Source organism: Oncorhynchus kisutch, linkage group LG14, assembly GCF_002021735.2.
Source record: "Oncorhynchus kisutch isolate 150728-3 linkage group LG14, Okis_V2, whole genome shotgun sequence".
In the NCBI taxonomy this organism is placed as follows: domain Eukaryota; kingdom Metazoa; phylum Chordata; class Actinopteri; order Salmoniformes; family Salmonidae; genus Oncorhynchus; species Oncorhynchus kisutch.
Window position 1 is genome coordinate 53,731,781 of NC_034187.2, and position 103,913 is coordinate 53,835,693.

A 103,913-nucleotide genomic window follows, 5' to 3' on the forward strand; every position below is an offset into this window, starting at 1 on the left:
GGTAGAGATATAAAGAAAGAGAGAGTATGAAGAAGGGGATGAACAACCAGAAGAGCTGAGAGAGCTTCCTCTGTGCTGTCAGTGCTCCTGGATCATGTCCCCACTGGGCTCTCTCTCTCTCTCTCTCTCTCTCTCTCTCTCTCCCTCCTTCTCTCCCTCCTTCCCCCCCTTTTTCACAAAAAGAGGAGAAGAGTGTCTGGGCAGGGTAATTAAGAATGGCCTCTAAACACAGGAGTATGGCAGGAACGCTCCAGATGAAAGTAAATGATTAAAATAATTACAGGCTCAGAGCTGACGAGCCGGAGTGTGGGGTGGCCGCCGGACATTTGTCGGTAATTAGATAATTAATCTGAATGCAAATGATGAGCCCTAACGAAGCAGTCAAGCTGAACCAGCGACAACTGCCGAGAGTGAAATAGGAGAGGAGAGAGAGAAATATGAAAATGAGTATAAAGTATCCAGCTTCCAAAGTCAGCCTGCCAAAACACATCAGAATTGTAAATCAATAACTCTAGCACCCAGTTTGAGTGTAGCTTGTGCACAAAAAAACTCCTCACATCTCTACATCTATAACTCTCACTCATTGTGACAAGTAGATATGAATAACTTGTTAAAAATACACAAGCCTACAAAGGGTGCCTGACAGTTGAAGCTCGAGCAACTGCATAGCAATTTCTAATGTTACAAAAGGTGCATTTCAGAGAGCTCAAACTGGAGGTTGACAGAGCCCAGAGAGACAGAAAACTAATGATGAGTAATGCTGAGATTTCTGCACACAGTTTAAATCCATTTGCAAATTGTGTGTTTATGGCTTTCTAACCTGACTGTTGATAATTTTCTAACCTGCCTTCAACAAGCTACAGAGTTGGGAGGTTTGGAGGGTTGGAAAGAACAAACTGAAAGAGCAATCAACAGAGAACAGAAAAACAGAGCAAACTGATTTCAAACTCAATAAAAAGATAAAGCATATGATAAAAAATGATGCGTTGCATTATCCAAAAATGCTTTTAGTGTGTGTGTGTGTGTGTGTGTGTGTGTGTGTGTGTGTGTGTGTGTGTGTGTGTGTGTGTGTGTGTGTGTGTGTGTGTGTGTGTGTGTGTGTGTGTGTGTGTGTGTGTGTGTGTGTGTGTGTGTGTGTGTGTGTGTGTGTGTGTGTGTGTGTGTGTTAAGCCTAGCAGCATCCTACCGGTTAAGAGCGTTGGGCCAGTAATCGGAAGGTCTCTGGTTCAAATCCCTGGCTGACTAGGTGGAACATTTGTCGATGTGCCCTTGAATAAGGCACTTAACCATAATGGCTCCTGTAAATCACTCTGGATAAAAGCGTATTTAACCAGGTATGCTAGTTGAGAACAAGTTCTCATTTGCAACTGCGACCTGGCCAAGATAAAGCATAGCAGTGTGAGCATACAACAAAGAGTTACACATGGAGTAAACAATTAACAAGTCAATAACACAGTAGAAAAGGCTATTAAACACCCCACCTCAATTAAAATAAAGTAGTCTGTATATTCCAGAGATAGACCGTGGTACATTAATAATTTTCAGCAGAGGGCTCTGATTTGCAGTTGGCTTTCAGTGGCACCAGACCTGGGTCACATGAGAAGGGGAAAAGCTTCATATATCATGACGTCAACATCTTGCGCCAATTATTACAGTTTTGCTGCGTACTCTGAGTGTACGAACGAGTTTGAGTTGTTGCTCAGGCCAAACTTCTTTAAAATTGTTACCTATAAATTACAGTATGGAATATTTGATCGGGATTCAGGGACAAGACTTTGTCCTGGTTGCTGCTGATAATATTGCCGCCAACAGCATCATTCAGATGAAACAGGGTAACGTTATGACTATGACATCGCTCGTTTGCAGTTAGCCAACTAGCTATTTAACCGGCTTTTGTTGGCCATGAACTAATTGATAAAATGTTTAAAGTTAGTAAAAGGTCCAACATATTTGTCTCATACATTTCCGTTTTGAGTCATATGTTAACTTACTAGTTAGAATGGTTGTGTTAATTAAGCATTCTAGCCTAACTAGCTAACATCTGCTGTTTGAGCGAAATAGTTAGTTAGCTAACTAGCGAGCTTCCTTTCTCATTGGCTAATGAGTCGAGATCGGAAAAGCACACGCTCTTAGCTAACTGATGTGGCTTCCAGCATAAATGTTAGAACAGTATCTCTGCTTTCAGTCCTCACCTAACGCTAGCTATCTGTCTATCTTGCACGATTTTAACTGTTCACGCTACTAAATGTGTTGGGAACAATCGCGTTGGACTGTCTACCTAGCTTGTTAACTTGCATGTTCACAAACTCAAAACGGTGGGTTACAGACTTGTTAGATAGGTAAAAAGGCTAGCTAGTGTGTTAGCCAGCCAACTAGGTAGTTAGATTATTCGAATTGTGAAAGTGGAATTCAGCAAGGAGTGCACACACAAGTAGGCCCAGATTACTATCAAAATGACTTGCAATATTTTCCTCTGTCAAAAAATCTGAAAGCTATTTGTAATCAAACACATTTTTAGGGAAATTGTGTATTTTTCTTTAGTATTTCCATGCATCATGTTGAACATATCACTGGTGTGTGTGATTTGAATAACTAACACCTTGTCTATGCCCTCAGACCAAGACAAGATGTTCAAGCTGAGTGACAAGATTCTATTGCTTTGTGTGGGAGAGGCAGGTGACACAGTGCAGTTTGCAGAGTACATCCAGAAGAATATTCAGCTCTACAAAATGAGAAACGGTAAGTTCTCTTGTGTTTCTCTGGTGTCAAATTAAAGATGACCTAGTAGCCCTATTATTCATGGCACCGCTACGCTTCTAATCTTGATTTAAAATATAGATGTTAGATTTTAATTACGGCGTTTCCATGGTTACGTGTGACTTGTAATGGACATTCCTTTCGTTTGACTCTCTTGTCTTTCAGGTTATGAACTCAGTCCAAAAGCGGCAGCCAACTTCACACGCAAGAACCTTGCAGACTACCTTCGAAGCAGGGTAATTATTTGCCTAACAAATCAGACACTAGCGAAGATTCCATCCAATTGGCAACAGGTTTCTATGCAAATATTCTAAAGTCTGCATAAATCGATATGCACGTTTTCCCACCAGAGATGTTTCCATAAAACAGACTTGTTGTGGATAACAGGCTGTGCGTGATGACTTAGTGCACAAAAAAATACTTTTGGGATTACTTTCCAACTTTTTGAATGTGTTGCCATCGCATTTTCAATTCTTCCGATGGTTTTGTCACAAACTGTTGTGCTATATAACAAATGTGCCCACTCTGGTTTTGACATGTGCGCTGTAGTCAACAGCTCGCAGATACAGTGCCTGTAGGATAGCCTACATAAGGTTATTTAAGATTAAAGCAAGATTATTTTAATTTGTCAAACAGCCAAGCATTGATCATCATGTCACCAGAATAAGACCCTTGATATTTATTAGTAAGGAGCATCAAGCTCATTATCATGCACTTTCACCACGCTGTGAATTTCACCATAATAGACTGCATGCTATCCCGAGTAAAAGTGGGAGGTCCACACAACATACAGTTGAAGTCAGAAGTTTACATACACTTAGGTTGGAGTCATTAAAACTCGCTTTTCAACCACTCCACAAATGTCTTGTTAACCAACAGTCTGTTAGGACATCTACTTTGCATGACACAAGTAATTTTCCCAAAAATTATTTGCAGACAGATTATTTCACTTATAATTCACTGTATTACAATTCCAGTGGGTCAGAAGTTTACATACACTAAGTTGACTGTGCCTTTAAACAGCTTGGAAAAGTCCAGAAAATGATGTCCTGGCTTTAGAAGCTTCTGATAGTCTAATTGACATAATTTGAGTCAATTAGAGGTGTACCTGTGGATGTATTTCAAGGCATACCTTCAAACTCAGGTGTCATCTAAAATAACCCTGATTTATAAGACAGTTCTTATTTGATTAATGGTGGTCGGACCCATCTATGTGAAGCTAGTCACAATAAGGATTAGCCACAACAGTGGACTTTGCGGTTAGCCTTCAAAATAACAGTATGGTTAAATTCTACTACTTGCATTCCTTTGCATAATTGTCAATGACATACTTTTATACTGAAGGCAAACCGCAAATTCCACTATTGTGCCTAATCCTTAGTGTGGCAAGCTTCACAACACATACCCCCGTCAGGTCGAGCTTCACTAGCCAAATGAAGCTTGCTGGCTGCTTATAACGGTAGCTTTGGGCAACAGTATTAAGTAGCTGGCTAGCTATTTATTTTCATGAAATGAAGTTCAATTTCAATAGGTGAACAAGTGGCAACCTAGCTAATACTTACTCACCAGGATTCCTAAATCATTGCTAAGACTATTGAAAATGACGGCAGGTTCTACTGGTCATTGTTTTCAGGCTGGTTGTATTGGTGCTAGCTAAGTACCAAGCTAAAGCTAGCTACCCCAGAAGTTGCGGTGGAACATTTTATTTATTTTACCCCTTTTTCTCCCCAATTTTGTTGTATCCAATTGTTGTAGTAGCTACTATCTTGTCTCATCGCTACAACTCCCGTACGTGCTCGGGAGAGACGAAGGTTTAAAGTCATGCGTCCTCCGATACACAACCCAACCAGCCGCACTGCTTCTTAACACAGTGCGCATCCAACCCGGAAGCCAGCCACACCAATGCGCCGGAGGAAACACCGTGCACCTGGCCACCTTGGTTAGCGCACACTGCGCCCAGCCCGCCACAGGAGTCGCTGGTGCGCGATGAGACAAGGACACCCCTACCGACCAAGCCCTCCCTAACCCGGGCGATCCTAGGCCAATTGTGCGTCGCCCCACGGACTTCCCGGTCGCGGCCGGTTACGACAGAGCCTGGGCGCGAACCCAGGGAATCTGATGGCACAGCTGGCGCTGCAGTACAGCGCCCTTAACCACTGCGCCACCCGGGAGGCCCCTGTAGCGCCAAATTTGACGTGGCGTCATTACGTACATTATATAGGTATGCACGGTAGTTTTGACATCGGTTTTTAACATCGCCGTTAAACTAGACATCGGGCCGATACCGACGTTAGCATTTTTAGCTAATATCGTCCGATTCCGATATGTTCACCGATATATCGTGCATCCCTAGTTTGCACCATTGGTGTTCTTAGAGGAGTATCTACACAATTAACATATTATTTCCCCATTGATCAAAATATGCCTTTTTGATTAGACGCCCTACAATATTTCTTTATTTCCATTATAAATAGAGGGAATGCTTTTTATGTCCTTTACTCTTTAAGTCCAGCTAAGATCAATCTCAAATTTACAATAACGGCATCTGGGAATAACAATGCAAGGTTCGTTTAACAGACACATAAGACAATGCATTTTAATAATGTAAGCTGAAATGTTTCATTTTTTAGCTCAAGTTGTGTTGCTACTGTGAGACTGTGACACGCAGTCACGATTGCTAGCATGAAAAACCCATATTTTAAATTGGCAAGAAATGTATTAATGCCCATGAAATAGGCTACCATGTGCATCATCCGCATATGAATTGTCCATAAAGTATGATCACTTATCTGAGAAAGTACAAAAAAATATCTGAAGATGTTATCTGAGGGTCCCCTCAACACCAAAGTTTGCTTTGGAGCTTTGAAATCGGGAACTTGCACAACTGTCAATAACTTAATAATAAAACCTCTGATTGGTTTAGAATAAAAATTGTTATGGGTATAACCAGATTAATTGGTTGAAGCATTAAAAGCGAGAAAAAGTTTGTTTTTTAAAAATGTAAGTCCAAAGATGGGAGTGGGTTTAATAAGTACTCTTACCCTATTTCCCCCTATGTAATTGTGCATGGCTGTAAAGCTACAGCAGGGACACCGTGGGACAATGTCATTATTTAATGTGGACCCATGCTTGTATTTTCTCTAGTGTAGCCTACTATGTTACCACTAAGTTTCTCTGTGCTTTTGCCGCTTAGCCTTTGTCACACATTCAGGTGGGAATTCTGTCTGAGCCTCCTACACTGGACACTTAACCTTTGCAGAGCATGAGTCATTCCCATTGTTTTTAGATGAACATTGGGCACAGGCATGTCGACCCGCTTCCAGTGTAGCAACTTTAAAAGATAAAAAAAAACTACTGCTTTCGTGACGTGCTAGTGTAGCACACATGTTCCACCCGTTTTGTCTCTGTGTTCCTCTACTATATCAGTGTGAGATGTGGGCAGCGAGTCTATTTTGACTGATCCAGAGACATTTGTCAATATGTTGTGAATTGGCATAAGTGTCGCTCTTGTCTCAACGGTACGCAACACCTGTGGCAGAAACGTAATGCTACCCACTGGGTCCCTGTCCTACCACTCCTTGGAGTGAAGTGTGTGTGTGTGTGTGTGTGTGGAACACAGAAGTCAAGTCTCCTCTTATCCGTCCCTCTAAATCTCATCTGGTTGTGACGAGGTTAATATGTTAAGAAGAGTGCAGCCGCTGCCTGTCACAATAGCAGAAGGATGAAAATAATTACAAAAAACAATTAGTGAGGCTGAGAAGGGAATGTGGGACACAAGGAGGTGGGTGCCGAGGGAGTGGGATATGGAGGGGGGAGAGGGGGCCAGTCCCGAGGGCTTTGAGCTAGACCCAGAAGTCAACACGGCACAGAAGAGAGTGCGAGCGAGCGTCTGTGTTAGTTAGGCTGCTGCTGGTTCAATATGTGCTTTAGATATTGGATAACATTAGAAAATATTCAGAAATACATGCTTGCCCAAAGGCAGTAATACCATATATATATATATATATATATATATATTTTAATCCTGTGGCGAAAATATCCTTGTTTATGTATATTATATTTTCGTACGCAGTTCTCGCAGGGTTCCCAAAAGTATTGAGGTTTTATTTTGGTTAAAGCAATTTCTCGTCGACATCCCACACCTTCCTTTAGCTATGCTCCCCAATTCACACCCACCCCAGAATATATGGACATGCAAATATGTTCCATAAACATGTTTTCCACTCCTTCCTGAGCATTTAATGTTTTTTCTCTTGTCTACCTGAATGGAGGTGAGCTACGCTGTTAAGCGAAGAGGATGTCTCTTGTGGTTCGAAACCTCGGGGGATAAGTGGTAGCGTTGGAGCTTGGGGTGGGGGTGGGGGGGTGATCTTGCACTGGGTACCTACCAGGGATCCAGAACAACAACTGGGCCTCTTGATAACCCCAGGAGTAAGCGCCAAGCTTCAGAGAGATGGTGTGAGAGAAGGGAAGATGGAGAACACTGGCAAGCAACTGTGAAGAAACCTGAAATCAACTAGCTGCATTATGTATTTCAAAACTGTATTTGTAAAAATGGACTGCAAATGTCAGTGGCAGTGGTCTTTTACAGGGTTTGTAAATCATTACCTCAGTCAGATGTCGCCTCTTGGGTTGTATCCAAAAGAACAAGTAAGTCTTCTTGCTTATTTAAAGATTTAGCAAGAAGTCCACAGCAACAGTTTGTGGTGCTAGCGTCACATATGGGGTTTTCTTTTTTTAGTACAGCACGGGCACAAATAATTACTAGTGCCATATTGCACACGACTCCCCTGTTCCAGCACAGATGAACAATTAATACAGCACATTGAGGAGAAATGCCAATAAAGAGAACATGTCCTGGGGCACGGGGAGGAAGAGAGGGGGAGGGAGGGCACGGTGCACAGAAAGGGGGGAGGGAGGGCACGGTGCACAGAGAGGGGGGAGGGAGGGCACGGTGCACAGAGAGGGGGGAGGGAGGGCACGGTGCACAGAGAGGGGGGAGGGAGGGCACGGTGCACAGAGAGAGAGGGAGGGGGGAGGGAGGGCACGGTGCACAGAGAGAGGGAGGGGGGAGGGAGGGCACGGTGCACAGAGAGGGAGGGGGGAGGGAGGGCACGGTGCACAGAGAGGGAGGGGGGGCACGGTGCACAGAGAGGGAGGGGGGAGGGAGGGCACGGTGCACAGAGAGGGAGGGGGGAGGGAGGGCACGGTGCACAGAGAGAGGGGGAGGGAGGGCACGGTGCACAGAGAGAGGGGGAGGGAGGGCACGGTGCACAGAGAGAGGGGGAGGGAGGGCACGGTGCACAGAGAGAGGGGGAGGGAGGGCACGGTGCACAGAGAGAGGGGGAGGGAGGGCACGGTGCACAGAGAGAGGGGGAGGGAGGGCACGGTGCACAGAGAGGGGGAGGGAGGGCACGGTGCACAGAGAGAGGGGGAGGGAGGGCACGGTGCACAGAGAGAGGGGGAGGGAGGGCACGGTGCACAGAGAGAGGGGGAGGGAGGGCACGGTGCACAGAGAGAGGGGGAGGGAGGGCACGGTGCACAGAGAGAGGGGGAGGGAGGGCACGGTGCACAGAGAGAGGGGGAGGGAGGGCACGGTGCACAGAGAGAGGGGGAGGGAGGGCACGGTGCACAGAGAGAGAGGGGGAGGGAGGGCACGGTGCACAGAGAGAGGGGGAGGGAGGGCACGGTGCACAGAGAGAGGGGGAGGGAGGGCACGGTGCACAGAGAGGGGGGAGGGAGGGCACGGGAGGGAGGGCACGGTGCACAGAGAGGGGGGAGGGAGGGAGGGCACGGTGCACAGAGAGGGGGGAGGGCACGGTGCACAGAGAGAGGGGGGAGGGAGGGAGTGCACGGAGGGAGGGAGGGCATGGTGCACAGAGAGGGGGAGGGAGGGGGTGCACAGAGAGGGGCCGAGGGGGGAGGGAGGGGGTGCACAGAGAGGGAGAGGGAGGGAGGGCGCGGTGCACGGGGAGGGAGGGAGGGCAAGGGGAGGGAGGGCGGGCACGGGGAGGGAGGGTGGCCGCGGTGCACGGAGAGGGGGGGGGGGGACGCGATGCACGGAGAGGGAGGGCGCGGAGAGGGGGGGTGGAGCGGTGCACGGAGAGGGGGGGGGGGGCTGGCACGTGGAAGAGGAGAGGGAGAGTGAGCGGGGTTGGGTTGATTTACTACGGTTCACTTCTTTCATCACCAGAACTAACCGTACATCCTTTTAGTTGAATGAATATTAGACAGACCATCTCTGTGTATTTTATGAGGTTCTTTTGAACATGTATGTGTTGTGTGTTTGACTTGGCGTGAGGTCTGGTGCAGGATTTAAGGAGCCTGCTGCCCGGTTGTTGGTGCCCTCTGAGGTGACACGGGGAGGAAGGGTTATTTTGATGCCATCTCCTGTGCTGTATTGTTACGTTGTAACCTGTGAGACCGGTGTCGCTCGGGTGGGTGGGGGTGATGCCACTGGGGTGTTCCGTGGTACACCAATGGGTTCAGGCATGGCCTGGCGAGACACACACACAACCCCTCTCCACAGGGAGCATGGCAAGTCGGCCTTTCTTTCCCCTGGTAGAAGTGTCTAACACACATTGATACTTGGGGCAGGTGTTCAGATTACAGCAGGTTACTGCAGCTCAGGAGATGTCACATTAGACATCCACTGTCTCTCTCTATTCTAGGACTGGGTTCATGTGCAACGCTTAGCTGCTGATTTTTAGCATTCACTTCATAGCATCGGTAGGTTTGACTCCTTTTAAACGGAAACTCTACAATTGTCGAATGACTAGTTTCACACCATGACTGGTTTCTGAAACTTCAATTTGTCCTGATTAGAGGGATTATAGCAAGGAGGGAGGATGGCGAAAGAGGAGTATTGCGAGCGTGTAAAAGAGCTCATTGAAACGGAGTGGCTAGAAGGATAAAATAAGTAATTTAAGGGAGAGGGAAGGAGAGAGACTACAGAAGTTTTTAATGAGCCTTGGCGTTACTCCAGGGTGAAGGCGGGAGTGGAGGGGGGGGGGGTGATGGAGGGAGCAGCGGGGGTGCCACCTCCCAGCAGATGTCATACGGCTGGTGACACCATGACCCCCCGTCCTCCCCCCCGTCCTCTCCAACACCCAAACCACCTAACCCCCCTCCATGTCACGGCAGTTTCACACCCCTCCCCACACTTTTGCACCGCTGTTGTTGTTTAATCTCCTATTTTGTTAACTTGGGAGCAGCGACTTTTGAGCGAGCTGAAAAGAAACAACATTTTATTTGCCTTCTGTTGCGGTCTTAATCATAAGCTGCCGCTTCAGTGTCTTTCACCCAGCTTATTGCAATGATAGTTTAATGTGCTGACCATAGAGAGAAATCGTTGGCGTGTGATATTAAATCGATTAGTCTCTATGGTACTGACTATTGGTCGCTGTCGGAGCATCAGCCTTGGGCGGTCATAACGAAGGAATGGAAAACTGGACCTTGTTGTTCGGATGTGGGCGAAGAACTGTATCGTGTGTGTGTGATCATTTAGTTCATCGTCCTTCCTTACATCTCCATCATGAGAACATTGTCATCACACGATAATGTCTTCATATCGCGATAATACCATAATGTCGCGATAATAATCACAATTGCTTTCCACACCTTCGCTGACCAATGCCTCTCTCGCCAGACTCCGTACCATGTGAACCTATTGCTGGCTGGGTTTGATGAGACGGACGGCCCAGGGCTCTACTACATGGATCACCTGTCTGCTCTGGCCAAGGCCCCCTTCGCTGCCCACGGCTACGGAGCCTACCTCACCCTGTCTATCCTCGACCGCTACTACAGACCAGGTGGGATCCCTCGTTCTCCATCCTGTCTTTTTACTATTCCTCTATTTTATTGCCCTCCATCTCCTCTTTTTGCCTCCTCCTGTTCTTAACCTCTTGTCTGTTTCCCCTGCTCCTTTGGCTGTGTTCTTCGCGCTCTCTCTACACTTAACAGAATTGAAATAGTAAATGATTGAAGAGTTCTTGTATTGAAGTTAAACTTGATCGGGATGTGCAGTGAGTCATATTGCTCTCTTTTTATTCCCGTCTCCCGCTCTCGAATCTCTCTCGTGCTTCAGATCTGACTCGCGATGAAGCCGTGGACCTACTGAAGAAGTGCGTTGAGGAGGTGAGTTCTTTTGGAGCGAACTGAATGACACGCGGTGTGCTTCATCACCACCTCATTAGTTGGTTTAAAGTTCATCACGTTTGGAGATATTGTTGTGATGCACGTTGTAGTTGAATCATTTCCCACACAGCAGTCGGGTGCAAGTTACTTGAATTGATCAAATTGAGACGTCTCTAATTTAGGAAAACTACATTTAGCGAGAACTGTTCAATGAAGTGATATCACCTATAACAGGAACATAGCTTTGTTTTCTCCTATATTCTAGTGCTGCTCCGTGCATTGGCATGAAAAGACTCGTGATCTAACTCTCCTCTCTCTGTCTCCTCCAGCTGAACAAGCGCTTCATCCTCAACCTGCCCTCCTTCACCGTCCGTTTGATTGACACGGAAGGCATCCATGACTTGGAGAAGCTTATGCCCGTGGGCGCCAAGCTCCTTGCTCCGGCGCCAAGTTCCTAAGCTCACTGCTTACCCCTAATGCCCACATTTTTCCTTCTGTACCCTAGACCTTTGCTCTTTTTGTTCCAATAAAACGTGACACACCGTTGAGATATCTTTGTCCTCGTGGTGCGTTCCTCTGTGTCCCCTATAAAGAGAACAGCCTTCTGGCTGTGTACTCTGCAGTCTGTCTTGTCTTCTGTGTGCCTCTGTATGTGTTGTGTACGTGCATAGTCAACCATGAGTGAAAGCGAAAAGCCATATAATATGGGTTTTTGTTTATTGCTATTTTAAGTGATGTACCTCAGTAACATGTGGGTCATTTCAAAAGACTTGGCACACCAGTTAAGTACCAAATATTATGCTTGTATTGCGCGCACAGTGTATTGAAGCGTTATGTTTGTTAAATACATAGCATATATAAACTCATTTACCTAGCTGTCACATCACTTACAATCCTAATTTACCTCTACATTCAGGAAAAATGTAACCTCTCTACAGCTGGAATAGTGAATACCAAGCCAGTGTGTCTCCAACTCCTCTCTCTCTTCCTATACCGCAGACAGGTGATTAATAAACATTAAACAATCCCTCCTCTCCCAAACACACCGGAATCTGATGGGAAGAGCAGCATATGTTTGCCTGGAGGCACAGAGAGATGGAGAACAACCCTGCTGAGTGTCAGATATAGGGAGGGGGAGGTCACAGTGAGATAGGATGGGGGAATTGATACTTGGGGTAATGTGGAGGGAGGGGGCAGGTAAGGAGGTGTAGAGAACAAGCAGATAAGAGGTAGTTTAACAGATGGGGGAGAGGGACGGAAGCTGAGGTGCGGTGTTGTGCACTGGTGTCGCGGTGGTCTCCCAGGTAACGGTGGGGCTGGCGACTGCCTGGCACGGTGACAGTTACCGCTGTGATGGTGAGGGATCGTTTTCACTTCATCGCTCTGCCGTAAATGGGCTCTCTGAATTTGTGGCCCCTGGGGTGCACGTTCGCATCAGTAATTATTAATTTGTGTATGTGAGAAAGGGAGGTGGGTAGTGTGTCTATGGTTAATCATAAGTGGTGAATTGCTTATTTTTTTAAATTAGCAACATATTTTCTCTATCAAAGACGTTTTAGTAAATATTTTTAATTGTACATCTTAAGACATTATTTTTGAGATAAAAACATTTTAAGAATTCACCTGAAATTGTACTTAAACCATTCATATTTTGAAGGATCTAATTCATGGCCAGTGGTTTGTAGGTATTAGAATTAACCTTGAAAAGCATCCTTCCACCATTATCGACAGTGAATGATAAAACATGATACCCAGACAGTCTGCATCAGTTATTCTTTAATAATATATTACATTTATGCCGTAATACAATAATAACAGTAATAACATTAATATTAAACATACACAGTAAGTACAAAATGATGTGTTTTTTTTCTTAATTTACCCACACCTACCCTCCCCTTCACCAAAAAAAATCCCATAGCTGCCTGTGACACCATGCCCCCACCCCCACCCCCAAAGAACTCAATTACCCAGCAGCACCCACATAGAATCGTAGTACACAAACTGCCCATCCTATGGGGTGGAGTTGGACGGTATCCAATGTCCAGATGAGGAATGAGCAAAACTAAGAAAGTTGGCTGTCCTGGATATTTTCAAAGTGGGTCCAAGTCCAGAGAGTCAAACAGACTTTGAAGGGAAGTAAGCATAGAGATAAATAGTCGTATCTCTACGGCAAGTAGAGGGCATTCCAATGAATGCCGGTTGGGGTATCATCTTGACAGTCAGACAGACATACAGGGACATGAAGTCAGAACTCATTCAGAAAATGTCATTGGCAGTTAGGAATGGACACTGCCTAGAAAACCAGCAGCCCAGAAGAAGTCCATGCGTCTTTGAGTGAAGTGGCCGACACATATACAGCACAAACATCACCATGCCCTTCCCTGTGAGGGATTGGGCCGCAGGAAGAATTTGGGGAAGAAATATGTCTTTGTCCTCTTAAAGGAGGCTAAGAAAGGATGGAATATGGAAATCAGTCAGTCCATCAAATCTCCAATCTCGTCAGAAGGCGTCCCACCTATTTGCGGTGCTTCATCTCCTTCTCGTGGTGCCCCTTGCCACCCCCCTGGTCCTTGTCCAGCATTTTGATGGCCTCCACCAGGTAGCTCTGGAAGGCGGAGAGGGCGGCGCAGATAGCGGGGGTGCCGAAGCCGTGGGTGAGTAGGCTGAAGTGGGTGAGGTTGCTCTGGACCCCGTGCTCCAGACAGGGGTTGGGACGGCTCGCCCCCAGAGGAGAGCGGTCCTGGGACATCAGGTCCACAAACTCCTTGCAGATCTCCCTGAGGAGAAAAAGTTAGAGAAGGGTTAGAATTTTTCAATGCCAACGTCAAACATTTTCAGGTCAACGTTTGACAATGTAATGGGACGATCATCACACTCATTAAAACTATACACATATTTCCCAAATAGCTTCGTCTACTTCACTTAAGCCCAAAATATTTTTTTGTTGGCGTCTGCCCTTCACGCACACTATGTACAGTGGGGCAAAAAGTATTTAGTCAGCCACCAAGTTCTCCCACTTAAAAAGACGAGAGGCCTGTACTTTTCATCATAGGTACACTTCAACTATGACAGACAAAATGAGAAAAAAAATCCAGAAAATCACATTGTAGGATTTTTTATTAATTAATTTACAAATTATGGTGGATTATTGGTCAATAACAAAAGTTTCTCAATACTTTGTTATATACCCTTTGTTGGCAATGACAGAGGTCAAATGTTTTCTGTAAGTCTTCACAAGGTTTTCACACACTGTTGCTGGTATTTTGGCCCATTCCTCCATGCAGATCTCCTCTAGAGCAGTGATGTTTTGGGGCTGTTGCTGGGCAACACGGACTTTCAACTCCCTCCAAAGATTTTCTATGGGGTTGATATCTGGAGACTGGCTAGGGCACTCCAGGACCTTGAAATGCTTCTTACGAAGCCACTCCTTTGTTGCCCGGGCGGTGTGTTAGGGATCATTGTCATGCTGAAAGACCCAGCCACGTTTCATCTTCAACGCCCTTGCTGATGGAAGGAGGTTTTCACTCAAAATCTCACGATACATGGCCCCATTCATTCTTTCCTTTACACGGATCAGTCATCCTGGTCCCTTTGCAGAAAAACAGCCCCAAAGCATGATGTTTCCATCCCCATGCTTCACAGTAGGTATGGTGTTCTTTGGATGCAAATCGGCATTCTTTGTCCTCCAAACACGACGTGTTGAGTTTTTACCAAAAAGTTATATTTTGGTTTCATCTGACCATATGACATTCTCCCAATCTTCTTCTGGATCATCCAAATACTCTCTAGCAAACTTCAGACAGGCCTGGACATGTACTGGCTTAAGCAGGGGGACACGTCTGGCACTGCAGGATTTGAGTCCCTGGCGGCGTAGTATGTTACTGATGGTAGGCTTTGTTACTTTGGTCCCAGCTCTCTGCAGGTCATTCACTAGGTCCCCCCGTATGGTTGTGATGTCTTGTGATCATTTTGACCCCACGGGGTGAGATCTTGTGTGGAGCCCCAGATCGAGGGAGATTATCAGTGGTCTTGTATGTCTTCCATTTCCTAATAATTGCTCCCACAGTTGATTTCTTCAAACCAAGCTGCTTACCTATTGCAGATTCAGTCTTCCCAGCCTGGTGCAGGTCTACAATTTTGTTTCTGGTGTCCTTTGACAGCTCTTTGGTCTTGGCCATAGTGGAGTTTGGAGTGTGACTGTTTGAGGTTGTGGACAGGTGTCTTTTATACTGATAACAAGTTCAAACAGGTGCCATTAATACAGGTAACGAGTGGAGGACAGAGGAGCCTCTTAAAGAAGAAGTTACAGGTCTGTGAGAGCCAGAAATCTTGCTTGTTTGTAGGTGACCAAATACTTATTTTCCACCATAATTTGCAAATAAATTCATTAAAAATCCTACAATGTGATTTTCTGGATTGTTTTTCTCACATGTTGTCTGTCATAGTTGAAGTGTACCTATGATGAAAATTACAGGCCTCTCTCATCTTTTTAAGTGGGAGAACTTGCACAATTGGTGGCTGACTAAATACTTTTTTGCCCCACTGTATATCTGTATGTATATGCAACACTTGAGATGGTTCAGTATTAGTGAGACTGTATCTACTGTAAGATTGTATTAGGCCCAGACAGGGATCACGAGACACTCACTTGGTGGCCAGCAGCATACTGCGTCGTGTGGGAAGCTGCTCGGGGTCACTCTGCCGACACAGATACTCTGCTGTCGCTCTGGCAGGGAACTCCGTCTCGCACACATACCCAAAGTCACGGGCCAGGTGGACTGCCTCACCTGGAAGAGATAGAGAAGACTAGTGAATGGCCGGATGTCAATGTGGAGGTTCGGCAGGAAATAAGGCAAAGCTCCGTTTTTTTACGTGGTGCTCTTGTTTGGATTTACCGTTGGTTTATGGTACTGCATGGTCTTTTATGTTACTATTTATTACCAATTTTCATTCAATTTAATTGTGCAAATACATTTTGGTTGAACAGTTAATTACAGTGGCAGTAGATTTGAATCGAGATTTGACTAAGCGATAACTGGGGAATATGCCCTCTACCTAGAGAGCTGTGTTCACCCAGGAGTGTCTGTCAGTATGTGTACAAGTTACTGTGGACCTCTTACCCTCCACTAGAGCCGTCAGGAGGGTGACGTTGGCTGCCTTGCGCCGCCCAGCGGGGAGATTGAGCCCAATCTTCTCCAGACGCTCTCTCAGACAGCGCCCACCATTCTTTGACTTTGCCCTGAGGGAGGAGAGAGGAGCCAGAGAGACCAGCTTAAGACCTGTCTGTGTGGCCACGTAACAAACTGCTGAGCCTTGTCCTTGGCTGTGGCTGCCCACTCCTAGGTCTGTCTGTCTGGGCTGCTTTCACACAGAACTCCATGGCCATAGTCTAGTACTGCTGCCACTTGATGGTTTCATTTGGTCCTTTGCTTTTGCGTTCCATTTTTTGTTAGATATGGGTGCCAAAGCACTTCATAGAAGGACAATGATTTGAAATATGCACTATTGTAATCTAATGTATGAACACTGAGCAGGAAATGTGGTTCATTGCATATTTTGGGGGGAGGAATTGAAAATGTCTTAAAATATATGCATTATTACATTCTCTGTGGCGGAACATTTGCCACTGGATACATTAAGCAATCAAGGGGTGACAAATATTGTGTTCTATTGTCCAGAATACATGAATACATCTGTTGTTCAGAATTGTCTTATTTGATTTACAATCATGTGTGAAGCCTTGAAGCCGTGTCTCTCTCCACTGAACCCCTTACTCCAAACTCCGACCCTCTCACCTGCGCAGGACTCCGCCCAACAGGGAAGCGTTGAGGCACTCGGGCGGGGCCAGCCGTCGCTGCACCTCCCCCACGGTGACCTTGTACTTGGAGGTAGAGCTGAGGAGGGAGAGGCGGCCGGGGACGGAGCAGAACACCTCCCCCGGGTTGGACACAGAACCCATCCCTAGACCATCCTTACTGAGGTGGAGAGCCGACAGGGACGAGCCGTTCAGCTTGGAGGGGATGGGAACTGTGGAGAGAGAAGAGAGAAGAGAGAAGAGAGAGAGAGACAGAGAGAGACAGAGAGAGAGAGAGAGAGAGAGAAAGTGTGTAAAGGTGAGAGAGAGGGTGGAAAAGAGGGTGGGGTGGCAAGATAGGAAGAGAGATGATAGAGAAAGATGGGTATTGAGGAAGGGAGAAAGAGTTTAGGTGAATAAAAATCATATTTCCACAATCCTTTCCAATATACAAGTAATGCGTTTATTACATGGATAATACATCCAGTGGCACGTTTTCCCATGTGTTGACAGCTCTAATTCTGGCACCACTATTGCTGTTGTTGTTTTGGTCACAGCAGGTGGGTTCCCTGTTTCTTTAAGTAACACATCTCATTTAGATCTTATTCACGCCTCACTACTTTCACAGTCACTTTTCTCTGACTGCTAAGCTTAAAGACCTTCATTCTCAAGTATTGAATGTTGCTAGAATTTAAGTTGCCTCTTTGCAGGTTTAAAAACTGGGAGAAACTGGGGACAAAGCAGTACTACCATATGAATGCCAATCATAGAATTGTGGCTGAGAACGCATTTGAACTGTTAAAATCTAGGCATCATGGTAATATTTGCAGTTACTTGAGAGGATAATTCTGAAAAATTATTACAATTTAAAACAGCCATTCAGTTCCTAATAATGATTTATGTCGATGTAAAAAAAAAAAAGAAAGTTACATCATCTTTTAAACCGTTAATTTGTTTTCTTGAAATTAGCTGATGTAGCCCACTAATCACACGTCTTTTCATGCCAGGACTGTGGGCTGGGATCTAAAGAGTGTGTGGCTCCTATAGGCTGAACTGAGAGGATTGAATTAACCCTTTCCCTAGGTGAGCGCGTGTGTGTGTGTTATTATGTATGAGTGTGCATTACTGTGTGTCTATGGTATCTTAGTATCCTCTCCTGCCCCCGTGTGTGTGTGTGTGTGTGGGGGGGGGGGGGGGGGTTCTGCATCTATTCCCCCCTGATCCCTTTGGCTCAGTGCATCCTCCCAGTGACTAGCTATACTGTTGCGGAGTTATCTCTGTGCCTACTGTCAGCTGTGCTAGAGCTGCCGCTGTGATGTTTTCTCTCCACTCTCTCTCCGTGGGCGGCGTGCGTCTCTTTGCGACGCCCCACTGTGCGGCACAGATTCCCGGACAGAAGGGAGCTCTCTCTATCCCCCATTCAGAGCCAGCCAGGCCCGGCCGCGGTGCAGTGTAGAGGTCTTTAAGGTCTCTGTGTGTGTGTGTCTCTCTCTGTGTTCTGTTTCGCTCGCTCTCTCAGATCCGCTTATTCATGTAGGCTTTGAGTTTGTTCTATGCACTTAAATCCGTGGCCATGAGTACGCACTGTAATTGATACACTCTCAACCTCGGCAAATCACTGGAATGATAGTCATTCCTCTTGAAAATGAGTGTTGTTTGCAAAATGTTAAGCATCGCTCATGCATAGATGTCATGTCTCCGGTGTAGTCACTAAAGCGGATTTGGAATTTAAGTATTTCAAGCTGTATGGAATTCAACTTGAATTGGTTAATCGTGCCCCTGTGTCTTGTGAAAAATCCTAGTTCTTACTATTGGTAATATTAGAGTGATCACACGGCTGTGAATTTCTCCAGAACTCCTCTTTTATCACTTCTTTCCCCTCCCTTTTCCTTGCCCCACTTCTCTTCTCTCCTCCTTGCTCTAATCCTGCTCTCGCTCTCTCCCTCTTCCTCTCATATGACCATGAACAGTTCATTAAGAATGACTGCCTTTAGGGTGAAGTCTGCAGCCGAGTATTAGAGAACTTTTTGACTTCAAATGAAATAGCAAAACAGAATTATTTATAGTGTGTGTGTGTGGTGTGTGTGTGTGTGTGTGTGTGTGTGTGTGTGGTGTGTATATATATATATATATGCTGGAGGGGTGGTTGGTGTTTATAGGGAAGGGTGCGCACACACACACACACACAGAGAGAGCTCTGCCTCCCTTACCTTTCTTAATGACGGAGTGGTCCAGGATGCCCAAGGCTGATCCCTCCTCCATTCCCTGTGTTGGGTAGATACAGTGGCCAGTCAGGATCATTTATTCACTACCCCCACCAGCCAATTCAAAACCAGTCTGGGCCAAGTGCAATCTATAATTTAGCTCTTGTCACAGTGTAAGAAAATTATAACAGTTGATTGGCAGATTTGCTAGAGTATTGTGGTTTGTTAGGGCATCCGTGTTGGAAACTAGACTCAGAAGAGGGCCGAGAAGCCGGGGTTAATTCTATGTTGAGGTGGTTATTGTGGGGCCCTTATCATAATGCAGTGTATGAGACTTAGCAGACGCTTTTATTCAAGGCCAAGTTAATACACTTACAGTGTCTGTGATCTCTATGAACGGGGTGGAAGAAAAAGCAGTAAACAGAATTTACTATTTCTTGAAATTGGCTGTGCAAATACACAATGTTGTGTGGTCAGAGAACAAAGAAGAAGACAAAAGTTGGCCCTGCTTAACATGGTCTTCACTCTATGAAAACCTAGACAAAGAACTGACATTTTGTGTCTGTGAGTTGAGAGCGGGCTATTGGCATGATCATCACTTTGTCAATTCCATGTCTCTTTTACACATTTTATGTTGTGTGTATTTTTTTTACATTAAATGTTGCAAATAAAAAACTATAGCCTAAGTAAGGTATGTTTTTCACTTAAATGACAAAAGGGGCTAATCAATTAGCCTTCATGAGATGAACCCTGCGACCGCACTCCTTTTCAGATGTGAATTCATGGACGTCGGACATTTTCAAAAATGTAATCATTGTGCCCAATTTTCAAGTTACTAAATCTTCATGTAATTATCTATCTTAAGCCTACATATTTTTATATGGATGGATCAGGCCTACTTGTCTTTTCAGCAAATAAACTTTATTGAGGGGGGGGTAATCATTAAACTTCAAAAATAAAGTGACCAATTTAATTCGCTATAACAAATTCAACAAACATTTCAACATTTTAAACGTTGAAGTGTTTGCCATTTGTGGGGTATTTCTATGTTATTCTACATGCGTCAATGAGGAGTGTTAGAAAAAACATCTGCAGAGAGAGATGCTCTTCGTCTCGGATTTATATGGGGCTCAAACTTGCGAATTTAATCCATTAATCAAATAGAAGGTTCCGTCAAGAGAGAGCGTTTAACACAAACATGCTCTGGATGACTCCATGCCTTCCGCTTGAGTAAGTGTTTCTTTGTATTAATGACCACGGGAATCAAATTGGTTGCGCCGAATTGTGTCAGAGATTGCAGGATGCTTTGAACAAATGCGTCTGAATCTGCACCTGCTTGTGTGTGGTTGACTACTCAATAAATCCATAGCAACGTTTAAACTATTCTTCTTGCTAAAATTGCATGCATACCATAATATGTTCAACACTTCTCCCCATGACTTCAATGGATACCGGCTAAAGGCACCAACGAAATGTTGACTTGCTTCGTGTGTTAGAGGATAGACTATAGGCCTAATAAATCAGGCTTGAATTTAGACACATTAAGAACAACAAAACTATTCAGGAAGGAAATAATTACAACTTATAATATTTCATATTATTATGTACATTTTTCAGGAGATTAGCATCAATTTTGTTAATTTTCCCGCTGCAATTAATACATTGTCAATATGTCATTGAAATCAGAAACAAATTAGTTATATGAGGTAATAGTATAAATGCGCCTATTATTTTATTGATATCGTACTATTTTATTAATATTTCCAATATCCATGTCTATTTCAATTTACCTGAAAGAAATAGATTTTCCAAATAATCTATTTAAGAACTGCGTCCACAAAATAGGCTAATATAGTTAAACATATCACTAAAATATTTTCAAGGTCTAAGAATGTAAATGATAGTTGCTTTCAGATATATTTGTTTGATCTCTGCCCGCTATATTTAACATAACAACACTTTGGGGATTAGGTTGAACTAATATAATTTTTAAGCTAACGAGACAAGCGAGCCCCTGCAATTAGTGGACCAATTCCATTTAACATGATTAGGCCTACATGTATCCATCAACGCAATCATCACCACTTAGACAAGTCTCTAGCCTATTTACACTGCCACCGGGAAAAAGATGCCATTGGTCTCTAAATAAAGTGTTTAAACTGTGCGTATACTCTCACAATAAGATCAGGGCGAAGAGCAAGTTCATTTCATTTGACAGGTGGCCACTTCGAAACAAGTATTAGTGTAACAGTTGGTAAATATGCAATTTTTCACCAAATCTTATATGAACTGCATTTACAATTAGGTATTTTTCTAAGGTGGAGCCTTTGGGAGAAAAAAGCTAGTGTGCAAAATACGCATCAAAAGAAGACTGTCACAGTAACAAAAGAAAAGAGAATCCTTGCCATACACACAATTATTCACTAGTTCCTATAGATTCTTCCACAAAATAAATTGTAAACTAATGCAGCAATATCTACATAATGGGTGCATGGGTTAGGCTATGCGCTGGAAGGTGACTTTTACGCACGACCAATATAGTGTTTGTGAACGGGAGAAGGAATAATAAAAAGGTCCACGCACAAATAAACCCACCTGCATGTCCTCCAGTCCGTGATGTCCAATGTGCATTCCAAGAGGCCCGTCCCCTAGCGCTGCGGCACCCTCCCCAAGTCCGTGGAGAAGCCGGGGTACACCGGGGTACTCCCGACGGTGGTCGAGGCTTAAAGCCCGGTGTGACTGTGACAATAGCCCCCCCTCGTCCGCTCGCGACCTCTGCGAGTGCCATGCCGCTTGCTGATGCTGATGGATGGAGTTGATGGAGGTGTAGGGGTCCGATAAGTGAGAGTATGCAGAGTCCTGGCTCTGTGAGTATGAGAGCGAAGACTGTGGGTATGGAGGGGGGAAGTACGGAGGTTGGAAGTCAGAGGCCGGTGTGTGGCAGAGCGGTGGAGCCGAGGAGTAAGCTGCCTGGTTCAGCGAGGAGAGTTGGGACAGTCGCCCGCTGGGCGAGGAACCGGTCAGTCCGTCCGCGCGGTCCTGTGCATTAAATACAAAAAAAGTAATTTAGGCTTCTAAATCAAACTATTTTTCGATTACATGCAAATGCATCAATTTACTGCACCAAATGTCAGGCCTATAATTAAATGTATTTTTAAAAATCACCTCATCTTTGCAAAACTATAAATAGTAGCCTAAGCGTTATCATAAGCACATTACAATTCGTTATTGATTGTGATTAACTGAACTGCAATGAAATTGAAATCATAGAAATACAATTATTTTAAATCAGTTCGATAGAGCATATAGATCTGTACAAAACTTAGTCTGTCTTGACCACACAAAAAAAATACAAATGTAGCTTAAAATTCAACTATTTAATTATAAAATGTCAAAATAACTCAAGGTGTTTGATTTGCATGCCAGACAGGCAGCAGGTGCCTCTGGCATCGCTGCATGACAGTGTCAAAGGTCATGGCCACTGAGAACCCCAACAGAACAAAGGACAGGTATCTAATGCGCAATAGCATCATGTTGCCCCAGGAAATACAATACTCAATATTATAAAATATGTGAACACATTTATGACTACAGGAACTTATAACATATTGCAAATATGTTCAAGTTAAATGTAAAGCAATATAGCCTAAACATAACTTTAGCCATTTTGTCTGAATTAATTTGGGAGTCATCATGTAATATTGTATTAACATACTATCATCAATGCAATCATTTTACAATATTCTCCAACTGTCCTGTAGTCTTCACATATGCATGCACTTCCTGGTTAAAATCGATTTTTCTAAAGCTGGGTCCCTCCGATCGATTTTGTTTTGTTGGAACAATGTCCATTATTAGAAACTAACAATGGGGGATTTAAAAGCAAAGAAAAAAGTTCATTTAAAATATGTATAAAATAATAAATGCCAACATAAAACCAATAACCACTAGACTAATATATAGGTTACCATCTGAATATGTATGCCTTATACATGTCACACCCCTTTAGTAGTTTCAATTTTCACTATGCTCACCACAGCAACACGCAATGGTACTTTTACAAAAGTATTACTACCATCTCAAAGTGCCATTCTGGTTTTACTCGGCTCTCTTTAAATTCATATTTCGACGGACACTTTGATGCGGTCCGACATTCCGCATACAGCCGATCTATCCGGACAGCTGACAATGACAAAAGCGGCGCCGCTAGTGCGAAGTTAACGTCACATATCTGTGCCCACTCGAGTCAAGACAAAGTTGTAGAAATGGAAAATGACAAGACCATATCGGACCTAACCTGGTCTGCAGACTAGCGCGTAGTATTGAATTTACAAGGACTCACCATAGCCGAATATGTGTGGACTAACATCTCTTCTGGTTACCCAAATTCACGGTCTAGGATATGGATGTCTTGTCCGTGTCACCAAATAGTTATAATCCAAGATACTTTCATGTGTCAACAAGATCCATACAGGAAATAGCTAAAGCTTTTCTTCTTCTTGCTTTTACAAATGACTCAATCCTCAACCACGTGCTGTTACGGATGCTTCTGTCAGAAAGTGTCCTAAATTTTCTCCATGCATGCGCTACTTATAGGTTTTCCGAACGCGCTCAACAGAAGAGGGGAGGGGTGGGGGTTGGGGGTCCAGTTTTCTTAAAGAGATATTCATTCAGACAATCATACATTTCCCCACATGTATGTTTGATCATTTTCCTACCTTTACTTTCTTTTTAGATTCGAAGTTATTAAACTAACCAGACATCCCATATTATTTGCCTCCTGTTTTAAACGCCAAATGAGAGGTCTCGTCCCCTGATTTTGGCACAGAGTATGCATCAAATAGCCTATTAGTCTATATGAATCAATATCCAGCCTTCTGTTTAAACTGCCGCGTAATCAAAGCATTACGCACGCTATCCACCTCGCTCAACTTTGTGAGATACAGATAACACAAAACAACTTTTAAAGTGTTTTTGAAATATATTTACATAATTTTGAATAATTTGATTGTGCTCACCATGACAATGAGTGAATGTTATCTATACCATTTCATTCACCCAAATTGGAAAACTGTTAACATTTGCAATATCGATCCGTAAAACCATTATAACATCAAACAAGTTCTGTCACTAGTTCTTGCCACTTTACAAAAACTATTTAAAAATATATATATATTCATTGTAAGCCCTATCTAGCCCGATCAGTAATAGCATGAGAGAAATTTTTTTTCAAAATTCATTAGCCATTTTATAAACTTTTATCAATTCAAGCATAGCCTAATCATTTGTTACCTGACAGTAGGGCTCAGTCTTCGTTCGAGATTTCCAAAGCATGATGACCTTGTTGTAAAGGGTGTCCGGGTTGCAGAGAATTGGAGTTACGTTTGGACAAGGGGTTATAGCGGGCAACAGGAGGATGGATAAAGACGAGCTGAAGGTAGACTGATGAGTGAGTTAGTTGGGAGTAGCGACGCAGGAGTTTTTTGTATGAGTCACACAGAGACATGGACGGAAGTTTGAGGAGGGGTGTGAGGGCGGGAGGTGAGGAATCAAGAGGGCTGCTAAATAAGGGCAAAAAGAGGGTTAGAGTTTTAAGCCAAAAGGAAACATTTGAATAGATAACACAATCCCGTTTATTAAATCGAATGCGTTAAGTTGGACTGTAAATGTGCAATTATACTATTACGCATGACCAAGACATTTTAAGCAAACTGTATAGACTAGATTTTTATCAATTACAGGCAAATAATTATATTTAAGCGTTTCCATAGATATGTCATTTAAAACGGAATTATAACCGTACACCATACTTCAGGCTACTGGTGTCTCTACTTGCTACTGTATCATTTGAAAACTATGTCCAGACTTGAGACCCTGCAGGTTTTATCAAAAATGTATCAGGAAATTAACATCGTCACTCTCTTTTTGTAAGAAAGAAATTAAGTAAAATGCAGCGTTGCAATCTAAAGACTTATTTTCTCTGAAATGTAACGTTAAAACATTTCAGTTTTATGGATTGAGAATATCTGCCAAACAAATAATTTGCTATTAGTTTCACTGATATATTAGGGTCTTCAAAATAACTTCCAACGCGTAATCTATGCATCATTCTGGGATGTACCATGACCCAAAATGCCACACTGCTGTCAGAATGCCATCTAGCGGTAGAAAAAGCAACATGCATAGACATGGAAAGATATTGGTTCACTTTAACTACAATACCACATAGTTACTATACCAATTATATTAGTCTAAAGTGTATGTTCATAAACTGCATCACTCCTTTCAGAAAACAGGAACATTGGTTTTAATGCATATGTCCTGTAAGTGTTTTGAATTTCAGTAGTAAGCAGGACAGCTTTGAGTGTGGATACCATCTCTTCTCTGTTGAAGGAACATTCTGCTTCAAAATGAAAACACTTAAGATGAAATCTTTAACAAAATAATTCTTTATTTTATTCTTAACTTTCATACATGTAACAGACTTCTTGTATAGTCATACCATCTTACAAACAAGTGAAATATTTATCAGGAAGCGTATGACAAAGCAAGTATAGCCTGTTACTAAACAATGATATATTCAGCCATTTTGTCTTAGTCTCGAGGCTGAAGTTTTTCCTGATCATGTTACGTGTCTGCTCAGGAAAAACTCCTGGCCCTCATCTTCATGATCAATACACAAGTGCTTCAGTTTGTGGTAAGGGATTTCATCAGACTGTCCATGCTACCCAAGGCTCCCTTGGCACTGCTCTTCAGGAGGACACTGATATCCTGTCGACAGAACGGGCACTGGAGTGCCACTGCGCAGAGGGCCTCCTCTAGTGCCCCCTGGGTGTGGGGGTCAGGCAGGGTGCTACAGGAGCCCAGCATGGCGAGGGTGTGGTTGAGCCAACCCTCCTCCCTGACCAGGGTGATGATCCAGGGCTGGGCCTTCACACAACCTCCCAGGGCCTGCAGACCCAGCCTCCACAGCTCCCCAGCCTCCTCCCACCACTCCTCCCAGGCAGGGCTCACCCTAACTGGGCCCGGGCCCGAGCTGGAGTCCAGGGCACCACGGAGGAACCGCAGGGCTGCGGAGAAGAACCGCCTCTGGCTTGCTTCAACCGGAGCTGGAACATGGTAGAACAAATACAAAGACAGGCTTCAATGAATTTAGAGGGAATGTATTAGGCATACATTCATATAATTGTTTATTTTTGCAATTGTATTAAGACAGAAATTGGCCCGTTCACTCATCGAAAAACAAAGCCATGTTAACTCACCTTTAGGAGCTGGTTTAAGCCTGCCAATCATGAGCCCCAGAGTACAAAGATTGGCAGCCAGGACCAAGAGGCGGGGTTTGTGCAGGAGAACAGGAAGTGCTTCACTCAACAGTGACTCAAGGCTTCTGAAACAAGGGTCCTTTCTGAGAGACAAGATTGTGCATAAATAACAGATTTTGTCACACAGGTTATATTGTAATGTTATGCATCCCCAATGTGAACTTGCAGTTAGTGAAATATTTACCGTTGAGGGGGAGATTCAATTTAATTTATTTTATAATCAACAACACAAAACGTCCCCATTTTGCTGTATAAAAATCCATCCCAACTAGTCACCAGTATCTGTAAATTCAACTATGCTATGTGTGTTTTATAGCGTACGTGTGTGCATTTCAGTCTCTACAAAACATTAGTTATACAACACATACATGTGTATTTGGGTCTCTGCAAGTGCAGCTGTGTGTAGTGTTTATTTTGTACCTGACTCGCTCCGGCTCCGTGACAGTGAAGTTGAGCAGGGCCGAGCAGGCTGTCTCCATACTGGGGTCCCGGGCTAACGCTGCCCCTCCCTTCCCCCGCAGGTCACCCCATCCCTGGGTTAGGAAGGTCACCAGGAGACCTGGGGTGTCCAGGGTGAGCAACACCTTTCTTGGGGCGTCCTCTGCAGAGAGGTGGCACAGAGCTGGGAGGAGATACCTAGAGGGGGGGGGGGAGCAGGAGAGGCTGTGGCTGTGGCTTAAGATCCTGTTTCTCAAATGCGGTCAACTCCTGATAAATGCACACAGCTTGGGACTGTCAGCACTACCTGTACTAAACTCAGTATGCAGTTACCAGGAGCAGTTTTTTAAAGAATTCAATTGGGACTGGAATCAGAGTCAACCTACCTTACAGCATCTTTGCCTGTCCAAGCCCCTCCCTGTGAGCAGTCACCTACAGACATCTCCGACATCCAATTGGAAAGACCCTGGTCGTGACTCTCTCCCTGCAGATGGCTTCTGGCGTAGCCCATCAGAAAGGGCAAGAGGGCAGTCACTTCCTCCTTGAGACATGAAGTCTCTTCGGCGAGCCAGGCGCAGAGGGAACGGAACGTGGCGAAAATGAAGGGGTCGCCGTAACGACTCGGATCAACCTGGAGAAAAATACTTAAAAGTCAGTTTCAGAATCAGAGTTAGCCTTCTCTTACAGGAGTACTCTTTGAGCAAAGCTGAAAGTGTGATGTAAGGTAAACACTACCGTATTGGGTAAATCCATTTGAATTCAATCCCTTTTTGACAGCACCCCTTTTGATTTGAACGAAGCCTTCAATATATTTCCCCATTGTAGGAAGGCTCAGAAAGTGACTTTTTGGACCTGAATGTCAAAATGTAAACGTGTTCAAAGTGAACCCATTTTGCACACCCCACCATAACATGAGACATCCATGTCTTCATCACTGGAAAATATAGCCCTTTGCACTTCTACCCGTAAACAGGTTGAAAATCTTGAGACTGATAAGCACCTAAATTGGAACGTAGTGGCTGTACAGTTAAATGCTATACATGAGTTTCAGAGCTCAGGGTCTCCGCTCCACAGCTCTGTATGGATTTTGACTGACAGTCGTTCTGAACTTGACCACCGCGTGCAACAAGAAGTTGGCCACATCCCTCCCGCTAATTTGGCAACTTTTGCAAATTTTTTGTTGTCCGAGTGAAGGAAATACTGCAAATTACGAGGAGTCGATGTATTGTGAAAAGCGAGACGTTGAGGATTCAAACAAATATTTCTTTGATGTCATACAAGCAAGCCAAACGCCTGTAAGTCCAAATGTGCACTTCACATCTCCATCTCATAAAACTCATGTAATATACAGTGTCAATGTTTATGATCACTAAGTTTGATGTACAGTTACAAGATGACATGGGTTGTCCTGTACAGAATGAGCCTGTTTGTTGTATTGTGAAGACAATTTCCTGCGGACCACACATCTGAACACACTCACGAAAGCCTAATACTGTAAGATTATAAAATACAATTTAGCTAGTCACGTTGGAAATAGAACAAGCTTTCAAATTATGCCCACCTGACCCAGAATGAGATTTATTATGGACCGCTTTTTGGATTGCACAAACAGTATTTGTGTAAAGGCTACAAGTGTACTTGCTCTAGTTCCTCAACGGCACAGCTAGGGAGAGCTAAAAATAAACACTTTATAGCTGAAGACTCTTCGAGTCATATAAACGCATTGAAATTACTTAGGAACTGTGCACACTTAGGTGTGTGGCCACTTGGAAACACCAGTTAGACCACTCACTCAAAACCTTTGTCATGTCTCAAATTTTCCAAGAATATTCTTGTCATGTTACTGAATGCATTTCCAGATTTCGTTAAAGAAATTAGGTAAAGGACAGTAAAATGCACATAAAATCAACAGTGTAATGTTTGGATTCACTCGTGTCAGGTGAACTGTTGTGTCCTCACCTTTTATCTAATAATTTTCCCATAATCTCCAAACTGTTTTCTTTTAATTGCTACCATGGGTATGAATATGCTTTCCATATTTCTTCTGTAAGAAACATTTCAATTTAGCCCTATCCATATAGTGGAACAGGTAAAAAAAATAAAATCAAAAAGTAAAATCAAATAAAAATCTTTTTTTTACATTTTTTTAAGTTACCTTAAAAAGGTAAATTATCCCTAAATATATATTCGCATAGACTCTATTTTACATTATCTGAGGTTCTTGTTTTGTGCCCTCCATCAGTTGAGGCACAAATCCTACAATTCTGTAAAGCAGGGTCTAAGCTACGTGAGTATTACATTTTCACCCATATTAGAGTTCACCCATATTTTGATAATTAACATTAAAAAAAAGGTTAACATTTTATTTTAAATAAAAACATGAATACATTTTTCAAGATATTTTAGAATAGTTTGACAACCCTTTTTGTGAGCTTTTAAATGATACCAAACTCAACCGTTTAGCTTTTCCAGTGATGAAGACATGTAATGGTAGGGTGGGTATGCAAAATGGCTCAACTTCGAGCACCTCTATCTTCTGAAAGTTTCGGCATTCAGGTCCAAAAAGAGTCACTTCCTGACCACTTCTTCCATAGGCAAAAATGTATTGAAAGTTGTTTAAATCAAAAGGGATGTTGTCAAAAAGCACTTGAAATCAAATGGATATACCCATTGTGAATTTTGTGTGTCTGTGCTTTGTACTGTCCATGACACAGTTACCTTGTGGGAAACATGATTTGAATTTTACTCCACCTACACTTTCTTACAGACACTCTGGCTGATGTGAAAAATGAGTATGAATGCAGCTTCTTTGCCTCGTTCTCTTACCTGCTGCAGGTGATAGATGACTGCCGAGAAGGCCTCCTCCAGAACCCGGAGAACCTGCCTGCTCTGCTGCAGACTGAGTCCAGTGATGGCAGTCTGTGGCTGGGCATCGCTCTGCTGGGCGACTCCCTGGCTGCTGCAGGCCTGCTCCATGGCCGCTTCCATGACGCGGTAGCAGGCGGTGAGTGTCTGTTGCAGCTGGGGACTCAGCTCTGTATCGGGAGGCTCCTCCAGGCCCATCCTCACCTCCACACAGGCCCGGTTCACCAGCAGGCAACAGAACTTAGGTGGCCCCACAGGCTCCCAGCCGCACAGGTCCAACAGGCAGGCGGAGAGGACTAACACAGGGCCTATTTGACCTGGGGTCAGCTTAGCCTGCAGCATGGGCCTCAGGGCCGCCCACAGACTGACCATAGTTGGTGTTAGGTCAGTGTCCTTTGGTGTTCCACCTGGCGAGGGGAGGAACTGCGGCACCAGGGCACACATATCGAGCTGGGTGAGGCCAGTGGCTTGGCAGAAGTCTTGGGAGACTCTGGCCAGGAGAGAGAGGAGTTCGGCTGGGTGCTTACTCCAGGCTCTCTCTTTAGTTTTGCCTGAGAGCAGGGCACCAAGAAGGGGTAGTCCTTTTTCATGGCTCAGTGTCTGTTTCTGCCCCAAGGCCCGACAAAGAGCTGGGACGGCACCCCTGGCCAGGAGCTGATCTGGGCCCCGGGGTAAAGCACACACTGTATTCAAAACCTGGTAACAGTCTGTAGCCAAGGCCTCATCCAGTTTGACTGTTGAATGGGAAGTTGGAGCTCCATTTTCTGCAGTACCTTCCTCAGAGCCTGTAGGGCTCGTCGCATCTTGAGACGGTGCTTTGAATCCTGCAGTGTCCTGGACAGGCTCCTTGGTAGTGTTCGTGCTCTGTGATGACTGTTCATCTTCAGCCTGGCTTGGCTGGTCTGGTTCCATCCCTTGTCTAGCCTGGTGCTGGGCTTGTTTCTGCGGGCTCCATTTGGGCCCATCGGCCAGCAGCCCTAGCAGTAGAGGGATGGTGGTAAGGAGCTGTGGGTGGGCGGCCATGTCTGGGTCTGTGCTGAGGGCAGCCAGCAGAGCTGTGCCCAGAGAAAGAAGCTCCTCTGGGGGCAAGCCGGAGGCATCACTCCCCCGGACCGCAGTCACCAGCAGGCGAGCAGGAAGACTCAGCCCCACCGCCTCAAAGATGCGCCGCAGTGTCGCAGTGTCAAGCTGGCCTGCTGGACACAATCGTGTAATCTACAGAACAGAAAGTGAGGGATGGAGAATATAAGGGTGAAATTTTTTTGTTACCCACCATACCAGATGAAATAGAATTACTAAGGGTCAGAGATAAGGTAGACTGGTGACACTCTTACCAGGAGGAGTGCAGCGAGTGTGTGGCTGTCGTTTTTGGCGTGGGTGAGTGTGTGTAGACAGCGCTCCAGAACCTCGCGCTGGGCAGCAGACAAGCCATCTATCGCCAGTGGCGCTCCCTCTCCTTCCTCACTGCCTGTGTGTTCGCCACTGGAATCACTCTCAGAACTCACAATAAATGTACCCTCAGCCATTGCTAATGCCATCCTGTAAACACAATATACATATCAGTGGTGAAAATGAGTGAGACAGAGATCCAGACAATGCCCCATCTTCAAAATTGAGGTAGGAAGACATCAACCTCTACTGCATCCTATACATTGGATTAGTGAGCAAAAATAAACCACTCTGCCTTTTTTTGTCAAGAGCTTACCTCAAATTAGTCCTTTTGGAAGTTTTTCTTGATAAGCCATTCTCATAAACAATTTAGCTCCACGCTCTAGACCAGTGTTTTCCAAACTTGGTCGTGGAATCAGCTGTGTAGTGATAGGGCGAAAACCAAAACGTGCACCCAGGGGGTGCCCCAGGACCGAGTTTGGGAAACACTCGGTCCTGGGGTGCCGCTGTAACATAGAAATATGGCCATGTGGGAACACGAACCTGGCCTAATCCTATAAAAAAGGTGAGCGACAATTTAACCTTGTATTTTTAGGAAAATATGTATCGCTGCTATGAAAGATAAGGTCCTTATTACTTCCTAAACCGTACCGTATGCGATTAATGTTAATGTTCAGACCGAGCGTCGGGGCTCTTGTGGAACTGAGAGTCATGCTCAAGGGCTAGGCTAACTCAAATTAGTAAGCTTTCCAAAGTGTTGTGGCTAATGAACTCATATCGTTCACGTTCCCGCGTACATATATTTTAGCATTTTCTTTGGCATACATTGAAAATTACTGTGATAAAATAATTAGTGGAAGTAGCTACAAACATACTCACATTTAGGCTAGCTGCGTTCTTTATTTGTTCATTCAACTTTCAGCGCTGCACAAGAGAATGAGATCCACGAAAGCAAGCTGTCAAAACAAGAGATGGTTAGAACAACCAATCAACGTGATCAACAAATTATAATCGGCCAATCATGAGGAGGTTCTTTGACATGTAAGGACGCCATTTTGGTTGGTGGCCCGTTCTGGGAACGTTTATATTTTTGGTTGGCAAAGCAAAATATTGGCACATTATTTCAATGCCCTTTGATAATGTTGTGTTTAGTCATAGCAATAAAAGTTACTCCAAAATATTGCAATTACTTGGCTGCGTGAGACGGACGTGATTGGATTAATCGTGTTTAGGTTTATATTGTAGAGACACGCACAGACAGCTGTGTGTTATGTGTTAGGCTAGTAGGTGGTTGTGTTGTACTTACCAGTACCCAGTGTTCGCGGGGTCCGACATGCCAATCAACCTGCTATCTGCCAATCACGGGAATGCCTGGAATGTTCTGATGCCGGGCATTCTGGCGGTTGGCGGAGGGGGTTGGGCAGAGGGATGGAGCATTGGAAGTTAAGACCAGGTTTAGCCTTTGTTCTCTCTTACGTCTGGGCTTCACAAGAGGTCACGGTTGGCTTGTGGGGTATCTTTCGTTTATTTGGCGTGGGCTACGGCCAAACAGTAGCCTGTGTAAAGTGTAACCCTCTGCCTGGACAATTGTTCCTTTATGATCTAGTCAGGTCATTACAATATTAAGTCGCAAACTTAAGCAAGACCTCTCAGAAGCCAGTTTTTGTGAACTTTATTGAACAAAAATACAAACGCAACAATTTCAAATATTTTACATTGTTACAGTTCATATATGAAAATCCGTCAATTAAAATAAATAAATTAGGCTCTCATCTATGGATTTCAAATGACTGGGCAGGGGCGCAGCCATGAGTGTGGCTGGGAGGGCATAGGCCCACCCACTGGGGAGCTAGGCCCAGCCAATCAGAATGAGTTCTTCCCTACAAATACTCCTTAGAAGGTGAAGAAGCCAAATGTGGAGGTCCTGGGCTGCCATGGTTACAAGCAGTGTTTCCTCTAAGCTGCACGCCCAAGACTGCCACGCAGCTCCCCAGGACTGCCACGGAGAGAAGCACGAGATTGAACTTCACTCAACTTTCTAGAGCAGTGGTCACCAACCGGTCGATCTCCAAGGTATTCCTAGTCAATCGCCAAACATTTCTGTAAAAACCTCAACGATAAAGCCTTGTACTCCTTTTTTTTTTTGTCACAGGCTGTTGGCGGTAGGTGCACCCAATTCAGCTGCCCTGTGCACCTGGTAGGCGAACTATTGCCATTTTGAACCATTTCATGTGTCTGAAGGTAAAAACTCTGCCTTCCCGGCTGGTGCAGAGAGCAAATCAAGTGCACTGTAGGCCTACCGCTGGCCAATCGTATGGCTCAGATGACCATGTCTGCAGTAACGTAGCAGACACAAAAGAAAGCTACAGCAAAGTTGATACTTTGAGATTTCAAAACGTTTAAAACCATGACTAGAGACTAGACTGTCAATGAATACCGCAAAGATACGTTGTTTTTAAGTTCTTACTCAGCACTGTCAACACTTTGTATTCATCGCTTTTACAATCCATAAAACACGCATTCTTCCTATTTATACAGCATTACAACAAGTATTGCAGTAGTATTGAATGAGTATTAAAGTGTATCTATAGGCTTCCGTTATTATTAGTGGCAAGTTTTTATTTAATATCAAAGAATATTTCACTTTCACTGTTCATAGGAGTAACAACATGAATTTGTGCATGAGGCAGAAATAATGCGGTGTGACTCGAGTTTCGCCATCAGTTGGAACACTGTGTCCCATTTTGGTCAGTGTCAGTGGAGGGAAGGGAGAGCTGAGTGATGTTGAGAGGCGGATCCTCAGTCTGCTGCTCTCTCCCTTGCTGAGACTGACCATCAGCATATCGGAGCAACCCAGAGCATATCGAAGCAACCCAGAGCATATCGGAGGATTTCTGCCGATCTGGATCATTACACCGGATCAGTAATCCGGATCATGGCAGCTAGCTAGCTGCAAACAGTGGCTACTGTTAGCTAACGCCTCTGTCCCGAAGCTAGCACCAGCTAGCCTCAAGCTAGGCCCATGCTAATTCTAGGGCTACAATACCTCCTTTGCCAATTGGCCTGGATCCTTTATTGTCGACACGGAGCCACGCAATCTATCGCGACTGGACTTTCGACGTGATCGCCCGATGTGGTCTCTATTACGATATCGCCGCAGAACCATCTACTAGCCCCGGCCCGCTAGCTTTTCTGAACGCTGTGTCCCCTGATCGCCCAGCGTAGTAGTGACTACCGAACAGCACCCTGACTCACCTATTGCTGCTCTTTTGACCCTATGATCACTTGGCTAAACAGCGGATGCCCCCTGGACTGTTTCAATAACAAGGTATCTCATTTTGTTTACCTGTTGGCCCCAGCCTCGAACTCAGGTCCTGTATGTACCTAACTTACCAACTCTGCCCATTCATCGCCATTTACCCGTTGTCTTAGTTCTCCTGATCAACACCTGTGATTGCTTTATGCCTCTCTCTTATGGAAATATGCCTTGTCTACTGCTGTCTTGGCTAGTTTTTGTTTTATTTCACTGTAGAGCCCTCAGTCCCGCTCAAAATGCTCTTAGCTCTTTCATCACCACCCCACACACATGCGAAAATCTCACCTAGGTTAATTGATGCCTCCAGAGACAAAACCTCTCTTATCGTCACGCAACGCATAGGTTTACCTCCACTGTACTCCCATCCTACCATACCCTTGTCTGTACATTATGCCTTGAATCTATTCTACCACGTGCAGAAATCTGTTCCTTTTATTCTCTGTCCCAATGCACTAGATGACCAGTTATTATAGCCTTTAGCCGTACCCTTATCCTACTCCTTCTCTATTCCTCTGGTGATGTAGAGGTTAACCCCTGTAGCCCCCAGTTCCACTCCTATTCCCCAGGCGCTATCATTTGTTGACTTCTGTAAGCATAAAAGCCTTGGTTTCATGCATGTTAACATCAGAAGCCTCCTCCCTAAGTTTGTTTTTTCCACTGCTTTAGCACACTCCGCCAACCCTGATGTCCTAGCGGGCCTGAATCCTGGCTTCGGAAGGCCACCAAAAATTCTGAAATTTCCATCCCCAATGACAACATTTTCCGTCAAGATAGAACTGCCCAAGGGGGTGGAGTTGCAATCTACTGCAGAGACAGCCTGCAGAGTTTTGTCATGCTATCCAGGTCTGTGCCCAAACAGTTCGAGCTTCTACTTTTAAAAATCCATCTTTCCAGAAATAAGTTTCTCATTGTTGCCACTTGCTACAGACCCCCCTCAGCCCCCAGCTGTGCCCTGGACACCATATGTTAATTAATTGCCCCCCATTTATCTTCAGAGTTTGTACTGTTAGGTGACCTAAACTGGAATATGCTTAACACCCCAGCCATCCTACAATCTAAACTAGATGCCCTCAATCTCACCCAAATTATCATGGAACCTACCAGGTACAATGCCAAATCTGTAAACACGGGGGCACCCTCATAGATATCATCCTGACCAACCTGCCCTCTAAATACACCTCTGCTGTCTTCAACCAGGATCTCAGCGATCACTGCCTCATTATCTGGGTCCGCGGTTAAACGACCACCCCTCATCGCTGTCAAACACTCCCTTTAAAACACTTCACTGAGCAGGCCTTTCTAATCGACCTGGCCGGGTATCCTGGAAGGATATTGACCTCATTCAGTCAGTAGAGGATGCCTGGTTATTCTTTAAATGGGCTTTCCTCACAATCTTAAATAAGCATGCCCCATTCAAAAAATGTAGAACCAGGAACAGATATACCCCTTGGTTCACTCCAGACCTGACTGCCCTTGACCAGCACAAAAACATCCTGTGGCGTTCTGCATTAGCATCGAATAGCCCCCGCGATATGCAACTTTTCAGGGAAGTTAGGAGCCAAAATACACAGACAGTTAGGAAAGCAAAGGATAGCTTTTTGAAGCAGAAATGTGCATCCTGTAGCACAAACTCCAAAAAGTTATGGGACATTGTAAACACTGTCACCACCTAAATACTGTCAGGTGGATGGATTATCTGGGCAAAGAAGAAATGCCCATTAACAGGGATGTAAACAAATGTGTGCACAAAATTTGAGAGAAATAAGCTTTTTGTGTGTATGAGGGACTGATGTGGTGTACTCCTCAATGCCATTGGAAGAATCCTGGAAGGTATTTCAGTCTGTGTTAGCAAAACAGTCCTGTAGTTTAGCTGGGATGTTTTATTTCAGCTCATGAAACAGGGGACCGACACTTTACATGTTGCATTTATATTTTAGTATCAAAACTATCTATTGAACACTTATTCTTTAATTGTTTGCATAGTGAGGTGTTCTGGACTGATGTGAAGTTATAAATTGGCAAGAAAATTCATACAACCATAGAAATAGAAAGTTTATTATTTTACTACACTGATTCTACAATTGAATGTTAGTATTTCATTAATCTCTTTATTTTATATTGAACATTTTTCATACACAAATCAAAATTTATGAAGAAAAAGCCCCATTTAATATTTTCAACTGATTTGGAAAATTATTTAGAATCATTAAAACGAATGCAAAACAAAATGTCTGAAATGTATTCGCAACATGTCTGTATTGGATTTAATATGTTTTGTTTTTATTTATTTATATTTATTTGTTTTGATTTATTTTTCCTCTGTAATTTCTTCTTTATGTAATCCCTCTGGCTGTTCTGTCTTTTGTGTTTTGTATGTTACTATTGTTGAATAAATAAACAATAAACATTTATAAATAAATTACCTCTGAGAAGCCAGCAAGAATAAGCAAGACCAAGCAGCAAAAATAAGGATGTGACCTCGGCGATTACCCTTCACAATAAAACTCCCGCAATGAAGACGGTAAAAAAATTACAGACATTGTCGAAATTCCTAAAATTGGCAAATGTTAGCAGAGTTAGATTTTAACCCATATCAAAAAAGGAACAAATTATATTATAGCATTGACAATATTGTAACTAGCATTAAAAGTAATGATTAAGTTCCTACGGTAACAAAAGTAATACAAATAAAACGTTATTTATCATGCCACTGTTAATAATAATATAGTAGGCTTAAGGTCATTAAAATCATTTGAATGTAAAAACAATGTTAATAATAATTTTAATATTATCATAATAATACACTTCAGGAAACATGTCTCTTATGACCGAAAAGAGCTTCTGAACATCAGAAGAGCGATTAATTGCAGGAAAATAAATGGGACGAACTAAAAGCACGTACATCCTACCAATGGGACATTAAAAACTGGAATGTCTTATGTTTCACCGAATCGTGGCTGAACGATGACATTAATAACATACAGCTGGCTGGTTATACACTCTTTCGGCAGGATAGAACAGCAGCCTCTGGTAAGACAAGGGGTGGCGGTCTATGTATATTTGTAAAAAACAGCTGGTGCACGATATCTAAGGAAGTCTCAAGGTTTTGCTCTCCTGAGGTAGAGTATCTCTTGATAAGCTGTAGACCACACTATCTACCTAGAGAGTTTTCATCTGTATTTTTCGTAGCTGTCTTACATACCAACACAGACTGATGCTGACACTAAGACCGCACTCAATGAGCTGTAAACGGCCATAAATAAACATTCGGCCATAAAATCAGTTTTACCTCATTTCTACCAGCATATTTAATGTGCAACCAAAGGAAAAAAAACTCTAGACCACCTTGTCTCTGTGTGTGGAGTAATGTACAAAGGTCTCCTTCGCCCTCCATTTGGCAGTCTGTCCATTATTCTATCCTCCTGATTCCTATTTACAAGCAAAAATTTAAGCAGGAAGCAACAGGGACTCGGTCAATAAAAAGTGGTCAGATGAAGCAGATGCTAAACTACAGGACTGTTTTGCTAACACAGACTGAAATACCTTCCAGGATTCTTCCGATGGCATTGAGGAGTACACCACATCAGTCCCTCATCAAATCCCTCCCTCACTAGCTTTAAGCACCAGCTGTCAGAGCAGCTCACAGATTACTACACCTGTACATAGCCCATCTATAATTTAGCCCAAACAACTACCTCTTTCCCTACTGTATTTATTTTATTTATTTATTTTGCTCCTTTGCACCCCATAATTTTTATTTCTACTTTGCAAATTCTTCCACTGCAAATCTACCATTCCAGTGTTTTACTTGCTATATTGTATTTACTTTGCCACCATGGCCTTTTTTTGCCTTTACCTCCCTTATCTCCCCTCATTTGCTCACATCGTATACAGATTTGTTTCGACTGTATTATTGACTGTATGTTTGTTTTACTCCATGTGTAACTCTGTGTTGTTGTATGTGTCGAACTGCTTTGCTTTATCTTGGCCAGGTCGCAATTGTAAATGAGAACTTGTTCTCAACTTGCCTAACTGGTTAAATAAAGGTGAAACATTTTTTTAAAGATAAAAAGTCACTGACTTCATCAATAAATGCATCGATGACGTCGGCCCAATAGTGACTGTACGTACATACCCCAACCAGAGGCCATGGATTACTGGCAACATCCGCCCTGAGCTAAAGGGTAGAGGTGCCAATTTCAAGGAGCAGGACTCTAACCTGGAAGCTTATAAGAAATCCCTCTATGCCCTCTGATGAAGAATCAAACAGGCAAAGCATCAATACAGGACTAAGATCAAATCGTACTCCACCGGCTCTGACATTTGTCGGATGTGGCAGGGCTTGCAAACTATTACAGACTACAAAGGGAAGCACAGTCGAGAGCTGCCCAGTGACTCGAGCCTACCAGACGAGCATTAGCTGTTCCGGACGACTGTGTGATCACGTTCTCCCCAGCCGATGTGAGTAAGACCTTTAAACAGGTCAACATTCACAAGGCTGAAGGGCCAGACGGATTACCAGGACGTGTACTCCAAGCATGTGTTGACCAACTGGCAAGTGTCTTCACTGATATTTTCAACCTCTCCCTTTCTGAGTCTGTAATACCAACATGTTTCAAGCAGACCACCATAGTCCCTGTGCCCAAGAACACCAAGGTAACCTGCCTAAATGACTACCGACACGTAGTACCCACGTCTGTAGCCATGAAGTGCTTTGAAAGGCTGGTCATGGCTCACATCAACACCATTATCCCAGAAACCCTAGACCCACTCCAATTTGCATACCGCCTCAACAGATCCACAGATGATGCTATCTCTATTGCACTCTACACTGCCCTTTCACACCTGGATTAAAGGAACATCTATGTGAGAATGCTATTCATTGACTACAGCTCAGCGTTCAACACCATAGTGCCTTCAAAGCTCATCACTAAGCAAAGGACTAAATAACTCCCTCTGCAACTGGATCCTGGACTTCCTGACAGGCTGCCCCCAGGTGGTGAGGGTAGGTAACAACACATACGTCACAACACATACGTCACACTGATCCTCAACTCGGGGGCCCCTCAGGGGTGCATGCTCAGTCCCGTCCTGTTCTCCCTGTTCACTCGAGACTGCATGGCCAGGCACGACTCCAACACCATCATTACGTGTGCCGATGACACAACAGTGGTAGGCCTGATCACCGACAACAACGAGACAGCCTATAGGGAGGAGGTCAGAGACCTAACCATGTGGTGCAAGGACAACAACCTCTCCCTCAACGTGATCAAGACAAAGGATGAGATGATTGTGGACTACGGGAAAAGGATGACCTAGCACGCCTCCATTCTCATCGACGGGGGTGTAGTGGAGCAGGTTGAGAGCTTCAAGTTCCTTGGCGTCCACATCACCAACACACTAACATGGTCTAAGCACACCAAGACAGCCGAGAAGAGGGCACAACATAACCTATTCCCCCTCAGGAGACATTTGGCATGGGTCCTCAGACCCTCAAAAGGTTCTACAGCTGCACCATCGAGAGCATCCTGACAGGATGCATCACTGCCTGGTATGGCAACTGCTCGGCCTCCGACCGCAAGGCACTACAGAGGCTTGTGCGTTCGGCCCAGTACATCACCAGGGCCAAGCTTCCTGCCATCCAGGAACTCTACCCAGACTATTTTCATTGCCTCCCCCTTCCATGCTGCTACTCTCTGTTATTATCAATGCATAGTGACTAGTAACTCTACCGACATGTACATATTACCTCAATTACCTCAACTAAGCGGTACCCCTGTATATAGCCTCGCTATTGTTATTTTACTGCTGCTCTTTAATTATTTGTTACTTGTATTTGTTACGTTGCTATTTAACCCATTCAATTGGACGATGGTTCAGTATGTTTTTTCATATTGGACATGCATATTGCACCTTACATAATTGCCTGTACATTGTGTTGCAGTGAGCAGCACTTATAGTTTTCATATTGGACATAGGTCTACATATTTGACACGAAGGTGGCTCCCCGGCGTTGCCTCGGCGTTGCCAGCCTACTAGCCATCACCGAGCCATGTTTCCTTGTTCCGTTTCTTTTGTCTTTGGTTCTGTCACACCTGGTTTTCATTTGCTTTGATTTCTGTGTGTATATTTACCCTGTTTCCCCACTTAGGTTTGTGCAGGATAATTTTTCTTGTTGCTTGTGGAGGCTTGCCTCAGTGAATTTTCGCGTGTAGTGATTTTAGTAAGGTGCGTTATGGTTCTACGCCTTACGGGAGAACTGTTTGTTCCCGTTGGGTTTGGGGCATTTGTACTGGACTGTGTTTGTTTTGGACTTGCCCTGATTAAAAGTTACACGCTACACTGACATTTCTGCTCTCCTGCGTGTGACTCCTCACTTACCTTCAGTACGCACGCAACAATATTGCATCATACACAATTATCTGTACAAAACGGATGACTTTAAACAAAAAGCTAGGTAATAGGAAGTGTTGCTGGACCTGTAGGGCTCTATTCAATCTGTATCGCTGAAACGTTATTACATTTCAATCATGCTGTAACACTGAACTTCCGCGTCACTGATTGAATAGAGCCCTTACTGTGGTCAAACAGGTTCAATTTGGGTGCCTGGACACTATATGGTACAAAATATACAGCACCCGGTGCCACAGGAAGGCCAAGGAGATCAACAAGTACCTCAGCTACCTGAGCCATGGCCTGCTCACCCCGCTACCATCTAGAAGGCAGAGACAATACAGGTGCATTAAAGCTGGGACCGAGAGACTGATAAACAGCTTCTATCTCCCGGCCATTAGACTGTTAAATAGTCACCACTAGCCGGCCTCCGCCCAGTACCCTGCCCTGAAATTTAGTCACTGTTACTACCCGGCTACCACCAGGTACTCAACCCTGCACCTTAGAGACCAACCTGGTCTCAGAGCATTATGTTACGTTTCGTATGGTATGTATTCATTTGTGATTGTCCATCACCCATTTCATATTTTTATTTTTTATTTTTTTTACCTTTATTTAACTTATTCAATGACGATGTAGGAACAGTGAGTTAACTGCCTGTTCAGGGGCAGAACGACAGATTTGTACCTTGTCAGCTTTGTACCTTGTCAGCTTGTCAACTAGTTCAATGCTCTAACCACTAGGCTACCCTGCCGCCCCAATGATATGTTACGAATTACAATTCTTATTATATGTTGCGAATTACAATTCTTCTTACAAATGGAATTTGCATAATGTTACAAATTTGCGAAACGTATGATATGTTATGAGTTCTAACTAGGTGGTTAACGTTAGCGAGCTGGCTAACGATAGCTAGGTGTTAGTGTTAGGTGTTAGGGTTAGCTAAAAGGGTTAAGGTTAGGGAAGGGTTAGCTAATATGCTAAGTAGTAGCAAAGTAGTAAGTAGTTGAAAAGTTTCTAATTAGCTAAAATTGTCTGTGATTAGATTCGGACTCGCAAGCTTTGAGTTGCTAGACGTTGGCGTTATACGCCCACTCATCCAATGCGACCAATCACCCTACTTAAATTTTTAATTAGAGTTTTATTTGGATTTCATGTAATGGACATACACAAAATAGTCCAAATTGGTGAAGTGAAATTTAAAAATTAACTTGTTAAAAAGAATCGACAAAATAAAAAACAGAAAAGTGGTGTGTGCATATGTATTCATCCCTTTGCTATAAAGCCCCTAAATAAGATCTGTTGCAGCCAAATACCTTCAGCTACCTGCTTCCTCCTGTGGTCCTTTGCCAATAAACCCTGCGGCGCCCTGCGCTTGAAACCAGCACTCTCTCTCCCATCGTATTCATTACACTTGGGGAACTTTAATGCTGCAGACATTGGTTAGTACACTTCTACAGATCTGTGCCTCGACACATTCCTGTCTCAGCGCTCTACGTACAATTCATTCAACCTCACGGCTTGGTTTTTGGTCTGACATGCACTGTCAATTGAGGGGCCTTATATAGACGGGTGCGTGGCTTTCCAAATCATGTCCAGTCAATTGGATTTACCACAAGTGGACTCCAATCAAGTTGTAGAAACATCTCAAGGATGATCAATGGAAACAGGATGCACCTGAGCTCAATTTCGAGTCACATAGCAAAGGGTCTGAATACTTATGTAAAACAGGTACTTCTGTTTTTAATGTTGTATAAATTTGCAAACATTTCTAAACCTGTTTTCGCTTCGTCATTATAGGGTATTGTTTGTAGATTGATGAGGGAAAATGTATTTAATCCATTTTAGAAAATGTCTGTAATGTAACAACATGTGGAAAAAGAGGTCTGAATACTTTCTGAATGGACTTTACTTTTTACAAGAACCGGAGCACATGACTTGACAAGTCGTTTACAGTTTTTGACCAATCACAAAGCAAATAAAATGTTATCACCTCACATATCATCACCCCAAATACAATTCTACTGCCTAGCCTAACCGCGCGAAAGCTAAACAACGTTGACAGGATTGGATGAAGCCATTTTAGGGGAGTTTGTGAGGGGGGTTTTCAAGTCCATGGTTGAGTAAAAATGGGGGAAGGTATCATGGGGGATATGATGCAGGAAATATTACTATGATGGGGGATTTATTAATAAATGGGGGGGCAAACACAGGAGAAGTTTACAAGTTAATTAAAAATAAAACCCCTGAAAGGAGGAGTCTGAGCTAGCAACCCTGAGGTACCATAGTTACAATCTGATGCTGCGTTCAAAACAACTGGGAACTCTGAAAAAAATCGAGGTCTGACTGGGAAAAATGGTTTTGAACGGTCATCTAACTCGGAATTCCAACAAGATAGCTGACTTCTTGATTTTACCTATTTTTCTGAGTTCCTAGATGTCTTAAGTACCATATGTCACAGGTCAGGTTTTCTCCCTTGAGTGTACTACCCGAGGTTGCCACTGGAGAGCACCCTTGGGTTACTTCCAGTATCCAGGTGACCCTGATTGGGCTTATTGGGTTCACCTGTTGGATGACTATTTAGGTTCCTCTGTGGAGTGTGCCAGTTGCTCAGGTCTCATGTTTTGTTCAGTGTTCTCTTGCTTTGTTGTTTTGCTATGAAGAGCTTAGGTAAATATTCTGGATTTACCCTTACCTGCATCTGCTGTGTTTCTCTTCGCCTGGGTCAGAGTTCATACTAGCATTAATGTCACACCATAAGTCAGTCGAGTGAGAGGATAAGTTCATTAGAGTTAACTGCACCTCAGATTGCAGCCCAAATAAATGCTTCACAGAGTTCAAGTAAGAGACACATCTCAACATCAACTCTTCAGAAGAGACTCCGTGAATCATGCCTTCATGGTCGAATTGCTACAAAGAAACCACTACTAAAGGACACCAAAAAGAAGAGACTTGCTTGGGCCAAGAAACACGAGCAATGGACAATAGACCGGTGGAAATCAGTCCTTTGATCCAAATTTGAGATTTTTGGTTGCAACCGCTGGGTCTTTGTGAGACGCAGAGTAGGTGAATGGATGATCTCTGCATGTGTGGTTCCCATCGTGAAGCATGGAGGGGGAGGTGTGATGGTGTGGGGGTGCTTTGTTGGTTTCATAGTTTTTACAATGTAGAAAATAGAAAAAATAAAGAAACCGTTGAATGAGTAGGTGTGTCCAAACTTTTGACTTGTACTGTACATACATATATACAAACATACATACAAACATATATACAGTATGCTACAGTAGAAACGACAACACGATATACAGAAAATAAGGCACTTATTATTTGTAAGTGTAACCGATGTGAAATGGCTAGCTAGTTCGAGGGGTGCGCGCTAATAGCGTTTCAATCGGTAACGTCACTCGCTCAGACCTTGAAGTAGTTGTTTCCCTTGCTCTGCAAGGGCTGTGGCATTTGGGCCGATGGGTAACGATGCTTCGTGGGAGGCATTTGTAGATGTGTGCAGAGGGTCCCTGGTTCGAGCCCAGGTAGGGGCGAGGAGAGGGACAGAAGCTATACTGTTACATAAGGAAAACAACAATGAAGGCAATGCAGTCACCAGCCAGAAAATGTGCCATGGGGAAAAAGTTAGTACAAGGCCTGTTATGCCAAGAGATGTGCAAATGTCTCCATATTAGATCCGGGGAAACACTGGGGAAGTGCTTGGGCTCTTGTCAAATAGGGAAGTTGGTCTGGTTCAGTTAAGCCTCAAAAATAAATTGACCACAACAGTGAAATTGGCTACTTATGTGAATTAATGAGGCCGGACACAGCTCAATTCAAACTGTTATTAGAAAATAAAACTTGACAAGTTTGGTTTGAGGGCAGCACAGGTTAACTGTCCTGTTGCATAACAATCACATTTTGGAACAGTAATTGCATTCTCACATCACATGCATTAAAAAAGACTAATGCTGGGGCGATATATTTGGAATTCATGTGTGAAAAGATTACGGTAAAGGTTAAAGTTTGTAATAGGCTTAAAATATTCAAATATCAAAACAACGTTCTTTGGCTAGCGCTCACTGTTGCCCCTACTGGCCAGATTTCATGTCATCTCTGATATCCTCAGACATGGATGATGGATGTCTAATACTGACTTGTATCACGGGTGACCTGGCTGCAAAATGAGCAGAGATGCTCCTCTGGGTGTAACTGTAGATTTGGAAACTAGAAGTGCTCTTGAGTAGAATGGACCCCCCTTTTATTGCGACACAACATAGGCTACAATTGTGTAGCCTAAAGTGCGATATGTATGTCCAATACGAAAAAAATATTGGATTTAAAGAGGATTTTCCACAATAACCAATGTTCTATTATTTTCGCCCTAACTATTAATTTACTAAGGAATGATAACTTATTCTTAAGGATTCCAAAAATCCGTGACCCGGAAGTACTTAGTTATTCTTGCCTGTTGTGACTGTGGTGTAAGGAAGCGCTGACCCAAACAGTGAACAGCGAGCAACGACGACGTATCCTAGCTCAAACACAGAAAGCGAAACATTTAATACGACGACTGGTGAGTGTATAATTTTCGGCTGTCATACATAAACTGCATGCATTCGATCAGTGAGTGGGCTAATGATACCAGGTTCCAAAGCCACACCAGTATAAACAGCTGGTGCCTGGACGGGGTGGTCATTCCAGGATTATACCGAGATATATGACATTTTACACCTGTCATGTTGAATATCAATAACATATGTATTTAAGCATGATTATAATGGAAGAATGGCATAAATCATTATCGGTGTTTCCACTGCGCAATCTTGCCTACTGATGTCGACTGTGAGGACGGTTTTTAGAGATGATTTGCTTGCTTAGCCAATGGCTATGTTCAGCTTGTTTAAAAAAACAAACTTGGCTACCTTTTCTTATGGGTCATACTTCTAGGCTACTCATGCATTTTCATGATTATTATCATTTGTTTTTCGTTTGCAGGGTTTCAAATGGAAATGTCGATTAAATATCTGAATGTGTCTTCATTTGTAACGAGGCAGTGCCAAAGACATGGGGGGCATTCAGTAATCCGAGAAAGTGCTCCTTTGAACTGTCTGTCGACAGCAGCCAACAGAGGATTTACTGGTGTGTTTTTGATTAGCCTTGCTGAGAGAAGGGGAGGTGGAAGAAAAATCCGGGGAAACCTTTATCGGATCTGAAGTTTACCATCGCAGAGATCCTTGTCTGCGTTTTTTCTCATTGGAACTTGCTTCTAAAAAACGGTGACGGTGGTGGCAGCCCAGTGACCGAGTCACATGGCAGAGCGAGCGCAGTTGTGCGGGCACCACGTCACGACTGGTCTCAAGCCACTGCGCTGCCAAAATGCAAATTGCGGTTATAATTTAGAATAACTGACAGCCAAGTGTTTTTATTTATTTTTACTTTCACCTGTTTGTCTTATATGAAAGGAACTTAAATTAACTGGAAACACAGCCAATTGGGCTTCTAAACGCCGTAAACAACTTCTAAAAGCCAGGCTTTTGTGACATCCGTCATTGCAGTCGGCTTCTTTATCAGGATAACGTTACAGCAGTTGATAAGACTGAGGCGGATGGAAGTGTGGCATGATCTGCGTGCTGGAATGCGGATCCGACTAGGAATTGACCTCTATCATGCAGGTTTGTTAGTCATGCTTAGTAAGTGGACGCTTAATATTAAATGACTTAATAGCTCAGCAGTTGCGCATACTCTCACTTAGATAATTAGTCAGAAACTGCTGTGAATGTGAGAGAGCCTATGCCCAATGCCATGGCAATGCACTCTACTCCAACCCGAACTAAATGTTCTCATGCTGATCTGTTTAGTTTTTTTCCCCCTGGACCTCCTGCAAGAACTTTCTGAGGAATTGTGAAGTAAAAAATAGTAGTCTACTGCTATTCTCCTTGGGGTAGATTTTCAGCATGTGGCAAGCATTCCGCCTTCTGTAATTTGAGTATTATAGATAGAATTCGACACCGCTTTGAGTTGCTGGAATGAATCCATTCTCATAAGGCAAACGTTTTCAGTCCCACCAGGCAAACCTGTGGGACCAACTGTTGCTGCCATGTTATTCTGACACACTTGTTATGTCTCAAGCTAAGCTTTGTACTTACTAGGAGAAGGCCACAATAAGTGCTGGAAATCACTTCCAATGCAAAAGATGGGTATGAAAATGCGGTGTTATTTTGGTCAGAAAAGTCAGCGCCGTCTTAAATCTGCCGCTGAACGTTTTGAGGATGCTCGTACTTTTGTGTCCACTACCGGTAAGTCGCTGTCTATCTTAACTTATCTGAAATGCAATTTCCTGTCGGCTCAATTGAAATTCTGTGGACTCCAGAAAGACTTCCTACTGTAGTTGGGCAATTCCACGTTAATGGAATTTCGCTGAGACTAAGATTTTTCACTTAAAATTTATGCCAAATCAAAACTATTGATTTTGAAGTTTTAACAAACCTTACAACTCTATGCACAAGGACAACTTATCAATTTACACTGAACATTTTACAAAAACACATTCTAGAAGAACTGTGCAGATGCAAAGTTTGGTAACTGAATTTCAATAAAATCTTCCTCTGTTTTTTATGTGGCTACTACAATGGAATTTCATCATGGGTCCCAGATCTGGGCTACACAGAAATGCATAATTATGGGTGTGAATATCATTCTCTTCGTGGTGATGTATCCTGAATAGGTATACATTTGAAATATCCTCCTTTGCATATTTGAGTATTATTCTATCACTGGCTATTATTTGAATGATCAAGTTTGGACATTCAAAGTACAGCTCGGTAGAATATAGAGCAGGGGTCTTAAACCTTTTTTCCCAGGCAACCCAGGGACCCCCATCATACGTTAGAAAAATATATATCTATTTTTAATGATAATGGCAATGAGAAGTAATCAACAATTAAAAATAATCCTTTTTGGTAGATAATTTTTCATTATTTTGACCTCTCCACATTAGGATTGGAAGAGACCCTATTAGCTAGAAGGTTACTCCAAACACATTTTCACATTCAAGAACAGCTGTTTTGGTTAGCCATGTGTTGTCAAAAATTAATGTTTAAGTCATGGACACATCGGCAGCCAGTAGAACTTGCCACGCTGGGTGCTTTTTCAAAACCTGTGTCAGATACTCCAGTGAGTGTAATTTCCTCAACATTAGGAGTTGAGAAATCAAGTTGACATCATTGTAGATAAGATTTTCCTCTTCTACTGTAGGTATGTTGTGATATCAAACAAATCAGGCATGTCATTTTTCTATTAGGAGTAAACGATTATTTACTTAACCAACAGTAGCATATTTCTGTCCTGCTAATGCTGTTTTTTATGGTCTCCGCTCAAGTTAACTGCAGCTAATCTGAGCGTATGGTCACTAGAGATGGCTTGAGCTGACAAATGAGTTAGACTGCATTACATAGGCAAGATGTGGTGGGTGTAACCGAGATAGAGATAGCCAGGAGGAGTTTAGAACAATTCCTCATTGCCTCTAAATAATCCTTGCACCTGGGAAACTAAGCCAGGGAGGGGTTAAGACAATACCCACGTGCAGGTAACGACAGGATGAACCCAGAGTGGCTTATCATGCTCCTTGGTTTGCACGACAGGGGTTGAACCAACCATGACTGAGCATTGTTAGTGTCAGCTAAAGATAGTACTCTGCATTTGTGTAAAGGTTAGGTTACTCGGTCCAACACTCAAGGGTGGGGGGGGGGGGGGGGGGGGTCGACCAGCCTCATTATTGCAATAATGAATCAAAATTAAATAAAGATGATTGTTTGAAGAAATGACAATCTCTCTCAGTACTGAATTAACAACGACAACGTCATTAAATATCTGTTTATTCTGTTGCTGGTGATATTCATAAAAACATTGCAAAAAATATATTTTTGTGGACCCACTGCAGTACCTCTGCGAAACCCCTAGGGTGCCATGGACCCCCAGTTGAATACCCCTGCAGTAGAGTACAGTTTTTGGTAATGGAATTTCAAGGCACAGAGAAATGTTTTTTAAATATATGTTTTGATAGTGGTCTTCAACATTAATGTGTTTCGATGTATTTCTAATACCTTTTTTAAAGCGGCAATCAGCAGTTGAAACAATAACAAAGCATTTTCCACGCCCCTGCTTCTGTAAAAAGTTGAGGGGTGGGGCTGGTCAACTGTAACCACTCTCAAATGCATAGACAGAGGTATGGGTGCAGAGGTAAGGACTGACCATCCATGTTATCAAAATTATAGTTTTAACCTTGTTTTGAGTCAGTGTTTGCTTACATTTACTTTGTTTACAAACAGCTCGTACCCCTGCACATTGATCTGGTACTCCCTGTATATAGCTTCATTCTTGTGTATTTTATTCCTCTTGTGTTAGATAATAATGTTAAGTCTGCGTCGTTGGGAAGGGCTCGTAAGCTCATAAGCTAGCATTTCACGGTAAAGTCTACACCTGTTTTATTCACTGGCATGTGACAAACATATTTAATTTGTAAAAAAAAACGTGTTGTCACACGTGGTCTGCCACAGCGAGGACGATCAGCTGTCCGTCCTGTCTCCCTGTAGTGCTGTCTTAGGCGTCTCACAGTACGGACATTGCAATTTATTGCCCTGGCCACATCTGCAGTCCTCATGCCTCCTTGCAGCATGCCCAAGGCACATTCACGCAGATGAGCTGTGAGCCTGGGCATCTTTCTTTTGGAGTTTTTCAGAGTCAGCAGAAAGGCCTCTTTTTAGTGTCCTAAGTTTTCATAACTGTGACCTTAATTGCCTACCGTCTGTAAGCTGTTAGTGTCTTAACGACCGTTCCACAGGTGCATGTTCATTTATTTTTTGGTTCATTTAACGAGCATGGGAGACTGTGTTAAAACCCTTTACAATGAAGCTCTGTGAAGTTATTTGGATTTTTACAAATGATCTTTGAAAGACAGGGTCCTGAAAAGGCACGTTTCTCTTTTGTTTTCAGCTTGAGTACTAATAACCATTATAAAATGCAGTCCACCTCACCATTTACAATAAACAGTGTTTGGAAGAAGAGTGCATGAAAGTGAAAGCTTATGCCAGTGGGTGAATAGTTGAAATATAGAAATAACAGACAACACCTGTCACTCAAATATTTAACAATGCTCATTATTCTCTTAAACAGAATTTCTGTTAAACCAAAGCCTGTTACAAGTGCTTAATAGAACAGCCGCTCGTTACTACATTCTAGAACATCTCAGGTGAAACCCTCCCCCCTTCCTCCGCCAGGTTGCTCTCTAGTCTGCCAGGGGCCAGGGGGAGTGTCATGTTGAAGCTGCTCTTCCACAAAGTGCTGGTGTTGACCTGTCTTCACCATTCACCTCACTGTACCTCCCTTCCAACGTAAGCTAACTCCAGCTGCTCTCAGTCGCCACCCTCTTCCACCACTAGGCCCGGAGAAAGGTAAATCTACTGTACTATAAAAATGTCTGTGAGCTTAACGCACCCAATTGTATTTGATCACCTGCTGTACTGTCTGACTCATTTAATGTCCGGAAATTATACAATGTGTACAATAGTCTTAGCTAGGATTGACATTAAGGGTTGTCGTATTGCTTGGGATAAGTGAACTGAGCAGTCACAAGTTGAGCCTGCTCTAAGGTTGCCACTTTGAGCAGGTGGGGAAAAAATACATGTGAAAACCACCAACCAAGAATTCCAGTAGCTTAAACTCATCTTTCTGGTTCCTCCCCATTGTTTAAGTAAAAGACAGACAATTTATGCCAGCGGCGCCTCCTCTGACATTCTGTTAACTGAAAACAACCAAAAATAAAGAATTTCAGTACTGATCTTTCTGATTCCTCCGCCATGTTTAGGTGAAAGGCAAGCAATGTATTGCACTTCTGCGTGTAAATAGCCAATTTACATTTTCGTGCATATTATCGTAATCTTCGGGGCAGCCCAAAAATACTTCTGACTTAAACATCAATCTCTTCATAGCGCCGCCTTTGTGCTGGTGTTGAATTACACCAAGGTAGTGTGATGTTATTTACTATTGTGTCACTGTTGAGCGGGATTTCAGTCTGGATTTCCAGGCTAGTAATGTGACACAATCCCGACAACTGTTTCTGTTCTGTCCAGGTCTTTGGTCCTCGTGGAAAATGTCCTATGCATATCAGAACCTGTTCAGCTGGAGTCGACCTCGATTGACACGACCGCGGCATCTCCTCTTCCTTTTACTGGGCTTCTTGTGCTACTTAGTTCCTCCCACAGGTAAAATGCACCGATACATTTCTCTGGAAATATTCACGGTTCATGGTTGTCCAAGATGTAAGAATGCATGAGATCTATTCCTTGATTTGATTGTTTTGTTGTACTCACCATACACTTGATTGAATCTAAGACATTAAAACATGAATACCATTGTCTTAACAATAGATGCTTGCCTTTATTACTTTGGGTGTGCCTTACACCTTGGCATATCTTTACTTTGTGTGTGTCTTTCCTTTCTGTGTTTATTGGGTTGTTAGTAATTGTTTATACTGTCTGTTGGTTCTGAGGCGTGTATGCATATTTCAGTGGTGGCTCACTCCGAATGGCTGTTTTTACAGCGTGGAAGCCACAAGGCATGGTGAGTTACAATGTAGGCCGGACAATCGGTCCTCTGTGAGTCCGTGTCTCTCGGGTAGGAGGGGAATGACTAAACAGAGGCGAAAGGCTCCGTTCTCTAAAAGAAAGCAAAGGGGCCCAATCGCTGCAAGCAGTGTTACACAGAGTTTAGGTTACACCCACATCCCATAATATTCAGCTCCCGAGCTATGGCAACAATAGCCATGGGAATAGCTGCGCTGTCAGGGAGTGTCTGAGTCTGTGATGGTTGGTGTCTTGTCTAGAGACACACTCAGCCTGTCTTTTTGTTTATGTTCTTGAAGCCCTTTGACCTTTTGACCTTTGATAATAAGACCTAAATACTGTCTTGTCAGGGAAAGGCCTCGTTTCCCTTTACCGCTGTGACTTGATTGAGTAGTTGCGCTTCATGCATGTCTGGAGCGTTACTGTATGTTAAGATATTGCATTTGCGAGGTACACATGGCTATAGAGAGATGACATAATGCTAAAGCTTGTTACAAGGAAGGGTAATTCATGTCAATGACACAACATCTATGCCCTAAATCAGTGGGGCGGCAAAACCAGTGTCGGCTGCTTTTCTCATCTGCCTAGCACATTAATGTCTGATTGCTCTCAGACTGCACACACCTGGCTTCCCAGAGCTAAGAAAGAAGGATCTAAAATCTAAACATTCAGGGCCCTAATCAATGTTCCCTCTCATTTCTTTTGGCACTGAGCAAATTTCATGTCTGCTGAGCGCAAACTTTAACACTGAAAATGCTGTGCAACTTCCAGCATGCGTTTACTGTGAACACCTGAGGCTGTACCCACTTTAAGTTACAGTTTTAACATTGGCCAAGTAGGTTACTGTGGCTATTTGATCATAAAAGAGACCTACCGGTGTGGTCTGCCATCAAAAACAATGAAGAAAATGCATCCCGTAATATTTTAACATGGAAATAGCTTTCATTCAAGTCTACAGTAGCAGCCAGCAACTAATATATTGTGTTCAGTGTAGGCCTACATTCCATGAGATTTTTGAAAATAACGTCCAGTGTTTGACATTAACCTGTTTATCCACTTGTCCTTCAAACAAGGTGGTGACTGAAAATGTTGACGTGTTTGATGCAAGGAACCACTTTACAAAATACAATGTATTATTATTCCCATACCGTTATTATAGAGAATCATACAAATTATGCTTTGGCTACTTTGCTTATTTAAGCCTGTCTCAAAATACAACACTGCCCCTTTAAGACAAACAAATGCTCTTTACCTGACTCGCTTTTCAAAGATGTCTAGAAATGTACATGTTTTGTGCCCTTGTAGGAAGCAATCACTCCCCTTTTTAATTTAAATTTTTATTTATTTTAATTTTATTTAACCTTTTATTTAACCAGGCAAGTCAGTTAAGAACAAATTCTTATTTTCAATGACTGCCTAGGAACAGTGGGTTAACTGCCTGTTCAGGGGCAGAACGACAGATTTGTACCGTGTCAGCTCGGGGGTTTGAACTTGCAACCTTCCGGTTACTAGTCCAACGCTCTAACCACTAGGCTACCCTGCCGCCCTATTTCTGATCTGATTACAGATAATCTAACTGGGCAAAACTCAACTAGCAAAGGATATGAACAAAATGTGCACACGTGGCTACATGCAGCTCTCGCTTTGATCTCAAAACAAGTGCATCTACTCACGATCGCTCATGCTGTAAACACAGTCCAGGTGAAAGTAAATGGCAGAGATCCATATATGGCAATGGTCTATTTGCATATAGGCCTACTGCAGCTCTGATTGTTTATGCCTCACCTCTCTGTGTACAGTACGGACTGAGTAGTGCGTGTCAATGAAATAGACTCCAACTCAGATGCGTTATGCCCACAAAATATCTTGCGTAGTTGGTTTTGCTTCGGTATGTTGCATTGAAAGTGACTAATATTCCGTTGATTTGATCACATTTTCCACAGTAAAGGAAATCGTTGAGTGGTAACAGGGAAAACTCTAGAACAGTGGTCATCAACCTTTTCTGAGTCAAAATCACTGAGTTAACATGCAAGCCGAGATCTACTGTTTAGATTTTTTTCGTGACTTACAAAACCTAAGCCTATGCAACATTAACCAATTAAAAACAGTACTGTAGCAATGAGTTTTGTGAAGTAAGCTATAGGCCAAATACAGTATTTCTGCATATTGGCTTTGCTTGAATTGCCCTGCCAATGCATTGTTGGCCATTTTTGTTTAATTGTATTTCAAAATTTGAGGTAGGCTATATGATCACACCGGTAATAGATTCGCTGTTGTATTACTTGTGAGGCACAGCTGAGTGGGCACACATTTTAAATCATTTGCTTTTTATTTGTATTTTACTGAGCTGATGGTGCCTGCATCTGAGAGTCAGTCTCAGTGGAGGGAGAGGGCAGCAGACTGAGGGTCAGTCTCAGCGGAGGGAGAGAGCAGCAGACTGAGGGTCAGTCTCAGCGGAGGGAGAGAGCAGCAGACTGAGGGTCAGTCTCAGCGGAGGGAGAGAGCAGCAGACCGAGGGTCAGTCTCAGCGGAGGGAGAGAGCAGCAGACTGAGAGTCAGTCTCAGTGGAGGGAGAGGGCAGCAGACTGAGGGTCAGTCTCAGCGGAGGGAGAGAGCAGCAGACTGAGGGTCAGTCTCAGCGGAGGGAGAGAGCAGCAGACTGAGGGTCAGTCTCAGCGGAGGGAGAGAGCAGCAGACTGAGGGTCAGTCTCAGCGGAGGGAGAGAGCAGCAGACTGAGGGTCAGTCTCAGCGGAGGGAGAGAGCAGCAGACTGAGGGTCAGTCTCAGCGGAGGGAGAGAGCAGCAGACTGAGGGTCAGTCTCAGCGGAGGGAGAGAGCAGCAGACTGAGGGTCAGTCTCAGCGGAGGGAGAGAGCAGCAGACTGAGGGTCAGTCTCAGCGGAGGGAGAGAGCAGCAGACTGAGGGTCAGTCTCAGCGGAGGGAGAGAGCAGCAGACTGAGGGTCAGTCTCAGCGGAGGGAGAGCGCAGCAGACCGAGGATCAGTCTCAGCGGAGGGAGAGAGCAGCAGACCGAGGGTCAGTCTCAGCGGAGGGAGAGAGCAGCAGACCGAGGGTCAGTCTCAGCGGAGGGAGAGAGCAGCAGACTGAGAGTCAGTCTCAGCGGAGGGAGAGGGCAGCAGACTGAGGGTCCGCCTCTCAACATCCCTCCGCTCTCCCTTTCCTCCGCTGACCAAAAGGGACACCGTCTTCCAGCTGATGGGGCGACTCGCGTCTCACCGCATTATTACTGCCTCACGCACACATTTATGTTACTATGAATAGAGGTGAAGTGAAATATTAAATCGATATTAAATAAGACCCAAGCCACTAATAAGAAAAACAACAACTCAAACATATAGATACACTTTCCTACTCATTCATTACTGCTTGTTGTGGTGCTGAGTGGAAATAGGAAGAATGATCATTTTAGGCCTTGTAAAAGTGTTGAATACAAAGTGTATTCAACACTGTCAGTGCTGAGTAAGAACTTTAAACATGAACTCACTCATAATAACAGCAGCTCTTTGCTGTATTCATTGACAGTCTAGTCTCTAGTCATGGTTTTAAACGTTTTGTAATCTCACAGTATCAACTTTGCTGTAGCTTTCTTTTGTGTCTGCTACGTTACTGCAGACATGGTCATCTGAGCCATACGATTGGCCAGCGGTAGGCCTACAGTGCACTTGATTTGCTCTCTGGGCCAGCCGGGAAGGCAGAGTTTTTACCTTCAGACACATGAAATGGTTCAAAATGGCAACAGTTCACCTACCCGGCATGCAGGGCCGGTGAATCAGGTGCACCTGCCACCAACAGCCTGTGACGAATAAAACAAAATAGGAACACAAGGCTTTATAATTGGTTTTTACAGAATGTTTGACTAGTAATGCCTTGGAGATCGACCGGTTGGTGACCACTGCTCTAGAAAGTTGAGTGAAGTTCAATCTCGTGCTTCTCTCTGTGGGCTGATATTTCTACACGGCAGTCTCGGGGCTACTGCTCGCAAGCACCCAGCTTAGAGGGAACATTGGCCCCAAGTACCCACAGAAAATACCAATCCTCGTCCCAGATGGCAAATTCACTGATCACGTCCTCTTTATATCCCATAGACCGGCGCACAATTGGCCCAGCGTCGTCCGGGTTTGGCCGGGGTAGGCCGTCACTGTAAAAAATAATTTGTTTTTAACTGACTTGCCTAGTTAAATAAAAAATAAATATACACACTCTCTATAACAACTCTTTCATCCTCTTTCCCTCTCCAGGTGTATCTGCCGAGATCTGCCGGGTGACCGGGGGAGTGTTGGGGATCCACTGGAGCAGTGTGGTCGGTTTAGGCTGGCGCCCCCTGGCCGTGGGCAGGAACAGCGCCAGCTGCTGGGAATCATGCTGCCTGGAGCCCGCCTGCAGTGCCGTGTGGAGCCTGGGGGGGCGCTGTGTCCTACTGAGCTGCTCCAACAGCGGGCTCTGTCAAGTCACGTCTCTACCCCAGCCCCACATCGAGTCCCTGGGGCTCCTGCAGCAGCTTTCAAAGGGCACCACCACAGCTCGAAGGAGAAGGCAGAGGCGAGCACCAACAGGAAAGGGAAGTGGGTCGGACCAACTTTCTAGCACTGTAAGTCAACGGAAAGTTCTAGTATTGTAGTTGAATCATAGATTCCTGTTTACCCTTCCTTCTGGGATCACTGAGACGGAGTAGATAAAAACAAAGACTAAATACCCTCCTATAAAGTTATACAGGGATGACATCTATATTTCTCTAACTGATGTGTTAATGTAAGCTATGCAATCTCTTACAGTGCATTTGGAAAGTATTCAGACCCCTTGACTTTTTCCACGTTTTGCTACGTTTCAGCCTTATTCTAAAATGGATTAAATAAATAAAAATTCCCTCATCAATCTACACACAATATCCCATAATGACAAAGAAAAAACGTTTATTTTTTATGTTTGCACATTTTATACAAATTAAAAATCACATTTACATACAGTACCAGTCAAGTTTGGACACACCAACTGATTCAAGGGTTTTTCTTAATTTTTTACTATTTTCTACATTGGAGAATAATAGTGAATTCATTAAAACTATGAAATAGCACATGGAATCATGTAGTAACCAAAAAAGTGATTGATGCCAGATGCTTTTTGAGGCAAACACACTCACACAGTTGTGGGTTGCTCATCTACTGCAGGAAGCCGTTTCCAGACTGACTGAGAAAGCAGTCTGATCCGGTTTGACACCACATAACTATGTCAGGGTTCTCAACTCTGGATTACTTCAAAAGCAAGTAACGGTCTCAATGCTGAGCGTGACCTCAAGGTTGCACTGAACAAAACTGAGCCCAGAATAGACCTGCTTGTTGAAAACTTCAACCAGTCACATACCTCTCATTAGGACTGTGTTTTTTTTCTGGTTTACATCTGTGTGATGCCTCAAACATCTTGCGCCAATCAGTTTGTTCCAGTTCAGAATGAAAATGATTTATTGTGGTTTAACAGCAACAGTTCCAACCTAGACAGATATGTTTTTTATTTAATACATTTTATTATTGTTATTATATTGATTTGTTTACCCCTTTCGCCCTAATTTTGGGAGATCTAATTGGTAGTTACAGTCTTGTCCCATTGCTGCAACTCCTGTACGGACTCGGGAGAGGCGAAGGTCGAGAGCCGTGCGTCCTCCAAAACACAACCCAACCTAGCCGAAACCCAACCTGCTTCTTGACACAATGCTTGCTTAACCCGGAAGCCAGCCGCACAAATGTGTCGGAGGAAACACCATACACCTGGCGACCGTGTCAGCGTGCATGCGCCCGGCCCGCAACAGGAGTCGATAGGGCGCGATGGGACATGGACATCCCGGCCAGGCAGACCCTCCCCTAACCCGGTGGGCCAATTGTGCGTCACCTCATGGGTTTCCCGGGCGCGGCTGGCTGCGACACAGCCCGGTATTGAACCCGGATCCTTAGTAACGTAGCTAGCACTGCGATGTAGTGCCTTAGACCGCTGCGCCACTCAGGAGGCTGTAAGAGTGTGTATAATGAGGAAAAGGAAACATGAATAGCTATTTATATGTGTATCTCATTGTTACTTGTCTATATTGCATTTGTTTTGGGGATAAGGCCAATTAAATGTACCAATATTTATGAATATTTGCATGTTTTCATAAGCTTGGGTCCCAGGAAAACACAGGATTTCTCATTTGGGTCCCAGGCGTAAAAATTTTAAGAACCCCTGTTCTAGAATGCTCTCCCATCTCCACAGAGGAACTCTGGAGCTCTGTCGGTGAACATCGGGTTCTTAGTCACCTCGCTGACCAAGGCCCTTCTCCCCCGATTGCTCAGTTTGGCTGGGCGGCCAGCTCTAGGAAGAGTCTCTTGGTGGTTCCAAACGTCTTCTATTTAAGAAGGATGGAGGCCACTGTGTTCTTGGGGTCCTTCAATGCTGCATACGTTTTTTGGGACCCTTCCCCAGATCTGTGCCTCGACACAATCCAGTCTCGGCGCTCTACAGACAATTCCTTCGACATCATGGCTTGTTTTTTGATCTGTGGGCCCTTATATAGACAGGTGTTTGCCTTTCCAAATCGTGTCCAATCAATTGAATTTATCACAGTTTGACTCCAAGTTGTAAAAACATCTGAAGGATGATCAATGGAAACAGGATTTTATATTTGAGATTCTTCAAATAGCCACCCTTTGCCATATTGGCCAAATAGCCACCCTTTGCCATCTTAGCCATTTGAACATCTTGGCCATGTTCTGTTATAATCTCCACCCGGCACAGCCAGAAGAGGACTGGCCACCCCACAGCCTGGTTCCTCTCTAGGTTTCTTCCTAGGTTTTGGCCTTTCTAGGGAGTTTTTCCTAGCCACCGTGCTTCTACACCTGCATTGCTTGCTGTTTGGGGTTTTAGGCTGGGTTTCTGTACAGCACTTTGAGATAGCAGCTGATGTACAAAGGGCTATATAAATACATTTGATTTGATTTGCCGTGATGACAGCTTTGCACACTCTTGGCATTCTCTCAACTAGCTTCACCTGGAATGCTTTTCCAAACTCCAACAGGAGTTTCCACGTACGCTGAGCACTTGCTGGCTGCTTTTCCTTCACTCTGCGGTCCGACTCATCCCAAACCATCTCAATTGTTTTGAGGTCGGGGGATTGTGGATGCCAGGTCATCTGATGCAGCACTCCATTACTCTCCTTCTTGGTAAAATAGCCCTTTCACAGCCTGGAGGTGTGTTGGGTCATTGTCCTGTTGAAAAACAACTGATAGTGGGACTACGCCCAAACCAGATGGGATGGCGTATCACTGCAGAATGCTGTGGTAGACATGCTGGTTAAGTGTGCCTTGAATTCTCAATAAATCATAGTGTCACCAGCAAAGCAACCCCACTCCATCACACCTCCTCCATGCTTCACGGTGGGAACCACACATGCGGAAATCATCCGTTCACCCACACTGCGTCTCACAAAAACAAGGAGGTTGGTACCAAAAAATCTAAAATTCGGACATTTCAACCAGTCTAATGTCCATTTGCTCATGTTTCTTGGCCCAAGCGAGTCTCTTCTTATTATTGGTGCCCTTTCGTAGTGGTTTCTTTGCAGCAATTTGACCATGAAGGCCTGATTCACACAGTCTCCTCTGAACAGTTGATGTTGATGTCTGTTACTTGAAATCTGTGAAGCATTTATTTGGGCTGCAATTTCTGAGGCTGGTAACTCTAATGACCTTATCCTCTGCAGCAGAGGTAACTCTGGGTTGCCCTTTCCTGTGGTTGTCCTCATGAGAGCCAGTTTCATCATAGCGCTTGATTGTTTTTGCAACTGCACTTGAAGAAGCGTTCAAAGTTCTTGCCATTTTCCGTATTGACTGACCTTCATGTCTTAAAGTAATGATGGACTGTCGTTTCTCTTTGCTTATTTGAGCTGTTCTTGCCATAATATGGACTTGGTCTTTTACCAAATAGGGCTTTCTTCTGTATAACACCCCTACCTTGTCACAACACAACTGATTGGCTCAAATGCATTAAGAAGGAAAGAAATTCCACAAATTAACTTTTAAACAAGGCACACCTGTTAATTGAAAAGCATTCCAGGTGACTACCTCATGAAGCTGGTTGAGAGAATACCAATAGTGTGCAAAGCTTTCATCAAAGCAAAGGGTGGCTATTTGAAGAATTTGTTTAACCCTATTTTTGATTACTACAAGATTCCATATGTGTCAATTAATAGTTTTGATGTCGTCACTATTATTCTACAATGTAGAAATAGTACAAATAAAGAAAAAACCTTGAATGAGTAGGTGTTCTAAAACGTTTGACCGGTATTGTATTTCTGTTTTAAATTTCTTAGAAACATTCAAACATTTAAAAAAAAATATATATAATTTAAAACTGTTTTCGCTTTGTCATTATGGGGTGCTGTGTGTAGATTGAGGAACATTTTCTTATTTATTCCCTTTTTTAGAGTAAAGCTGCAACGTAACAAAGTGGAACAAAGTCTAAATAGTTTCCGACTGTAGCTGCAGTGTTTACTTCACGAAGCCTGTTGAAGACGGTACAATGTAGCCAATGTTGCTAGTCATTTCTCCATTCTTATCTGAAGTTCATGAAGTACATCCATGTCTTGACAGCGGGTTTCCAAGGATGCAGAGCGTCCAGCTCCAACGGTCGACATCGCCAGCGGTGTGGCCCTCCCTCAAACATCTGATAAGAATCCCAGTCAGTTAACCAATGGGAGTGGAGAAGCTCCATCACCCTCACAGCAGAACTCCACGTCGGAGGACACCAGAGACGCACCTTCCAACAGCAGCTCTGTGCTCCCCACTACTGCTCCTACAGTCACTACGTCACCAACGCAGGCTGGTAAGGCAGTGGATGCTGAACTCTGACCTAGTGTCCCTCAAAAGCCACCCTCGACAACTGTTTGGTTAATAACGTACTAATAACAAAATGGACGTGCTGAGGCGTGTCTTCATGGAAGGAAGAAACGTGTAGCTCTAAACATCTACTCCCGTTCATAAACTGGCACCCACTGCAGATGTACGTCTACTGTTTGCACTTTGAATGAGCTTCTGTTTCAGTGTTTCCGCCTTCCGTTTCAATCCATGCAAATCCTGTGGTTTCCATGACAGTGCGGGAATTGGTGGTGTCGGCAGGCGAGAGTGTGGAGGTCACGCTGCCACGCAACGAGGTGGAACTCAATGCCTTTGTGGTGCCAGCGTCCCAGCCAGGTACGACTACTCAACCTACCTGCGTTATTACTTAGTTAAACTGTGTCATACACCTGTATTAATACACAACCCGTGTAGTCCACGTCTCACCCGAGTTCTGTATAAGCTTATCTGTTTCATTTGGCACGACCACGGCACACGAGTGAGCTAACGTAGAAAACAGACTGGCACTAAGGCGAGCTCTGTATCCATGCATGCCATTGGTCATAGCTTACATCCTCTGCTTTGATTGCTCTCTTTCTCACATCTCGAAAAGGGACCGACTATGAATTTGACTGGCTCTTGAGAACTCATCCCAAAGACTACAGTGGAGAGATGGAGGGGAAACACAGCAAGACACTCAAGCTCAGCAAGGTACAGCTCCTTGAATTAGTTCAGCCGTTACCTCTCTCATCTCTCTCTCTGTTCAAACTCTCAGGCCTCTTTAACTGAGATTGAATGTATGACTAGAACCATTCATACAGTACTGTAATACTATGAGAAACCATTATTATTGTGGTCCCTCCAATTCAACCTCTCTCTGGCTCTTGTGTTCAGCTGACGGTGGGGCTGTATGAGTTTGAGGTGACCGTGGGCAGCGACGGAGCATATGGAGAGGGTTTTGTCAACGTCACAGTCAAACCAGGTGGGGTGGTTAAGCTAACATGACTTGTATTGACTGTGTTTTGATATTCTCTTCAGTAGGAACCTGTGTAAACGGTCACATCTTAAATGGGCTTATACTGAAACGTTGACAATGATTCATACCTGGGGGCGTGTTCGTTAGAACCGAACGGAAGATAGCAGACTGAAACAGGGATGGATTACCTGGAGTTGTCCAATAAGAAATGCACATTTTCGGGTTTGGCTACTCATGCCCTAATGAACGCGGCACAACTGTACCGTTCAGCCAATTAGCTAACCTCTTCCACTTCACAGAGCCGCGGATCAACAAGCTGCCCGTCGCTGTGGTTTCCCCTAAGTTCCAGGAGATATCCTTGCCAACCAGCTCCACGGTGATCGACGGCAGCCGTGAGTTCACCCGGCTCGTTGGTCACAATCAAATAAACTGGAATTGCACCATCTGTGGATGTCAAAGGGGATTTTATGTAGCATCTTGTCTACTTCTTTGCTTACAAAAAAAGACAGATTTTGTCAAGGGTGTATTTATTTAGATTATAGCTCTACTGCCGTACATTGACATTGTAGCTAGACCATTTTAGGACAAGAACCGGTATTTACCCTAGAATGCTAGATGTTTATCTTTGGTTTGGTGCAAAGGCCCTCTGTCAACACCCTGTGCAGTTCTTCCATAAAACAATGGGGAGATAAACTTTGGTAGTCAGGGTTGAGACGGGCAAAAGTATATGCAGGGTGGCCTAGACATTTATGGACCATTTGTTTTTATCCGGTTCTTTCCCCCCTCTTCTTCCTGTCCTGTCTTCCTCCTCTCCCTGTGTTCCGGCCCCATCAGAGAGCACAGACGATGACAAGGTGGTGGCGTGGCATTGGGAGGAGGTGAAGGGCCCGCTGAGGGAGGAGAAGGTCTCGGCAGACACCCAAATCCTCACCCTCACCGGCCTGGTCCCAGGGAACTACACATTCAGGTACTGTTCCCTTGTCTTCTCAATGGGTATGTGGCGCTTCGTAGTTTCTCTACCTAGTGCCGACACTTTCATTACCGTTGTACAGCTCCCGGCGCTGTCACCTTGTCTTCTCCATGGGCATGCACGGCCTTTTCTCTACATATTTCATCAATGAAAGACGAGGGGGTGTGGTATATGGTCAATATACAGTGGCAAGATAAAGTATGTGAACCCTTTGGAATTACCTGGATTTCTGCATGAATTGGTCTTAATATTTTGATCTGATCTTCATCAATAATAGACAAACACAGGCGGCTTAAACTAATAACACACAAACAATTATACGTTTTCATGTCTTTGTTGAACACACCTTGTAAACATTCACAGTGAAGGGTGGGAAAGTATGTGAACCCTTGGATTTAATAACTGGTTGACCCTCCTTTGGCAGCAATAACCTCAACCAAATGTTTTCTGTAGTTGCGGATCAGACCCGCACAACGGTCAGGAGGAATTTTGGACCATTCCTGTTTCAGTTCAGCAATATTCTTGGAATGTCTGGTGTGAACCGCTCTCTTGAGGTCCTGCCACAGCATCTCAATCGGGTTGAGGTCAGGACTGACTGGGCCACTCCAGAAGGCATATTTTCTTCTGAAGCCATTCTGTTGTTGATTTACTTCTGTGTTTTAGGTCGTTGTCCTGTTGCATCACCCAACTTCTGTTGAGCTTCAATTGGAGGACAGAGCCTAACATTCTCCTGCAAAATGTCTTGATAAACTTGGGAATTCATTTTTCCGTCTAATAGCAAGCTGTCCAGACCCTGAGGCAGCAAAGCAGCCCCAAACCATGATCCTCCCTCCACCATAGTTTACAGTTGGGATGAGGTTTTGATGTTTGTGTGCTGTGCTTTTTTTTCTCCACACATAGTGTTGTGTTTCCTTCCAAACAACTCAACTGTAGTTTCATCTGTCTAAAGAATATTTTTCCAGTAGCGCTGTGGAACATCCAGGTGCTCTTTTGCGAACTTCAGACATGCAGCAATGTTTTATTTGGACAGCAGTGGCTTCTTCCGTGGTGCCCTCCCACCAACACCATTCTTGTTTAGTGTTTTATGTATCGTAGCCTCGTCAACAGAGATGTTAGCATGTTCCAGAGATTTCTGTAAGTCTTTAGCTGACACTCAGGATTCTTCTTAACCTCATTGAGCATTCTGCCCTGTGCTCTTGTAGTCATCTTTGCACGACGCCCACTCCTAGGGAGAGTAGAAATTTTTCCATTTATAGACCATTTGTCTTACCGGACTGACTTTTAGAGATACTTTTGTAACCATTTCCAGCTTTATGCAAGTCAACCATTCTTAATCTTAGGTCTTCTGAGAGATCTCTTTTGTTCGAGGCATGGTTCACATCAGGCAAGGCTTCTTGTGATTAGCAAACTCACACTTTGTGAGTGTTTTTTACAGGGCAAGGCAGCTCTAACCAACATCTCCAATCTCGTCTCATTGATTGGACTCCAGGTTAGCTGACTCCGGACTCCGATTAGCTTTTGGAAAAGTCATTAGCCTTGGGGTTCACATACTTTTTCCAACCTACACTGTGAATGTTTAAATGATGTATTCAATATAGACAAGAAAAATACAATTTCTGTGTTAGTTTAAGCACACTGTTTGTCTATTGTTGTGACTTTGATGAAGATCAGATCAAATTTTATGACCAATTTATGAAGAAATCCAGGTAATTCCTAAGGGTTCACACACTTTATCTTGCCACTATACCACGGCTAAGGGCTGTTCTTAGGCACGACGCGACGCAGAGCATTCAGGGCTCGAACCACCCAGTTTATAATGCTTTTTATAAACTGGGTGGTTCGAGCCCTGAATGCTGATTGGCTGACAGCCGTAGTATATCAAACCGCATACCAGGGGTATGACACAACATTTCTTGTTACTGCCCTAATCACGTTGGTAACCAGTTTATAATAGCAATAAGGCACCTCTGGGTTTGTGGTATATGGACAATATACCACAGCTAAGGGCTGTGTCTGCTTTGCGTGTAAGAACAGCCCTTTGCCGACGTATATTGGCCGTATACCACACCCCCTCGGGCCATATTGCTTAAATATACCTAGTTGTTTCTATGGGCATGCCATCTTGTATTCCCTGTCTATCTCTTTGTTCAGCTGTTTTCCTCCATACCATTTCACAAGCATTTGCCCCTCACCCCCTCTCCCCATTTCAGCCATAGGTGAAGGCTAGGTCTTAGACAAAAGCAAGGACGTTAGGAATTTGTCTATCACAAACTTACCCCCCCCCCTATTCTCTCCCCTTCAGTCTGACGGTTACGGACTCAGACGGAGCCCAGAGCTCCACCCAGGCCACGCTGTCGGTCAGCAAGGCCATGGACTACCGGCCGGTGGCCAACGCCGGGCCCAACCAGGTCATCACGCTACCGCGCAACGCTGTCACGCTGCACGGCAACCAGAGTGCGGACGACCATGAGCCGCTGGCCTACGAGTGGTCGCTCAGCCCCGAGAGCAAGGGCAAGGTGGTGGAGATGCAGGTGAGAGAGGAGCACCAGGGGTGGCCATGTCAGGAACCATGCACATGTCTTACCTAGCAATCATGGGGATTCGAGGTGTTTTGTTTTCTGAAAATAAAGCTTTTTTTGTCGTTTTAAAATGGAAATTCTTCATTTCGACACCAACAAGAAAAGGGAAATTCTTCTCTCCCATCTTGACAGTTCTTTTCTTTGACTTATAGGGCGTGCGGACTCCCACTCTGCAGCTATCTGCCATGCAGGAAGGAGACTACACCTTCCAGCTCACCGTCACAGACACAGCCGGACAGCAGGACACGGCACAGGTCACTGTTATCGTCCAGCCAGGTAAATCAGCAGCATATAGATCATGTGTATCTATGGCTAATTTCAACACCACTGCAGTGGTAATTGCTTGAATATCATGCCTGATTTACAAGAAATAAGCCACACATTGTCTCTCATTCATTGCTGTTATATAACATATCTGAATGGATGTTGGTTTAACCTTGATGAACAGAGACAAACGACTGGCACGGTGCTGTAAATGAAAATACGGTTATATACGGATATTGTCCTCGTGTCACCAAAGTCTATGTTTCCCCCGCGCCTGCTTGTGTTCCATCCTCCTCAGAGAACAATAAGCCCCCAGTAGCAGACGCCGGTCCAGAGAAGGAGCTGACCCTACCTGTGGACCGCACCACTCTGGACGGCAGCAAGAGCACGGACGACCAGAATATCTCCACCTACCACTGGAAACAGAGCAAGTCAGTATTCGCACACCTATGCACAGACGGACACAATAGACGCGCGCACACACACACAACTACATGCATGCTCACGTTTGAGCTCACACACTCACTTTCTCTCATACACACGCATACGCACACACTCCCAAATACATACACACACACCACACTTTGGCAAATGACACTCCCTGTTCTCTGTACTTGAATGACACTTAGTTCAACTACCAGAGGCACTATGGTGAGTGGAGATGACACTTTAGAGCTCTCTTCTTTTCCACCTCATGTTATATGGCGCAGTTCAGTGCTCTGTGGTGACAGTGGAGCTGCTGTTTCTCCACCTGTCTGACTCTGTGATGGTCGTCTCTCTCCTCTCAGGGGACCGGACGGAGTGAAGATCGAGAACGCCGACGGCGCCGTTGCCACGGTGACGGGGCTGCAGGTGGGCGAGTACGAGTTCAGCCTGACCGTGACGGACGAGAGGGATCTGGCGAGCACCGAAACGGTCACAGTCATCGTCCGAGAGGGTAACTGTCCTGTGTGTGTGTGTGTGTGTGTGTGTGTGTGTGTGTGTGTGTGTGTGTGTGTGTGTGTGTGTGTGGTGTGTGGGTTTGTTCTCTTTTTTTTTTTTATGTTGAATTTTTTTTTCTCGTTTCATAAGAGTAAGATTTTCCTTTTGTCTCTGATTTTTTTCTGGGTGCTGAGATGAGTTTTAGCAGATAAACAGTTATTTAATATAGAATTGCCTACAAGGAGATGTATCAGAGACTGAACTGTATGAAGCTTTCAAAAACAGGCTTGCCGAGCTGAATATCAGTACTCTTAGGTTATACTTCAAAGTATAACTCCCTCACCTATAGTTTTACCAGGTGCGTGGGAACCTGCAATGTCCTTAAATGTGTCTTGTCTGCTCTCTACCAGAGTTAGACCAGCCCCCAGTAGCCCATGTCCAGTCCAGGCCGGCCATCTCTCTGCCCCTGCGGACTGCAGCCCTGGACGGCTCCCACTCCACAGACGACAAGGGCGGAGTCGGCTACTTGTGGACCCGTGACGACAGTAGTCCAGCAGCAGGGGTGAGAGACCGAGTCCACTCCGTGGTGCTATAACGAATAACAGAAATATTTACAGAAAGTATCATGAAGTTTTAGGTGATCTGTGGCAGGCAAGCACAATGAACCTGTAGTAAGTAAACGAACAAATACAATCTCAAACATTTCCTTCATGTTGTATTAATTATCATACTCTTGCATTTCTCATGATTAACATTCTGCTTGATAATAGTTGCATACAATGAGCTACTTGGAATAAGAACGTGTTCTGCTCAGACAACAGTTTGTCTACATTAATTTTTTAAGTAATGTAGGCAATTGCATGCAGCTAGAAAATACATTCTGCAATTATCACATTATTCGATGTCTTAATCAGACTTGGAATTATGAAATGTGTCATCAGCATGAGACAAAATCTCATTGTAATTGATCAAATGCAAATAAAATGCATCTTGTCTGAAGAATTAATTGTGTTCCATCCTCCAGGATGTGCTGAACAACTCCGACCACCAGGCGGTGCTGTTTCTCACTAACCTGGTGGAGGGAAAGTACAGCTTCACTTTGACTGTGACAGACAGCAAGGGCCAGAGCAGCTCAGACAGAGGGACTGTAGAGGTCAAACCAGGTCAGTGGGCTCCTCATGGTCTACATACACACATGCCCAGTGCAAAATCAACCCCTAGACACTAGGTCTGAAAGAATCAAATGGATATGGCTATAGCTTCAGCAAGCTTTTTGGTATGATAGTGTTGTATTTCCACCATATTCCTTACACTCAATCCATTCAGATCTATGGGAAGTAGGAGCAATAATCTATTTAAGACTGGATCACACACACACACACACACACACAGCAGAAATGGCTCCTACACACTCCCTCTCTCTCCTGTCAGATGTGTGGCAGCGTGACCTGGTGGAGCTGGTGCTGGAGGTGTCTGTGTCCCAGGTGTCGCACCGCCAGAGAGACATGCTGCTCAGGCAGGTGGGCGTGCTGCTGGGCGTGCTCGACAGTGACATCATCGTACGCGAGGTCAGCGCCTTCAACGAGCACAGGTCAGCTCCTTTCCACTATATTCGGTCTCTTCAATTCAACTCACTCAACTCTATTGGCACAATAATTATTATATTGCAATGTAAGTGCAAGAACACAGGAATCCACTTTCTCTGACATGCACATCATATTTGATCATGTTTTGTTTTGGCCCATCTGACTCTGATTTAAATCAGTTGATAACACTTTGGGGTTGTAATGACAATGTAACTTAATTTTTTTTACAACACTTACATGGTATGAACCTGAGAGGCAATAGTTACAATAACTAAGTGTCATAATACGGCTGGTTGAGCGAATCTGTTCATTTCTTCCCGTCTCCATTCCTCTCATCTCAGTACTCGTCTGGTTTTCTTGGTGTCTGGGGGTCCGGGTCGCTCCCCTCTGTCCGGTCACAGTGTGGCTCTGGGGCTGCGCAACAAACTACGCAAACAGAAGAACGACTTCCTCATCTTCAAGGCGCGGCGGGTGGACACAGTCAGTGAGTATTAAGACACGAGAGAAGAGGAATACACTGAATTGAAACTTAGTTGAGTTACATAAAAAGCACTTGGAGAGTTTGTTGGAACATGAATGAAATGATTTGTTTCGTGTATCATTTTTACGTTTGTGATATTCAACGTATATGGGCACTTTAGTTTCTTTTGACTTTTCCTTATTTTCTAACTTGCAACTTCCAAGTTGAATATTTTTGTTGTATTGTTCTCCGGGCGAGAGAGACCAAACTTACTAGACAGTTAGGATAGGTTTGTTGTCTTTGACCAAGAAGATGTCAAGAAAGACACTGGGGGAAAACCTGTCTCTAACGTCTCTCTCTCCCCCTGCAGTCTGTCAGCTGAACTGCTCCAGCCACGGGGATTGTGACTCGTTCACGCGGACCTGCGTCTGCCACCCTTTCTGGATGGAGAACTTTATCAAGGCACAGCTGTGGGACCAAGAGAGCAACTGTGGTGAGCAGCGGAGTGGACACTCGTGGAGTTGAAGATGATGACATTGTATATTATTAGGATACTGCGAGGAGTCACGTGACCTCCCAACTTTACTTCAGAGTATGACACACAGTAGGGAGCGTTGTCGTGGAAATGCCTAGTGCGGAAAGTGCTGGAATTCAAGCTCTCTCATTCGGACAACCTGCGACTTCTATTGATTCTCTCTCTTTCAGAATGGAGTGTGCTCTACGTAACCATAGCATCCTTCATGATTGTGGTTGTCATCGCGACCGTTGTCTGGGGTATGGTATGTTGTTACCGCAGGTAAGAGATTTTACATGTTCCATAGTAATATGTTGCTTCTTTTACATTTTATGGCGTACTACTCTGTTTAAGTACGTACTTATTGTCCCTTCTGTAATGTGTAACAAGCAGACTGACAGGACTGTGTGTTTTGAGCAGGCGTAGGGGTAAAGTGCGCCGCAAAAGTCGCTATAAGATGCTTAATGGCGAAGAGCATGACAGCCTGGAGCTACACCCACCCCGAACTGGTAACACACACACACACACACACACAAAATCTACTCTCTGTCACTTATTATCTTTGATTAAGTTGAACACTGCAAATCCCTCCCCCACCAGGCAGAATGAAGCCAGCCCCCGCTCCCTCCTCCTCGGCTCTCATGCACTCTGACTCTGACCTGGACAGTGACGACGGGCAGGGAGGAGTCCCGTGGACGGACCGGGAACGAGGACACCTCCTCCGACCCCAAAACGGAACCCTGAAAAACGGCCAGGGTCCCACCAGGAGTAAAAAGCAAAGAGAGGAGCAGCTATAGCCACAGAGGGTGGGGGAAACCCTCACCACCCCCCCCCCCTCTCTCTCTCTCTCTCTCGCTCTTCTTCACCACACAAACCGTGCACCTCTCCACCCATAGGACACTTAAGACACATGGATCCTGGAGAATGAGAGAGTACTCTGTTGGACACGGGATCAAGCTACACACCCCCGTATTGAAACTTCCCTGCGCCCACACTGAGCCAAGATGGAGATGAGGTTTAACCTTTGAGAAGGACACTCCATTTAATGGAAAAATGGGGGAGTTGATAGGGTAACGAATGGTCAGAATGGCAAGTTGAGCGCTGTTCACCCCTGAGACATGAATGTACACCCCCCCCCCCACTTCTAGAGGGAAAAAACGGGAAACTGCTAGTCAAGATGATCCTGTTCCCTTCAGACAGGAACTTTACTTCACTCCAATGTCAACGTGAACCACATGGAAACTGAGCCCGTCTCTCTCACTCACACATACACACACACACACACACAGAATTCCTCTAAGACACACACCTCTTCCCAGGATGCTTGACGCAAAACTCAACGCTGGCCAACTCCTCTCTGACATAGGTTACAATATGATTGACAAGTGACTTGTCTAGATGAAAACAAATCTAGATATCTGTGCATGAGACAGTACGGCTGCAGTCGTATGTTTATGTATTCATGTTTGAATGGTGGTTAGGTCTGCATGAGTTAGCCATGTTGTGTGTGTCCGAATGTGTCTAAAATCAGAATATGTGTGCTTTTGGCCATTTTGCCAAAACATCTCGTTTCTGAAAAGGGTTATGTGTTCGTTTGACACTTAACCAGCATTGAGAGTCGAAACTGCTGCTGTCAGCCATGTTGGTCAGTCAGAGGATCCTGGGAAATGCTGTTTTACGAGAGCCATGCCTCATACTGTATGAACTCACTGGATGACACACTGGACTACACAACATTGACGCCCCTAACCCCTATGACTGTGTTCCTGGGAGTTGATGATGACGAAGGTGACACCAATGACACATGGGGAAGAAAGGGGCAACGCTTCCTACTCACTCACCTCAGACGACTGCTCGAGCCTGGAAGACCACTTAACATCTTGTCTGTTTTTAAGATTCCTTTTGACCGATTTATTTTATTTATTTAGATTCTGATGCACTTTGTTTTTCATGCTCACCGTGGCTCTGTCTGCATCTCCACTTCTCTCACAGGCTGCTAACTGAACAAGTGCTGATCCACACATTGATTGGGAATTTCTTCAGTTCAGCCGTAGATTCGGAGTGGGACCACATTGCCCAGCATGTATCTCCACCATTCAAATTTGGAGTTGTCACTTTGCTTGTAGGTTACTGTGAACCCTGACCCTTCAGTCTGACTTTAGCTACTGTTTTGGTTGTTGAATGTTTCTCAGAGGAAAGCCCCCATCTAATCAGAGGAACGCTCTGTGAAATGAGCTCTCGTGCTGTTTCTCCGTTGCACTAGTCGAGCACATTTTATAAAAGATTGGCAACGTTCATTCTGGGACATGGAGTCCACTGTGAAGGCAGACAGTGAAGGCAGACGGGGATCAGCAACAAAATGAAGGGATTCTGTGTTAATTTCGTTGTTCAATAACAATATTGTTTTGTGAAGGATTCCCCTCGATATGTGACCAGACCTGATGAAACTGGATTATCAGTCAATTAAAATCAAATGTTTTAATTTCTCCACCTTTTTTAAACATTTTTTTGTCAAGACTCCCAAAGTCTTAGGTTATAGCTAACCTAAAACATCTGCAAAAGTCTTATGACCTACCCTAAACATATCCTGTTTTATTCCAGCCACAACAAGTCTATAAAGTCTTTAGTGCTCTGACTCAGGAGAGACCAACTGACCCATTTGAGAAAACAACACTGTAATACAGGGTTTCCCCAAGGGGTGCAGGTTTTGGGTTTATCCCTTTGCGCTACACGGCTGATTAAAATAATCAACTGACCATCAAGCTTTGATCATTTGAATCAGCTGTGTAGTGTTAGGGCCAAAACAAAAACGTGCACCCCCTAGGGTCCTGAGGATCGAGTTTGGGAAACGTTGCTGTAATGGCATACACTACTACACAGCTATCTATTCTGTTGCCACTTACAGATTTCATTCTCTTTTATGGCTGACCATTGCGGACTGTGGTTCCCCTTTTAGTGCTCCATAACACTAATTGATGAGATGAAGCCATCTTAGATGATGGCCGCCTTTGGTCTCATTAATGTTATTCCGTCTGCTTGACTTTGATCTCTCTATAGACTAGACCGGTTGCAGTGTGTAAGTCTGTTTAATCACCTCGCCACTAAGTGTTGACTTAACGGCTTTGAATACCCAGTCAGTAATGAGATTGAGTTAAAGAGATGATCTAATACTTTTTAGCCAGTTGTTCTGAAGGTAGTGCTCACTAGCCAATAGTGGTCCCCAAAATGTACTGTCAAGTGCAGATGTGTGCACCACAACATTGCTCTCACTCTCCTACATCTTGCTAGCTGTCACTCAAATGGTGAGAGGCTGCTAGGGGTTCTGGTCCACGTTGGGGAAATGGCTTCCAGAAAAATATTTTGCTTTCAAACTAGGAATTTCTTGGCAAATTAAGGTAAAACAGTAATTCTGTTCAGAGATTATGCATGTAGGAACTTCAAATTGACACATTCAATCCAGAGGTTTAGAGAATAAAATATATATATTTAAAAAATAAATAAAAATTAAGTAGCTGCCAAAGTTCCAGAGCATGCAAGTCTTTAAATCTAACTCACATCAGAGATTGAATGACGGACTAACAAACATTGGTGCTTGAGAGTATCAATGCCACAGTCTGATCACAATGGATTGATTGACTGACTGACTGACGTACAATGAGTTATTTGGATGCAAGGGGATTTGTAGATCAGTCATTCTGCGTAGTCGCTAATGCCAGAGGGGTAAAAATACGTAAGTTATAATTTAAGTAGTTTTTTGGGGTATCTGTACTCAACTATTTATATTTTTGACAACTTTTACTTCGCTACATCCAGGTTGCATCACATCCTCCGTGATCGGGAGTCCCATAGGGCGGCGCACAGTTGGCCCAGCGTCGTCCGACACATGGTCATCCCTACTGCCTCTGACCTGGCGACTCACTAATACATGAATATTTTTTTAATTATGTTTGAGTGATGGAGTATGTGCCTCTGGCTATCCATACATTTTGAAAACAAGAAAATGGTGCTGTCTGCTTTGCTTAAGGAATTGTAAATTATTTTTACTTTTAATTTTTAGTATATTTTAGCAATTACATTTACTTTGATACTTAAGTATATTTAAAACCAAATACTATTAAACTTACTCAAGTACTATTTTACTGGCCGACTTTTAATTGAGTAACTTTCTATTAAGGTATCTTTACGTTAATTATGACAATTGGGTACTTTCCCCACCACTGGCTAATGCGCTCAAACACTGCCATTATTTCAGTTGTGTGTTGCGATCCCTTGATCTGAAACAGCAACTCGACAGAGACGTGTTCAGACGAGAATTCGGGGTACACTGTGTTAAACTATTTCACACACCACTTGCAACAAATGTTTATTAACTAATTGCTTGCCACTCATGAAAATACTAACGCCAAGCAAATCAGTTAATTAATGGCAGCCTTTCACTGTCAGGTGACTGGCTGTGACACTGAATACATCTATTTGATGGCCATTACTAATGGCAGCCTACGCTGAGAAGGGCAGTTGGGATTTGTAAACTGGATGTGTGTTTCTGGTTGACTGGGTTTGAATCCGGGTTCAACAAGACTGTTGACCAAGTTAAAAAACCATTTCAAAATAAAGCTGATTATTTCAATGTCTTCTGATTTTAGACCTGACCTCTTCAGGTTTTAAAGGCAAGCTTGGTCATCACTCTGCAGGTCTCCTCTCCACAACGACCTGTGATCGGCGGCATCAATTGACTGAATCCAGGTCACAGCACCAATGTGACCGTCTGGGTTTGAACTCGGTTGTCTGTACACCACAAGACTGTGTTAGCCCGCTGATATAAAGCCTGGGCATTGCTCCTGGCCAAGGAGCTAGAGCAAGCCTTCAGGTCTCACTGGCAAGATCATTAATCAAGCAAGTGTGGTTGACTGAACCACCTCCATTACATAGGTAGTCAAAACTGGCCCCAAATTGTGCTGACTGTCAAATTGCGGTGAGGCTGAGGGGTAGAGCGAGTATGGACGTCACATCAGTAGGCCTACCCTACAGTATGCTATAATGAGCAATGTATCACAGTTATAGGGCATCGGGACATACAGTGTTTGGAACAATGACAGATATTGTCAATTACAACGGAGACCAGAAAGTGGGAGGAAATGTTTATTTCAGAAGAAGAGGAAGGAAAGATGTTTTGTGTTGTCTTTCAGTTATCTTCACTCTCTTCTCCTTATAAGGGAAAGGAATGGTTGCGCGAATAAGGGCGGAAACGCCGCGCGGTGACAGCTGGGAACTGCTACACTCATACAGGAAGAATAGGCAGAGCAGTCAGTCCGCTTGCTCGGCACTCTCCCATAGACGGTGATTAAATACCTAATCAGTGCTGCTTGTTCAAGTTAGCAGGTAAGGATGACGTTTTATAACTCTTTGGGCATATGCTACCTTATATTACTCCTCCTAAATTGTTTTAGAAGTGCACACTAGTCCGTGTCATAATGAGCCTCCGACTCCATTGCATTGATCATTCAGAAATTATGATTTCGCGTGATGCTGGGTAGATTGCTGGCTGGTGTCAATTTGTAGTAACAAGACATTATTCCATGGTTGCAGTATTTTGATACATTTAATATTTCAATCCAAATGTGAAGTGATTAAATTTTGCAGACTAGCGCAACAAGGGAGGGGTGTGCAAAAAAATACAGGAAATGCCGAAACACAGAGGGACGGGAGTATTTTTGCTCATTAGTATTTTGGTCGAGTTCGGGACTGCCTGAATAAATCGTTAACTGGTAGTTTAACTTTGCTAACCAACCTTTTTCATGTAAAAGGGTGTTTTCATTACATAAACCGTTCACGTTACAGTTTAAGAACCGAACGAAACAAAGCTAGAGTTTCTATTGGACAAATTCAGGTAGGTTCAACCCCGTTTCGTTTGCTTCCGTTTGAGAAACGTTTTGCAACATCGACATAATGAATACGCCACAACTAACCGTAGCTGTTTCGTTGTTGCTTTCTAGCTATAGCTAACTACCTCGGTCGAGTCCCAATATCATTGTCATCGGCTTGTAAAGATTAGCAGTGCTTCGCTAGCTACCTAACCATGATAGCTAGATGAAACATTGGGCATCCCAAAAACTGTTTGGCTCTGGATACCGGTAGGCGCAAGACGCCGGGGTATATTTGCCCTACTTATTCCTTACTAAAGCAGAAATGACCTGTTTTCTATTATTTATTTAATTTATCCCAGACTAGAACACACAGCAGACTGCGCCTAAGTGCATTTTCCCTTTATGTCTGAACGCATCTTAAGCGCGCTCTACCCGGAGGCTGTTGGCGACCCCAGGCTGTTGGCGAAATGTGTAGCTAACCTACTTCAATCCGTCATTCATAGGTCCTGATCCATGCTAAAAAGGGAAACAATGTGCCATTGCCAATGTGCTTAGAGGGCCCTTGAATAATACAATGCGTTTGAAACATGCCCAGCCTTTGGAAAACAGATGTTTAGCTGCAGTTTGCAATAAAACTTAGTCCTACTTTCCAAGTGCACTTTAAGCACTGTTTTCTAACTGTCCAATATAAGCAACTAAAGTTGTCCCATCCTGCTTTAGCTACAGGAGCAGGCCTAGGTTGAGGCATGGCACTGACATGGCAACAAGGAAGTAAAATAAAAGTTGAACTCTGGCTATACAAGGGCTGGTGGACCCAATCTTCCAAGCACAGGCCTAGCCCATACATGTAGGACAGAGATAGGTATGGTGTGCAGAGATGTCTATCCCCATGAGGGCAGTTTGGCTGTGACGGCATACATAAACACATAATATATCACAAATGACCTCCAGACCTGTCTGCTTGACCCCTAGCACCTTAATAGTAGCGCCAACCATTTTTCTTAACGTATTTCCAAAGCATGAGTTAGTGTCTCTGAGGCAGCGAAATGTTATTGACATCGAAAATGAAGACTGCATCTCTGCCCGGCTTCAGACATTTGCAAAGTGACAAGCAAGTAACCGGCCGGGAAACCCCGATGGCTGATTATTACCAGTCTCTCTTAATGGTTAATGTCATGGTGTTTGCTTATTGTCATTGTCATCTGCTCCCCATAAAACTGCATGTATTTCTCTAACATGAACAAGACCTTGATTTAGAGGCTGAAAGGTTAATCTCCAACCAAATCAAAAGCCATTGAATCATTTGGTGGCATTTAGCATGCCCCTATGTCCACAAGCAACATTTTGCTCTGGGAAAGTGAATGCTGAGGGGATTATCCCAGCAGAATAGAGCGACATGGATCCACTGTCATTAATGGGGTGAGGTCTTTGTGTTTCCACTCAGGTGACAGTACCTGACAGTACCTGGGGGGTGCACTTGTGCAAGGGCATTTCACAACAGTAGAGATCTAACACTTACCACTTTGTCAACACAGAGGACTGTTGTTGAGAATATATAGATTTAGCTGTGTGCACTAAGCCTGTGTAGTTATGAGTGGTTACATTTTAATATGGGCCGGGTATTGGGAAATGCGAATATCAGGGAGGGAAGGGCTGTCTTATTACCTGCATACCTGTACTCATCAGGTCTTAACATGTCCCCCAAACACATTCCAGGCCTCTTTTTTTTTAAACCACAAGTTGGGTTAAAGGAAACCATTGTCTTCCCATTCTTGTTGTCAGTCCAGTTGTGTCTATGGTCACAATCTCAGACTTTATTGGCAAAATTGCAGTAGGCTGCCTATTTTTAGTAGAGAGTGCATGACTTGACGGAATGACAAGAAATAGGCTAACATGCTGCGACAAGTAGGCCTACAAATGCAATTTAAACATTAAATGAGCGGCCAAAATGTTGGGGGAGAATGTCCCCGTCACTAATTCTGCTGTCAAACCCACTTGGTTGTCAATGACAGCTAGTGATACTTTGTTAGTAAACAAGCAGTGACCAATGAACCCCCCCCCTTAGCTGATGTGTCGTCTCTCCCCAGGAATGGCAGAGTTGGCAAGTCTGGTGCAGCGGCTGGAGGTGGCTGTGGGTCGTCTGGAAGCCGTGTCGGGCGATGGAGGTGGCTCTGCTGGCGGCTCTGGAGGTAACCTGGACTTTTCAATATTGTGGCCCATTTCACAACAACCATGAATACTAGAAATCATGGAAAGATTGAGATGTAGTTCCGAGTCCAGGTTCTAATAATGCTAAAGAAATGTCCACAGTACCAGTTGTCATAGTTTGTTTTAGATAATGGAGGTGAAATTAAAACATGACTCACAAGCAGAACAAACATAACCCATAAACGTTGGTATGTGACTTTTCTTCCTGTTGCCACCCATTCCTTGCAGTTGTGGCAGCGTACGTGGAGGCCTATGATGGCATCATCACCGGATCTGTTGGCCAGTACATGACCCTCAGCCAGCAGATAGGGGGCGACGTCCAGAAGCATGTAAGTTGAATTGCACTAGAGGGACAAGTTGCCTTGGAATGCTCATCACGTCTCCTGTCATTGCTTATCAGTGGATGTGTAGCATACAATTAACCAAACCTGGACCTTTTTCTAATTTCTCCCCGCCTCTCTCAGGCGGACATGATGAAGCAGGCGTTCTCCTGTCAGAGACAGCTCCTGGTCACCTCCTCCTGCTCCCAGAAACCCTCTGATGTGAGTTGGTTCATCCATCATCAATCCTCTTAACCCTCAACAGAAGTTTTCAGCAGAATAAGTCATTATTTAGATCAACTGAACAGTGGATATACTGTAATTGCCTCATTAACGGATGTATTGGCAATGAATCAGCAGTGTAGCAATTGGGTCAACTAATTCCAATGCCATAGCATGGTTTCCCAAAGTTTTTTTCTTGCCACACATTATCTCATGTAATGAATTGCCTTTTTACCCATGCTATTCCACCCTGGTTGACACTTAGATTATATCATATTTTGTCATCAGGCACAAACACATTTGTTTCTTTGCATCTCTAGAATGTTGTGATTTAAGTCATGGTTATTTTCCCTCTATAGGCATCCTTGACTGCTCTCCTGGCCCCCGTCTCCAAAGTGATCCAGCAGGTGCAGACGTTCCGCGAGCAGAACCGCTCCTCGCCCCTCTTCAACCACCTCTCGGCCGTCAGCGAGAGCGTGCCTGCCCTCGGCTGGGTCGCCATGGTGAGGGGAGAGGAGGGGCTTGACATTGCCACCGCCACCAGTGTGTGTGGGGGGCAGTTTGTAATTGCCGGAAACAAACATGTCTTTCATTCAGTAGAAGTCTGAGACTGTTGTTTGGCAGTGAAATTTGAACAAAGTTCGTCAAGCAACAGTGCATCACTGTTAAAACTCTGGAATTATAATTATCGTTTTGATGAATGAATATTAATGAGACCTTCTGCATTGTAAACCTAGACTTTGGTATGCCAGTGGAAGCAACATTGAAAAGGCATTGTAAGCCATCACACCAGCTGTGTCCACACAAGCTCTGTTTGACGAGGAACAACTCTCCTGCAATGTTCTTATGACGTTCTTGCTCTTCCAGGCTCCTAAGCCAGGTCCCTATGTGAAGGAGATGCAGGATGCTGCCCAGTTCTACACCAACCGGGTTCTCAAGGACTACAAGGAGAAGTAAGGACTCTGCTGTCTGTCCTTTAACTTGTTTTTTTTATCTGACCCCCCCCCCCCCAAGTCCCCTACGTAGTTAAGCTCCACACTCTCTCATAGTTGGATACTGTATATTTTCTTCATCCTTTGGTCTCCCTCCTGTTGTGTTCAATTCAATTCCCTTGTGTCCTACACCTTAGGGACCAGAAGCATGTGGACTGGGTAAAGGCCTACCTGTCTATCTGGACTGAGCTGCAGAACTACGTCAAACAGCACCACACCACCGGACTGGCCTGGAGCAAGAGTGTAAGTCCTTTCCCTTTACTCTATCTCTCCTCATGTCAGTACAGGACGGATTCACTTTGTCGGCTTCAACAGACGTAGTGTTGGGGGTGATCCTAACCGTTACCATAGGAGTAAAATAATGACATGGGCTTATTTAGGAAAGTGGAACGTTTCCGAATAGAAACCTTCTAATTATGTTTATCGAACATGCGTGAAGATCTGTCTTGTGGAATATGGAATCGTTAGACTTGGCTCTGTTTGACTTTTCTATCAACACAGAACTAAACGTTACACTCGGTTATCAAGTGTTGTCTTTGGATTTATGTGCGATAAGAGGGCAAAGGTAAAACCACCGATGTGTTTGTTACTCGTCAGCCCTTTCCTATCTGCACAATTCAAACAATTTTATTGAATTAGACCAAGTTGTTAAGAGCAGGAAATGACCATGTCTAGGCATGTGTATAACCAGGAAATGACCATGTGTATAACCAGAAAATGACCATGTCTAGGCATGTGTATAACAAATGTGCTGTGTGTTTCGTCCATCCCAGGGTCCAGTAGCCTCGGCCTCTGCAGCTCCTCCTCCCCGTGCCGGTCCTCCTCCCCCCGGACCTCCTCCCCCTCCCATGCTGTCGTCTGGCGGCAGCGGAGACCAGGGACCAGACACCCGAAATGCACTCTTCGCTTCCCTCAACAAGGGAGCTGATGTCACCAAGGGTACGTGTCGAATAATGAATCCTCAAAAGTTCTCAAGAATCAGAAGCTCAACTGATTAAGAAGTACTTTGGAACATACAGGGCTCACTTGAAAAATATGTCCATATCAATGTGACTTACTTGGTTAAATAAAGGATAAAGAAAATGTGAGAAGCATATTGGCCCCAGCCCTTAGATTCAGTGTCCAGGGCCACCCGTTGTGTAAACCAAATTTGATTTGATGAGCTGAATACAACAGGTGTAATATAAAAACACGAACACAAGGACATTACTATTTTATTTAACTAGGCAAGTCAGTTAAGAACAAATTCTTATTTACAATGACAGCCTACTCTCAATAACAATAACGAGGCTATATACAGGGGGTACCAGTACCGAGTCAATGTGCAGGGGGTACAAGTTAGTTGAGGGAATTTATAAAGTGAATATCCCTAGATAATAAACGGCTTATAGCAGCAGTGTGAAAAACAAGGAGGGGGAATCAATGTAAATAGTCCGGGTGGCTTTTTGATTAATTGTTCAGAGGTCATATTGCTTGGGGGTAGAAGCTGTTAACGAGCCTTTTGGTCCTAGACTTGGTGCTCCGGTACTGCTTGCCATGCGGTAGCAGAGAGAACAGTCTGACTTGGGTGACTGAAGTGTCTGACAATTTTATGGGCTTTCCTCTGATACCGCCTATTACATAGGTCCTTGATGGCAGGAAGCTTGGCCCCAGTGATGTACTGGGCCGTACGCAATACCCTCTGTAGCACCTTACGGTCGGATGCCGAGCAGTTGCCATACCAGGTGGTGCTGCAACCGGTCAGGATGCTCTCGATGGTGCAGCTGTAGAAATTTTTGAGGATTTGGGGATCCAAATCTTTTCAGTCTCCTGAGGGGGGAAAAGGTGTTGTCGTGCCCGCTTCGACTGTCTTGATGTGTTTGGACCATGACAGTTTGTTGGTGATGTGGACACCAAGGAACTTGAAACTCTCGACCCGTTCCACTTCAGCCCCGTTGACGTTAATGGGGGCCTGTTCGGCCCTCCTTTTCCTGTAGTCCACGATCAGCTCACATTGAGGGAGAGGTTGTCCTGGTACCACACTGCCATGTCTCTGACTTTCCTATAGGCTGTTTCATCGTTGTCGGTGATCAGGCCTCCCACTGTTGTCATCAGCAAACTTAATTATGGTGTTGTCGCGTTTGGCCACGCAGTCGTGGGTGAACAGGGAGTACAGGAGGGCATTTCTCCTTGTCTACCAGCACAGTACCACCATGTGGGCGGTAGGGTAGCCTAGTGGTTAGCGCATTGGACTAGTAACCGGAAGGTTGCAAGATCGAATCCCCGAGCTGACAAGGTAAAAATCTGTCGTTCTTCCCCTGAACAAGGCAGTTAACCCACTGTTCCTAGGCCGTCATTGAAAATAAGAATTTGTTATTAACTGACTTGCCTAGTTACATAAAGGTAAAATATATATTTAAATGTCTCACCCATCTTACTGTATGTTACTCTAATAATAGCATCTGGTAAATGACTAAAATTTAAGTATTTGTGTTCCCCATCTCGTACCTTTTTACTACTTTATGTCCCAAGGCCTGAAGCACGTGCCCAAAGACCAGATGACTCACAAGAACCCCAACCTGAGGACTCAGACCGGCCCGGTGCGCACAGGGCCCAAGCCTTTCACTACCTCCAAGCCGGCTGTCACCGCCGCCGCCTCCTCTCGCAAGCTGCCCCCCGTTTTGGAGCTTGACGGCAAAAAGTGGAAAGTGGTGAGCTGGATTAGAAAAGTAGTGTAGCTTCAGCAGCGGGGGCATGGATGGTAGAGCCAGAGAGAAACAAATAGACTGACAAACAGGCCCGGAGAGTTTCATCAGTGCACCACATCTGCTTCTCTGACAGTCAGTTCCTCCTATAGGAAAACAGTTCCTCTAGGCAATGTTCTCTCTCCACAGCCCCTTAAAGTAACTGTCCAGTGAAAATCTCACTCTTTAAAGTTCTTATTTTGTTAATTCATATCCAAATAATGGTGTTGATTCATCCTATACTTGTATCTGTGGCCAAAGCATAAATTGGACAAAAAATTATTTTAATATTTGAAACAAACCTTTAAAAAAAGAAAGCTATTTCCTCATAGAGGATGATGTCATCCCCCTGAAGAGGATGAGCTGGCCAATCAGCGGTCTACTCGCATTAATATTTTTATCACCATTATACGCCCATACATTCCAACACCGAAAGGTGCTTTCTATCGTACTTAATTACCATTGTTTGGAAGACTATTTGACTCCCATTTTAATAAATGATTGTTCATTTTTCATCCAAATCTGGAAACAGTGGACTTTAAGGACTTGGCTGTGTTTCCCAACATATGCAACATGGAAGTGTTTCCAAACAGTGGTGTGCATGACTCCATGTGGTTTACTTGTTGCACCCAATTTTAGGCTTTATATGGGTCATAGGAAACCCAATGGTTTATAAATATTTGTAACATCAAAATATCTACTATATAAGGAGAGTTTCCACTACAGTGAACTCATGATGGGCGTATTTCAGATAAGTGGGCTTTGCCGCTGAAACCTGAATGCTCGGGTTTAGCAAGTACTGATCATGACAGCCCCAAGCCAGTATATTTTCTCCCTAACTCCTAACAGCTCTCCCTCCTGTGTGATGACCTATAGGAGAACCAGGAGGGTGTCCAGGGCCTGGTGATCAGTGACACAGAGCTCAAGCAAGTGGTCTACGCCTTCAAGTGTAACAACAGCACCCTGCAGATCAAGGGCAAGATAAACTCCATCACTTTAGGTAAGGGCGGACCCCATGTTCCTGTGCCAGTGCGTGAACAAATTAAAAGGCTAACGAAGGGCATTTGTTAATATGATTCCTTTCTTGCAGACAACTGTAAGAAACTGGGCCTAGTCTTTGACGATGTTGTGGGCATTATCGAGGTTATCAACTGCAGGGACGTCAAGGTCCAGGTGTGTATTTTTAAAATGGATTAATGCAGAAATGGACACTGTGTGAAAAGGCCTGGCACAATGGTGACAACAGAAGATCATATCAGCTTTTGTCTCATTACCATTTACATATTATAAGTCTCCAGTGTGACAATGTGGACGTGACATTTTGTGGAGCACTTTGCATGTTTTCCAAACTGTTGTGGCTGTTTTATCTATGCACTGTACCCAACAGAGATGATTTAATTCTAGTTGATTCACTCTTAAAGATGCTCTATGCAGACATCGCTCTGCTATTTCCTGGTTGCTAAAATTCTTATTTCAGTTTGTGACGAAACAAGCAACTTTAGTGCAAACCATCTAAACCGCTGGTGTACAAAAACGAAAGTATAAGACACAAATATAACTTAATGGGAAGCATAGAAATTGCATACATAGAACAGATATATGGCTGCTTAGACTTTCTTTCAATGAGAATTACATATCTATGTGAATTTGGTTGTGTTGCCCAAAAAATTACATTGCAGCTTTAACCCGATCTGGTGTGTTCAGGTCTTGGGCAAGGTGCCCACCATCTCCATCAACAAGACTGATGGTTGCCACGTGTATTTGAGCAAAGATTCGCTGGAGTGTGAGATCGTCAGCGCCAAGAGCTCAGAGATGAACGTGCTGGTACCTGGTAAAGATGGAGACTATGTGAGTACATTTATGGGGGAATTTGGGGCGTCTAGGTGGCATAGTAATACGTGTTATGTGGAAATGTTGATGATAAACTAACATTTTCTCCTTTGTCTCTCTCTCTTAGACTGAGATCCCTGTTCCTGAGCAGTTCAAGACTGTCTGGGATGGCAAGAAGCTAGTCACCACTTGTACAGAGATCGCTGGATAGAGGGGCAGCCAGCACTCGTAACAGCCTCCCCTTTGCAAATGCCTACCTGACTGATCGACCGACCAACCAGCTAACCAAACCACAAAGTAGACTGAGATGCCAACCTAGCCCAAAATGTTTTCCTATCCGCCAATCACAGCTTTAGCTGTTTCTTCCTTCAGCCAATGAGAGGACTGCTTGCTTTATCTGGAGCGTTCCTTCAGCCAATTGCAGGGAGCAGCTTGTTATTCGATTTGGTTATCCTCATGGCCAGTGAGTGCATTCAAATGAGTTTGCCAACAACCAGGATCATTTCTGATTTGATCTGTACATTCCAGCAAATGATAAAAGCCTTGCTCCCGCTATTATGTTTATTTATCACACCTTCTCTGTGGTTTAAACTCCTATGCCAATCAGGCTATGCTTCCTGTTTCCTTCAACCAATCATTTAATAGGGTTCCCGTTTCCCCTCTGGTCGGGGGGGGCAGGTGTTCAGGAGTCTAAGGTTTGTTTCATTTATGCAATTCATCCGTGAAGCACATGTACAACCAAGCCCCTCTTTACAGACGACGTTATTAACATTTCATAGGGATTGATTAACTATGATATGTCATCGCTCTTAAATCGGTGAAATGACGAGTTGCGTGCAGGATCACTGTCTTTAAAAATTAATCAAAATGCTGAACAAATATTGAAAAATAAAAAGTTTAGTTCCCAAAACATTCCCTTTAGCATTTTTAAATTAACATTCCATATTATTGAGACATATGGAGGTGAACGGTGGCAAAGAAAGAGGGAGAATGATGGAAGTATGTGGTGAGTGTGACTTGATTTCAGCACAAGCTGGAAGTGAGTGGTTCTAGAGATAGACAAGACAAACATATTCTTGAAGAATCATTATTGGCTAAGTTTGGGGCTACCTCCCTTAAGCTCTGAATGACTGTTGTAACGATCTGTGTAGACATTTCTTTTTAATGCTAGAGTTGTCTTAACTCCACTGTCGCCATCACCTACACATCACCTCACCTAGCCACTCTTGTCTACAACATCTGTGGTTATCCTGTTGTAGCGGTCATGCTCTGCGGAGTTTATTTTGCCTCTTTATTTGGGTCAAGAATCAACATTTTGCTCATCAGTACTGGAGGAAGACAAATGTTGCAATAAAATAATTATAAGAAATCAGTCTTTGGTGATTTTTCTCCATCTGCTTCAGGCTGAATATGGAATGAGATTTGTGATGTGCCCTTATGTTTGGCTAATTTTCCCAGAGACCATTGTTTACCACTTTTCACAAGGAGAGCTGGGGAAACTTAATGAATATTAGCCCAGAACCAGTGATTATCTAACATCATTAGTTTGTTATTTACCACCACACACACTACCCGTTAAGTTTTCTAATGTACATTTTTATTCCAAAATAGTGCTAAACAAAAAATGATCAAATGTAAACTTTAATACACGTCCCCCAGTTAGACCACCATGCATCTCTGGCAACCAATTAAGACTAACTTAATTTTCTGTGGTAGTACATTAACTGGGTAAAATCGGGGTTTTAAAAATCATAAATTGTGCATTAGATTCATCAGCAGGATGGTATTGATATGATAGGAATGATCAGTGCAATAGTTGTGCCCATGTCAACTTGAGTGTCAGAGCGTAGGTAGCTAGGTGTATTTAGCGCAGGTAAGGCACTAGTTTGGCATTGAACCACTCCCTGGTGAACTGGAGGTGATCTCCTTCTGTACCCAGGAAATCCAGCTTTCCAGCTGCATCCATCGCTGCCAGTCCCAGACGATCCTGAAAATAAATTCCACGTATCAATATCACATTACAATATGAGTCGAAAACATGAAAATAATCTACATGACAAAGTATGTGGACACCTGCTTGTCATACATCTCATTCCAAAGTTATGGGCATTAATATGGAGTTTGTCCCCACTTCTGGGAAGGCTTTCTGCTAGATGTTGGAACATTGCTGAAGGGGACTCCATTTGGTCACGAGCATTAGTGAGGTTGGGCGATTAGGCCAGGTCCGCAGTCGGCGTTCCAATTCATCCCAAAGGTGTTCGATGGGGTTGAGGTCAGGGCTCTGTGCAGCCAGTCAAGTTCTTCCACACCAATCTCAACAAACCATTTCTGTATGGACCTCACTTTCTGCATGGGGGCATTGTCATGCAGAAACAGGAGAGGTTCTTCCCCAAACTGTTGCCACAAAGTTGGAAGCACAGAATCGTCTAGAATGTCATTGCATGCTGTAGCGTTACGATTTCCATTCACTGGAACTAAGGGGCCTAGCTCGAACCATGAAAAACAGCCCCAGACCAATATTCCTCCTCCACCAAACTTTACAGTTGGCACTATGCATTGGGGCAGGTAGTTTGCTCCTGGCATCCGCCAAACCCAGATTTGTCCATCGGAGTGCCAGATGGTGAAGCATGATTCATCACTCCAGAGAATGCGTTTTCATTACTCCAGCCGACGCTTGGCATTGCGCATGGTGATTTTAGGCTTGTGTGAGGCTGCTCAGCCATGGAAACCCATTTCATGAAGCTCTCGACAAACAGTTATTGTGCTGATGTTGCTTCCAGGGCAGTTTGGAATTCTGTAGCGAGTGTTGCAACCGAGGACAGACTATTGTTACACGGTACGTGCTTCAGCACTTGGCGGTCCTGTTCTGTGAACTTGTGTGGCCTACCACTTCGCGGCTGAACTGTTGTTGCTCCTAGATGTTTCCACTTCACAATAACAGCACTTACAGTTGACTGGGGCAGCTCTAGCAGGGCAGAAATGTGACGCCCTGACTTGGTAGAAAGGTGACATCCTATGACAGTGCCACGTTGAAAGTAACTGAGCTCTTTAGGAAGGCCATTCTACTGCCAGTGTTTGTCTATGGAGATTGCATGGCGGTGTGCTTTATTTATTTTTTGTGTCAGCAACGGTTGTGACTGAAATAGCCAAAACCATTAATTTGAAGGGCTGTCCACATACTTTTGTATATACTGTATAGTGTACATGTCTGTGTTTGAAGATGACTAAACATGATGGGGGTTTTACCTCTTTATAGAGAACACTCTCCTGAAGCGTCTCGGTCTCTTTTGCCTGACCCGTTTTGAGAAAACCAAACCACTATAACAAATAGATTGCATACAAAATACATATTGCCTATTAGCATCAGTAATTACAGTGTAGGAGGAGGACAGTACAGCAAGAGAGGTTGTCACAATGTGTCCAGTATTTACCTCAGTGTCAGCTGGATCCACAACACTGTCCTGCAAGAACTTGACCATCACAAACTTGTCCAGCAGCTGGAGGTTCTTCTTGTAAGTCTCGTTCACCACCTATGGGGTGAAAGGCCGCAGATAAATGGAATGGAATTGGAATACAGCGATGGAGAGTTCTCAGGAGAATATTGAATATAAACAGCACTGTATGGAGCAATCAAATAATGTCTGATTCTGAAAATATATACTAATACCATACTAGAGCCATACTAACCCGCTCCTGGTTGATATCAGCCAGGAAGAGGCTGTGTTTTTTGTACAGGTCGTCGTTCAGTGGATCGTGCCAGTACTGTGCCTGCACCAAGCTGATAAAGACAAGGATTCCAAATGACTCACTGGATAACAACCACACAATACACAAAGCCCTTTCTCTTTGTACCTCGTCTCAAAACGTACAGTAACTATGTCATAACATACTGTTGATCTGGACATTGCTGATTTGTCTCAAACATAATAATTCAACTCTGAATGAGTTGAAATATAGTCTACACTCGCTGTTTTTGAGTTGTAAATAAATTCTACACACTGTTTTTGAGTTGTAAATAAATTCTACACTCACTGTTTTTGCACAATATCGGTATAGGCTCCTGAGTTGAGTTTCTTGCGAATCCAGTCACAGATATGGGAGCTCTCTCCAGGGCATTTAGGGAGACCATACACCCCTGTGAATGTGGAGAATGGGATCATTTCAAAACTGTCAGGAAGTGAATGGAAGACAATGAAAAGAGACAAGGCAAGGGATGTCACTGTTGCCATGGTGCCGTTACCTTGTTGTTGTCCTCCAACAGAGATCAGGGTTTTCATTGGAGGAGATGGACAGCGCTGCGCCACTGCCCTCCTGGGGGGGGGGGGTTACAGAATTACAGAACTGAGAATTACAGCTTCTTGTCTCATGTATAAAGTACTTTTACCAGGGATGGGCAACTCTGCAGGCTTTTGTTCCACCTCAGCTCTAAGACACCTGATTGAACTACATTGGTTGAATAAGTGTGCAAGTGTTGGGCTGGAATCGGCACATACTGCAGCTCTAATTCATTTTTTTTTAAATATTAAAAAACGTTCAAAAAGCATCCTGAGAGGCTTTGTGAGTACAGACCCAGAGACACTACTTACAGGAACTGTCCTCCCTGGGAGAAGCCCATGGCATTGTAGCCATCCTTCAGTTTGGGATCCTGGGCCAGCTGGCTGCACACCATGGACACCTGCTCATTGACATCCATGAAGAAACCATTCTCTGTGTCCTGAGGGGTAGATATGAGGATGTTCATGTTGGGACAGTAACAGTGTTGACAAACAGAAACACCACATCTCAAAAAATAGGTCAAGGGTGAGTGATTTTAGCTTGCAAGGGCTCCAGCCACACAGTAGGGATAGGGGATACCTAGTCAGTTGCACAATTGAATGCATTCAACTGAAATGTGTCATCTGGATTTAACCTCTGAATCAGAGATGTGCGGGGGGGGGGGGGGGGGGGGTTATTACTTGCAGTAATACACCCAATTCTACTTATGAAATTCAATCAAAGCTTTCATTAGTAGAATCAGGCTTGGCTGGAGCAAAGGCAAAACATTCACACCGGTCACCTGTCCACCACAGATTGGAAAGTACCTGAATGTCAGTCTTGCCAATCATTAGTGACAGGACGTCAATTCCAGGGATGGTTTCCTCGACCATCTTCTTTATGGAGCCCATGCTGAGAGGGTTGCAACAGCTGTCTCCTATGTACACACCGAAACAAGAACCCAGATTCTCTATATGAAGAGCTTCATTCCAAAATGCTATTTTCAGAAATGTTGATAAGTTTGGTTTTGTTGTTTCAAGAAATTATAAAAGAGATTTGTGTGTTTTTTCACTATCATTGCACGGTGTTGTTCAATGACAGTTACATATCCACCTCACTCTCAGAAAAATAAGTAGTACTAGGATTTACACAGTAAAATGTAACAAATAACTCAAAACAAATTGATAAAGAACTGATACATTTGTGACATGTTTAAAAAATATATTTAGGTGTTATTCAATACAGCAATATGAGCCTGTATGTAAAACATTTACATTTGACATTTGAGTCATTTAGCAGATGCTCTTATCCAGAGCCACTTACAGTAAGTGCATTCATCTTAAGATAGCTAGGTGAGACAACCACATATCACAGTCAAATTACAGGATACGAACAGTCCATTCCAGCTAAACAACACATATAAAGCATTTTGCAACAAAATAATAATAATAATAATAATGAATCCAATAATCTGACAACTCAAAAGCAAATAATTTCTGATGAAAAAACTGAATGTGAAAAATTGATTGATATAGAGTTTTGGGTGTAAAAAAAAACTATTCATATACACTAACTGCCATATCATGACTTATCTAAGTGACACATGCAAATATAGGAAGTGGCCATCAGTTCCTTGTTTTGCTACTCTGCCAATCTTAGAAACCCCACTGCTGTATGTGAAACATGATGTTGTTGCATTATGCATCTCAAGTGCTTACCCATTCCGTGCCACAGAACCAATGGGAGGGTGGCATTGTCGGATCCATGTACTGGGTTTAGGGCAAGTAACAGTAATGGACCAGCCCCGAGGAGCATGCTAAGAAGTGTGGTCATCTTGAACCTTGAAATCAATGTAACGAAGAGGTCCAGGAAGTTAGTGAACAAACGATAAAACAGTGTGAGTGTGATGTTATTTGCTGGACATGTGTTCAAATATGTTATTTCAACAGCCTGGCCCTGCCACTTTGTTTTTTAAACTGGGTGATGGGGCTGTGGAAATGTATCTTCTCTCAGATGCATAGAGGTAGCAATGAATGCAAGGACTGCCAGATTATGCCTTTAAAGCTGCGATTCTTGTTTGGTAGGGGTTTTCCATGTTGTCAAATCATGAAATATGGCTGTGTGAGCTTCACAAGAACAAAACAAAGCCAGAATGAACAACAATTACCCATTTTCCCAAAAGGTCTGACTGAGTCTATGACATCTTTGCATATCATGGGGCTGCAGGTAGCCTAGTGGTTAGAGCGTTGGGCCAATAGCCGAAAGGTTGCTAGATCGAATCCCCGACAAGGTACAAATCTGTTGTTCTGCCCCTGAGCAAGGCAGTTAACCCACTGTTCCTAGGCCGTCATTGTAAATAAGAATTTGCCAAGTTATATATTTGTTAAACTAGCTACCTTACTTTCATAACAAACCAGTTAGCTAGGTTACTTTGCTACATTAGACACCAGCATAACTTGACAGTTGGCCTTATCTACATTTCTGTCTGGTCGTGTTTCACAGATAAAAACGAAAACTACACAATAAACTGCTACTTACTGTTCAGGAATGGCCACCACTGAGCGCAATAACTTGTCACATTGCAACCAGGAAGGAACGATTTCCAACTCATACGGAGCAGCTTGTTGCGCAATGTGTAAACTAGCTGCGTGTATCTTGTGCTGTAGACTTAAGTGCAAATTAATATATACAGTCATTGGTGCAAATTCATAATCGCGTCACCGAAGAAAATTACGTTTTTGGTCATGTGACTACCGGTTTCTCCGAATCGTAAACACGCATATAGATTTTGCACATTGATTTTTGACTCTATCCATGTGTAATGGGAATTTCATGGTGAATTAAAAAGTAGAGCAGTCGTTGATCACAAAATAATTTTGGTTTAGTTACAAATTGCAACATGGAGAAGCCTCCGGCACAGAAGCAGAGAAATTGTCTAACATGCCTCTTGGAGACAGGCCCTTTATATTCTAATCCGACAGTACCAAATGTTCTCTAAACATCATCCCGAGAGGCTTGTACGACGTCAAAACAAAAGACAGTGACTTTGCCAGCTGCTACAGAATCATACAGTGTGCATAATGTCATCAATACAATAAGAAGCAATGTGTCCTCAGTCCTTGTACCTTCAGGAGCTCTGGTGTCAATCACTATCAAACGATATGAGAAGAATCCATAACATTCAGTCACAAATCTAGTGACCATCAACTTATGAACAAATGTGTCACAAATAGAACATTGGTAATCATCATGATGAATTGCATCTTTGAGGACATTCTAGTTTTCTGAATATTACAGAAAAGGAAAACCATAAATATGCTAAGCATTGTGTTAATCACTCCAACCTGAATAAAAACTTTATTCACCTTAAATTTCACCTACACCATGTCAAGAGGTATTACATTACCTCATTCTATTCCACCCCCCTCATCAGCTGACCTGCTTAACATACATTCTCTGTTCCTCCAATGGTAACCTGGGAAAGTTTGGTTTGTCTGCCCATACACTAGGTTCACATCTGCTTTTGGTCAGTCTGCACAATCACAGTTAGAGTGGAGGAGAGGCCAAGTCTACTACTTTATTTCATTTAGTGGAAAGACCTATCATCTGAGATCAGATGTACTGTGTACTATTTGTCCAGCACTAAAAGAAGTAGCTATGAAAAATCATTGAAATCATGCGTCTGTGACTGACTTTACGTAGGCCATTACTCACAGTCTGGTATTTGTTTCCTGTCTTGTTTTTTTTCTGCAGGGTCAACGTGGGATAATCCACACCACCAGCTAGTGTAAAACTATTTGGAGCATCATCATCCCCATCATCATCATCTGAAGAAGAAGAATGTATATATGATGCTCTCCAGTCCGACGATCTAGGTCTAGAACCTCAATAACCGCAAGTGAATAACTACCTGGTCCATCCTTTCCAATTTGTGGTAATTGTTCAAACCTTTTTATCTATCTAAACGTTCCTCGATATAAAGAGCAAAGCATAATGTTATATACATGTCTATGTCGGATCTCTTTGACTTGTCAGGTGTTTTGTCAATGTTGCACAATCTCCTACGGATTTCTATAAAGTCAGTAAATTGTTGTCGTCTGGCTATTGTAGCTAAGGAACTAAATACTTTTGTCTTGGCATGCTCGGCCAATTATATTGAACACCGTGAGGACCATTGACCTGCCTAGTCATGGTCATTCTCATATCCAAATCAAATCAAATTTGATTGCTCACATACACATATTTAACAGATGTTATTGCGGGTGTAGCGAAATGCTTGTCCAGCCTGTATCTGTAGTCTTAACCCGTCTGTGTGTATGTGTGTGTGCGCACGTGCATGAGGCTGAATGTCTAGCAATTGCTCATGCTGACTCTTGCCGTTTCTCTATCTAGCAGATTTTCTTAGAACACTATGGTTAGGTGACCTCAGATCACCCTCACTTCATTCCCCTCTCTGGCCGTCACCTGACTGGTGGTTGCAATGGCTTTGCAAAATGGATACTCCATCGACTCCTCCCCACTCGACGAGAGTGGAGATACTACACCCCTACTTAAAAAAGAAGTGGTGGATGTTGATGATTCAGGTGTCTTAACTTGTTTTGGTTGCTCTTTTGCGTGGTCAGCACTCAGCAGCATGAATGTGCTAGTCGTGCTTCATTATGTTACTTCATTATGTAATGCTAACCTTCTGATTGTTGAATGAAGTCATATCAAGTGTTTTGTCAGTATGGGGCATTGATGTCAGTGGGGACTAAGTGAATATTTGACCTACGTGGAAGATCGGATTCGCCCCTATGATTTTGCTTATTACATCATAACTAACAGTGTGCTAGTGAATTATGTCATTTAAGTGTCATGTACTCCTCGTTAGCTAGAGTAGATTTACTACTAGCACTGTCTAAGTCATCTTGAAGTGTCATCTTCAGTCATCTTTTAAGTGTTTTCAGATAGACGGTGAGGTGTGATTGGGCACATGTTGTCGTCGTGTCTAACAGTACCTCCACAATGTTGCTCTGCACGCTGCAATCTGGCCATCATGATGTTCTTTGGATTCTCCGTCGTCTACGGTCTCCGTGTCAATCTAAGTGTTGCCATGGTCGCCATGGTCAATGGGACCAAAAGCCAACCATCTCTCAACAGCTCAGGTGGCCATGAGTGCCCAGTTTCCTCCCACGGCAATGGCAGCCAAACCCCAGACCAACCAGATGGGGTAAGTACCAGCTCTTCCAAAGTATCAACTAGACTTATAGTAGTATACTCTACATGCATATTATATCATATATTATAAACTGGGTGGTTCGAGACCTGAATGTTGATTGGCTGACAGCCGTGGTATATCAGACCGTATACCAATGGTATGGCAAAACACTTATTTGACTTATCTGGTTATGTTGGTAACCAGTTTATAATAGCAATAAGGCACCTCGGAGGTTTGTGATATATGGCCAATATACCACAGCTAAAGGCTGTGTCCAGGCACTCCTCGTTGTGTTGCGCATAAGAACAGCCCATAGCCGTAGTATATTGGCCATATACCACCCCTAAGTGGAGGCTCGCTGGGCTCCCCCTCTAGAGAGGTCTCGGCTTATGACCCTTTCGGGGTCAGGGGCCAACTTTGGGGCTTTTGTAGCCCTGCCCCTCACTGGCTTCATCCGTCACAGTCTGGGCTGGCCAGCTGTCTTCTACATGTTTGGTGAGAGTTGGATAGCAATTACACCCCTCAAACCTATACATTCATTACACCCCTCAAACCTATACATTCATTACACCCCTCAAACATAAACATTCATTACACCCCTCAAACCTATACATTCATTACACCCCTCAAACCTAAACATTCATTACACCCCTCAAACCTATACATTCATTACACCCCTCAAACCTATACATTCATTACACCCCTCAAACCTAAACATTCATTACACCCCTCAAACATAAACATTCATTACACCCCTCAAACCTATACATTCATTACACCCCTCAAACCTAAACATTCATTACACCCCTCAAACCTAAACATTCATTACACCCCTCAAACCTATACATTCATTACACCCCTCAAACCTATACATTCATTACACCCCTCAAACCTATACATTCATTACACCCCTCAAACCTAAACATTCATTACACCCCTCAAACCTATACATTCATTACACCCCTCAAACATAAACATTCATTACACCCCTCAAACAAAAACATTCATTACACCCCTCAAACATATACATTCCCCCTACACACACCATATCTGCATGTCTCTGCATACCCACATTTTCAGCTCTTATTTTGTTCTCCTGTGAAGTTTTCACACACATAATACCTTCCAATTTTATTTTTTATCATTCACAATTCTTCTCTGCACACTCTCTTGTTCAGCACAAACACTGTACCTGCACAACCTTTTGCTTTGTGAAGATGTCAACAGAATCAGGCTTTTCTCTCACTCCGTCCCTCTGTCTCTCTCTCTCTGTCCCTCTTTCTCTCATCACCAGGGGGTGCTGGTTGCATTTGGGCAGTGTTCTGGTTCATTCTGGTGTCGGACCAGCCTGGCACTCATCCACGAATCAGCACAAGAGAAAAAGATTACATCATCAACTCCATAGGAAAAGGGGTAACAACAGTCTATCTGTGGTGTCCTTTATGGCCCTTTGTCATACATTTTGTAAACCGGTTCACAGTCAATCCACTTCCTCTCAACTCATTTCAATTTAATTCAAGGGGCTTTATTGGCATGGGAAACATATGTTAACATTGCCAAAGCAATGAAGTAAACTATAAAAATGAACAGTAAACATTACACTCACAGAAGTTCCAAAAGAATAAAGACATTACAAATGTTGTATTATGTACTGTATATATACAGTGTTGTAACGATGTGCAAATGGTTAAAGTACAAAAGGGAAAATAAATAAACAGATATATGGGTTGTATTTACATTGGTGTTTGTTCTTTGCTAATTGCCCTTTTCTTGTGGCAACAGGTCACAAATATTGCTGCTGTGATGGCACACTGTGATATTTCACCCAGTAGATATGAGAGTTTATCAAAATTGGGTTTGTTTTCAAATTCTTTGTGGATCTGTGTAATCTGAGGGAAATATGTGTCTCTAATATGGTCATACATTTGGCAAGAGGTTAGGAAGTGCAGCTCAGTTTCCACCTCATTTTGTGGGCAGTGTGCACATAGCGTGTCTTCTCTTGAGAGCCAGGTCTGCCTACGGCAGCCTTTCTCAATAGCAAGGCTATGCTAACTGAGTCTGTACATAGTCAAACTTTACCTTAAGTTTGTGCACGGTGCACGGTGTTTCCTCCGACACATTGGTGCGGCTGGCTTCCGGGTTGGATGCGCGCTGTGTTAAGAAGCAGTGCGGCTTGGTCGGGTTGTCTATCGAAGGACGCATGACTTTCAACCTTCATCTCTCCCGAGCCCGTACAGGAGTTGTAGCGATGAGACAAGATAGTAGCTACTAACAATTGGATACCATTAAATTGGGGAGAAAAAAGGGGTAAAATTCAACAAACAAAAAAGTTTGGGTCAGTCACAGTGGTCAGGTATTCTGCCACTGTGTATCAAATCAAATGTATTTTTCAGCTGATATCTCAAAGTGCTGTACAGAAACCCAGCCTAAAACCCCAGGTGTAGAAACACGGTGGCTAGGAAAAACTCCCTAGAAAGGCCAAAACCTAGGAAGAAACCGAGAGAGGAACCAGGCTATGAGGGGTGGCTAGTCCAGAACAGAACAGAACATGGCCAAGATGTTCACATTTTCATGGTAAAATAATAATTATCACAGTAGTTGTCAAGGGTGCAGCAAGTCAGCACCTCAGGAGTAAATGTCAGTTGGCTTTTCATAGCCGATCATTAAGAGTATCTCTACCGCTCCTGCTGTCTCTAGAGAGGTAGCACGTCCGGTGAACAGGTCAGGGTTCCATAGCCGCAGGCAGAACAGTTGAAACTGGAGCAGCAGCACGGCCAGATGGACTGGGGACAGCAAAGAGTCATCATGCCAGGTAGTCCTGAGGCATGATCCAAGGGCTCAGGTCCTCCGAGAGAAAGAGAGAATTCTCTGTTTGGGCCAAATACCATTCTAGTTTGCTCTGTTTTTTTGTTCATTCTTTCAAATGTGTCAAGTAATTAGCTTTTTGTTTTCTCATGATTTGGTTGAGTTTAATTGTGTTGATGTCCTGGGGCTCTGTGGGGTCTGTTTGTGTTTGTGAACAGAGCCTCAGGACCAGCTTGCTTAGGGGACTCTTCTCCAGGTTCATCTCTCTGTAGGTGATGGCTTTGTTATGGAAGTTTTGGGAATCGCTTCCTTTTAGGTGGTTGTAGAATTTAACGGCTCTTTTCTGGATTTTGATCATTAGCGGGTATCGGCCTAATTCCGCTCTGCATGCATTATTTGATGTTTTACGTTGTACACTGAGGATATTTTTGCAGAATTCTGCATGCAGTCTCAATTTGGTGTTTGTCCCATTTTGTTAATTCTTGGTTGGTGAGGGACCCCAGACCTCACAACCATAAAGGGCATTGGGTTCTATAACTGATTCAAGTATTTTTAGCCAGCTCCTAATTGGTATAGAAATTTGATGTTCCTTTTTATGGCATAAAATGCACTTCTTGCCTTGTCTCTCAGATTGTTCACAGCTTTGTGGAAGATACATGTGGCGTTGATGTTTAGGACAAGGAATGTATCGTTTTTTGTGTGCTCTAGGGCAATGGTGTCTAGATGGAATTTGTATTTGTGGTCCTGGTGACTGGACCTTTTTTGGAACACCATTATTTTGGTCTTACTGATAATTACTGTCATGGCCCAGGTCTGGCAGAATCTGTGCAGAATATCTAGGTGCTGCTGTAGGCCCTCCTTGGTTGGTGACAGAAGCACTAGATCATCAGCAAACAGTAGACATTTGACTTCAGATTCTAGTAGGGTGAGGCCGAGTGCTGCAGACTGTTCAAGTGCCCTCGCCAATTCGTTGATATATATGTTGAAGAGGGTGGGGCTTAAGCTGCATCCCTGTCTCACCCCATGGCCCTGTGGGAAGAAATGTGTGTGATTTTTGCCTATTTGAACTGCACACTTGTTGTTTGTATATATGGATTTTATAATCTCATATGTTTTTCCCCCAACACCACTTTCCATCAATTTGTATAGCAGACTCTCATGCCAAATTGAGTCGAAAGCTTTTTTGAAATCAACAAAGCATGAGAAGACTTTGCCTTTGTTTCGGTTGATTTGTTTGTCAATTATGGTGTGGAGGATGTATACATGGTCTGTCATACGATCATTTGGTAAAAAGCCAATTTGACATTTGCTCAGTACAATGTTTTCACTGAGGAAATGTACGAGTCTGCTGTTAATGATAAAGCAGAGGATTTTCCCAAGGTTGCTGTTGACGCATATCCCACAGTAGTTATTGGGGTCAAATTTGTCTCCACTTTTGTGGATTGGGGTGATAAGTCCTTGGTTCCAAATATTGGGGAAGATGCTAGAGCTGAGGATGATGTTAAAGAGTTTTAGTACAGCCAATTGGATTTTGTTGTCTGTATATTTGATCATTTCATTTAGGATACCATCAACACCACAGGCCTTTTTGGGTTGAAGGGTTTTTATTTTGTCCTGTAGTTCATTCAAGGTAATTGGAGAATCCAGTGTGTTCTGGTCTTTAATAGTTGATTCTAAGATTTGTATTTGATCATGTATATGTTTTTGCTGTTTGTTCTTTGTTATAGAGCCAAAAAGGATGGATTCTTCAAATACATTGAGCTGATTTCTGACGTGCTGTTCCTTCTTTATCCGAAGTGTATTTCTGTATTGTTTTAATGATTCACCATAGTGAAGGCGTAGACTCAGGTTTTCTGGGTCTTTATGTTTTTGGTTGAACAGGTTTCTCAATGTCTTTCTTAGGTTTTTGCATTCTTCATCAAACCTTTTGTCATTGTTGTTAATTTTCTTCGATTTTCTGCTTGAAATGTTTAGATTTGATAGGGTAGCTGAGAGGCCAAATATACTGTTAAGATTTTCTACTGCCAGGTTTACACCTTCACTATTACAGTGGAACGTTTTGTCCAGGAAGTTGTCTAAAAGGGATTGAATTTGTTGTTGCCTAATTGATTTTTGGTAGGTTTTCACGCTACATTCCTTCCATCTATAGCATTTCTTATTATTACTCAGTTCCTTTGGCTTTGATGCCTCATGATTGACTATTGCTCTGTTCAAGTAGACTGTAATTTTGTTGTGATCTGATAGGTGTGTCAGTGGGCTGACTGTGAACGCTCTGAGAGACTCTGGGTTGAGGTCAGTGATAAAGTAGTCTACAGTACTACTGCCAAGAGATGAGCTATAGGTGTACCATAGGAGTCCCCTCGAAGCCTACCATTGACTATGTACATACCCAGCATGCGACAGAGCTGCAGGAGTTGTGGCCCGTTTTTGTTGGTTATGTTGTCATAGTTGTGCCTAGGGGGGCATATGGGGGAGGGAATGCTGTCACCTCCAGGCAGGTGTTTGTCCCCCTGTGTGCTGAGGGTGTCAGGTTCTTGTCCGGTTCTGGCATTTAGGTTGCCACAGACTAGTGCATGTCCCTGGGCCTGGAAATGATTGATTTCCCCCTCCAGGATGGAGAAGCTGTCTTCATTAAAATATGGGGATTCTAGTGGGGGGGATATACTGTAGGTAGCACACAGGAGGATATTTTTCTCTGTTAAGATCATTTCCTTTTGAATTTCTAGCCAAATGTAAAATTTTCCTGTTTTGACTAATTTAATGGAGTGAGTTAGGTCTGCTCTATCCCAAATTAGCATACCCCCTCTCTCTATCTTTCTCTCTTCTCTCTCTCTCTCTCGCTCTCTCTCTGGCTCCTAACCCAGGGTGGTGCCCATGGCTGGTCAGTGCCTTTGTTGCCCATGATGCTCTCTGTTCCCCTGTGGGCCATCATAGTGTCTCAGATGTGTGCCAACTGGGGTAACTGCATTCTGCTCACATCACTACCCACCTACATGGACACGGTGCTTCACTTTGACCTCCGACAGGTGAGACCCAAAGAAATCATATATTAAGTCATACATCATTGATATATATGGACATATGATTTCTATGGATGACGCCTTAAGAGGAGAGCGAGAGTGTGAGATGCTCAATTCCAGAGTGCTGTAAAGGCCAGATAGGTATAATAAATATGGTAAGAGCTCCACCTGGTGGTATCAGGCTCTGTAGGCATGTGGTAGGACTAGAGAATGACTAAGATATCACGGTGTACAGGGATAGAACAGGAGTCTCGAGACTTGAATTGTGTTGGGTTGTAACCTAGGCCTATACCGTTCTGCTGTAGCATTGCTGTAATAAAACATTGGTGAAAGTGATGCCATGTTATCGGGATATTTTATTCCTGCAATGCAGTTGCAATCCTTTCTGTTGTTGTTTTTGTTGTCGGTTAATATTGTCTATTTCTTTCTGACTGTCAATATAGAATGCCTTTCTCTCAGCTCTGCCCTATCTGGGTGGCTGGGCCTTCTCAGTGATATCAGGTGTAGTAGCAGACAGCCTCCTGGAGAAGGAGCTGTTGAGTGTCACAGCGGTCCGCAAGATCTTCACTATCACAGGCAAGGAGGGGACTTTTATTTTGAAAGGAACTGGTCTCGGTTACTTATGGACTTTACCAGATGTTTGATTGATTGACTGGTTAAACATGCAACAGTTCTTTCGGGATTCTTTGGATGCTATTTCATGCAGCGGATATTTTAGTCTGTAGTAATATGTTTTGTAACAAAATATGAACTAATTGAGTATTACATTTGAGTTATTTAGAAGACGCTCTTATCCAGACCGACTTACAGTTAGACTATCACGTAAACTGTGTACTATGTTAATTGTGTGGATGGCCATACCTATGTGTTTCTGTTAAATGCAGCGTTTGTACATTGACCGTGTATATTGACGTCACAGGAGGCTACCGAGGGGAGAACGGCTCATAATAATGGCCAGAACCGAACAAATGGAATGGCATCAAACACCTGGAAACCATGTAGTATTTGAGCTCGTTCTACTAATTGCCATAAGCCCGTTCTCCCCAATTAAGGACACATCAACCTCCTGTGATTGATGCATATTGTTGACCCCTCCTCCCCCAGGTCTGCTGCTGCCTGCAGCGTTCCTGGTTGCTGTGGGCTACTCCGGCTGCAGTGGTGTGTTGGCAGTGACCTTCCTCACCCTCTCTTCAACTGCAGGAGGCACCAGTGCAGCCGGGGTCTTCATCAATCAGATAGACATTGCTCCACGGTGGGTGTTTAATCGATTTGAGAGGTCGTCACTTCACTTGTTTCTCTTCACTTCTCTCCCTTACTCACCCGTCTTTTCTGGCAAAATTTGGACCTTTACTGAACTTTCTCTCTCTTCCGCTCATTCTATCACACTCAACGTCACTGAGGACTGAAGAAGTCACTCACATACTCACTGCTTTTTCACTGCTTTTGGATTTTGGGATGTTTTTGAACCTCTATTTTTCTCTCTCTCTCTTCCTCAGGTATGCGGGAGTGCTTTTTGGAATCACCAACACTTTCGGGACTATCCCAGGTGTGGTCGCTCCAATCATCACGGGTTACCTCACCAAAGATGTAAGCTTTCTGGTGACATTTCCTTCATAATCAAATGCATTCATTCTGTACTACTATTAGAAATGATTTAATATTTGTAATATATCTACTTAAATACTGTAAAAAAAGTATTAGACCATGGCTGCGTTGACACAGGCAGCACAATTCTGATAGTTTAAAAAAATTATTGGTATTTTGACCAAACAGATGAGCTCTGGAAAAGAGCTGATGTGAAAAGAGCTGATGTGATTGGTCAAAAGACCAATTAGTGGAAGAAACATCAGAATTGGGCTGCTTGATGCGAGGAGTATGCAATTGAGATCTTCCCAATGGCTAATTTCTAAAAGTTACTGCACTCTTGAAGACTGTTATACATATGACTATGACCCATGTCCCCCCCCCTCCCTCCTGGAACAGCAATCCCTGGCGGGATGGAGGAGTGTGTTCTGTCTGTCGGCCGGGATCAGTGCCGTAGAAGCTTTCATCTTCACCTTGTTTGGGTCCGGGGAGGTCCAGAAATGGGCCCTGGTAGAGGTGGATCAGGAGCAGGCAGAAACAAAGAGAGACAGGTTCATCCCTATACATGACAGATAAGACCTAAAGCAGGGTTCCCCAACTGATGGCCCACGGTGGTTTTATTTTGCCCCCCATGTTTTCTGAGCAAAAAAATGTATAAAACAATATTATTCTTTATTTTAAAAATTTTCATTGTTGGTCATAAAAACACCAGGAAATCAGCTCCGTGTCATTTTAATTTGGGAATTCTGTTCCCAAGTATTTCTGCACATAATAGAGAGGCAAGTGATCATATACAAATGTAAGCTTCGTTGGAAATTATGTTTAAGTCTGTTTGGGCTTCTTGCGGTCAATTTGCAGTCGACAAATGATTTAAAATGATGTTCCGGCCCCCTGACCATCCACTCAATAAAAGACAATGTCCCTACGCTGAATCTAGTTGATGATCCCTGTAAGATATAAACTGACCTCAGGTTCACTCACCATCAGGTGGTTTTAAAAAGGATGGGCCAGTGCATTCTCTTAGTACACTGTGTTGGGAATGGGACCCTTTATCAAATGCGGTATTCATGAGAGGATAAGGGACTTTTCCAAATGCCTTTTTTATTGTTTACAACTATCTGTTTCTGACCATGTTTTGTATTTACAGTTGAAGTCGGAAGTTTACATACACATTAGCCAAATACATTTAAACTCAGTTTTTCACAATTCCTGACATTTAATCCTAGTAAAAATTCCCTGTCTTAGGTCAGTTAGGATCACCACTTTATTTTAAGAATGTGAAATGTCAGAATAAAATTAGAGAATGATTTATTTCAGCTTAAAAAAAAATCTAAGTTGACATACACTCAATTAGTATTCGGTAGCATTGCCTTTAAATTGTTTAACTTGGTTCAAATGTTTCAAGTAGCCTTCCACTGTCACGTTGTGACCTTAGTTCTTTTATTGTCTTTGTTTTAGTATGGTCAGGGCGTGAGTTGGGTGGATTGTCTATGTTCGTTTTTCTATGATTGGGGATTGCTGTGTTCGGTCTGGTATGGTTCTCAATCAGAGGCAGCTGTCAATCGTTGTCCCTGATTGAGAATCATACTTAGGTAGCCTGGTTTCACTTTTGAGTAGTGGGTGTTTATTTTCCGTGTTAGTGCCACATGGGACTGTTTCGTTTTAATTTTGTGTAGTGTTCAGTTGTTCCATAAAAAATATGACGAACACTTACCGTGCTGCGTTTTGGTCCTCTTCCCCTTCACCTCATTCCAAAGACGAACGTTACATCCACAAGCTTCTCACAATAAGTTGGGTGAATTTTGACCCATTCCTCCTGACAAATCTGGTGAAACTGAGTCAGGTTTGTAGGCCTCCTTGCTCGCACACGCTTTTTCAGTTCTGCTCACAAATTTTCTATAGGATTGAGGTCAGGGCTTTGTGATGGCCACTCCAATACCTTGACTTTGTTGTCCTTAAGCCATTTTGCCACACCTTTGGAAGTATGCTTGGGGTCATTGTCCATTTGGAAGACCCATTTGCGACCAAGCTTTAACTTCCTGACTGATGTCTTGATGTTGCTTCAATATATCCACATAATTGTCCTACCTCATGATGCCATCTATTTTGTGAAGTGCACCAGTCCCTCCTGCAGCAAAGCATCCCCACAACACGCATCTGCACAACATGACAACAAGTACCATCTTTGTCCCCATGTGCAATTGCAAACCGCAGTCTGGCTTTTTATATGGTGGTTTTGGAGCAGTGGCTTCTTCCTTGCTGAGCGGCCTTTGGGTTATGTCGATATAGGACTTGTTTTACTGTGGCTATAGATACTTTTGTACCTGTTTCCTCCAACATCTTCGCATGGTCCTTTGCTGTTGTTCTGGGATTGATTTGCACTTTTTGCACCAAAGTACGTTCATCTCTAGGAGACAGAACGCGTCTCCTGTCTGAGCGATATGACGGCTGCGTGGTCCCATGGGGTTTATACTTGCGTACTATAGTTTGTACAGATCAACGTGGTACCTTCAGGCGTTTGGAAATTGCTCCCAAGGATGAACCTGACTTGTGGAGGTCTACAATTTTTTGCTGATTTCTTTTGATTTTCCCATGATGTCAAGCAAAGAAGCACTGAGTTTGAAGGTAGGCCTTGAAATACATCCACAGGGACACCTCCAATTGACTCAAATGATGTCAATTAGCCTATCAGAAGTGTCTAAAGCCATGACATAATTTTCTGGAATTTTCCAAGCTGTTTAAAGGCACAGTCAACTTCGTGTATGTAAACTTCTGACCCGCTTGAATTGTGATACAGTGAATTATAAGTGAAACAATCTGTCTGTAAACAATTGTTGGAAACATTACTTGTGTCATGCACAAAGTAGATGTCCTCATCGACTTGCCAAAACTATAGTTTGTTAAGAAGAAATGTGTGGAGTGGTTGAAAACAAGTTTTAATGACTCCAACCAAAGTGTATGTAAACTTCCAACTTCAACTGTATATACAGGATTAATTGGTATGCCTTTTATACTCAAATCAAACAGCTTTACATTTGAGTTTGAGTTCATTTTTATCTTTAATCAACGTTTCAGTTAAAGTGTCGGTTTTAGCCAGCCGACACATTTTTTTATTGCAGTCCCTGGGCAGGTTATGAAAAACAATTCCAATAACAATACAGACAAACAATTAGCAGTGAGCACATGCAGAGAAACATCGAACAAGCAGCATGCAGACAGAGCAACAGCAAAAAAAACAACACAACAAAATCCATAAAATCAACTAAGTGTTTCCATACCTCACAAGAAACAGGCAACAGATAACATGGAAAGTGGCAGTACACAGCTAGGGATTGTTTTCACAAGTTTGATTGGCCTTTAGCCATGTCTTCATGTTTTTTGTAGAGGTGTGATAAGTGGTTTCAATTGTGTGTGTCTGATGGCAGTGTGCTCCAGACATGGGAAGCTCTCACAGAGAAAGCAGATTGACTAAATGTGCATTTCCTTAAGGGAACTATACAGTCACCTCTCATGGCAGACCTTGTGGATCTGTGGCAGAGGGTTTGGGTTTTCTGTTTGACAAGAGTACTAAGTGGGGCGGGGCCATTTAGAGTTTTGAATACAAGACATGTGTCGGTGTATTGCACAAGATTATCCCAACTCTGGAGCTCATGCTTTCTGAGAATGTAACAGTAATGGTGGCTATTGGGCCTGTTTGTTGACAGACTGAATGGGATTTTATGTTGTACAGCAAGCTTGGGCCCAACTAGTCTAGCAGTATGTTAAGTGGGGGAGGATTAATGATGGTACTAACCGTAAGTGGTATACTCCTCTACGGGATCAGTGTCCCTATACCGGGACGGTTATGCTAACGTACTCTAATGTGAATAGCATGACGTTTTAAGTAAGAGCAAACTTTCCAGAAAGCTTAAATTCTTGTTAATCTAGCTGCACTGTCCAATTTACAGTAGCTATTACAGTGAAAAAAGACCATGCTATTGTTTGAGGCTAGTGCACAACAACAAAAAACCTTTATCACGGCCACTGGTTTGATACATTCACCTCTGAAGGTAAATAATGTACTTCCATTCAGTAATCTTGCTCTGATTTGTCATCCTGAGGGTCCCAGACATAAAATGTAGCACTGTTTTGTTTGATCAAATCCATTTTTATATTCAAAATGTAGTAACTGGGTTCTACAGTTTGAACCCCTGCTTTCTCTGGCTCCACACCCACCCCGTCCGGCCATCTAGATGTGTGAAGGTTAGTGTATACACTAAAGATCCATCATGTATGACTTTCCTAGGAGTGTGTAAACTTACATTTTGTATTACCATATCATTGTTGTATGTTCTCTATAGTTATGTACTTTAAAATGTATCAATTGAACAATTCGGCACATTTGGGCAGACCTGATACAAAATATTGTCCAGTATTGCAATGCTTCACTGGATCAATCTGAAACTTTGCACAAACACTGCTGCCGTCTAGTGGCCAAAATCTAAACTGTGCCTAAACTGCAATATTATATTATGGTCTTTCTCTTGCA

The 103,913-nt window shown here is 43.6% G+C and overlaps 7 protein-coding genes across 16 annotated transcripts; 4 read left to right on the forward strand and 3 right to left on the reverse strand.

Moving 5' to 3' along the window:
• Nucleotides 1–1,636: 1,636 nt before the first annotated feature.
• LOC109903688 (proteasome subunit beta type-2-like) lies at nucleotides 1,637–11,443 on the forward strand. Its single transcript, XM_020500551.1, has 6 exons — nucleotides 1,637–1,832; nucleotides 2,617–2,739; nucleotides 2,923–2,993; nucleotides 10,406–10,568; nucleotides 10,844–10,893; nucleotides 11,223–11,443. The coding sequence occupies exons 1-6, from the start codon at nucleotides 1,742–1,744 to the stop codon at nucleotides 11,349–11,351; spliced, it is 627 nt and encodes a 208-aa protein (XP_020356140.1). The 5' UTR covers nucleotides 1,637–1,741; the 3' UTR covers nucleotides 11,352–11,443.
• A 1,206-nt stretch (nucleotides 11,444–12,649) lies between these two features.
• Nucleotides 12,650–24,360, reverse strand: LOC109903123 (transcription factor AP-2-epsilon). 4 transcript variants are annotated; one of them, XM_031789303.1, is made up of 7 exons: nucleotides 24,187–24,360; nucleotides 21,478–21,933; nucleotides 18,901–18,955; nucleotides 16,692–16,923; nucleotides 16,017–16,135; nucleotides 15,545–15,683; nucleotides 12,650–13,673 (listed from the first exon to the last, which is right to left on the reverse strand). In XM_031789303.1, exons 1-7 carry the CDS (start codon nucleotides 24,226–24,228, stop codon nucleotides 13,412–13,414), a joined length of 1,305 nt encoding a protein of 434 aa, XP_031645163.1. In that variant the 5' UTR covers nucleotides 24,229–24,360; the 3' UTR covers nucleotides 12,650–13,411. The 4 variants fall into 4 exon arrangements, with proteins under 4 accessions (XP_031645163.1, XP_020355336.2, XP_031645165.1 ...); XM_020499747.2 differs by having other exon boundaries at nucleotides 21,490–21,933; nucleotides 24,187–24,359; XM_031789305.1 differs by lacking the exon at nucleotides 24,187–24,360 and adding an exon at nucleotides 23,237–23,465 and having other exon boundaries at nucleotides 21,490–21,933.
• Nucleotides 24,361–25,325: 965 nt separating this feature from the next.
• Nucleotides 25,326–32,363, reverse strand: ncdn (neurochondrin). 3 transcript variants are annotated; one of them, XM_020500549.2, is made up of 8 exons: nucleotides 32,099–32,183; nucleotides 31,788–31,864; nucleotides 30,854–31,058; nucleotides 29,481–30,734; nucleotides 27,041–27,285; nucleotides 26,637–26,852; nucleotides 26,157–26,299; nucleotides 25,326–26,003 (listed from the first exon to the last, which is right to left on the reverse strand). In XM_020500549.2, coding segments are annotated over exons 2-8 (2,487 nt in total). In that variant the 5' UTR covers nucleotides 31,790–31,864; nucleotides 32,099–32,183; the 3' UTR covers nucleotides 25,326–25,581. The 3 variants fall into 3 exon arrangements, with proteins under 3 accessions (XP_020356138.1, XP_031645166.1, XP_020356139.1); XM_031789306.1 differs by lacking the exon at nucleotides 32,099–32,183 and adding an exon at nucleotides 32,215–32,363 and having other exon boundaries at nucleotides 25,399–26,003; XM_020500550.2 differs by lacking the exons at nucleotides 31,788–31,864; nucleotides 32,099–32,183 and adding an exon at nucleotides 31,225–31,756 and having other exon boundaries at nucleotides 25,399–26,003.
• Nucleotides 32,364–45,071: 12,708 nt separating this feature from the next.
• LOC109903686 (dyslexia-associated protein KIAA0319-like protein) lies at nucleotides 45,072–70,854 on the forward strand. Of its 2 annotated transcripts, XM_020500547.2 has the most exons (23): nucleotides 45,097–45,178; nucleotides 45,601–46,277; nucleotides 49,881–50,054; nucleotides 50,733–50,864; nucleotides 55,483–55,832; nucleotides 59,854–60,085; nucleotides 60,355–60,453; nucleotides 60,710–60,807; nucleotides 60,991–61,078; nucleotides 61,372–61,464; nucleotides 61,907–62,039; nucleotides 64,345–64,573; nucleotides 64,774–64,897; nucleotides 65,184–65,316; nucleotides 65,674–65,822; nucleotides 66,217–66,368; nucleotides 66,831–66,969; nucleotides 67,238–67,397; nucleotides 67,734–67,876; nucleotides 68,223–68,345; nucleotides 68,558–68,648; nucleotides 68,787–68,875; nucleotides 68,967–70,854. In XM_020500547.2, exons 4-23 carry the CDS (start codon nucleotides 50,753–50,755, stop codon nucleotides 69,161–69,163), a joined length of 2,934 nt encoding a protein of 977 aa, XP_020356136.1. In that variant the 5' UTR covers nucleotides 45,097–45,178; nucleotides 45,601–46,277; nucleotides 49,881–50,054; nucleotides 50,733–50,752; the 3' UTR covers nucleotides 69,164–70,854. The 2 variants fall into 2 exon arrangements, with proteins under 2 accessions (XP_020356135.1, XP_020356136.1); XM_020500546.2 differs by lacking the exon at nucleotides 45,601–46,277 and having other exon boundaries at nucleotides 45,072–45,178.
• Nucleotides 70,855–73,323: 2,469 nt separating this feature from the next.
• On the forward strand, nucleotides 73,324–83,897 carry LOC109903682 (adenylyl cyclase-associated protein 1-like). Its single transcript, XM_020500544.2, has 13 exons — nucleotides 73,324–73,745; nucleotides 76,318–76,419; nucleotides 76,667–76,767; nucleotides 76,903–76,980; nucleotides 77,340–77,483; nucleotides 77,848–77,933; nucleotides 78,110–78,215; nucleotides 78,746–78,911; nucleotides 80,484–80,662; nucleotides 81,572–81,695; nucleotides 81,786–81,868; nucleotides 82,400–82,543; nucleotides 82,653–83,897. The coding sequence occupies exons 2-13, from the start codon at nucleotides 76,320–76,322 to the stop codon at nucleotides 82,734–82,736; spliced, it is 1,395 nt and encodes a 464-aa protein (XP_020356133.1). The 5' UTR covers nucleotides 73,324–73,745; nucleotides 76,318–76,319; the 3' UTR covers nucleotides 82,737–83,897.
• A 203-nt stretch (nucleotides 83,898–84,100) lies between these two features.
• Nucleotides 84,101–89,492, reverse strand: LOC109903683 (palmitoyl-protein thioesterase 1-like). Its single transcript, XM_020500545.2, has 10 exons — nucleotides 89,318–89,492; nucleotides 88,498–88,619; nucleotides 87,607–87,716; nucleotides 87,112–87,239; nucleotides 86,766–86,836; nucleotides 86,558–86,660; nucleotides 86,213–86,303; nucleotides 85,957–86,055; nucleotides 85,772–85,843; nucleotides 84,101–84,512 (listed from the first exon to the last, which is right to left on the reverse strand). Exons 1-10 carry the CDS (start codon nucleotides 89,473–89,475, stop codon nucleotides 84,390–84,392), a joined length of 1,077 nt encoding a protein of 358 aa, XP_020356134.2. The 5' UTR covers nucleotides 89,476–89,492; the 3' UTR covers nucleotides 84,101–84,389.
• On the forward strand, nucleotides 88,571–100,317 carry LOC109904466 (sodium-dependent phosphate transport protein 1-like). 4 transcript variants are annotated; one of them, XR_004202921.1, is made up of 8 exons: nucleotides 88,571–88,676; nucleotides 90,533–90,713; nucleotides 91,172–91,988; nucleotides 93,271–93,389; nucleotides 97,646–97,807; nucleotides 98,245–99,053; nucleotides 99,298–99,388; nucleotides 99,785–100,317. XR_004202921.1 is itself a non-coding variant. In XM_031789308.1 (6 exons), the coding sequence occupies exons 1-4, from the start codon at nucleotides 92,366–92,368 to the stop codon at nucleotides 98,443–98,445; spliced, it is 588 nt and encodes a 195-aa protein (XP_031645168.1). In that variant the 5' UTR covers nucleotides 92,053–92,365; the 3' UTR covers nucleotides 98,446–99,053; nucleotides 99,298–99,388; nucleotides 99,785–100,317. The 4 variants fall into 4 exon arrangements, 1 of the variants encoding a protein (XP_031645168.1); XR_004202922.1 differs by having other exon boundaries at nucleotides 91,175–91,988; XR_004202920.1 differs by having other exon boundaries at nucleotides 90,533–91,988.
• Nucleotides 100,318–103,913: the final 3,596 nt, after the last annotated feature.

Excerpts from the sequence above, each read along its gene's own strand:
- LOC109903688 (XM_020500551.1), top strand. The coding sequence starts at position 1,742 with ATGGAATATTTGATCGGGATTCAGGGACAAGACTTTGTCCTGGTTGCT. Across the intron at positions 2,740-2,922 it reads GCTCTACAAAATGAGAAACG|GTTATGAACTCAGTCCAAAA; the intron begins GTAAGTTCTCTT and ends CTTGTCTTTCAG. Across the intron at positions 2,994-10,405 it reads CAGACTACCTTCGAAGCAGG|ACTCCGTACCATGTGAACCT; the intron begins GTAATTATTTGC and ends CTCTCTCGCCAG.
- LOC109903123 (XM_031789303.1), bottom strand. The coding sequence starts at position 24,228 with ATGCTTTGGAAATCTCGAACGAAGACTGAGCCCTACTGTCAG. Across the intron at positions 21,934-24,186 it reads AGACTGAGCCCTACTGTCAG|GACCGCGCGGACGGACTGAC; the intron begins GTAACAAATGAT and ends TTTAATGCACAG. Across the intron at positions 13,674-15,544 it reads AGTATGCTGCTGGCCACCAA|GGAGATCTGCAAGGAGTTTG; the intron begins GTGAGTGTCTCG and ends TTTTCTCCTCAG.
- ncdn (XM_020500549.2), bottom strand. Across the intron at positions 26,853-27,040 it reads ACAGGCAAAGATGCTGTAAG|GTATCTCCTCCCAGCTCTGT; the intron begins GTAGGTTGACTC and ends CCCCCCCTCTAG. Across the intron at positions 26,004-26,156 it reads GCTTAAACCAGCTCCTAAAG|CTCCGGTTGAAGCAAGCCAG; the intron begins GTGAGTTAACAT and ends ACCATGTTCCAG.
- LOC109903686 (XM_020500546.2), top strand. The coding sequence starts at position 50,753 with ATGTCCTATGCATATCAGAACCTGTTCAGCTGGAGTCGACCTCGATTG. Across the intron at positions 64,898-65,183 it reads CACTGTTATCGTCCAGCCAG|AGAACAATAAGCCCCCAGTA; the intron begins GTAAATCAGCAG and ends CATCCTCCTCAG. Across the intron at positions 65,823-66,216 it reads CACAGTCATCGTCCGAGAGG|AGTTAGACCAGCCCCCAGTA; the intron begins GTAACTGTCCTG and ends GCTCTCTACCAG.
- LOC109903682 (XM_020500544.2), top strand. The coding sequence starts at position 76,320 with ATGGCAGAGTTGGCAAGTCTGGTGCAGCGGCTGGAGGTGGCTGTGGGT. Across the intron at positions 76,420-76,666 it reads CTCTGCTGGCGGCTCTGGAG|TTGTGGCAGCGTACGTGGAG; the intron begins GTAACCTGGACT and ends CATTCCTTGCAG. Across the intron at positions 76,768-76,902 it reads GGGGCGACGTCCAGAAGCAT|GCGGACATGATGAAGCAGGC; the intron begins GTAAGTTGAATT and ends CGCCTCTCTCAG.
- LOC109903683 (XM_020500545.2), bottom strand. The coding sequence starts at position 89,475 with ATGACTGTATATATTAATTTGCACTTAAGTCTACAGCACAAGATACAC. Across the intron at positions 86,304-86,557 it reads ACCGATATTGTGCAAAAACA|CTTGGTGCAGGCACAGTACT; the intron begins GTGAGTGTAGAA and ends TGTCTTTATCAG. Across the intron at positions 84,513-85,771 it reads AGAGTGTTCTCTATAAAGAG|GATCGTCTGGGACTGGCAGC; the intron begins GTAAAACCCCCA and ends ATTTATTTTCAG.
- LOC109904466 (XM_031789308.1), top strand. The coding sequence starts at position 92,366 with ATGACCCTTTCGGGGTCAGGGGCCAACTTTGGGGCTTTTGTAGCCCTG. Across the intron at positions 92,472-93,270 it reads AGCTGTCTTCTACATGTTTG|GGGGTGCTGGTTGCATTTGG; the intron begins GTGAGAGTTGGA and ends TCTCATCACCAG. Across the intron at positions 97,808-98,244 it reads TTCACTTTGACCTCCGACAG|AATGCCTTTCTCTCAGCTCT; the intron begins GTGAGACCCAAA and ends CTGTCAATATAG.